General features: G+C 47.0%; 3 protein-coding genes and 1 long non-coding RNA gene across 4 annotated transcripts in view; 3 read left to right on the forward strand and 1 right to left on the reverse strand.

Moving 5' to 3' along the window:
* The window catches only part of LOC115323822 (protein THEM6), a 5515-nt gene extending 4157 nt beyond the window's left edge, over window positions 1–1358 (forward strand). Inside the window, exon 3 of the mRNA XM_029984254.4 lies at window positions 1–1358. This exon is cut by the window's left edge and continues 434 nt beyond it. The gene's annotated coding sequence lies outside the window, so the exon portion shown is untranslated.
* Window positions 1359–37479: 36121 nt separating this feature from the next.
* On the forward strand, window positions 37480–75661 carry LOC8032952 (beta-1,4-glucuronyltransferase 1). Its single transcript, XM_029984379.4, has 3 exons — window positions 37480–38330; window positions 52257–52482; window positions 74961–75661. The coding sequence occupies exons 1-3, from the start codon at window positions 37480–37482 to the stop codon at window positions 75150–75152; spliced, it is 1269 nt and encodes a 422-aa protein (XP_029840239.2). The 3' UTR covers window positions 75153–75661.
* A 10035-nt stretch (window positions 75662–85696) lies between these two features.
* LOC115323823 lies at window positions 85697–91473 on the reverse strand. Its single transcript, XR_003919215.3, has 2 exons — window positions 88845–91473; window positions 85697–86415 (listed from the first exon to the last, which is right to left on the reverse strand). It is a non-coding gene; the product is annotated as an uncharacterized LOC115323823 (long non-coding RNA).
* LOC8050636 (ribosomal RNA-processing protein 8) lies at window positions 91473–121481 on the forward strand. Its single transcript, XM_029984255.4, has 5 exons — window positions 91473–93089; window positions 94424–94556; window positions 96075–96181; window positions 96712–96808; window positions 121278–121481. Exons 1-5 carry the CDS (start codon window positions 91741–91743, stop codon window positions 121389–121391), a joined length of 1800 nt encoding a protein of 599 aa, XP_029840115.2. The 5' UTR covers window positions 91473–91740; the 3' UTR covers window positions 121392–121481.
* Window positions 121482–121896: the final 415 nt, after the last annotated feature.

Below are 121896 nucleotides of genomic sequence, written 5' to 3' on the forward strand. Positions count from 1 at the left end.
TTGCAGTTTCCTCCCCTCCTGTGTATGCTCTGCGGAAATGGAAAAGGGGGAGGGCTTTGGGAGGTGCTTGTCGTCCTATTTACTTGCAACAGATTATAGTGGATCACTGTTCAGTACATCTAACGGCACAGGGATGTGAAAGCCGGTTTTCAAGGATGGGGATGCATTTGCTTCATCGGTTATCTCTAGAAGGTGGGGGGGGGGGGGGGGGGGGGGGGAGGGTTGCCGATGCAGTCATTTTATTCAGTTTTATCTTGATGCTACGTCTTAAGCTTTAGCTATGTGTGAAGTCTAGACGAGGCCTTAAATTGTATGTTAAGAATACATAAGGTTTACTATTAGTTTGAGAACTGTGGCATCCAAGGGACATACCTAATTGGTGTCAAAGGCAGGAAAAATAATGGGAACCAACTTAAAATAAACGTTAGCTCAATTCGTTGTCAAATTATTGCCATAAACTAAGATGAAAGAGTGATCTGTGGTGGTTTTATCATTGCTCCCTGCAGGAGGTGCTAGCATTTTATTGTTCACTCGTTAATATTTTCAAAAAAAAACGGAAGTCCAGTTGAGTGGAGCGTGTTAACTGGGTCACCACTGCCATTATGGGACAAACGATCTCAACTCTTGGTTGTTTTGACTGATATGTTGCATGGTGAATGATGAAAGTGGTTTCGCATGTAACAAAAAGGTTCGATGGATGGCTGTGAATAGCTGTACCTGTTATAAAACCAAAAATTTACCCAAATCCTTCCCTTACCTATCTGAGCCAATTTCCTTCCCCTCTCCATTTTTGTAACTAGTATCACCAGGTGATGTGGGATTTTGCCATAATGACCTTTGCGGGATCAGGCAAAAAGCTTTTACATGTAGCAGCAGGGGTGCTCAGCATAATTGGAAAGGCTGCTGTTTCATGAGTAGAAAAGCATCCCTCTACATCATTCCAATCCTCAGCAAAGGAATCTCAGGGCTGTCTGAAAATACATCGGGAAGGTAGGGGTTAGGCTATCCTTTTATGCTGTATTACCTCAGATGCGTATACTATTTTCTGTCAGAACCCAAATAGTAGGTCTAATCTAATAATGCTGTCATTCCTGACTTAAAACTACTAGGAAAGATAAGTTATCATCAGCTGTTTTTATGGAGGCTATGGTGACAAAGCCCTTTTTGAACCCATCTATTCTTTGCAGGCCCCACTAGTAATTGTTTTAGGCAGTGAGTTAGCATATACTCTATGTTCATAAGTAAGGGGCTAGGGCATGTTATTTATTTGATGTTGCTTTTTGCGTATCTGCTCATAGCGGAGTCATATTCTCATTTATATTTTCTGTTAATAAAAATATGTTTTTTGACTGATCACATTTCTTTTTTGTCGTTATGACTATGTGTTTTGTTTATCTACTTTCGGTTCCAGTCAGGTACCCTCAGTTTAGATCGTCTCGAAGTTTTTGTCCGCATCTCCGAGCGAGAGGCAAGCACCTTTCTTTAAAGGAGTAGAAACATGGAAGTTTTGGTTTGCATTTTTTTCTCCTCTAAATAATTGCACTAGTAATCATTGAATGTCACATGGAGTATGCCAGAAACGCTGTGAGGTTGAATTCCCAGCGCTGTGATTGCCTCGCCATAGTGCTTACCCTGCTACATCCTGCTACATTTCACCAAAGTGTGACTAATTTTCGCCAACATTGCGCCAAAAGTCTGTTTCGCTTTATCAACACACAAAACGAAGAGTTGAGGCGTCGCTACACTGCTGGATTGTTACGGTAAGCTTGCACCAATTTTCAGAACTTTTATTGTATGTTCGTATTAAACATGAGTCAGTTTTCGGAAGTGTCGCGATATTTCTTATTGTCCGTGGTCTGGTCGGACGGTTTAAGTGGCTCCGTTGAGTGCGCTTCCCACCGCGCACTGGTGCGCTGCAGAGAAGCTATGCCCGCGGAGTAGGGGGTTATGTTGTGTACGTTGCTTCGCGGCAACGCAGCCTCGTGTTAAGGCGAAAACACTCCAGGGTGAAATGATGTACGACCACGCGTCCGGTATATGGAAAAAAAAAAAAAAAAAATGGCGGTTTCATTTAAATTCAACTAGTGAAGTACACCCATATTTTTTTGTTGTTTTACTTTTCTTCAAAAGTTTATATTGTATGGCATATACTGCACAAAAAGCAACGCTTCTTATTTGGAAGTTCAGACACGCGTAGTTTTAAAGAAATAAAATTCGAAAGGATAGGGGAAGGACAACTTGGTTTTTACGATTGTCGTCGATGACATCTTTGAATCGCGCGCGATCGCAAACTGTTTGCAGCTGGACCCCCAATACTTTTTTTTTATTGGAATCCAAGTATATTGTATATATGATAAAGATGAAAAGAATACTTTATTTCTCCGTTCCTCGTAACGATCGACGTCTCGATATGAGGCACGTTCGTGAATATACTACGGGCACAACACAGATTGGAAGAATATATAGTTATAATGAGTAAAAAAAAAAAAAATTCACGTTTAAAATAAACGTAATTTGTAAAATTATCTAAAGACGTATTTGGTGAAATGGCACTAAAAGACATATGCATGTGTGTGATCGGACACATTTATCTAGTCAAAGAGGCTTTTAAATATTGTTTAATATAGCCTATATCATTTGGTAAAAAGTCCCCAACGTGCCTAATGTTGCCGACAATTTCGCCCATGCCTTCTGATTTTGTTTCCTAGTTGAATTTCTGAAATATGACATTTAAATTGATGGCATGTAAGTGCCTCCCAGACGATACAAATTGTATGTTTTATTGTTTTGATATAGTAAGAAATTAATTGTGGAATGTGATCCATTTTCAGGTTTTGTCCATCTTCAGCACGCCTTGAAAAAGAGCATCTTTAATTATTACCCTCCCCTCCGTACCCTCCTCCTCCTCAAGAGCTGCGCTCTAATTTCGCATTACAGCGATTTGTAAACGTCTTCCATTTTTTTGTGAGTGATCAAGCCTTAGTGTGAAGCCTGGAGCTTCACATTACGGCTTGCGCAGCGTGCGTCAGGGCTATTCACACCTTCTTTAATCTGTTTTTTTTTTTTTTATTATTATTTGTGGAGGTTGTTGTAAAGAAAAAAAAAACGTTTTGCATTCGCCAGAGTGAATCACTTGCTGTCTTCTTAGCTGTGCAAGCGCTCACAGTTGTGTTGGAAAGCGCCGCACACTTGTTTTAGCTATACGTTGAGCTTGCCCAATACCGACGCTTCTATCCAAGTTTGACTGGATAGTTGCTGTCGAGCAAATACTCGTCAGCGACTGACGCTTAGCTCCTCCCAAATCGAATACGTGGCGAAGAAGTTTGTCGCATCGCGACTTCTGCTCACAAGAAAAGCAGACATTTTCATAAATTCTTGAATTGCCGGACATGGCCCGGCAAATTCAGGCGATTGATTAAGTTGTTCTATCCAATTTTCACTAACAATTGTTCACAAAATTGAAATCGCTCGCTGAAAAGCGCATCACGTGTTATGCGCATATGAGTTCGCAAGTAGTAATTCATAGCAGTTGTATAGGTGGTATTCACTGAGCCTGCAGGTTCGATTTTGCCAGGGAGCGCCACCGTCGATCCGCCATCTTCGAGGTCTCGGTTTGACTGGCTTGGGTACGCTACGCGAGCGTCCGCTGCTAGTGTGTGCTAATTTCCTATCGTTGAAGCTTCGTTGAACAGAAGAGAGAAGAAAATTTGGTCTCGGGGGCGGGCCGTTTTCCTTGTTGCCGCCAAGTACCGTGTGTAAAGGCTGAACCGCATGTAAGCAATTTGGCGAGCGACGAGACAAGTGACGACGACCCGCTTCGCTGTCGCTCGGTCACTCGCGCGACGTGGCAAACCGCATGAAAGCGACGGGAGCATGCGACCAAGGCGATAAGCGACCTTTTCTAGAAATCCAAAAGCCAAGCGACGCGACTACCGACCGCGAGAAATCTCCGTCGCTCGTCGCCGACCCCCGTCGCTCGTCGCCGACTCCCGTCGCTCGTCGCCATCGCTCGCTAAATCGCTTACATGCGGTTCACCCTTCACTGTCACTCGTCGCGTAGCTCGGTTTTGGGATTTCTAGAAAACTTAGCGTTCCTCGCCTTGGTCGTGTCCTCCCGTCGCTTTCATGCGGTTTGCCCCGTCGCGCGAGTGACCGAGCGGCAGCGAAGCGGGTCGCCGTCGCTTGTCTTCCCGCTCGCCAAATCGCTTAAATGCGGTTTTTAAATCGCTTGGGCTAATGAAAATGCGCCGCATTTTTTATAAGCTGCGCACCCTGTGAGCCGCACGGTATGTTTCTGCACAGGAACGAACACCGAAGGCACGACGTATATGTACGACACAGCGGCGATGGAGCCACACGGTTACACGGCCGTAGTACAGAAAATCAGCTAGAGAAAAACAATAATGAAACTAGCAAAACAAAACAAGGAGTCATCACACCGTGCTGCAAAAGCACCAAAGTAGAAAAAATAGTTCTTGCAAGAGCTACCGCCGTCGGCACGGCGGGCGACACGGAGCGCTTCATGGAGCCGAGGGAGCAACGCGGCCGCGGTAAACGAGTCCGATTGCGACAAAAACAAACTAAAACACACAAAAAATACTCCCACAACGCTTCAGAAGTACCAAAGTATAAGAATAACCCCTAGTTTCGATCAAAAAGACCCTTTAAAGTTGTAAAATACTGCTAAACCACGCTCAAAAGGTCCGGCCAGATGGCATTCGCGATAGCAAGAGACCTCGAAGATGGCGACCGCGGTGGGCGATGGCAGCGAACCTAGCGAGTGACGTCAAGTGAATGTCACCTATAGCTCATTTTTTGGGACGATGAAGTGTCGCCGAATTACTAGATTTAAGACTTCGATCGCGAGGGGGCCTCGCACGTTTCGCTTTTTTCTGCCAGGTATTAAAAAAAAAAAGAAGTTTGTTTACTGCTTTAAAAAAAAGAAAGATCAGCTTGAAACTAATAAGAAACCAGCACTCACAAAACACGCCGCAGCCAACAGGATACACGTACGGAGTCGTTTTCACTGAAGTGTTTACTACACGCCCGTGAGGTTCTCGAATTTCGCTTTTCTATTTTCAATTTGACGAGACATTCCTTTCTCAGTTTTATTTGTCCGAATCATTAAAAAAATTCACCCTCCTCGCCGTGATAGATGATGTAGTGGGGTGAAGCGCTGGGTATTCTATTTTAATCATCCAGCTTTTTGACCTGGGGTAGAGAGATTAAAGGGACACTGACAGGGTATTTATGCTCGCTGAGTTTTTTAGTTGTACGTGACATATGAGAGCTCAACTACCCAGAACAGAATTTGCGGCTCGAAATTCGGTTTCTTTCCGCCCGAAAACCGCCGATCAAGAACTGGCCGGTTTGAGTCTCGCTCACTCTCTTTTTCGCGGTCACGGGCCGTTTTCTAAGGTATCGATGCGACCACCAAATTTAATCAAAGTCGTGGGTCACTGACGGCACACACTCAATATTAAAAATAGAAAAAAATATGAAACCCATTTTTTGTGGCTTCTAAAAAGCTGTAAGTACGTTGATTGAAAAAAAAAGTTCCACAGACAACCGGAAACATTCTGTGCGTTCGTCGTTTCGCGTATCGTGGGGCTCGCGGGGACGGCGATGGCAGCGGACGACGGGTGTGGGACCTCTATTTCAGAACTGTCGTTCGCGGTGCCGGCGAATTCTGTCTACCGTTAAAAGAGAAATTTGGGACTGATCAAAAGAATTGGTATTCATCCCGTACGACACGCCCGGCCACCAAGCCGATTTGCACGAAGACGCGTCGCCGAGCCGTCGCTCCCTTCTCGTGGCTGAAGACATCGCTCGCGCAAACGTCAAGCACGACGTGTCTACTTCGAGTTGAATATGCACGCGTACGATTTCTTTACTAGGTGCGAATGTCCCCAAAGTGTGGTGTTTCCCGACTTCGACCCGGGAGTGCTTTTGCTAGAGAAAAATCGACAGCAAACTTTCTAACTTACAGTTTACCGGCTGAATTATTACTAAGGAAAGAGATCCACCAGAATAGCGATGCCCCAGTAGCTCAGTGGGAAAGACGTCCGGTTCACACGCGGTAGGACCGGGTTCGATCCCCCGTGAAACTTTTTTTTTTTTTTTACAAACATTTTCCGATGTTTACATATATATTTCTTTTTACAATCATCACTGAAGAAACAAACAAAAAAATAACAAACTAATGTTGTGGACGATACTTCGCTGAATTAAATGGTATGGGATTTCCGTTTTGACACCTGCGAGCTCAATGTAATCACTTTCCACAAAATGCAAGGAGCATATAAATCAGGTAACGTCCGCTTTCCGAGGTGCCCGTTTATGTTCTACAGGAATTGCAGCCAGCCGTTGGTCCCGATCCTGTTGATCTCTCGGAAACTCTGTCGCACAATGCCACTTTTTTTCGGATGCAGGAAATGTGAGCCAGCTCTTCACGCAACATCTTGGGTGTATTCTTTTCGGAGCCGATCATGGAAATTCACCACGGGCACTCACTACTCATCTCCAACTCCTCAATGTACAAAACAACTCATCTTGGAGTACAGAACAACGAGCAAACTTAACTGCAAAAAAATCGCACGGCGAGCAGTTCCCGCACGCCGCATCGCACGCCGCATGTCCTGTCGTCTGCTACCGGAGAGGAGAAAAAAAAAAAAAAAAACGCACGGTCTGGTGTAGCCACGTGACTTCCGCCACCAACTCTCTCCTTTCCACTTCTCCGACCTCCGTCGGGTTTCGGTTTCGGTTTCGAGGAGTTGCGTCTTTTGGCTTTATTAAAAAAATACGCTACTCTGTTGCAAAATATTAATTGGGTAGTCCTCCGACACCATAATGAAGCCCAGCGCTTCGACACTTCAGCGCCAAATGTGTTTGTTAGCACGACTACGCGTGTCACGGTTTCAAGCTTTGTTAAAATGTCCTACTACAAATATTACTTCACCAAATAAACAAAACGCGTGAAACAGGCATGGTCGCGCGTTACCGAAACAGCGCATGAAGCAACTTGACGAGCCGATCGGATCCAAGATCTGCGCTGTCTGTCCCAGTCTGTCCTAGCCGTGACGTCACAGACGATGATGATGATAGCTAGAGAAGCGCCTCCCGTAGGCGCTTCTCTAGGCAATATACAACAGCAACTTCCGACGGCGGGTTTTTGACGCTTGCAGTCTCTGCCGAGTTTACGTCTCGAGCCTAAACTGACGTCTCTCCTTGAAGCTTGTGGGCCATCTGGAGCAAGTCGTCTGCTTTTTGCGCTAGAGCAACGTTATTAGATTAATCAGTTACAGAAATGCTTATGGACGCTGCATGCACGAGCAGTACCCCCGCCCCCCTCACTCACTACGCCTCGCCTCCCGTCGTTTGACGCGCCTGACGGCTGCTTTAGTAACTGCAGTGTATTCTATGGGATACGCACGTTTCGAAGCGCAGCCGTCTAGCTGGCGCTCCACCGTACTCTACGGAACACACAGTTCGTAAACGAAAATCTAGATGGCGCTTCGAACGACGGGAGGCGGACTGAAGTGAGTGAGGGGGATACGCCATCCCGCGGGAGTTTCACAACTGAGGTAACCTAGTAACGTTGGCTAGAGTTGCGGTGACGTCAGAACGACACCGAGCTCTGATTGGCTCTGATTGCAAAGATAGTGGGTAGACCTCAATGCTACATGCCTCGAGGTCTACCCACTATCTTTTTTTTTTTCATCAGCCAATAGAAGCTCGGCGTTCTGACGTCATCGACACCCCTGTGCAAGAAGCAGACGAACTTTCGCTCCGCATACGTCGTTCAGCGCTAGCCTGACGAAACAGACAAGAAATTATTTTGGTTGTGACTGCAGCCATCCGTGCACCACGATATTCACTTTTCGTCGCTTCCGAAATGCTTGCCTCCCATAGCTTCTATTAAGCGTCCGAACAGGGCCGGCACTATGGACCTTTTGAATGTGTTTTAGCTTTTTTTTATATTTATTTGGACACAGCCCTCGACACGACGCTATATGCTCCATCGCCGTTCGCTTTTGGAATGCGGTTCTCGTCTGACAAAACGCTCGTGGTGGGCAACTACTTACATGTTACACGTTTACTATCAACTTGGGCCTCTAAAACTCCTCAAACACAAAGTTGAGGCCGAAGTTGACGGAGCGTACCGATTGGTTTATCACGACGATGATTTGGCGCTTTTTTCGCCGACGTCCTATCGGCGCGCCAACGCAAACTTTCGGCTCCAACTTTGTGTTTGACAAGTTTAAGGCCCCTGATGTTGTATGCCGTACCTAGTAGATAGGGGCGTCGTATAAAAAGCGAGGGGTGGGGGGTAGGGGGGAGGGGAGGCGGGAGGCACCACGGCCGGAGTTCGCCCAAGGCGCTTGCTTGATGGTGCAGGGACGGCCCTGCGTCCGAACACATGAAAGTCACTGGGGGCGAAGTCGGGCGAATAAGGTGGGTGTGTGAGACATTAAAATTTCATATCCTGCCACAAACGCCGAAAATCTCGCCGCTGTCGCGACGTTTTCGTTCGTCACTGCCCGGTCGAGGGGTATCCTCCACAGAAGTTACGCCGCTTCGAAACATTCAGGTCTACTCTTACACTTGTTGCAGAAACACACACGGACCACCGGTGCACGGGCGCTGCTTTCTTCACTGTTGATGCAACATGCTGATACTTGTTGGTCGTCATTAATGCGAAAGCCTTAAATGTATGTCACATTGTTCTGTCGACCTTCAAAGTCCTTGAGCGAAAACACGTCTGCGAAACGAAAGGTACCAATGAAACGGCGCCAAAAGTGCGTCGCCGTAAAGCGCGCTGTCTTCGGAGGTCACCGGAACCACATCCGACCCCACGATCCGTGTGAGCCAATGAAACGGCGCCAAAAGTGCGTCGTCATAGAGCATGCTGTCTTCGGAGGTACGCTATAACGTTTGCATCGGCGCTTGGGCTTTTAACTTTGTCGTCTTAGGGGTAACATAAGAGATCCTGTGAATTTTACTAGTCCCAAGGATAACTCCTGCCAATTACTGAATCAATCGTACAACGTTTCGGAATTTTATTGCACGTTAAAGATTTTTATTTGAATCGTCTACACAGTTTGATCGTAATATAGAGTTGTAAGGCAAGTAACGTGAAAAGTAATTGATTACTTTTCAATCCACATTAATCCCTTCTGGAAGGCTGCGATCGAACACTGCGATTGGTTACTTGTTTTAGTAAACTAATTTTAACGGTAGCTAATTGGTATTGAGTAACGTCTGCGGGGCTGTCGTGACCTTCGTAATAGCAGGAGGAATAAACGTCTTTATTTGCCTGCAGAGCTAGGTCAAGCCTAGCCGGTGCGGCCCACACCATCCGACGCCCCAGCGCAGGGGGCCCGAGGTCGGACCTGCCTGCGTAGTAGACGCCGGGCCTGCTGGACGACCGCTACCTGGAGGTCCAGGCTACTAGCCATCACCCCGGCTTTGATGTCCGGCGGAAGCCCACTCGACGTGGCCGCCTCCGCCGGCCGAGTTTCACAGTCCCACAACACAGAATCGGAGGTTGCGGCTCTTTCGAAATTCGCGCTTCTATACGCAGTGCTCCAGTTCGTCTGCTTCTTGCTCAGGGGTTGCGGTGACGTCAGAAACACGCCGAGCTCTGACCGGCTCCGATTGGAAGGATAGTGGGCAAACCTCAATGCTATAGCTGCCTTGAGGTCTACCCTCTATCCTTCGAGTCGGAGCCAATCAGAGCTGGTCGTTCTGACGTCACCGTAACTCCCCGCCCAAGAATCAGACGAACTTGCGCTCTGCATAGTCACTGGCTGCATGAGAACGCCAGGGCGTCTCTCTCCGGTGCCCGCGCTCTCAGCACGCGCTCCTTGCCTTCCGTCGTGCTTTGGCTCCGCGTGCACGCTCGAGACTCGCGAGGCGCCGATGCGTCATCCAAGAATAGGAAACTCACCCTAAAGCGTGGCAGTTCGACGACGGAGCCATAGAGTGCCCGGTCGCAGACTTGGAGCGCGAGGATCTGGTAGCACAGAGCATCAAAGAGCCGTTTCTCGGGAAACCTGCTGGACGCCAGCGTACAGCTTTTGCAGCGGTGAGCAACCGAAACACACTTGTTCGCTCGGGAGAAGTGTGTTTCGGCGTCTCGCCGCAGCGGGGCGCCAGTCACGTGGCTCCTACTCTTATCCGTTGTCTGCCGCTCCATCTTCTTCCATTTCGGTGGCCGCTTCTCGTGGCAATCTGTCGGGCTTTTTCAGTATATATAGGAGGCTATGCCTGGAGGCGGGACAACTGAGGAACCTCCCTGCCGTTCTCATCTTTTCAGTAACCATAAAGGCATTGTTCCTACTCGAGCATTGAGGAGACATCTCGTGATTGTTTTTGTGTGTTAGCCGAAACCAAGCTCTCGAGTATGAAAGACACTTCCATAATTTCGAAACGACATCGCTTAAACTCCGACACAATCCGTATTATAAAAATGCAGCAAACAGATCAAAGCTCTGCATTCTGTTATGTTGTCGTTTCCCATCGAGCTCGCGTCCATAGCTTTCCTTCTTGTCGGAAACACAATTTTCTTGGGTGGCGTATCTGTTTTGTAAATAGGCAAATTTTCTCTTCACCCCCTGTTGTTAAAGCGATGTGATACCCAGAACGCGTCAAAGGCGAGTGCGTTTATACCACTAGTAAATAATATTAAATTGTTTCGTTTTATTAATTTTTTTCTTGGGTACCGACGTTGATAGTTAATTGCCCAGCTGCCGCGAAACCAGGCGTTCTAAAATATACGACAGAGCGAAGATAGTGCCGCGCGCGCAGCTGGCCAAATAGGCAGCGCGGCCGTAGCCAAACGGTTATCGTGCTTGCTTCCCACGCGAAGAGCCAGGGTTTGATTCCTGGGAGCGACGCGTCTTTTATTTATTCTTGCTATTTAGTGTTCTGGTACATTCGAGAATTCTGTCGCTTGTTCGAGGTATGAATGTCCTAGTCGCCGAACCTTCTAAAGTCGCTAAACTCGTCGAGCGCAACTTTGTGGCCGGGCCGAAGTTTGCGGAATGCGCTAATTGGACTCTCGCGACGCTGACGTCGCGCCGAGCGAGGTGTCAATCATTAGAACACTCATTTCTTTGAGAGCGGCAGAATGCAGGAAAGTTCATCGAGGCGCGCGTGCAGCGCGTGAGGGCGCGATGAGCCCACTGATTGAACGGCTTCGCTGATGACGTCGCGCCCGTTTGTCCCTACATCCCTACGTCAAGCTAAAATTGATGCTTTGCAGATTGTCCCTAGGCGACCTGTTTACACTCCAAATCCCTTCAAAGTTCGTGTAAAAAAAAAGTGATTAGAAACCTCGTTGGTCGAAGTTGTCGCTGACGTCAACGTGACGTTTCAGAACTTTGCGAGAGCCGTGCTTTCAGCCCGAAATCTTCACTTCGGATCGAGGCGAAGTTAAACCTTGTCAACTCTCGTGCCGTACGCTGCAGCCGAGCTTATCTTTCGCCACCGTCGGCGTCGCTTCCGATACCACTGGGACGCCTTTCAACCTCCCGACGATGACTTTCGGTGTCAGTACCGGCTATCGAAAGCCGTTGTGCGTTGACTCTGCGACGAGCTTCGTTCGGCGCCCGAACTTCGAGGGGGCGGACAATCGCGTCTGCCATGACCGCGGAACAACAAGTTCTCTGCGCGCTCCGGTTCTTCGGAACCGGTAGCTTTCAAGGCATGGTGGCGACTGACGAGCACCCGTCAGTCTCCCAGATGACTGTGAGCCGGGCTGTCATCCCGCTCATTGACTGGGCTAGAATGGTCCCGAATGCCGTCGAGGTTGATGGCCCAGTTTGAAAGGAATCTTCGGCCGGTGGCTGAAATATTTTGGCGACTCTATTATAGTGGCTAGGACGTGCAAACTATTGGCCCACTTACTATCGACCCACGTATACCACTATCTTTAGAACCTTTCTTGATATATGCTGTCAGACTTAGAATTATCATACACATTTACTTTGACCCTCTACATGACAGCAAGATGGTGATTAGGGCATTTAAGCAAGGTTTTGTTTCACGATGCACAAGGGCAAGCAGCAATGTTTAGGGGTTTTCACTACTGCCAATCGGTGCACCATAGAAGTCGGCATGTGAATGCAAAAATGGTGCGATCTCACCTCCAGACCCAGCACTGGCCCGCCACAATCTTGGACTGTGTCCACACTGAGGATTCAAAGTATTCGCTCCTGCTTTGGAGTCAGAGGTGAGCCTCGGGGTAGCCCTTCTCCCGTGCCCCTCCCTTCCTCACTTAGGATACCTGTCTTGCTCTTTGCTACTCTAACTTTCGCACTCCAAAACTGCTGCCACTCCGCCCGAGTCTTGTTCGCCGGCCCATGGCTGTTCAGGCGCCGCACAAGCTCGGCCCATCACAGAGTTCGCCGATCTCTGGTGAACACTGCGGTAACCTCGGTGCAGGTGCCCGCCAATCGTGGGTGGTCCTCCATAAAGGCAATCATAATACCCAGTTGTATGGAGGACATGTGCGGTTTTAATGTTCTAGATTTTGAAAGAGCCGGCGACGGGGGCGGAGCAGGCGGCGATGCCATTTTCTTACGTGTTTGTCTGGCCGTTACAACGATTGCAGACGACTTTTTGTCAATGTGTGCAGTGATGAAACTACTGCGACATTTTGCGTCAAAGGGCACCAGAAACGTTCAGTCGACTCAAATTCCACTGAAAATATTGCTGAAAAAAGTTTACATGCCTGCGCCACCAAGGCGACGAACTCGAAAACGAAACTGAAACCACTGAAAGTCTCATCGAAGCTGTCCCGCGTGGTGGGGCTTTGGTACTTCGTTTGCTATAAGGCGGATAAGAATTTCATTTCATTTCATTTCATTTATTATACCTTAAAGGCCCCTGGGGGCGTTACATAAGGGCGGTAACATAAAACACAATAACACTTCAAGGGTTGAAATCAAATGTAGGGACAAATAGGTTGAAAGAACATCTGTTATTTTACAGTGCAATATCTTCATTATACAATCATATGCTTAGTAAGTTCTGCTAAAAACAAGGTATGATCTGTAATTGTTACAATGGACTCGGGTAGCGCATTCCAATCCCGTATACACAAAAAAAGGGGAGAGTTTTTTAAAATGTTGGTTCTGGCAAAGGGCATTTCTATCTTCTGGCAATGATCACGGCGTAGGGAGACATGACTGGCTGAAGAGAAGAATTCATGGTCAGTCCAGGGCTTGTAAAACAGGTTATGAAAAAAGGATAATCTATCTAAGGTGCGTCTAGTATTAAGGAGAGGTAGTGATAAAGAAGCCTTAAGGGCAGAGATGCTCGTGGGTGAGTAGTCAGCAAGAATGAATCTAGTTGCGCGGTTTTGGATTGATTCTAACATGTTGGATAGGTAAGCCTGATGGGGGTTCCAAATGGTAGAAGCGTATTCCATCTTGGATCTAACAAGGGTGCAGTACGACAGCTGTTTGATTTTCGGTGAAGCTTGACTAAGATGGCGTCTTAGAAAACCTAAAGTTTTATTAGCACTGGAAGTTATGTGTTCAATATGAGTTCTCCATGAAAGGTAGTGCACGCCAAGGTATTTAAAAGATGAAACCTTTTCAATGGGCTGGGATGCAAGTTGATAGGTGTAATCTACTGGATTACGGGATTTAGAAAAAGATACACATTTACATTTATTATGATTAATGGACATAAGCCATTCGGCACACCAGGTTTCAATTAGGGATAGGTCTTCTTGTAATGTTAGGCAATCATCTTCACTGGAAATAGCGTGATAAACAACAAGATCGTCAGCAAACAGACGAAGCTGAAGACGCTGCAGACGACAGGCTTCGCTCGAGATTCGGCGGTGGGGTGCTGTTTAAGTTGTCATCGCGAAAATTGAATGCAAAGAAACGATTTAGGTCTAATAGCACTGGCCCCACTGATCTTTTAGTAGGCTGTATCGAAGAGAGAGGCCTGTATTGCTGGGGTCGAGCGGCACCAGCAGCAGTCATAGCTTGACACGAGCTAATGCATGCTATGGGAGAAACGGGAAAACTCAATTTTATTACCTTAGTAGGTTGTTCTCGACCATGAAACTTCTATCGTGTTTTCTGCAAATAACAGTAAATATTGTGGGCAAGAATATCAAACGCTTTAGAATACCAATCTTTTTTTTTTAAATAAATGTGGTGTGGTTGAGGGTCGAGGGCGACTTTGTTGGGCGTAAGAACGCAAAGAAGGTTTGTGTTCCACGAGTATAGCGACCTAGGTCGTTTGTTCCAGAAGCCAACGCGTGTACATAAGGGGCTCCGCGTGGCAATCTGCAGTCAGTCTCGCCCCAGCGCTCGAACCTGCTGTTACGCCGACTTCGACACCCGCGACGCTTTGTTTTTTGTCTTCTGTTTCCTTTTTGTTTTAAGCACAAGTTTGCCTCATCAAACATTTCGTTTATTCACTTTTATTCGCCGCCTCACCACTTCTCATTCGTGAAAATATTACTACTTTCGTAATACTGCATAGAGTCCGGAACGGAAGTTATTCGGTCAAAGGAATATACAGGGTGTCCCCGAAAACAATTTGCGGTGTCTTTTCCGCCGCATAAATAAACTATGCATCGGCGACCACTGCAGTCTCCGCCGCAATGTAGCGCTACTGGTGCGGACCAGACGCCCAAGTTTCAGAATTTGCCGCTGTCTAGTTCAAAAGTTACAGCGATTTTCGAAAGTTTTCACTGGTAAACGGGCGGCCGACGAAGCTCACGAAGTTGCATGAACCTGAATGGCGTCAGCTACCTGCAGCCTTGTACACGTTGCTCGTAAAAAAAAGAAAATTAATTGATTACAATTAGTATTACTCTCGGTTAAAAAGTATTCAATGAGATTACTTGATTACTCGAGAAGAAAAAGAGTTAGCCGTTACTTTTTCGATTACTTTCAAACGTTTCAAAACGACAGATTTTTCTGCCGGTTCGCAAACGAGTCTTTTGTACTGTTCATTGATGAATTAGAATCAGCGAATTCTGAACCCATTTCGGTAAGCCGTCCTCCTGTCGGAGACTTTTGGATTCCTTGGAAGAAAACTTGCACAAACGAAGGGCGCCATTACACGGGTCAGGGGAGAATACTGTCGATACCGGTTCTAACGAAGTCAACGGGAATCGGAAATCCCTTCGCTATATCCGCTATTTCGTTGTAACCGGTCTCGACAGTATAGTAACGGTCAAAAGTAAATTTTGGTTGTTCCAAAGGTAGTCAAATTGTAGATGGTTGAGCGTGTTGGTTTCTAATTTACAATAATGAAAGAGGGACATTTAAGACAAACAGACAAGCCTGTCTTGTCTGTCTTAAATGTCCCTCTTTCCTTATTGTAAATTAGTCAAATTGCTCTAGGGATTACATTCTAATGAATGTAATCAGATGGTTACAAAATTACGCCAAAAAGTAATCGACCACAAGTAATATGATTACTCGTTATGAGTGCCGTACAAGTCTAGGAACCGTGGGAAAGGGTCCGATTTTCCCATCGAAACTTTCAGAAAATCACTTACAATTTCTGCCATGAGATAACGGTTAGTTCTGAAACGCTGGCATCTAGTTGGAACCGCTGGCGCTATACATTTGAGTGGAAAGGGACCGTTCTTGTGTAGCTTAAGTTCACGGTGAAAAAAAAAAAAAAAAAAAAAAAAAAAACATCAACAACAACGCTGTTTTTGTTCCTCACCAGGGGAAGAAGACAACATCTGCTCTTTTATAAATAAAGTTTATTTTTTCTCTCTCTCCCTCGTTGACTCTTTTTAGTAGTGCCAGAAAGGATGACGAGCGGCCTGCACCCATTGGCAGGTGTTGAACGCTGATTACGTAAGCTATGGGAAGTTTGCGATTGAACAATCTCAAACTTTACGTCACTGGCGTAAATGACGTAAAGTCATTTACGTCATTAAGTGAAGTCGCGCGCCGCTCGTGCGCTCCTCAGTAATTCTAATTGTGTTGTGTGTTTGTTCAGACAGCGCAAAGTTAGTCAGCCCCTAATGTGCAGTATGACAGCCAGCCTGGGGTGTTAACCTGCAGGCGCGGTATTGATAAACGACCGCACACGCCGCTACAATGCTCATGCAGATCGAAACGGGCTGGGTTGAGAATCGATCCGTTAGAACGATAACTACTGTCAAGAAGTACGAGAATCGCTAGAATCACAAAACAAACGAGCCAATAAGCATAGCAGGGAAGGCTGAAGGACTTGAAACTGTGAGCGTTGTATGGAGTGAAAAACGTACGTGGTGTGGCTTCGTCTCGCGCGCGTCCTGTCAGCCAGCAGGCTCTGAGAGCTTCAATGGGATTGCCTGACCTTGGTATTATGCACCGCTCGGGATTGTGCGCGGGCAGAAGCGCATGTGCGACGAGCCTTTATATATGCGCATTACATATGCAACTGCATCACTCTTCGGCTCGTGCCGTTTGGAGAGCCGAAATGTACGGGCTCCATATGCGACACGGTCGCGGAATCAGGCTCCGCTTTAAGTCACACCCCATACAACGACACGCCGCACTGTGGAAAAAGTGAAGCCTCAGTGCGAGGACCAGCGTTGACCCTTTTACAGTCAATCCATATGTAATACTCGCGACCGGGCTAGTATTTCACTGCCGCAAGTTAGGACAGTGCCCCACCGTCATTTGGGTACTTGGTTACGAATAATTAACCTAGCTAACGTGTGAAATCCCTACTTCTACACTTAATCTCATCATAGAGTGTAGTCAAGGGCTAGGAAACGTTCTCAAATGTACACAGATGCGAATTGCGCAAAGTCACGGCGCGATCACTCAACTTCATTCGTTCATCCGGTGATATCGCACGTACTGGAGTTTTCCGAACGCCATGACGTTGCGCTTTTTGCGCTGCTTGAATAGTTCTCTCAAATCGTAGCGTCGGCTACGCTCGATCTTAAAAAAAAGAAAATTATTTTCTTATCTCTCCTTGTTTGTAAGAGTCACTACACATGGGTGAGGCACAATGCGATACCTCTGGTAATGGTAAGTATGGCTACCCAACGGTTCGGGTGTGGTTAGGGTTAGTACGGATCAAATTGGTCCCAAAAATCTGCGAAGGGGACCAGTGCTTTGGAGCACGTAGAATGAAAACTCGCACTGCATAACCCAGGGTAGGTTCGATCCCACCACTGCCCGTTTTAATCTGGATGAGTATCGTACCGGTGTATAGGTCGTCTACTGCGTGATGCGCGTTAAAGCCGTCAGGCTGGCAATGGTACCGCCCTGGCTAAATTTCTCATCTACATCTTCATCTACAACTTTCCGCTCTCTAAAACTACATACAACACACAATATGATTCTAAAACTGATGCTTGAGTGCCGCAAATCGCGGTTTATAAGGCAGCGTCCTAAAATAACTCCGCTTAATAGAATAGCAATCTCGCAGAAAATTGCCTAGGTGTTTCCAATAAGCGACTCTTTTTTTTTTTGCTGTTAACATGTCTGCTTCGTGACGCACCCGCGTTACGTCACGTGACATCCGTCCTCGGAGGGGAACTTTTTGCTTTGTTTTTGTTACTGCAGCGCTCAACGCACCACGAAGCACGCCTTACGGTTATACACTAACGGTACTACTTTCGAAATCCGAACTTGTCGCGCCCCGACCGCGAGCTCATAAATTGTGTGCGTGCGCGCGCAGTTTTTTTTTTTTTTTTCGTGCAAGTAACCCGCGTCCGCTGTCACACTCTTGACTCGAGGGTATACGCCGACGACTGTCAAGAGCCGCCGAGACGTATTTTTTTTTTTCACAACCAGCCATCCAGCTGCTCGCATGATGGGCCCTCCGCCGCGCTTGCAGCGTCCTCGGCCCCGGCTTTGAGGAGGGCCGCAACAACATCCTCATTTTCTCGGATATGCGGTGAACTTACGGGACCCTTCCTTGGTGAGTAACGAAGATGGTTTATACTCTCGTTTAAAAGTTCCGTTGACGATGATGATGGCACGTCGCGTCGACTTCGCGGAGGGACGTTATATCGCTGCTGTTAGATGTCCCTGCATCACACTAATTCAAAGTGGAGCACGAAAAAATAAAAACTTTAATGGTAGAAAGAAAGGAACCCCGGAGTTCGAATTCCGACGCTGCCAAATATGTCCTTTGGCGGCTGCGTAAACTTTGTTCTATTCGATGAAGTACGGATCATTCATCTGTATATGTTCAGATATAATTTACCGAATAAACAGGTAAGAACTTCTATGAGGTACATATACGTTCTTGTGTGTTTATATATGTGCATGAGACAGGTTCATATATATATTTTTTTACTAGGGGACAGAATCTCCAGCAAACTAATATGGTAGAGCAGAAAAAGTGGGACAGACTACGTCCAAGTCTCAGTTGAGAAGTGTCCGTTCCCCCCTTTTCTTTCTGTTCTCGAGGTGACATGACATCTGAATTAACCTTAGAATGAGAAACATAGGGGAAGGGGCTATACCGTGTCTGCCTTAACAAGATTGCCTTTACTTCCGCTTTAGCTTCAATTAACCTTCCCCGAGAAATGTTATTGGCACGCGCGGATTATATCGCTTCTCCCCATCGTTCGTCTGTCTATAGAAGCCAACGTTGATATGAGCTCTGTGGGTGCGGCGTTCCTCTCAGTCGTTTAATTATTGTACGATTCAAGAAATCCCCTCCGCGGCTTGTGAAAGGTTGTTCCAAGGCCGCCGGCCCGAGTAGTCGCTTTAGGAGTCATAAAATTTGCAGCCTGGAGCAAGTAATGGTTCATAATAAAGCTTGGACTTGGGTTTGGGCTAGTTGGTTGTACATTGATAGACGTGCTGCGCTGCGAAGTTCTACAGAACAAACGCGTGATTAAAAAATTGGAAATGAAAACGATGAGTTTACATTGAGATGAGGAGAAACACAACGAACACAAATGGGCGCAGAACTAACAACTGTTTATTCTTTTCTTTTTCCTCCTTCTCTATGCATGAGTTTCCCAATGCGTGAGTTTGAAAAGGAGCGAACGCAATGAAATAATGGTAAATGTCTTCATGAAGATGTGTGGACTTTCGATTTTTGTGGTGTTTTTCCCGTTTTCTAATAAACGTTCGGTTTTTGTGGTGTGAGAGGGGACCTTGAAGCTGGTGCTGGTTTCCGCCTCGTTTTCCAGGAGATCGGAGTTAAAAAGTGCTTGAGATACGTGGACGATTTCCTGGTATGTTTCCCTATGAACAAAATGACAGACCACGTGTGCGAAAAGGTCAAGCAGAGCTTCAAGCAAGTGCACAGAGGCCTAGAATTCACATTTGAACTACCGGAAGGAAGCAGGCTGCAATTCTTAGACATCGAGATGGCATTTGGAGAAAAGCACACATGCTGGATGTACAAGACAAGAGGGGCAAAAGGCATACTACCGTACGACTCTGGGCACACCAAATTGGTGAAGAGGAGCGTCGCCTCTGGGTGCGTATGGCAGGCCATAAAGAAATCTTGCCACCACAGAATGTCAGAAGGCCTACAAAGGCAAATCACCCGACTACAAGCAAGCGGCTACCCAGAGTCCCTGCTAGTATCTGTGGCAGAAAAATGCATAGCAACACTCAGAGGCAATCACAAAACCAAGGAAAAGGATCAGGTCAAAAAACCTCTGGTAGTGATGCCATACATTCATAAATTTTCGCACCAACTGAAAAAGATCGCCGAAACGCACGAGGTCAAAGTAGCCCTATCCGCCCCATTCAAGCTTAAAGGACTGTGCAAAAAGGTTAACGAAGAGGAAGGCGACACATCGGGTCAATCGTCGTGTCGGGTAAAGCACAAAAACAAGTTTGTCGATTGCGTAGAAGGGGTCGTCTACAAGATACCATTGACGTGCGGAAACTCATACATCGGGCAGACGGGGAGGTGCTTAAACGACAGACTCAGAGAACATAAATATTCATGCGGGCAATTGCAAGCACCTGGCAACTTAGCAGCGCATTGCGCGAGATGCAGCTGCGAACCGCTATTCGAAGACACATCAGTAATGGACAGATCAAAAAATAGAAACAAACGAGAAATCATAGAAGCCTTCCACATGGCGTCAGGGAAGCACGGCAAGTGTGTCAGTGATCCTTCCATAGCTCTGAACAAAAAAGAAATTGAGATGCTAAGACAATACATAACATAACGAGGCGGAAACCAGCACCAGCTTCAAGGTCCCCTCTCACACCACAAAAACCGAACGTTTATTAGAAAACGGGAAAAACACCACAAAAATCGAAAGTCCACACATCTTCATGAAGACATTTACCATTATTTCATTGCGTTCGCTCCTTTTCAAACTCACGCATTGGGAAACTCATGCATAGAGAAGGAGGAAAAAGAAAAGAATAAACAGTTGTTAGTTCTGCGCCCATTTGTGTTCGTTGTGTTTCTCCTCATCTCAATGTAAACTCATCGTTTTCATTTTCAATTTTTTAATCACGCGTTTGTTCTGTAGAACTTCGCAGCGCAGCACGTCTATCAATGGTTCATAAGTTCGAAAGGCACGTGTCGATTATTAGAAGGTCGGAACTGCACCACGGCGGAACAGCTTACATCGTGGAACGTGCAAGTCATCCCGACAAACCAATCAAACAGCGTCGAAAGTGCAGCGTCACTGCGCTTATTGCCTGTTGCTGTGGGTGTCTTTAAAAAAAAAAAAAAAAAAAAACGCATGAAGTGTGCCTTGATGTTGCGGTTTTAGCCCGCCATTGTGCAGAGATTCCGCAGGTGCCAACAGAGGGCAGTCTTTCGAACAGGGTCCATAATATTCCCCTCATTACTAGGTCATAATCGGTGTAATGGTGACATATGCCTCGGTTTTACGAATCCAGTTTATGGCGTGAGATCAAAAATCGTGGTTCGAAATGTTTCTCACTGTCCTGGCAGGAATTGTTTGGGGACGAAGTATAAGTGAACCGGGGACGGCAGCACCTAGGTGACTACTGGAACAGACCCTCTTTCCGAAAGAAGTCTGCCCTCCGCCGAAAGCTGTGAAATTCCTGCACAATAGCGGCCAGAGAATGTATATACTCACAACCTACACCGTAACGTCCCATGGCACTTGCTCCATTTGGTTAGATTAGAAGGAAATGACTCACCCACAGAAGAGGTGATCAACGCAGTGACATTCATGGTACGAACTCCGTTTCATCGGCATTTGATGTGATGACTTGCGCGTTTCACGATGTCGATTGTTCCGCCATGTTGAAGTGGTCCCTGCTTTCTGACAATGGGCACATGACCTTCGAAATGGGTCTACAGACCAACTTATCTCTCTGTGATTAGGTTTGGGGGACGGGGTAAGGGGGGGGGGGGAGGCAAGGGCGCAAGTCCACTTTTGTATGTGGTATTGGTTGTTCTCGGAGGAGCTCTTTCGCTTGATTCACTCGGCCGAATTGTGGTCATCCAAATTGAAGGCAACGATTGATAACAAGGAAACGCGGCAGGGCAGCTAGAGCGAGTTCGTTGACGGATCTATTCTCGAAAAAAAAAGAAGCCAGTACACAATTCGTCGTCAATGAACGCTGAAGGGGGCTGGTCGTCGTTTCAACTACGGCGAACGGAGGGTTGTTCACCAGAACATGAATTGTTTAAATGTCCTTTAGCAACATCAACAAACGAACAAAAATTCGGAAGTTTTTGCTCTGGAATACCTTCGCTCCGTAGCGATGCAACGTTGCAGCTGTCAATTATTCGAGACTGCTAGGCGCGAAGACGCCGACGGGGAGAAGGAGACCAGAGCATGCGGGGAGCTCTGATTGGTGTGATTAGTGGGTAGACCTAAAGCTAGCAGCCTCCATTGCAATCGAGCTGGTTCGCCGAGTGCAGTGGAGGGTAGTGGTGATGTTGCTTTAATGAATAACACAAAGGAAGGTGGTGGGATGCAGAGAAATAGGTTAGTCTCCCAGAAGAGGGGACAGCTGTATCATCCTGCTGGGAAGTGGAGTGAAAAAGGAAGAAAGGTGAGGAGGGGAGGGGAGTATACTTCAGAGTTGGGATGCGAGTCCTGATGACGACGGATAGTCGATGACCGCTCGAGGAACACTTGTTTGCACGGCACGCGATCCCGTTGGGAACGAAACTTTTGTCGTGGTCGGGGAACGTACGGCGGCAGTGCTTACATTTTCAGAGTAATGGGCAGGCCCATAAGATAGGGTCGAGGTCTTCCACCACGTTGCAGGCTTCGGCATAGCGGGGAAGAGGAGCGCCCAATGAAGTGGAGACTTGCTTTCGTGTTGACGCGTCCGACTCGCAGTCGACAAAAAAGCAGTAGGGTGGAAAGTTGGGCTAGTTGGTAGTTATTAATCTTGGTTTTAAAAGCGCACAAAAGACGAGGACAGAGTAAGAAACACAAACGACGGACGAGCGCTCACTCGCAACTGATAGGTTTTATTGGAACCTCAGAAAACACAAAAAGCATCCCCCCCTCCCCAGATCGCTCATGCGCACCGCAGCTCCTTGTTGTCAAACTACACATCTTAAAAACTGTAAAATCACGATGTTTACGTGTTGACACGTGTCGTTGTCTCTAAAAACGCCAACTCGTCCTCAGTCAGTGCAAGGGAGGGTTGGCTTATGCATCCCTCTCCCCGAGAAGCTATTTGAAAGGCCTCCCAGATCTCTCTCGCCCTCTGTTCTTTATACACGCCCAAAATATGTGTGTCACCGAACGCTGGAGAGCAGCCGCACTGGTCACAGTGGACAGCCAGGTGGCCCGACGGAGTCGCTCGAAGAGAGGCCCGGTGCTCCCTAAGCCTTTCATTAACACAGCGACCAGTTTGGCCCACGTACACTTTGTCACAGGATAGAGGAATGCAATACACCACACAAACCCGACATCGAACAAAACTGTTCACATGTTGTTTTCCACAGGAAAATTCACCTCTCTTCTTCCCCTCCCCCGACTCTCGGACCCTCTTACACAATTGAAGTAATTTGTTGGGAGCCTTAAACACCACCTGTACGTCATACCGCCTCGCAACATTCTTAACATTGTGCGAAACACCGTGTAGGTACGGGAGCACCACCGGTCTCTTCGACCTCTCCCGTGGTGCCCGGCTGACAGAACCTTTCAAACCCTTAAACAGCCCCGCCGACACTTCCCCGATTATTCGTAAAGGAAAACCTGCTTCCGTCAATTTCCTCACTTCATCATTGAAGCTTTTCTCCACCACGTGGAAGCAAGATTTCTTGGAAGCCGAATCAAGGCAAGACGCCGCGATGCCTCTTTTTACTAGTTTCGAGTGCGCCGACTCGTACGGCAGGAGCGCTTTTCTTGAGCGGGGACTAAAAGCCCAACAAACATGGTTGCTTGACAAAGGGAGAGACAAATCCAAAAGCTGGAGGCGACCCTCCGACGGTGTCTCGAAGGTAAACTTCAGTCCTTTCCCAAGTTTTTCGAAGACTAATGACACTTTGGCTACAACATCCGCCCTACCGTTGACTTCAACAAAAATAAAAATAAGGTAGTCCTCTACATATCTAAACATTTTTATGACACCCTCAACCCCCAGTGCACCCTCGAGAGAAACATCGAGCTGTCCAAGGTGAGGTGTCAGAGTGGGCAGCCGTGGCAAGAGCGTCGGCGTCTTTGTTACCTTGGATGCCGACTTGGGAAGGAATTCATTGAAGATTGATGGTGTTTTCATTTCTGCCTACGCGGTTTGTGCAAGTTCTGCGGTAATCCGAGCAAGAGGGGGGGGGCATCCTCCAGGTTTATGAGTTGGCGTGAGGCTCATTTTGAATCCGTAAAGACCCCAACCGATCGGGCAGCTGAAAGGAGGGGTGTTTCGGTGATGGCTAGCCAGATAGCCGTTAATTGAGCCGTTGTGGTGTCTATGCAAGTGCCAAGCTGTCCCATTTTGCTCAGGGCAAGCTCAGGGACAGTGTACGCTACTAGCTGTGTTGTTCTTAATACTGCCCTCAGTGTAAACATGTAACATTCTATCGTAATCTGCGTGTATTAGTTCTAGTGCAATTTTCCGCGATACCACCGCTCATACCCGCCGACGTAATGGTAGGTCAAGAATTTCCGTGGCAACTTTGAAAAGTGATTCCTGATGTGGCTTTGGCACAGGTGGGACGTTTTCCGGATAGCCGATTGAGACACAGAAAGTTTTGGCGACTTGGCCAAAGCGAGAATGGCGTCGGGATCAGGGTTAAGCAGAAATACTTTCAAAAGTATTAGGAAATAGCAATACTGGGATACATGGCGAAAACAGGTAATATACTGGTACTGAAATACATTTTTAAATATGTATCGCGATACGTACCAGAAATACATCTGAAAAATAGAAAAGTCTTTGGAAATACAGATACAGGAATACAATATGATGGGGCTGAGCCACTCACACAGAAATACATTGTTATAAAAACATTAGTTTTGATGGGTTGGTGCACCCCTTCGAACACATAAAGAACAAGAAGAAGCTTGCTCTCACGAAAATAACTATGCGAAGTACTGAAGAGATTTGAGTCAATTCCAATAAACATGTGTGACACTTAAAAGAATGTTGACAAAGAGAAAGCACATATACACACACCTGCACATATGCACCAACACGCAAACCGCTCATTATCACCGTTGAAGAAGGTCTTGAGAGGTGTTGTGTTTTTGGTGTTGTTAATCTTGTTGCAAAAAATCTGGGTGGTGTAAATTGTGGTGATTTAGTCAAGCAAAAACAAAATCAAATAAAGATAATATAATATGGTGTTAAACACTCTTAAAGAAATGCAAATAATTATGAAGTAAAATTGTGAAGGATTACAGGACCTCGTCGGTAAATAAAAGATGGCGAAACGCTTTTTTAAGTTTATTTTTGGATGTGAAGTTCAAGAAGTAGGAAGGTAAGGAATTGAATACCTGAGGGACATAAAAACACCGCAGGTTCTTGTCATAGGGGGTAGAATATACTGGAAGAATAAACCGTGAAACCTTTCTCAGTTTTCGTGAATTCGGTTGAAGTGTTTTTTAAAGTAGTTTGTCCAATAGTGACTTAGTCGGACTGTTTCTAAGAACAGTGATTCGAAGTTGGGCATAGACAAGGTATTAAAAATATTCACGCTAGAGGATGTAGGTTTGTTATTACTCTCACGTACTAGAATACTTTTTAAAATACTATTTACTTTTCAATGCCATACTCCTGAACATTGGCCGAAAACTGTAATGCCCTACCGTAGAACTTGATCCTAAAGCGTAGGCTAAGAGTTTCTTTCTTTCTATTTTTCTTTCTTTCTTTCTTTATTGATTTTGCTGGCCATGGTAGTACAGCAATTTTTCGAAAGATGCAGCAACAAACACAACGGCTGCCAAAGAACGCGCAACCCAGAAACACTGCAACAAAACCAGGCGCCCGCAACAACTGTAACACAAACCAGGCACCAAACACCCGCACAGTCATAAGCAACAACACAGCACGCATGTCTCCCCTCCAAAACAAGAAATAAAAGGTAAAAGCAATAAAAGCAATCACATTCCGCGTTCACACCAACACAAAAACAAAACATTAAAAAAAAAAAACTCCACGCAAACCAGTGAACACATATCAGTCGCCATCAAAGGTGATACTGTCATAAATCAGAAAGCGCCCGACAAGTTAGGCATCTGCAACAACTGCAGCACAATTCAGCCATCAAACACCCACACAGCCATAAACAACCCCGCAACCCGCATGTTAAAAAAAAAAAAAAAAAAAAAAAAACATTTTGCGAATGCCAAATGGCAAAAACATTTTAAAGGGGCACTGATGTCGATCCTGAGATCGTCCTTTTCTGGTGACGACTCAATCCAGGCGCTCTAAGCATCCAGACAAACTTGAAACCACAACCGTGACTAGCTTATTTCCTCGTTAAAAGCGTGTTCAAAGATCGCGACACGTCCTTTTTGGGAAGAATTTTCTTCCGAGTGAGTAGTCGACGAAGGGCGCTTGTCGGCGAGTGGCAAGCGATGGCTTCTCCCGCGGAGAAGAAGAGGAGTCTTATCCGAATGTATACCTATCGAACTCTCTTCGAAACAAGTTATAAGAAAATCACTCGGAACCTCCGCGTATTGTAGGGCTTTCATGGTTCCACAGAATGTAGTCCGCGAGAAAAAAGAGTCCACACGTTTTTCTATTGCCCTGAGATGAATAGGCAGTTTTATAATATAAGACTTGGCATATGTGGGAACTAACACATTTTAAACAATATAAGATCAATAAAGTCCTTTTTCAAGAATGACTTCAGTGCCCCTTTAATCTTGTAGAGTAAGCATAGGACGCTTCTTAGTTGTGAGCGTACTATTGTCAGATGTGGATTCCACGAAAGGTCCGAATCAAAATAGATGCTCAAATATTTCACCGTCTCTGAGTAAGGAAGTGGACTGCAATGACATCCTACACAGCGTGAAGTGTGGAGAAGAAAGGGAATATTTGAAACCACCACTTTTAAAGGATTGCGAAAGCAGACTAGCTTTGTTTTGGATATATGTATGTCTATGAGATTGATTTCAAACCATTCTATGAGTTTATGTGTACATTCCTGAAGCATTTGTATTTCTGTATGATAAGACAGATGGCTCGTTAGTACGAGAGTATCATCAGAATATTCAAAGGGGGTACATTTTGCCACCATAATAGATATATCATTCACGTATATATTAAATAGAAGAAGAGAAAGAACGAAACCTTGAGGAACACCCGCTTCCAAGAAACCTTTTGGCGCTGTATACACCGTCGATCGAAACCACTTGGGATCGATCTTGCCGAAAATTTTGTGATAGACACAGGAACTGACCCCGGAAACCAATAGAAGAAAAGTTTTGTGTCAAAATCGAATGGCTCACAGTGTCGAACGCCTTCGCTACGTCGAGGAAGCATGCACGACTAAACAGGTTATGTTCAAAGTCTAAACTTAAGTTGTCAGAGAGCGTTTCGAGCAGAACTTGTTTCTTGAAATGAAAACGTGTTGAGAAGGAGACGTTATGTTCTATTTATCTGCGAAAGAAGCCATGGTTCTATAAATAAATTTTTCTTGAAGATACCAGTGTAAATGGAGTTGGATCGTCGTCCTCATTCCTTTGCATGTCGTTTTCAAATTCGCTCATGTCTCGGTGTCTTTTTGAGCACGTAGTTTTTCCTTCAGAGATGTTCGGGGCGACGGTGCAATAGACCGATCTCACGAGGAGTTGCGCGACGCCACCGCTGCAGCGGTGCATTCTGGTACCTGTAGTTCTCCCCAGTTTTCCGGCCGCGTCGGCGCGCATGCATTGTACGCCCGGTGTTTGGAAATTTTCGGTTTAGCACGAGACTTTTAGCCGGGTGTTTACTCATGGTTTTCAATCGGTGGCCTCACATGTTGTATGCCACGGAGCTATAATTACAGCACCAAGAAAAAAGGCCTCGGATATTATGCCTTCCCGAAAGAAAGAAGCATGGCAAAGAAAGGTATACAAAAAGGTATACAGGGCGGCAGGAAAAATAGCGTTTTACGATTTGTTTCGCGATTTGCTTCTTAATTTATATCCAATTATTGCACGTCAGCTAAAATATGTAAGATTACAGGGCACGAGACATAGAGCATGCCGAAGTGTTCCGTACGCTGGAATCTGAGCTTTTGCTCCGTAGCGGCCTATTTGTTAGTCTATCTCAAATAGGACCTCCGGACTGCTTTGTGGAGGCCGTTTTTAATACACTTCTTACTCGGTGTATTTTGGTGGTTATAACTGTTATTGCGACGACACGTTTCAAGCACAACTGTGCTTTAAAATATCAGGAAAATCACCAAACAAGAGCAGCGATTCCCGATATGCACCACTTGATATAAAACAACTTTTTTTCAGAAGCAGCCTTCATTTTTTTTTTTTCATACCAACGCGAAAAGATTTCACAATGCAATTTAGAAGTGCAACACGTACTTACCACCAAAAATGTAACAAACGAACCTAATTTATTTTGTGGTGGTCTATTAGGCTGGTGTTACTGATCCATTCTGCACTAGCACCAGTCGAGACCGCAGAAAAAAGCTTCCCCCGTCGGGCGACTGTTAGCGTTCGGATCTTGCGCAAACAAAATAAAACTGAATAGAAACTGTGCACGAAAAATCATCTCCACCCCAAGCTTTAAGGTATCTGGCATGGTTGCTTCTTTTTGATAGATGCCAATTATTACGGCGTGTCAGGCATGGCCTTTCTGTAGATCAGTTCTTTGTGTGCAGGCTTCTCCCGCTGTTCATCTCTACTCTGTCGCACAGGCTGTCAACCAGAATGAAACAACTTTTAGAAAACTCGCTGACCGAGAAAGTCTATTTAGCTCCTCTTACTTGATGGCTGGTTAAACGTTATGCACAAGACTGAGCACCACCAAGCTCAGTTTTTCATTACATTTGATGCTGATCCGTGGTGCTACACCAAGCCGATGGTCCCTCGAATTTTCTTGTTCTTTGCCATTGCACTAGATGTTCACTTGTTTGCAAGGTAATTGAGACGTCCGAGGAGTCGGAATGCTCGAGTAGTGGCGCCGTTGTTTTTTTGTTTTGTTTTTTCCGCGGCCGCAGTGGGATTACCCCGTGAACGGCAGTGGGCTCAGGTGTTCACGAAGAGGAAGAAGCAGACGACGACGAAGCAGACGACAAAGCGATTCTAAAGCGATAAGACGACTGGAACTGCTTTTCTGCACTTGCTGAGAAAAGTAAGGCATCACAAACAACAAAATCTTATGAAGTAAAAACATGCAAGAGAATCAAGGTGATACCGGGGCGTGCCGAATGATAATCTACGATGATGTACGTACGCGCAGCCGTATGTAGCCGGGAAGCCGGGAAGGGATGACTACAAGTAGCATGGCGGCGGCACCACTTCCGGAATGCGCGCGCCTGCGCAGTTCGCTTGGTGGCATCGGTCTATTCTTCAGGCCAGGGTTCGGCATTTCCTTTGACGACATTCCATAAGCGGCGCAGGCAATCCGCCTGAAGGCGAAAGGTGGCCGTTGTCGGCGCAATATATTCAGGAGTTCGAAATATCTTAAGAAAAAGAATAACATCAACAGGAAGACAAACAAAATAAGGGACTTGCCTGCAATCGTCTTCTTCCTTTCCTGCAGTGGAGACAAAGGAAGCTATCTTTAGGTCAATTCACTAATCATTCCAACTAGAGTTGAGCATCCTTATGTCCCAGCGCCCTCTCGTCTCCTCATCTCCCTCAGTTTCTCAGCGGACGGCCGCGTTTCGAGAGTCACGTGCCGACTGTTAAAAGGTCGAAGCCACTGCCCAATGGTGGAACAACCGACACTGCGCAGCGTGCAACTCATTACAAAATATGTCGATGTCAACGAGCCAATCAGACAGGGGAGAAAGCAGACGTCACTGTGTGCATCACCTTTAAATGTGATATCATTTGAAAGTGATGAAAACACTGCATCCAATCAAGTCTAATGAAGCCGCGCTAAAAGCTTGGACTTTATCGAATGGTGCGTCCAATTAAGTCCAATCGAACCGCGCTAAAAGCACAACGTAACTGCGCTCGTCGTCTTCCCTTCCGTTTGTTTTCACCGGATGAACCAAGTAAGTGCAAAGACCGCGCCGTGACCTTGCGTTCTTAGTGTGTGCGTCTGTGTTGGTACGTCTTGGGGTATTTGACTGCGCTCTGGTTGTAACCTTTGCATGCTTTGGTGAAACGAAGTAGGCGGTAGTTACAACCAGCTCTGTAACAGGCACGTCACGTAAACCGCTTCCGTCGGGGATCTCGTGAAAATGAGTGCCGGATAAGTACTGCACTACGTGTGAGAAATAGAGGTGTGCGAATACTGCTTCGAATCGAATGATGCAGTGTTGTCATTCATAGCTTCATGGATGCAAAGAGAGCTGACATGTCGTGGTTTTTCCTGCGGAAGCCATGATTGACGCAGCCCTAGCTATTCGATTCGAACTGGGGGTGTACGAATACTGCTTCAAATTGAATAAAGCAGTGTCGTCTTTATAGCTTCAACACTGCAAAGAAAACGGTTATGTCGTGGCTTTCCCATTGCGAAGGCTAGGAACGACGCAGCACTATTTGATTCGAACCACTGATCGAACATATCTAATTCGAAACGCTATTCGCACACCCCTTAAATCAAACCACAATTCGCACACCCCTAATTCGAACCACTATTCGCACACCCTTGTGAGAACCGATCTTTGCCGTGAATTCATAATAATGAAGCTAACGTCTTGTATTTTTTTTGTTGTTTTCTTTTTGCTTTTCTCGTAAGCTGGGATCAAGGAGAAGCGATACAAATAATGCAAAATATGTGTCTGTTCGCGCCGCGATAGCAAGCCACCTTTGCACGCCCGACCTCCCTGCATGCAGCTGCTCACGGATAAAAGTTTCTGCGTCAGTAGCGCGCGTCCAGAACGGCAGAACTCGGATCGGAAGCAATTCGGAAGCCTAATTGTATCCAACATCCGCTGGTATCTCCCTCGCCTCCACCTCCTTCTAAGGACTGCGCTTTTCCGCTGTCGGATCGCGTCCAGGCGACGGCAGGGCAGCAGCCGGTAAGACAGAAGACACTTTGACTTTCTCCTTAGAAAAAACAAAAAACAAAAAAGAGGAGAAAACTTAGGATAATTGTTGTATTGATTACAGAGAACCTAATTCTTACGGGTTTAATGTGTTGCCCTGTGCAAGACGGTGTTCCGTTGCTCATGGAACTTGTAAGGTCTAACAGAGACGATCACGAAGAAGGGGACACGGGCAAACGCTTTCAAGTCTTCTAAGTTGTTTGCGTTCGTCTCTTTTGGCGCTTACAGATTTCTTGAGCATCAAGCACCCGCTAGTCCAACAACCAGTCATGTTAGACGTATTTTTGCTGACAGGTCCTGCGGGACTAGTTTCTTCTTTTGAGTTGTCCAAGAGAGTTTTCAAGCTTCGTGAGTTATACTGGAGTGTTAAAAATTGTTTAGTCGTGCCTGTCTTTGCACTCGCTGTGAACGCATGCTCTCTTTCGTCTGGTATTTGTATATTTTGTGACGGCCTAAATATGGTTGAGATTTCTTTCGTATGTTTTGGTCATATTCACCGTGAGAAGCTCGCAAGGGGCGCTTCTGCTTTCCTCACTTTGGGCAGTGCACGTGCTGCCCACGAGGTTATTTCTTAATTCTCATAGTGTATAGAGGCTTGGCATTACACGTGCTAGCGCAAGAAGAGGAACTTGTAGTATCCTCACTCTGGGTTGTTAAATAATTCCACCAGGTGGCGATAACCAAACTTCTCGCCGCGAATAGTTTTCCAGTTTCTCCTGCTGCGAGTAGTTTTCTTTCTTCTCTTATATATTAATATTAATATTATTATTAGTAGTAGTAATAATCAATCAATCAAGAATATTTTTATTAAGTGTCCAGGAACGACCATGCAGTCTTGGTACTCGCAAACCGAAGCTTACACGCTACAATAAATGCGGGGAAAAACATTAAACATAAAAAATTAAAAATTAAAAAAATCAAAGCATTGAGTAAAAAACATGAACATATGACACATGCTGACACAAAGTATAAGATTTACACAACAAGCGAAGAACGAAACACAGGGTCCAAACGCAGGGCAGAAGACTGCCTCAAAAACGAATATACCGTATTAAGATAATACATAATAAAATCACAATCATCACAGGTTCAGCAAGGCTCATACAAGACTTTGAGAGATCTGACAAATTAAGTCACACAAAAAATATAAAGGTGACGCGCAATGCTATTATATGTTCGACACATACGAAACATGGGGTCCAGGATATTTAACGTCCGAGGAGAGTAAAAAGACCTTGTCCAACGGGTCGCTGTCCGAGGAGCTCGTACGGACAATCGTGAAATCAGTTCTGAACAGTCGGTCATGCCATGAAGGACTTTGAAAAGAAAAACGAGATCTGCCTTTTCTCGACGGCGATGTAAGCTGTTCATAAGTAGGACGTCCAATGCACTGTTATTCTGTGATAGAGATGTTTCATGACGCAGGTATCGATAAATAGATAAAAATTTGTTTTGCACTCGCTCCAGCCTTAGGAGGTTTTACAAGTACCATTCTTTACAGGAGATGCGTGTTCGAGTTGAGACCTAGTCAAAGAGCGGTGAAGGGTTACGAACATTGCGGGGTTTTTAAATACTCTAGTCGTTCGACAGACAACACTGAGCGCGCGCAATGCGCAGGTACTTATACGAGACACATGGCTATCAAATCTCAAGGAGTCAAAAAGCACTCCCAAGTCCCGCACTTCACTAGCACGACACAATACGGTTGAGCAAACACTGTAGGGGGAACACGCTGTTAGCGTTTCGCAACTATACGGCATGACTTTGGTTTTCAAGCTGTTTAGTAGAAGACCGTTCAGTGAACACCATTTGATAAATGAGTTTATGTCCTCTTGTACAAACTTGCAATCTGAGATAGTTTTAATCTTCTTAAATACCTTAACATCATCAGCATATTGCAGAAAAAAAGAATTTGCAATCTGCTTACACACGTCGTTCACAAAAATAGAAAGAAGAAGCGGGCCTAGAGCTGATCCCTGAGGTACCCTAGACGTGGCCATGTACGTAAAGGAATACGCGCACCGTTCGCACGAGTAACACATGATCTATTAGACAAATGATTCTGAAACCAGTCGTGTAGCCCTCCACAGACACCGATATCACAAAGTTTTGATAAAACAATACCATGGTCAACCGCATCAAAGGCCTTACCCAGATCAAAGAAGACTACGTCAAGCTGGCCTCTGTGACACACAGCTTTAGACGCGATGGACATAAATCAAATTTGCTGTTGTCGAGCGTCCTGATAAAAATCCATGTCGGTTGGAACTTAATGCATTTCTTAAACGAAAGGACAATGTTTTGTGGACTACCATTTCGAAAAAGTTTCGAAAATGTACACAACAGAGAAACTGGCCTGTAGTTTGACGCAGTGGTTTACGACTTCCAGACTTATAGACTGAGACAACGACTGACTTCCTCCACATGTCAGGAAACACTCCTGCACTTGAGGAGTTGTTAAAAATATCATAGAGGATGGGTGTGAAATATTCGTGAAATGCTTTTACAAGTGTTACTGGAATACTGTCGTTACCTGAGGACATGCACTCTCAAGAATAAAGGGTGTCAAAAGATGTATCGTTACACCCTTTGTCCCATATAATACACCCCGAAAATTCAATTCGACGTACAGAGCTTTACAGTCTAACAGACGGCCCGAAATTTTACGAGGGGCTTGATAGCAGTGTGGTACAACATTTTAAATAGTTAAAGTACGTATCAAAGACCACATAAAGAAAACACTGAGTTTTTACAGTAGGGCCAAGAAAACCCCGATAATTTCTCTTGTTGTCAGTAAAACGTACATTAGCTATTTTAATAAGTTGTTCCACACGGCTATCAAGCCCCTCATAAAATTTCAGGCCGTCTGTTTGACTGTAGGGCGCTGTACGTCGAATTGAAGTTTGGGGGTGTATTATAGGGGACAAAGGGTGTAAGAATACACGACACCCTTTTTTCTTGAGAGTGTGGTAGGCCTCAGTTTTCTTATGCATTCCTGAACCATTCCCTCATCCACAGGCCGGGAAGAAATGGGTCCGTTCACACTAGGGGATGGCGGTTCTTGGTACCCACTCCCATTGTGTTCATATACCTTACTGAAATGAGGCGCGAATATATCGCATACACTGGATGTGGTCACATTCTCCTCGTTCAGCATAATATCAGGATGTATTAATTTTCCGCCTCGAGAACGAACATGTCGGTAGAGTTTTCTTGGATTTCTCTTTAAGTTGGATTCCACTGACTCCACATATATCTAATGATCAATCCTCTGAGGTTGCTTGCAGAGGCCTCTATAATGAATGAACTCAGCCTCCCGCATCAGGCTACCAGTATTTTTAAATTTACGGTCAAAGAACCTTTTTTTCTTCAGCAACATTTTTAAAATACGAAGAAAAGCAGGAGGGAAATTTTGACTTCTTCTGCTTCTTTAGGTGAATGTAATGATCCGTTCCCTCCTGCTACGTCGTGGTGAATTGAAGAACTTGATGATTGACGTCAGATGATTGCAGAATAGGGGACATGTCGAACGTAGAAAAGTGGTTATTGAATCCCACATAGTCACCAGCAGCGAAGTTCTGCATTTTGCCTAGATAAGTGAGACTAGCAGCCGGTATACGGCTGACAGGTACATTCAAGGTTATAGCCACCTCAAGTGCTGTATGATATTTGTCTGTCGGCACCAAAGGAAATTCACTCTCAATAACAGGTACGTTATCAATGTCTGATAAACAAAGGTCAAGGATAGCGCCTTTTCTATTGTTTGCCCTGCTAAGCTGATTCAGGCCCATGAAAGAGGCAAAGTCAACAAGATGATCGCCATTTTTTGCACCGTAATAATTACTTGAAACAACGCTGTGAGTTTCCCAGCATACACCAGGTAAATCAATATCTCCAATTACTAATAGTCTGCATTCACCCAGTTTGTCTGCTATATCCTCCATTCCATCAAGACAACCATTAAACTCCTCAGGTTCAGTGCACGGAGGAAAATAAAAAGTACCTACCAGAACGCGTTCTCTTTTATCACACTCCAGCTCTACCAACACAGATTCAGAATAAGTCTCAAAATCGGCGCGCCTTCTGCACTTCAAAGACCTATCAATATCAATCAGGACACCGCCTCCCATTTTCTCTCCGCGAGATAAATCACGATCACTGCGATGCACCAGAAACTCCACCGAAAAATACTCCCCAGACAGTATTTCTGGGCATAGCCAGGTTTCCGTGATACAAAACATAGAAAAACCAGTATATATAACATTACAAAAGAATTCACTAGCCTCAGTACGAAGGCCGCTAACATTTTGATAGTAAATGTGCGTGCTAGTCATTTGCAGGCCAGATGGCTGGGGGATCACTCTATACCAGGTGTCTCAAACTCATTCGATTGTGGGAGCCAGATAGTTTATCCCCGAAAAGACCAGGGCAAGTGTAGGAAAAAGAAATATTTCGTTGTTTTGAGATTTAAAACATAAATAAACATACAGCCTTGTTGCTTCTCGTTCCAAAGCAGTTGACACACCCAGCAACACCCTAGAGATTTTTTAGATAAGGAACTTTATGCTTTCTGCTTTTTTCTAGCTCATCGTTTTGCCCTGTTCAGCTTTTATTGGTATATATGACTACTTCGGGCCCAGGCCTCATGTTATAAGAAATTTAAAACACTACCATACCACAGTACTGGCAGTTTTCAATAGAACGAGAGCAACACGCCATCCTTGGCTTGTCGCACAATTCACTATGCTCAACAGTTATAGAAAAGAAATTCTCTTCGTGCGGCAGTTTTCGCTTTTCTGACTATTTTTATAGCAGCATATAAGAAATCAATTTCATTTTGAAGGTGAGGTCTGAAGGCTAGAAGCCCGAGCTCATAGCTTTATGTTTGACAGTTGCTTCTGTTGTGCAAGAGTTGACGCAGCAGAGGTGACTGCTTGAACAAAGAGCTCACACTTGTAAATCCTGTAGTTGTAATGGTACTGCCATTCCTGTTGATTTACGCGAGAGAGGGCTGAGTAACAAACATTTAGACGAAGCAATCCTTGGTGTCAGAATAAAACAACATAATGAAGCAAAATGCGCGAACTGAGCAGAGCTCTTTTTGAAACGGAAAAGAGTCGACATTTTAAAACTATTATTTATGGCTTATGTGGCTCTCGAGTTATGGGAACGGGGGCTCGCGTTCGTGGGGTGCATGTGGGCCGCATCACGGAGAGTCGCAGGCCGCGTGTTTGAAGCCTCTGCTCCATACGTTCACTCCCATCGTATACACACGTCTTTTCGTCAGCCGGCCGTGGAATTCCCTGAAGAGGCAGCCCTCCGGACAGATTGTCGGGTCGAACAATGCCTTAGTAATAATAAAAATAATAATAATAATAGTTCATTAGCTCGTGTTCCAAAATGTAAACACACGGGTCTGTCAAAGCCAGAAGGAGGCTTGTGGGACAGCACCCTATACACGCTAAGTTAAAAGTATCCCCAATACATTAGGTTCTAATTTCAGCACACATTATTCACGATCTGATTCGCAACATGCATGACAAACCGCACGCACAAACACGCAGTCACGACTATAGTCACAAATAATAATTATAATAATAATAGTTTATTTTTGAGTACGAACATAAATAAGGTACGGTTTCAAAACCTTTACGAATACAGCAGGCACGTAGCCAGGATTTTGTTTCGGGGGGTCCCGCCAATTACGAAATGCTGTATGAATGAGGGGGGAGAGGAGATCCCAGCAAAAGGGAAGATTTCGGAACCTCGGGCCCCATGCCCTCCCCCCCCCCCCCCCCCCCTGGCTACATGCCTGGAGTACAGTAATTTTCGCGATTCCTGAGGAGGCAACGTTTGTGATCCAGCGGCAATGACGTGACATTGCCGCTGGGTAAGAAACGGGAAGTTCGCGCCTGTCGAAGTGTGAAGCAAAAGGTTTCGCGGCCTGGCGGCGAAAATGTGATACAGAAAAACGGGCATTAAATACACGCCATTCGTGTTGAGAATAATTTAATAATTATGAAGAACTGGTGGTTTGGCCAGTTGGTGAACGTAATGAAGCACGGTACCCCCCCCCCCCCCCCCCTCCCCGAGATCACATGGCCCCCCTCCCCTAAGTCACGTGACCTCCCCCCCAAGGTCACGTGACCCTTCCCCCCTCCTCAAAAGCTGCGCTCTAATTCGGTGTTACGGGGAGTTGTAGACAGCTTCTCATTAACAAAGATGTGCCACAGACAACGGACAGGCGCCTTACACAAGGCGTGAGGCGCCCGTGTGTTTGTGAGTGTCTTCTTTCCTGTGTCCGTTGTTTTTTGCGCCTTACACCATACTTCGTAACCATTATGGGTTGTTCTGAACATATGTCGTTTCGGCATCGAGGCGGCAGAGGCAGAGACTCTAATAATATGAATGGCGTAGCAGTATTCTTTTTAACTTACCTTTCACTCGTCTCGACAAGGAAGTTTTTCTTCTTTCCATTGCCATTGTTTTCTTCTTTTTTGTTTTTCTTCTTCATACTTTTTGCTGCATAATATATTTAGTAGGGTTCTGCAGTGGCCCTGATCCATGGCCTACACTTCTCCATCCGTCCGAGCGGGTGCAGCCAACAATTAGAAGGCGTAGTACAGACAAACACCGACATGCGAACTAAGCTTAGCCGGTGATAGCACGCGTGTAGAAAGATGAATAACTCTCTGACCTTGCGCTTTGGGCACTGCTTGATTAGGCCCATCGACTCGTTGCATCGGCTACGTATGGAAAGTCTGACAGCATAAACAAAAACCACGGCATGACGAAGCTAATCTGTTCGTATGTGACGTTTATTTTTGCTTCTTGACTAACACCTTTTTTTTTCTTTTTTTTCATCAGGCGCAAAGCCCGTTTAGGCACGGCTGCTCGAACCCGCGAAGAACTCTCTGGGAACGGAACCAGCATTCGGTTGGCGACATGCACATTAGATCAAAACGAACATTTCTCCTGACACTGCTGCTTACCACATCAGCAACGCTCTTCTTCATTGCTCTCTCTTGCATGAAACGCCCAACGAATCCCACTAGTCCCATCGCCGTCAAATTCGACAGCAAGGAAGACCAACTACCGTTCTCATTTGACGTCTCCGAAATCCTACAAGACTTCGATAGCAGGTTCGCTCTGAGCCCGTTCAAGCTAGATTCGCAGTCGCTTTACCGCGTCCACGAATCTGCCATGGTCGCCCACAATGATTCATCGTTCGGCAACTCGACCGTCTGCCTCGCGACCATAGCGTCCCTGGACCATCTACGCTGGATACCCGAGCTTTCGGAACACTGGACCGGGCCCACGTCCATCGCGGTTTTCTACCGACGGACGTTAGACCTAAGGCTCCTGGTGGCCTATCTGACACTTTTGAGGACGTGCTTCAAGACCATCGGGGACAACTTCAACTTCCACTTCGTTACGCCTGCGCTCCAGAACTCTACGCAAGACGATGTCGTGTTGTTAAATTCGTTCGGTGTTGTGACGTGTGACGACCACAAGAGGCTTCTAGAATCCTTCCTGGCGGTTTTGAAAGAACAGAAGTGGGATATGGTGCCCTTTCCGCAGAACCATCTTCGTAACGTTGCCCGTGACGGTTGTGCCCGAAGTCCTTTCTTCTACTTGACGGACGTGGACGTCATGCCACAGTATGGACTGCACCGGCGCTTGGATCGGTTCTTGATGCGCAGTGCATCGTGCGAAAAGTGTCTCTACGTTGTGCCCGCTTTCGAAGGCACCGAAGTGGCTGAACATCCTAGGACTAAGAAGGAGTTGCTAGCAAGGTAAGAACAAAACTTTTTGTTGTACCGTTAGTGTAATAGACTTAACCTGTGTGCATGACTGGTCTCGACCACTTTAGACGCGAACTGATAGTGAGAAGGGCCATCTGTCAGCAGGACTGCTTCAAGAACATTGACACATCTGCATGCAATGCCCAAGGGCATCCATCGGAAGTGAATATGTGTTGAGAATACGCCGCGCGGTGATGTCCTGGGGGGCTATGTTGCACGTTTTGGAGTCCCAGGAGACTAGGGAGAAGGAAGTGACGTCAACAACGCAGCAAATGCAGATTGGATGTTGATTTTGCCTTCTTCTGTCAACATCCAATCTGCGTTTGCTGTGTCGTTGACGTCACTTCCTTCTCCCTAGTCTCCTGGGAGTCCAAAACGTGCAACATAGCCCCCTGCTGCTTCTGTTTGTGTTACCCGATGTAATGTCACTGGATCCTGGGAAAGGAACGCCTTCCCTGCCTGCTAATCGGACACAAACATATACTAACAGTACAGACGACCAAACCTTGCAAGGCGATTGGCTGATCGGCCTTCGTTGTCATGGCAGTCGCCATTTTGATCCAATAAAATCTTGGAAACTTCAAGAAAATCGCTTTTAAACCGGCCCCGCCAAGATCTTAATGGAGCATCATCGTGCTGGAAGCCCTTACTCGGCAATATAAACATCTTTGGCACTGTGATGCAATCACCTTATCAATCATTCTTATCTTCGCAGATATTTTACACTTGTATTGTTTTCGAGTGTTTCAAGATGGGAAAATCATTTTTCAATGCCGCCAAGCACCGCCAAGATGTGCACTTGTTTCGCCGGTGTGACTATCGAAATCTCGGTTATACAGAAGACGTTGTTGCCCGTCACCAGTGAATTTAGATCGGCTCACCAAGAATGGAGGGTTCAAGGAGAAACTGCTCATTGCATGAACCAAAATGGCGACCATAAGGGGAGACCTTGGCGCTCTTTTCACGGGATCCAGTTGAAGTTCAAAAAACGCTTATTGAATTCCAATAGAGTTACTTTAGCCCGATGCACACGCACGTTTTGAATTTGAAGATATATTCATCCATTGTTGTTGTTTTTTTTGTCGCATCGCTTGCTGCTAGCGCGTACCGAAGAAAAATATAATTAAACTATAAACATTAAATATATAAACATGAATACATAAACATGATTCGCACTTCACAAATAGTAAATAGGTGCAAAACGTTAGGCCGAACTCGTACCCAGAGGCAGCAAAGCGTGTGCACTTTCTAAGAGCGTAAAACGGAGCGGGTGAGCAAATGGCCAAGTTGTCATTGTCGCGCAGTATGCAAGCGCAAATTGTAAGCTTTCAGCAAGCATTGGTTTTTGGCGTACTCATCCCATCGTCACTGTCACTTTGCAAGGCAATTCTGTGCGCGAACAGGGACCATAAATCTTGTTGGGATGCAGCCAACATTTTTCACGTCTGGTCATCCCTTCCGAATCTGGTAAGCAACTCTAACGCTGGCTCGGCGCCAGCCCTACAGGCCAAGTCAGTGCTCGTGTTTCTTTGGCACTCCAGACCATACTTGCGTTACGGTGGTAACTTCACACATAAATTCCAAAGTCAAACGCCAAAATACATACATAGTGTTAATAAAATAAATTTAGAGGAAAGAGTTCGCCATACTCGCATGTATTTTGGCCGCCTCGGGACGGCGGGGCATAAACGCAAGCGTCGGTTGTCGCAATGGGCCCAGATTGCTGGCGAGGCCTTACTACGGTGCAGTCGAAATCCACTTATAACGATACCGTACATAAAGATGTACTGCTTATAACGATAATAATCCCTGGAGAAGGGGAACCAGAGGGACGAAGGACAAACACAAATCTTCAAACACAGCTAGGTGACTGGTGAGCGGTCGTCATTCTTGTCCAGCTCGCTTGCACCTTTGCATTTAATTGCATTAGAATTATGCTTATAACGATCAGTTTTTAGCCCAAATACAACGATAATCGGTTATAACGACTGAATTTTCGGGTTTTCTGATTATCGTTATAAGTGGACTGCAATGTATGCACGCAGGAGCAGCAAAATATTGCCCGCATGCAAGGGTAGTAGGTACCCTTTCTTGACTCTGCATTGCAAGAAAACAAAACTTCAACGAGTTGTGGCCAAACGAACACGCCTTACCTGTCGTCTGCTTTCCTTTCGCGCTATCCTGACGCTTTCTTGTTTTTTCTCTTGAAACCACCGATTGTCTGCGCTTACGATTTGCCGCGTTTCACTCGCGTCTTTATCTATCTAGATACCCAAGTCACAGCGGAAGACGCCAGCTGAGCGAAAAATCCTCGACTGTCTGGAACTCACCCGGCCACTTATAGTCGCCTACTAAAGCTTGTTGCTTTCGTCCGAGTGACCAAAAGTTAATTTTAAAATTTCGCACATTTGCAGCAGTTCTTTTTTTTTTTTGATGGGTTAATGTTTACGTTGTCCTTCCAATCCGTTTTTTTTTTATGTAGAATTATGTCTTTCGCCGCGCTTGGAAAGGGGGTGTAAAGTTGGAAGGTCGATGTCACGAAAACTTGGTCACGGAAGTGACGTCACACAGATAACACAGGAGCGTCCACCGATTTGCGTGGCCGCGCTCCTTGACGGCGCGTCGTGCCTGCTGCGTGCGCACGCGCATCCATTTTACTCGCTAGCGTTCTTTAGCTACCCCCCCCCCTCCTCCCCTCCCGGATTTCTCGACTATCTGGCCTCCTAACGTGCAGTAGACCATTTCAGCTTAAAGTCTCACACCCTTTCACATTCGCACCCTCTTCGAAAGACTTGGCGTTGTCCCAGAGGACGTCGGCCTCGACGTCGTCCTTCAGATTGCCCTAGAGGTCGTCCTAGAGGTCGTCCTTAAGATCGCCCTAGAGGTCATCCTAGAAGTCGTCTTTGATGTTGTCCTTTATGACGTCGTCCAGGAGACTGTCCTCGGCGAATGCTATCGCAATTGATAGCAAACCAACAATAATAGTTTCCGCAGCAATTTCGTGTCTCCTGGTTTGTTCGCTTCAACGCGAGGCGCTTTTGTCTGACTGAAACAGCGATAGACGCCGCTCCGGCAGCCGTGATTCCAGAATCTTCGCTCATCGCTCTGGACAGTGGCCGAGCTCGCGTCTTCCGCGGCATGGGCAGTTCACGCGACTCTCAAGTGCAACTCGGCGAAGCGTTAATCCCCCCCCCCCCCCCGCCTTCATTTCTTGTGCCACCCACACGTAATTCTACCAAAAATTAGGCAGCAAAAAACACCTATGCATCGACCTTTTTTGTTTTTCTTTTTAAAGCCAGTTTTTTGTGCGCTTGCTTTTTTTTTTTTTTTTTTTTTGGAACGCATTGGTAAGAACATGAAATAAACTTATTTTAGTTGCGTTGTTCCGAAATCACGAAAACGGAGATTCTTGACAATAAAAATACTGCGAAAGGCATATTGCCACACGCGTTGCCGAGCGAGCGCGTGCGTGGCCGAGTAGTTCGCGTGCTTGACTGTCACGCGAAGGATCCGGGTTCGATTCCAAGGAGCGGAATCTTCTTTTATTTATTATTTCTACATGGCGTTCTCGTAAGTTCGAGAATCTTCTCGTCCGATCCAGTTACGACTGTTCTACTAGGCGAACGTTCTAGGCCGAATGTGCCAGAAGCCCACGCGTGTACAGAAGGGCTCCGCGTGGCATGCCGGAGGCCAGCTTTCGCCCCAGCGTTCGACTCTGCTGTCACGTTGACTTCGACGCCCGCGACGCTCTGCTTTCTTCTGTTCCTTTTTTTTTAATTTTTGGGCACAAGTTCGCCGCATTAAATGTTTTGTTTCTTGAGTAATTATCGCCTCATCACTTGTCATTCGTGACAATATGAAAACAACAGCGAAAGTCAAGTAGATGCGCGGATGGTTGCCGCGGTGTGACACGCGTTTGTTGAAGAACTAAAAATCGTGCCTATAAATCGCTGCTATCGCCACGCTGATTCTCGACAAAATGCGTTAGCATATAGGGCAGGGCTTTCGACTGCGCGAGGGATGGGAATTCTAACGTCGCAACCGTCCGCATACTGTTGTGTTCGGAGAGTCAGACTGTTCTCCCGGGCGTCGGCTGTTTCGGATTCAGCCACCGCAGCCTCACCCGAAGCTCGATCGTCGCCTACAGTCATTACTGTTGTCTTTGCGCCTCGGTTCTACGTAGTCGCGAAGGTTGCGCCACCACCACGGCCGCTCGATCCCTTCCACTCCCGGTTCCGTGTCGCATCACTTGGAAGCGTGCCAGAATACTATTTCCCTCTTGTAAGAGGGAAAATGGTAGTGGTGCAAAACTATCGATAGTACTATAGTCGCCAGAAATCTGACTATCGATAGTAAAAAGACTATCGATAGTCGACTATCGATAGTTGACTATTGAAAGACTATCGATAGTCGACTATCGAAAAACTATCGATAATCGACTATCCAAAATCTATGGATAGTACTATCGATAGTCGACTATCGGAAAATGATCGTTAATCGACTATCGTAAACCTATCGATAGTACTGTCGACAGTTTACTATCGATAGTTTTGCGACACTAGTAGTTTGCGTCGCTCCCTCTTCTCTTTTTCTCGCTTTATTTTTTTTTAAATGGGACACCAACTAGCCCAAGCACTTACCATGCCAACTTGGATTCAGCTTTCAGTGATGACGAAGATGGGAGTTTGGGCGAAGAGAGGAGGAAGGGAGGCGAGTGGCGGTGCGGCAACCGTATTCGCTCTAGTGGTGCAAAACTATCGATAGTATCGATAGTCGATTTATTGATAGTTTTGCATCACTAGAAAATGGACGTAACGAGAGAACCAACGGAGCGAATGAAGGTGGGGGAAACCGCGTCGCGACCTCACGAAAAAATTCCAGTCTATACTCCGTTCATCCTTGAGTTGAGACCTGAAGCTTCGCCGTCAGTATACGAGCTTTCTGGCCTTGATAACAGAAGTGTGAACGCGCAGGCACGCGCAGCCAAAGCACTGCGGAAGCCAGCGAGCTTGCGCTGAAGGCGGAGCTTCTGGTCTCAGCTTAAAGGGGCGGTGCAGCGATATTCAATTGGAATGTTTTTTTCACTTTACACGAGCTTACTGACACTAGTAGGACTCAAGGATACTCGCACGCAACGCCACTGGCCAAGAAACTCCTTTGTTTCGGTGTAATTTCAAAGACAAAAGCGAGCGTTTTCATTCAATCTCTCCTTCGCGAAACTTGATGACGTAGCTGGATGGTCGCAGTACCTCCCATTGACGATATAGTTGAATGCGGTCATAGATTATATCCGAGCATTTGGGTAGTGGCCGTGTAAAATCGCTGCAATGGCGACAATAGCCGAACCATAACAATGTCTGGAACTCAGCGCGTGTCCTGTGCTTTGCTGACCGCAGCCACTAATGATCATAATTGGCGGCATATAATCGGCTCCAGGTCACGTGGCCGCTTGTTCTGGCTGCGAGGTGAGGAGGGGGGGGGGGGGGGGGACGCTGCTCGTTTTTTTTTTTTTACATTTTTCTGCTACTTCAATTGCGAGGAGTGAAAAACGAACGGGTGTTTCGAAGGTCATTAACGTCAGGGATCCCATTTAAGCGGTATTTACGCAAACTACAAAAATCGTTGCAACGCTGTCAAAGCTACTGGTGCGAGCGCGTGGCTTCATCTATATGGTTTTGTTTGCGCGTGAGCGCGTGCAAATGAGCTGCGAGATCAAACCCCATGCTCGCGCCAGTAGCTTTGAAAAAGTTGCACACAAGTATGAAACAGAGTAAAGTCCAAACTAAAGTCCCTTGCTCAACGCTTTGCTAAGTAGCGACAGCGTTTGGTGTGCCGACGCGCTCTTCCACTGGCCTACGCCCGCGTTCCCTTTCCGGTTAGGAAGAACTTGGCGGATTTGACTAGACCTCACCGTCGAGTTTAGTTCCTTGGCGTTTGAAAGCCTACCCGCGTCCAGCGTTGTTCTATCTCAATTTTCACGTGACATGAGCCGCCGGAGTAACTCGGAAAACACAGCCATGTGGACGAGTTATAGAAGACAAATGCGAACCGCGCGTTAGCGGGTCGGCCTTTTTTGGACGCGCAATGGGGGCAACAGGGACCCCGTTTACTCTGCTTCATGGCGACAGTCTGCGGATGGCTGTCATTAAAAAAATAATAGGGAGTTTTCGTAGATCGTTTTCGCCGTCCCGCAAGGACCACCGCAACCCGCTACGATAGCGGAATTCCACAGTCAAGACTATCGTGCGCAGGCGCAGTAGCAACTTCTTCGTTGCGGAACGCTTAGCGGAGGGGGCAACGCGATCTACGAAAACTCCCTAATAACCCACCTGGCCCACCCGTACGCCGCTTCGCGCACACCGCCAGCGGCCCGAACCCCGCTGTACAACATTGCACCTGCTAGCAGACGACAGCAAAGAGGGGAGGAGGGCGGGGGAGGGAGACATGTCGCTACCTCGCATAGCGTTTGTCTAGGGACGTTAGTCCAAACCAGTCCAAACCAAACCACGACCGTCCAAACGAAAGACGGTCATGCACCAGGGGAAAAAAAATCTAACGTTTTAACACCATCCATTTGCTCTTCGCTTGCTCTGCCGATGTCTTTTTTTTTTTTTATCACGTTGACGGTTGGTCAAGTTTATATTATAAAGGTGACCAGAGAGGATCTAGCCCTCTGCTGGTTCAATAGACCGATCTCATTGCTAGTTTGAATACGCCATGGACCGCTGCCGACATGCAGCGTGGGAGCTGTAGTCTTTCTGCACGCGCGACAACCCTGCTGGAGGTCTGCGCGAGCAGAGCACGAGGCGGCATGAGCTATCTCGTGAACTGGCGTCTGCCTCCTACGAACTACAGTTATGGCGGCGTCGCGCATGCATGGAACGCTTGGTGGGATCGGTCTTATACGCCTCGCAAGTGGGCTCATTTTCGTCTTCTGCGCATGAGAAAGGAAGTAGCGGTGACGTCAGAACGCCGAGTCCTGATTGGCTGTTCGCGACCCCCTATTGAGCGTCGTCTGCTCCTTTGCAACGTCGTCTGCTCGCAACATCGTCTGCGTCTGTCTTACCTTTCCTGCGACCTTCGCAGCGAACTCGACTTGGTCTTTAAGGGAGGGCAGACGAAATAACTCGAGCGGTACGTTGTTTTCGTCTAACAACTAGCAGACGCGCATCAAGGAGGGAAGTCAAAGGACACACTGGCGAGGTGTCCCGGGGCGCCGAGGTTTGTTTGCTTAGTGTCCGCAAGTTCCCTCCCAAATACTTTTTACCTCCATTCGTGTGCGGCGAGACCCCTCACTCTTTAACGGCGCCGGCGGGTTGGCGCAGTTAACGTCGTCTGCTTTACGTCTGCTAGTCAAAGCGATGGCTGCTTTACCTTTCCTGCGTCTGTCGGAGATTCGCCGCTTTTTCACCGGCGAGAGTCACCGTTGCCTCGGGAAACAAGGAGATAACAAGAGGAAGAAATTGACCTCTTAATCTAAAATTGAGGTCAGCGATCAAAGTATAACACGGGAAGGGTTCACAAGGGTCGCGCGGGCATATTCCATTCAGCACGTCAGCCGGTCGTGGGCAGACGGCCGCCGAGTCGCGGAGTGCCCGCTAGGCCTAACTGGCCAGCTCGTTTGGTCGCGTTCGGTGGAATCGTCGCCGTTGGAGCTTTTTCCCGGTGTCTGTGGATCCAGCGTTCTTGTTCGTCGTGCTCTGTTTCAAGTAATTTTTACTTTTTTTTTTTGCTGCTTGAAGTCAGGACGCGTCAGAAGCTCACGTAGAAAAATAAACGTCCGTGCGTCGTCGCGACCGCGACGCTGTCGGCCATGCTGACTTGATCGTAAGAAGTGCGTAAGACAGCTTCGGAGCTGTCGTAGGATTTCGCCGTAACCTGCGCAAAACTTACGAAAATTTCGTTTCGTGAATACGAATTTGTTCTTAAGTTTTGTCTTACGCACATTTTTGGCGTAAGATCGTTTCGTGAATCTGGCCTCTGCACTTCCGAAAGTCGCAGGAAACGTAAGACAGACGCAGACGACAATGCGAGCAGACGACGTTGCAAAGAAGCAGACGACGCTCAGATAGGGGGGCTCGATCAGCCAATCAGGGCTCGGCGTTCTGACGTCACCGCTACCCCCTGCGCAAGGAGCAGACGAACTTGCCCTCCGCATAGAAGGTGTCTAAACAGAATACTTCAGAACGCGTGAATCGACACTTCACCGGCATATGAAGTGAAAGGTGAAGTCCGACCGTCCGTCTTCGGTTTGAACAAAAAAAAAAAATAATTAGAATGTAGACATGCTTATACAGCCTGATCCTATAGCGAATTCCAATGGTCGTTTTAGAGCGTGACGGGATCAGTTAACCAGATACGAGATGTACCACGCGATCGGAACGGAGTCGCTCCGCCTCCGACTCCTCATTGGAATGGTACAACCCCTCCGGGATCGGTGGATGCGTTCCCGTCATTCACCTTCCCTGGAATCCCCTTCGCGCGGTCCCGGATCTCGGAGCACATGTTTTCGCAATCGCGGCGCTAACAACACGTGTTCAACGCACGAGCGAAGGTAATCATGATGTGAAAGATGCGTGTCGATGAGCGATATACATTGCTTCTTCATTGGAACACTCGTGAACGGTGTCCAAGTATACGTCTCGATATTCGGCCTTTCTACGGAGGTCCGAAAAGGCAGATGAATTGATGCGGGACATACAAGCAATCTTTATTGTCGCTGCTACTCGAGCCGCTGCTGCTGAAAGCGTTGCTCGAGTAACTTGACGACGAACTGTCATCAAGGAAGCTGCAGGAGCAGTAAAGCGGGCGGCACCTCGCGAGTGGTCATTACAAATTCTTCCGAGGCGAGATTGGCGAGATGGCGAGATGCTCGGCGAGGTAGGAAGTCGACGTGTGCGCGCTGTGGGTTGGCCAGGCTGGCTTCCGGTCGAATTCGCCGATATCGGCGGAGCTGTTTTTCACGGATCCGGATCGAGATTTGGAGTGGGAGCTGATCCGAAACGACGAGTGGAGCACGTCTGTCCGGATCCCGATTGCCCAGTAAAATACTGTTTGTTCGCACCATGCATTTAATTTTCCCAGAGATATGTCAATGAGAAGGTAGCCGTCATGAGTAGAGATTTAGCTGTAAATAACCCAATCACCGGCAAAAAGATTAATCTAAACTGAAATGTCATATAAAATATTGTTGCTAAATAAAAAAAAAATGGGTAAGAACAGATCCATGCGGCATTGCAGAGACAACAGAAACAGGTTAGGAAATGTATTCACCGATAGCAACAGCCTCGCGGGGAGAGGTCAGGTAGTCACTAGTCCAAGTTATAAGCATATCATTTCTAACGATTAATTTCGGTTTTGTTAAGAGCTTCGGCTGTGAAACCTTATCGAAAGACTTCGAGAAATCGAAGAAGTTTATATCTATCTGCCCGCGTCGATTTAAAATCTCCTAAAAATAAGGAGTTGTTTCTACCAGCTGAGTGGAAGTGGACAGGGCTCTACAAAAACCGTGTTGCAGACGACTAAGCAAGTTATTTAATTCGAAATATGAAGATATATGCTAGAATATAACATGCTCCACTATTTTCCCTGTCGTGCACAACAACGAAATTGGTCAATAATTTGTTACAAACTGGCTAGTCAGGAATAATTCTGGCGTACTTCCACTCTGTTGGTATTTTCCCACTTGCCAAAAATTTGCGAAACATTACAGTGAAATACTTGACACACAACTCAGCGTAACGGCGCAGAAAATCATTTGGGATGTTATCTATTCGGTAGACTTTTTAATGTCAAGGTCGAAAAGCAGAGGAAAGAATCCTTCTTCAAAGATTGTTAATTCGTCCAATGGGGGGCTGTTCTTCGGCACGTCAAAGCTTGAGCACGCGTTACAATCCGTTGTGAAAGTCATTTTGAAAAGTCATTGAAACAGTTAGCCATCTTTGAAGTGTCACTTATCTATACTCCAGCCACTTTGAGGCCAGCGACAGGTTGTTTACGCGTCGAAAGATATCTCCAGAATTTAGCTGGTGATGACCGCATGAATTTCGGCAGGATTTCTGTATCGTATCTATGTTTAGTTACGTTTAAGCTTTGCTTTATTTGCTTTCTAACGCTGCCAAGGAGATTAACTTCACCGTTGTTTGACGCCTACAAAGTTGCCTTACTTTGCTTTTTTTACGAACCAAATGTATAATGTCTCGAGTCATTCATGGATTCTTTTTGTGTTTCGTTTTCTTAAATTTCGGTATATGATTGTTGATGCAAAGTTGAACCAATGACGTAAAGAAGAGTCAGGGCTCATCTACATTTCCACATTTCCTTGTGCAAAGTCAGCAAGGTTTGAGGATCTGTCAAAGGCAATGTCAGTTCGTCAAAGACACCAACATCGTTAGCGCGTGCAAAATCAAGAATCAAAACTTTTCTTTTACATTTTTTTTCTTTACTAACAGAAAGAGACAATAAAACAGTTATGATCAGAGAAGGCGTCAAGAACTGTTGCAGTAGAAGTTTTCTGGGCGAGAGTGTTGCTAACGAATACTGTCTGACATAGAACTAGAACAACCGAACCCTTTGGTCTCACACTTCACCAGCTGGGTCAAATTGTGAAAACAAACGCTATGCCGACCAAAGGCTCAGCACACGGCGAAAGTGGCACCGGAAATCTGGATGACCAATCAATTTCTGGTCTGTTGAAGCCCCCGCCAAGAATAAGGTCGCGCTCACTTAAAATATGGTTAATAATTTACTCGTTCAACATTGGAAAAAACTAGGAATATGAACCTGGGGTCGGTAACATGCTCCTATCAATATGCTTTCTTCAGCGAGAAATGCCTTTATTATATGTACTATACTTCAGGAATGTCGTCTAACCTCGTCACTGGAAAATCATTTTTAAAAGTCACAGCTACACTTCCCCCTCGGCTATCGCGATCTTTGCGAAGCGTACGGAAACAGCAACAAGGTGGAAAGGTGGGCGAGTTGGTTGATGGTCATATTGAATGGGTTAAAACAGCGCAAAAAGGACGAAGGACCAGTAAAAGAAAACACACAGACACAGCGCTGTGTCTGTGTGTTTTCTTTTACTGGTCCTTCGTCCTTTTTGCGCTGTTTTAACCCATTCAGTACGGAAACAGATTGGAAGTATTTCATCATCTGCAAAGTGTTTATTTAACCAGGTCTCGGTCACTACAATGACCGGGGGAAAGTAAGTTAAAATCAAGCTCTCAAGGTCAACCACCTTGTTCACCACACCTCACGCATTGACGTTTAACAAAGTGAATTCGCGGTCAGGGCCAGTTTTGTCAAGTTTTCCCCTTCTTGTCAATCGCGGCTCACACCACTCGTGCCAGGAAAGAAGAGGGGACGTTGCATTTGTGACGAATAGGTTGTAGCGTTAATCCTTATTTTATCGTAAGTCAACTTTGAATCCTTGTTTATTTTCCTCGGTAGCACTAATTCAAAAGTCCCTGCGGACCTTGAGCAGCTCTTTGAAAAGTTTTCGGGTGCACTTATCTTGCTCCCAATTTTTTATTACTGTATACTTTTCCCTAAAGTCTGCGAATCTCATACTAACTGGGCGGTCTCTGTTGGACCGCTCTTTCTCAGCCGATATGTGCATTCTTTCAATTGAGTTCGCCTTTTCCCCTAGAATACCGTGAAAAATTTGCCAATTAACTCTATTCAGCAAAGTTTGTTCGGTTTCTTTGCCCCCGGCTTCACACCTCTGACTATAGGGTTATTTTTTCGCGAACGAGTTTCAAGGTCATCCAATTTTAGTGCTAGAAAGTTTGTTTGAGAGTGCAAACTGCCTACTTTATTTTGAAGAACTCGGACTGCACTACGTGTTTCACCAACATCAGAGAGCTTTCCTTCGATACAACTTACTCTGATCTGAAGCTGCTGAAGGTTTTCGTCAGCAGACGTCGGCTTCCCCTTGTCTTTTGTAACCGTTTTAAGAATGTTGTCCTATGGCCTATCAACTAATATTTTGAGAAGTTCTTTCTGAGCTTCCATCAACTGCTTCGTTTCCTCAAATATTTCAACAGTAATTGGCCCTGGGTTTTCCTCGGCACCCTCCAAAAGCCCAATAATAATTTGATGACGGCTATACAATCACTAACGCGCCGGAAAACCGTTCGTGGGTGCGGAAGAACGGCAAGATAAAGTTCATATAAGCGGTAACAAGATTTTTAATTACCAACCTGAACGATAAGAAGAAGCACTGCACTATTTTTGGTCGATATTGGAGAGTTTTCGTATATGATTTCCACTGTCCCGCAACGTTCTCCGCTACCCGCTACAAGATCCGGGACTCTGCAGGCAAGACTAGCGCCGCGCATGCGCAGGTGGCGTCTTCGTTCCGGGGAGCGTTGCGGAAGTGGGAAACGGTCTACGGAAACTCCTTTTTAGGAACTTTTAGCAAACTGTTACCCTGTTCCGCACTACCGGAGCCTTTGAAGCATGCTTCTAAGAGCGCGTCCCGCGGTCACGGCATCACCCGGGCGCACGCTTAAAAGCATGCTTCAAAGGCTCCGGTAGTGCGGTGCGCGGAAGAGGGTAACGGTTATCTATAAGTGCGTATTGTGACGGCGGTTTTGCCGCGCCCACTGGGGCTTGCAGGGGCCTGGATGTCGAAGAACGCCGCCACGTAGACTTCCGGTTAGCTGCAGCATGCTCCACTGCATGCACTGACAATGTTCGGGATGCTGTCTTGAGCGTGCCCATACATAGGGCAGACAGGACGCTGTCTAAATGAGCGGTTAATAGAGCACCGGTACTTTGTGTTACACGTTGTGTCGGGGCATTTTGGTGTGCACTGCCGTGACTGCGGATGTACTCCAGCCTTTGAAAGATGTATGGCCATCAGTAGACAAAAGGATCGGACTCATGCGTGACATTACACAAACGCTCGCTACCGGACGAGTGGGGTCAGCATGCGTTAGTGCCACGTCACTTGCCTTGTCGGTAAAGGAGAGCATGTTTCTTTGTAGATCGGAGAACAACAGTGCGCGCAGATAACTCTAGGAACACGTTTTGTCCTTCTTAAGTGTTGTTTCGCTTTCCTTTTGGTACGGGAAATTTTGTATTTATACGCGCTGTCAGATCCATTAAAGCTCAGTTGTAAGCCAGCGCCGTGTTTGTCTTCTGTCTTCTACTCTGTCCGTGTCCATGCGCTGTTCGTTTTTACCAACTAGCCCATTCACCAATGCTACTAAACTTTCTGGCCTCTTAATACGCAGTAGGTATGCGGAGTAGACCATTCCAGCTCACATTTTCACACTCCTTCACATTCGCACGCTCCTCAGAGGACCTGAAGACCCTGACGTCATCCTCGACATCGTCCTTGAGTTGGTCCTAGAGGTCGTCCTTAAGATCGCCCTAGGGGTCGTTCTACAAGTCTAGGGAAAATTGACGTCACGGGACTCAGAGACCAGTTATGTTTCCCCGCTACGAAGGGTTCGAAAATTATTGTCACGTGTTGTATACACCACTTCGTATTTCCCGTTAAATTTGACTGGAAAATTGATGATGTCGTGTAACCTGACGTCGCGTGACCATATACAACAATTCAGTTTTCCCTCTAAATTTGGTGAAACAATTGTTCTCATATGGTCTGGCGGCACGTGATTTGTACACCAATTCAATTTCCTCGCCAAATTTTGGAAGGAAAGTAATGTCACGTGACCTGACGTCACGTGAACTGTACACGTATTTAGTTTCCCCACTAAATTTAGCGGGTCACGTAACATCAAAATTTCTGCAAAATTTTGCGGGGAAACTGATTCGGTGTCACGGCTTCTCATATATCACCCCCTCTCTCTCATTTTTCGTGCCACCTACACGTAGTTCTATGGGAACTTACGCAGCTGAATACACATACGCAATGAACCATTTCTTTTTCTTTTTTTCTTCCAGAACCGGAACCAGGAAAGACTTTAGAGTGTACCACCAGGTGGCCTTCTACAAAAACCAGCGCGCCACCAACTTTGACAAATGGAGGAGACTCAAGGGCCAGGCTGAACTGCACGCGGCCTACGAAGTCAACTTCGAGTTTGGCTACGAGTGTTTCTACGTGGGCACTCACGACGTTCCCAAGTATCGGGAGATCATCATCGGCTATGGCTTCACTCGGAACGTTCAGGTATTGGTAATTTCAACGCGCGCATGCTTATGCCTTGCCAGTGTTGCTTTTTACGGCCAACGTCGCCAAACGTCCATTCATTTTTCCCATGGCCTCCATTTTCAGGAAAGAGTACTTGTGTGGAGTGTCTGCTTAGACAGCATAAAGTTAGTCAACCTCAACGGGCACCAAGTGGTACAAAGTGGGCTCTGAAAGAGGGACCCACGTGGGTCCTACTTGGGCAGTCCCCGTGGGTCCGACGTAGGTTTTGCTAGTCGGGCCCAAGTAGGGCTCTTGGGCAGTCCACCTGGGCTGCTTCGGAGAACCCACAAGAGTACGAGCAGCAAACAGGAGGCCTAAGTGGGCAGCCCGCATGGTTCCCCCTCTCGTGGGGCCCAGATGGCCTTGGTGGGTTAACCCACGGGCCACGAGGGCTTCTCTCATGGGACCTACAGTGGGCATATGTGGGCAGTCTACATGGGTACCCCCGGGAATCTTATTCCGTTCATGGTCATTTTATCATTCTTTCACGATATGAGGTATTGCCGTGCATCCCCGATTGGGCATGCCTCACGTTACCCATGTGTCTACCGAAAAATTATCCCCATTTTGATTTTTATATAAATGTGCATGCTTTGGGAGATCAATGAAACCCGTTGAGCAAGATTATAAAAAAAATGGCATTTGAAGTGTACGAAATAGAACAGAAAACTGTGCATATTTCAATATATTTCCTGTTATTCAGGTAATCGGGGTGCATAGCCATCTTAAGCCGATTACAGAGACCTAACTTTGGAACAGATTACAACAATCTAACAAGCATGTTTAAAATTCAAATTCAATACTCTGAGTACAAAATTTCATCCTACGTAAAATGGCCTTCTCTACATACACGCTGAGTAGTAAATTAATAATACATTTATTAAAACCGACATTTTTTTCCTCCCGCCTTAAAATACAATATTCGTAGGTTTGATATCACATTAAACCAATCACTAATGTTAAATCTCCAGAACGTGCACAAAATATCATTAATGTCAGCGGAATCTGTCATTTTAGAAATTGCACGAGCAGCTGCAAGCTGGGCATGCCCACCCTAGCCGCCGTGCAGTCAACCTATGTGCTAACTCTGCCCCCGCATAGTCAAGGTGGCCAAAGGAGGCTTATTTTTTTATTTATTTATAAAAATTCAAGCTGCGTGGTTAGGCATTATGAAAAGGGTACATGAACTGCGAACACATAATGAACATATTCAAAACTCTTGCACAAAAAAAAAAAGAAAAAAAATGAAGAATACATTTCTATACTTCAATACAACTCTCTAATCTTAAAAAAAAAAAAAAAACACACAAAAAAACAACGTCATCAGAAGACGAGATTAGCTTTTCTGAAAGGTAGTTCCACTCTCTAATAGTTCGAACAAAAATTATGAAGAAAAACAGTCGGTTCGTTAACGCAAATGACATCTTTTTCGAGTGATCCAATCTTGCAGATACGTGATGCGGCTCCAATATACACAAACTTCGTTCAATAACTGTCCGTCCATAATACACTGTGTGAAATAATTTCAACCTTACGCACTTTCTCCGATATTTAAAAGTGACCCAACCTAATCTACTTTTTTTTCATTTCTGTACAACTTGTTTATAGGCCGTCACAAACCTAAACGGCTGATTTTGAAACTTCTTTAGCTTTTGTACTATGGTAAATCTGTGTTCCAGATGACGCACGCAAATTCTAGAATCGACCTGAAAAACGAAAAATATAACATGATTAGGGGTGAAAAGCTCTGAAAAACGACGGACTAGTAGAAGAGACGCATACCATAGAGCGCAGCTTACAACTGGTTTCATATTTAGAAGAACACACCCACCGCGAAACCAACCGATTAAACACACATCCCATTCACTCCCAATCGCCACACATAATCTTTTTTTTTTTTTGCTTTCGTACTGTGCATGAGAAAATACGATAGCTCCGGTTCATACAGGCTCACTGATGGGGCGCTAACACAAGTACCTTCGTCACAACGTAAAATAAAAAAACGCTGCCGCCATCTCCCTTGCTTTCTTATTCTTGTTTCGTGCCAGGATGACGGTGTTGTCGAAATAAGGTATACATTCACACCTATTACAACCACACCAAGATTGTCTAGGATCACCCTTGCCCCTCCAAGATTATTAAGAGGGGCATAGCCACGACTTGTTTGAACACGTCTGTATCGAAGTCCTGCCCGCACAAGATAGCCGATAGCTTCGGTTTACAGGTGAGGATACTGGAGGAGGGAAGCTTCCCCTTTGAGCTCATTGAAGGGGTGGTAGAGGGGAGAAGGGAAGAGGAGGGAGATCCACAGGCCAGCTAAGAGACCAGTGGTGATACCGTAAACAGGTAATGCTACCCATAAGACAAAAAGGTGGAGGCAAAGCATGGTATTTCGGTCCTCCTCTCAGCTCCGAGAAAATTAAGCAATATAACACGGGTAAATATGTGTCAAAAAACAAAAACAAAAAAAAAAACACGTGACAAAGTACGTGGGTTTCAAGTGGGGATTGTGTACACTGTACAGAATCCCTCTGTCTTATGGGAGGGTGTACTATCGAGGAAAAATGAAATGCGAACAGAGGAGTGCGTGGCTCGCGGTACAGGCTGCGCCGCCTGGAAGTGAACCTAGGGGCGAAAGTGCGTGGCCTACTTCGATGTGTTCACGCCCTTCGATTGGCGCTCCCCCAGCTTCGGCAGCGCGCCTCTCAGTGCGCTGAAAGCTGTCACCGCTATCTTTGCCTGCTCGGCGAGTGCGGCGAGCTTCTTTGCACCGCACGCGCTGAGCCAGCAAAGATAGCGGTGATAGCTTTCAGCGCACTAAGAGGAGCACTGCTGAAGCTTGGGAAGCGCAGAGGGAGGGGCGTGAACACGTCGGAGTAGGCCACGCACCCTCGCTCCTAGGCTCACTTCCAGGCGGCGCAGCCTGTACCGCGAGCCACGCACTCCTCTGTTCGCATTTCATTTTTCCCCGATAGTACGTGGGGGCAGGTCAGGGAGATGCGTGACCGAAAGGCTGAGGGAACATGTCCTGTCGTTAAGATCAGCCCCTTATGGTAATCTAGCAGTGCATTGTAATAGGTGTGAATGCGTAACTTATTTCGACAACACCGTTATCTTGGTACGAAACAAGAATAAGAAGAGAAGGGAGATAGCGGAAGCGTTTTTCTTTTATTTATTTTAGATTGTAAAGGAGAGTACAACGGTTAATGGCCCCATCAGTGACCCTGTACGAATCGGAGCTATCGTTTCTACGATCATGCGCAGTGTGAAAGCAGAAAATGTGATGAGTGGCGACTGGAAGTGAATAGGATGTGTGTCTTGGGTCAGTTTTGCGGTGAGTGTGTTTTTCCAAGATAAAACCAATTGTAAGCAGCACTCTGTGGTGTCACTGGTGTGTGTGTGTCTACTACTCGTCCGTTGTTTTTCGCGCTTTTAACCACTAAATATGTTCTACCAACAAGCCCCATTTCAAACCCTTCTACAAGAAGAATATAACGTCCTTTCACCCTACGTGATTATTTTTAAAATTCCTACGGAGAAAGTACAACATTTTCCTAGCCCTGGCAAGAGTGTAATCAATGTGATCAGTATAATCAATGGTATTCAGGGATGGGCAGTATTTCAAATACAAGTATTTGAAAAACGTATTTCAAATACTTTGTGTATTTCGCATTTGTGTTTAATTACAGATTGGGTAGTATATTTGACGTGTGTATTTAAATACTAAAACGTCGGTATTTCAAATACAATTGTAATTAAATACAATTTTGTGGGCGAAAATACATCTCTCAAATGTATTGTCACGACTCATTTTGCTCATCCTAAAACGTGTCCAGAGCAGGAAGAAAACTACGTTCTGCACCGAATGCAGTGTCTCTCAATCAAGCACAAGCGTTTAGTGACTTTGTGATTACGGTACTAGTCCAGGGCAAGAAGAGTGACGAAATCGACGTTCACAGGCAGACTGGCTGAATAAGTGCCTGTGACAACTTGTGATGCTTTCCAGCCTGATTTCCATCCATATTTTTGCCTGAAACATTCCAAATGCGCGAGTCGTCCAGATTTTCGTAACTGGCGCGAGTTGCAACGATAAAAAATTTTCCAGCTAGTGCTGCGCGTTTTGGTCGTCTCGGTTCTTTGTTGGTCTATACCAAAATGTAATCGACAAAAAAAGCTGCTTGAAGCTTTGTTCTTTTTTCACCTATTACGTCCAAGCTGATTACATTTTTTTGTGATTACATTTCTATTACGTTACTAGAGCCTCGCACACTAACTCCCGAGTGTGCGATGCAAAATTAGAATGGGATACCCAGAAATCCGTTGCAGGTGCCCTGAAGTCGCTGACGCAAATTTTGAGGAATGTATTTGGAAAAGTATTTGGAGGAGACCAAATACTTTTGGTTGTATTTTTATCTTGTAATTAAATGCTTTTTTTGGAAATGTAATTAGATTTGTAATTAAATACATTTTGGACGAAGTATTTTGCATTTGTATTTCGATACATATTTGCATGTATTTTGCCCATCCCTGATGGTATTGATGAAGAGCGCCGTGTAACTGAGGTTTCTGTTGCACGTTAAAATTCCCAGGCGGTCGAAATTGATCTCGTCTTTCACTGGGTCGTACCAAAATTTTTCTTTTGTAGATTTGTCACGTAAAATCTCAAAATTTGCTTGAAAAAAATAATAAAAATAAGTTCTACGTATCTAAAACGCCGAAGCGAGATAAAAAAAAAAAGTACCTAAGTTTTATAGAGTTGACAAGTTCGCGCGAACTTAAATAATAGCACCACAATCAAGCATATATAAACCAGAAAAATGTGTACAGCCACAGTCCACCCATAAGCGCTGCAGAATTCCGTTGCTCGTGTTTAGTACTCTATAGCCTGAAAGTCTGAGAAAACACGTCTAAGATTCTGAAGTTTCCCATATAAAGTGTGGGTTACCGAAATCTCCGAATATGACTTATGGAAAATTCAACTTGTGGACTTAGAGCGCTTTCGAGGCCCTTTTTGGCTTGCATTTTTATTCGCCTACACGCTTCCTTAAAAAGAGCCATGAAATAAATTTTAGGCTGGGATAAATTATTTTAGATTGAGATTTTACTAATCGCGTGTCGCTTAGTGGGCCAAAAGCAAGATAGTAGAAAGTAAAAAGCCAGCTTTTCGCCACGAAAATTTGAAAATATAACGAACTATTTCGTACCTCCTCTACTTCGTAAGTTCTCCGCCTTTTTCACCGTGATACGTCCGCGGTACCCAAAGCCCCAAAGCACGTAAGCCGGCCCCAGCTCACACATTGAACAAGAGCACTGCGTCACATGGACGTATATGCGCTCGTCAATAGTCAATCCGTCGACAAACATTTAGATTCGCGTTCGTGGCTCACGAGTGCCGTGACGGCACTTATACCATCGCTCGCGGTGGACAAGTTCCACGGCGGGCTCGAAAAGCACCGTGCAAATTCGTGCACCACAAGCACGTCTCAACCACGTGATTTCTCATTTCGCTTTTGAGTCGAGCTGTAGCCTCCTCTATACTTACAAAGCCTGGCAGTTCGACGACGAAGCCATATAGAGTGTCCGGTGGCAGTTTTGGAGCGCGAAGACCTGGTAGCACGGGGCATCAAACAGCCATTTCTCTGGGCACCAGGACGTCGGCGCACAGCTTTTGCAGCGGCGAGGACCCGAAACACACTTGTTCGCTCGGGAGAAGTGTGTTTCGGCGTGTCGCCGCAGCGGGGCGCCAGGCACGTGGCTCTCCTCTCATCCGTTGTCTGCCGCTCCACCTTTTCCAATTCGGCGGCCGCTTCTCGTGGCGATCCTTTAGGCTTTGTCAGTATATAGGAGGCTATGCTCAGACAATGTCCGCACACTGTCTTTTGTATGACGTATGAACGGTGGGACCCCGGGTTAAAGGGGTAATTCCGGCGATATTTTTTAGCTTCCCCAACTAACTATATTCGCGGAATCACCGGCTTTTACCCTTTCCGGTACGCTATTTCGTATCGCAAAATTCGCAATAGTTACGGTGAAATCGGCAAGTGAAAAATACGCCAAAAGCTAACATTCAAACGTATACCCGCCCTTTTCAGCGTCATGACGTGGGGAAAGGCAGGCTTGCAGGTCGAGCGGGCAGGCAGTCTAAAACTGGACTACGTCGAGCATTGTGTTTCGCGCTGCTGCGCGAGTGCTGGAGCCATCTTCTAAAGGCATTCGTTTTGACACCAGTAAACTGCTTGTAACCAGTTGGGAACAAAGTATACGCTCCAAAGAGTGCACTTTGAAAAAAAAAAAAAAAAAAAATGCGTTGAAGACCAAAATTGTAAATTCGATAACTTCGCGAGAAAAAAAAAAAAATATTTGGGCCTAATGTTTGGGTAACTATTCCAGCAATGTTTGTTGGTGCGTTTAGCAAATCTTGAGGCAAACCAGCGGAACTCGCCATTAAGCGTATTTTGAGAAACGTAAACAACATAAGATGTTTCGCGAAAAAAAAAAAAACTATAAATGCGCCTCGGAGCGTTACTCTTTTTTTTTTTTTAGGTGTACTTTTTTTGTGAGCGTATACACGCTTTCCTGTCTGTTCCGTGAGAGTATCGCATTTGTTTCTTGCTCTAAGAAACCGCGTATACGTCTCACTTCGTTACACGCGATGCAGCCTCAGTTTCTTTTCTCTGGCTTAGCAAGGTCTTTACGAGGAAAAAACTGGCCCGGGCGTTATATATATCCTCCTTTGTTTCTGTTGTGTCTGGATTTCAGCGAGGCTCACGGACACAACATTTAAGTGGACGACGGCGGATGCGGCGGAAACGCCGCATAATATACTCGCTTTATTTTCCTTGGGCGTCTAATTGCCGGGGTAGAGGGAGGGGGGCGCTGTAGATGCGGGAAAAGAATGGTGTAATCAACGACGCAACGGTAAAAGAGGAATAAGTGGGGCATTAGGTAAACAAAAGGAGAAAGGTGTCATGTGTCGGGACTTCGGAATATAGTCGCTCGAATAGGCGACAAGCGTGGACTAAGTTTCTTCCGCTGTTGCCGTTTATGTTCGTCAAAATGATTGAAGAGACGTGACGGCCGGTATCAAATTAATCTTGCATTTGAGTGATTTGTTCGCTCTTGCGATGTCTGAACTTTGGAAACGGAGTCGCTTTCATACAGAAAGCTTGAACGCAGTTGCCTTCGGTGATTGCTTGCTTGTTGTTTTTTCCGATTTTTTTTTTTTTTTAGGTATGATTGAACGGGCGTACGCGACGGAATCAATTTAGTTTTTTTTGTCTGGGGAATTTGTTCGCTAAGAAACCAACCCCTTTGCGGTGTTTACTTCTAAGGAAAATGAACTCATGTACTTTTGTGTGTGATGTTTTTTGTGTGTGTATTAATTTCCTAATTATTGGTGTATCGCACGAATCTTAAAAGAGGTAATCATATATGTTTAAGAAGTCTCGTGAAAAAAGAAGGTTGCGTAAGTTTAAGAGGAGGGTTTCGACAAAATACACCTGCGGATTCGTGGGCGGACCCACGCAGGCAGAAAGTGGATCTTGGATTCGGGTGGCGAAATCAACTCGTCGCTGGCGCAAAATCTAGATCAGTCCGAGACCCATATCCATATTTTCCGCCAGGGAGGAGTCGATTTTGCCACCCGGCTTCAAAAATCACTTTCCGCCTGCGCTGGTCCGCCCGCGAAATCCGCAAGTGTAAATATGCCATAAAACAAAAATTTCCAAATATCGACTGGTCTCTTTTTCTTTCTTTTTTTCTTTTTGTTAAACCGTATTGCATCGTTCATGCCAACGGATGTTTATCGGCGTTTTTTCTTGTAAACCCATATTTGTATTTTTGACACCGACAGATGTTTATCGGTGTTTTTCCGGTTAAAACCGGAAAGTCTACGGCCTAACCATCCTTCTCTCTGCTCGTTTCCTACAGCTGCAGTAGGTTAGCCACGTGTTTTTCTTATCTGGAATCGCCTGAAACTCATCTCTGTTACGTCACGGCGCGGTGGTGGCGCGTCGGACGCACTTCCGGTCTGGGGCTGTGGGCGGAAGAGCCCATTTGAGACGTGTATTCCTGCGTTGTTTTGAAAGAAACCAGACAAAAACCTGCCTTCTCGTCAAAATGCTGCGACTGGGGCTGTACCAAAAGTGTCGAGAAAGGTTTGAAGGTCAGTTTTCAGGCGCTCGGTTCGTCCGAGAACGCGGATATGTGCCGTGAAAAGGGAAAACCAGACGCCGTCGGACCACGATTGCTTGGGCGGGAAGCATTTTGGGTTAAATTCACGAATACTACTGGTCATCAAATTTATTTGTTTTGTTCCAAAACGAACGCCGAAAACGGTCAAGTTGTACGGACCACCTGCGGACTACGTTCAGTGCGTCTTCAAGTTCAAACGGTCGCCTGATCGTTCGAACTGTCGTCTGCTCTTTCAAACGTTTCTGCTTGTCGTCTGCTCTTTTACAGGACACCGGCCCGTAGACCAAACGTGGGCCCGGTACCTGCGATAAGAATTAAGTGCGGGCCTTAAAAGACTTAAGTTTGAAGGTTGGTAAGCAGGCTCGACGTAAACAGTAGATACAAGGAGATGTTGATCGTTGTTACCAGTGGCCATCACCGACTTGTTATGCCTGATTCACTTGGTTAGATTCTGCTTGCGATTTTCAGTATCGACGTCGACCATCTCAGCTACGGTTCACGCTTTTACAGTTCGAGCGACGTCGCTACTGAAAATTGAGAGCGAAATCTCATCATGCGAATCAGGCTTTAGCGTACGTTCTGCGGCGTCCACGCGGAATGAATCGCCGCATGTCAGATGATTCACGCGAAGTTTTGCGGTGTAACGAGCCTCGTTAATTTCGCTGACGCTGCTCAAGTAGTCAGACATCGTTAGGAGGACGTGGAATCAACAGTTCCAACGCGAAAAAGAGCGCGGGGACTCACACCGGCGCCGACAACATCGCATTTCAGTGGTTTGTTTATGGGCGACGGCGAGCTTTTTGCCCACACCCCCATCGCGCATGCGCGGCGCCGGTGGCGTCCGCTAGGGGCGCTCCGGGCGCTCCGGTTTGTTTGTAAACATGAGTTGGTGTATACATGCGAGTATTTGAAATTAAATACGGATACTTGTATTTCATTACACAATCTCTCACAAGGGTATAAGCTCAATCAGTTGGAATTCCCACATTTGGCGCCTTCCGCCCATAAACACATTTAAATATTGTTTTTGTCTATTTTTAAATGAACTTGAAGGCTAACTACTCCGCTCCATTTCACCTTACTATGAACCACAGAGAACGCTACGGAGTTGTGGAAGCCAATCCAACGCTGTTATGAGTCCCACGTGACCTTCGAAAGGGGTGCAAAGACGGCAGGGCGCATAGTCACGTGATACGTGAACAGCTCTGGATTGGCTGGGATGGCACGTAGAGTCCTCCGCGGTCCAACCTCAATTTTTACTCTGGCGGATATGACGTTTTTCAGCCGTTTCCTGTCGTTTCGAGAGGCTTTCTACCGTCAAAAACTTTGGGTAAAATGCGTGGCTGCCCTTGCAAACTGCTTATTAGCTGCATGACCGCCACTTTGTAGTTTTTTATTTCTTTGTTTTTTTTTTTGTTTTTGGTTTTAATGTGGCAGGAAGTAAATGCACTTGCAAGCGCAACGTCTGCTTTGTGTGAACAGACCTTAAAAGAACACTGAACTTCCAAAGCATATTTAAGTGCTTAAAGAAGTACGTACGTCAAAAAAAAAAAAATTTTCTCCGTCGTTTTTTTTTTTTTTTTTTTTTTTTAATCGGTGTTTTTGTTTGGAGGTACGTTTTGAGTTTGGAGCGAAACTGAATCTAACTTCTGTCCCAAAATCTAGGTCTTGAGGTAGATGGTATTTTCCGTTTTGCTCTTCACTAAAATGTGTCTCGCGGCGTAAATGTAGCTTTACACCATTTCTTTAGTGAAAATTTCTTTCGTTGCGTGGGTGCATAGACACATTTGAGTGGGGGAGCGAGTTGCGTGGTCCCAAGTTCGTTGAGTTGCGTGAGCGTGTTCATGCGGAACAGAATTAATGCATACCTCCACGAAATGGAACAGTATAACTTTCCGCTATTTGTATTATGGAACTGGAAATCTATCAGGACCCCATCTGGATTTCAGGTTTTCAAATAATATTCCATTGTCAGCAATCTGGATTTCAGCTTTCCAGAAACAATTCCAGTTGCATTTTTTTATTTTTTATAGGACCTTGACATGACAGTTTATATCTCAATCTCCAGAGGAAGAATTTGGCTAGTACAGTTCCAACATCTCGAGAATAATTGGTTTGTGAACTACCGCCTTTTTTTTTTTTTTTTCATGGAACGTTACCGCTCTATGGGATAGTAAGCATTTCTAAAAAAAGAAGCGGCATCTAATGTACTCGTTATTAAATTTACGCCATTTTTTTTTTTTTTGGGGGGGGGGGGAGGGTTTGCTAGTAGTTTCGCCCGAGAGACAATGGTCTCGGCAAACTGAGAATCGTAGGTCTAAAATATTATCACGTGCTTCGAGTCCTGTGCGAACTCTTCACACGGCTTCTTCCATAAAGACCGTTTACTAACCTGGATGGCCCAGTTTGCTGCTTGCGTGACGAGCCTCGCGACCCCCGTTGCTGACAATTCCTCTTCCAGAATTTCGCGGCCGTCTTTCATTTCTTTTTCAAACCAAAACTGAACCCATCGAGTGCACAAATACATTGTCCAAATATCATGAAAACAGAGTCAAATTCAGACGCGCCTCGCCCATAGCAGGAACATAAAGAAAAAAGAAGAAAATAAAGCAATATGGTGGGTTTTAATGACATGATGACGATAGCTGGAAAGAATTTTGCATACAAATTGGGACAAAGCTCCTAGATTAGAGCTTCCTACAAAAAGCAAATTCTTCGATGCGCCGACTGCGTGACGGTGGAGGTTTTAGGAAGTGAATGGCGGCGCATGGCGGAAGACTGAACTGAACGCCGCCATTTTGTTCCAGCTGAATGTGCGATGTCATTTGTATTGGTTGTCGTTACTTGTAAAAAGAAGTATCGAGGGACTTTAATTGGGCACGATGCCGAGTGTCCGTCGACGTGTTGATTGGAGACGAGGCCCAGCCGAAAGTTGAAGCAGGGCTCGTGTCTAATCTGTGTTGTCGCTCGATGTTGTTGGGATGACGACGAAAGGCCATATGACACATACTTTTATTAATCCGGCAGGTGTTGTCAGTACTCAGTAGATTACACGAAAGGACAAAGGTATACAGGACGCTCGTCTCCGTCGAAGCCGCCAGCTCGAGTGTATGGGGAACAGACTAAAGTCACGATGTCTGAATCGGCAGCGTATACATGGGAATCTGTGTTTGACGCCGTTCGTCGTCGACGCAGTGCGTGGAAACGCGTGTTGCCGAACGACCTCAATCACTGGTTCTGATTGCTAAGTGAAATCTGTTGACAAGGCTTCGCTGTGAGAGCTGTTGCCGACTTCGTTAGCGTCCTTTCTCCGCTTCTCTTTTGGTATTTGTGCCGCGTTGAAGTGACGGCAGTTTTTGCGCACCTTTGTTTCGTATACATGTAGAAGGGATCGGCATTTGAGGTTAGGCTAGCATCGTGCAAGTGTCGCATTGTAGGATATTGGTTATTGGAAGCTGCATGCTGTTATATGGAGCTTGCTCATGCTTACCTTCACCTCTTTTGTCTTGTTGTTACAGAAGTGTGTACACTAACGCTTCGATTCCACTTTGGACGGTCTGCATAAATCGCACTCTTAACGTATCGCACTAGGATTTACTACAGAGATACCCGATCGTTCTTTAATAAGATGAAAAGAAGCTAAAGAAGATACATCCTGTTCTTTAATAAAAATGTTGGCAAGCGTCCTAATGCCTTTTGTGCAGCAACGAACGAGGATGCTTGTTGCTATAACACTTTCACTTATTATCACTTCGCTTTAATTTTAGGGTAGACGAAGCGTCCTCTCCTGTTGTGGCATTTTGGAAATTGTCATATTGTCACGGGTGGTGACTAGAGCCACTCGATATGGCAGCGTAGCTGCCAGAGTAGCGCCACGCTTTTCCCTGTGCCGCCTCTCAAGGTGATTGGTCACACGCGGTACCATAGCAACGAGCTGAGCTGGCTCGGTTTCCTTAGCAACCGAGTGACTACTCGTCACGTGACCTCGCAAAAGCCGTGATGTCACCGGTAAGATGGCAACGCCCAGAGGTGGTGGATACGAGTTTGTTCGGTGCGCGGTAGTCGTAATGTGCCGCTGCTTGCCGACGATTTCGGACTTCTTTGTGCTCTCTGACGCAGGTAAAACGTGAAGATCTGAAAGGATGATACTTTATACCCTTTCTGTGCAAGGTCGGTCTGGATATTAGCACCTGTGCGACAGCATCAGTCATGTCGCCGTAGCGGTGCTCGCATTCCTGGATGTGTTCGAGGATCGATAAGACACTTTGCATGCAATTTTCGCAAACTCCTAGCCTTGTTTGAACGTTGGAATGTCTGAGAATCAATGCGAATTGCATGCGTCGCATGTTGGACCTTGGGGAAGTTGTTTCAGCCCCAGGTAACCGCGTAATCACAAACTTTTAGCGAGGAAGCTCCTGCGATTTTTACGTTTTGTATTAATCAAAGATTTTACTATGTAGCTTTTAGGATAACATTTTCGCATTTTCTAGCTTCCTTTGATTGTTGGCATTTCTGAGAATTTAAACGAAAGGTATACGTCGTGTGTAGGACCGAATAATCACAGCAACTTTAAGCGAGGAAACGCCTGCGACGTTTAACCTTTTGTACTAATCGACGATTTCACGAATTGACAGTTCTGAAGACTTCGATAAACGTCCTTTCGTTGCAATAGCTTGCATTTGATCGCAGTGTTTTTTTGTGTTGTTTTTTCAAGTGACAAGCTGGCGTTTGCTCAAATGACGTATATGAAATGACCTGCTCTATAAGAATGCATCAACACACACTATTAAATTTATATGCTCAGAGGTGTGTTCGTCTTTCTAATTAGCAAGTCACAGACAATTATTTTTTACGAGTGTAATATTTATTTTGTGTAGCTGGGCCCGTTTTGTACTCATTGATGTCCGTGTGCTATGATGCTATCATCATGTGTGAATGGTTCTCAATATCCTCTTTGCACTGCCTACAAAAGCCAAAATGAATGTCGGCCGACCCCAGCTCACGCATTTAACACGAAAACTGCGTCACTCAGACGTATGCGCTCGTCAGCAATCAATTCGTCGATGAATATTTGAATTCGCGTTCGTGGCCAATGAGTGCACATGAGTGCACTTGCGAATGACAAGTTCTATGGTGTGCTTAAAAAGCACGGTGGAAGCTTTGGGTCATCGCACCGGTGTCCTAGCATGTCACGACCGCGTGATTCCAGTGTTCTCTTTTGGGTTGAGGATTAAAGCTAAAAAAGAAGTTAAAGAATCATTTCATGGCCTCTTTAACACGGGTATGCGTGAACCAGATAAAAAGATTGACATTTTGCATGCCGGTAAACTTTCGGACGACCACTGGGCCTGTCGGCAAGACCACCTCATATCCGGCGTCCGTCTCTTGTGATGGCGTTAACAATCCTCTGTAGACCATCATGCTGTCCTTCCTGGTTTAACCCCGTCAACTGTTCATCGCTTAAAACAAGGGTGATACCGTCGTCGACGTCGCTCCCCGCCAGTCGGTGAGATAATTTCATCTTGAGTGAATGATTGGGTCTTGAAGAAGTATGGTGCGAAGCATACATTCTCTTACTATGGGGCAGTCGAGCAGCAGTCATGTCCCAAGGCAATCGTCCTGTCGCGGCCGGCGTAATCGGATTTTGTTCCATAGGAGCGAAGTCCGAAAGTACAAGGACGGTACCTTCGTCCCACGAAGCCGCCGCCATCCCGGCAGCGTGGAAAACCACTCGCCTCTGATGGCACGCAGCAAATCGTCTCATTTCACAGAAGAAACAGGCACCGCTCCTCCAGAGGCCCGTGCCGTACCGCCATGCAAAGCGGCTTTTAGGTCTTTTACTATTTTTCAATTAACGAATGGAGATATCAACTAGATAAAGGTTGCCGCCCGGCGTCGCTAGCAGTACGGTTACCATAGAAACCTCCCAGGCCCAAAATGGAGATCACTATAGGCGCTTCTGACGTCGTGTATCTAGATAATTTTGCGTCGTGTCGCTACTCTGGCAGCTACGCTGCCATATAGAGTGGCTCTAGGGGTGACCAATAAACAAGAAATAAACAGGAATAAAGAAACGTTTAATGTGGCGAACTTGTGCCAAAAATAAAAGGGTACAAAAGATAATAAGAGAGCGTCGCGGGCGTCGAAGTCGGCGTAACAGCAGAGTCGAACGCTGGGGCGAAACTGACTCCGCTCGTCTTGCGGAATCCCTTATGTACCCTCGTGGGTTTCTGGATCGTTCGGCGTAGAAGGTTAGGTGTGTAGAACATCCTAACCTCGAATCAGTAAGACGGTTCTCGAATTCACTAGAACATCAAATTACACTGTCAACAAAAATGTGTAGTCGCGGCCAGGAATCGAACCCTGGCCTTCTGCGTGGGAGGCAAGCGCGATAACCGTTAGTCCACGCGCGCGCTGCCTACTTGGCCAGCTGCGCGCGTGGCATTACTCCCCCCTTTAAAAAGTGCATCGTCCCGATGCAACCTAAAAACAAAACGAAGCAAATAAAACAGAACGGTAAGCTAAAGGGCCATTTGGAACAGATAAGGTCCACAGTCCTATCGAGCGTAATACGGCTTCAGTCGCACGGCGTGGACGACCTCAGGTCGTGGTGGGCGGCGTGACGATGTTTGTGTTCCGTCGGGCATCACCTCGTAGTTCAGCTCGCCGAGGCGACGAAGTACCTTGTATGGTCCAAAGTACCGTTTCAGCAGTTTCTCACTGAGGCCGCGGCGACGGATGGGCGTCCACGCCCACACCCTGTCTCCGGGCTGGAAGTCAACGTCCCTGCGACGAAGGTTGTAGCGGCCCGCGTCGACGCGTTGCTGGTCTTGAATCATGAGTCGGGCGAGCTGGCGGACTTCTTCGGCGCGTTGAGCAACCGCCTGGGCGTCGTCACTCTCATTGTCAGATGGCTCATGGGGCAGCATTGCGTCCAGCATGGTCGTTACCTTCCGACCATGTACCAGCTGGAAAGGTGTGAATCCAGTGGTCTCTTGAACCGCCGTATTGTAGGCGAACGTGACGTAGAGCAACACCTCGTCCCACGTCTTGTGCTCAACGTCGACGTACATAGAGATCATGTCGGCAATTGTCCTGTTGAGTCGTTCCGTCAGCCCGTTGGTCTGCGGATGGTATGCGGTGGTACGACGGTGGCTGGTGTGACTGAGCCGGAGAATTTCTTGGGTCAGCTGTGCCATGAACGACGATCCGCGATCTGTAATCAGAACTTCGGGAGCGCCGTGCCGGAGGACAATGGAATCGAGGAAAAACTTGGCGACTTCAACCGCATTCCCCGAAGGAAGGGCTTTCGTTTCTGCGTACCGCGTGAGATAATCTGTGGCGACGATTATCCAACGGTTTCCCAGGGTCGACGGCGGAAAAGGACCAAGTAGATCCATTCCGATCTGCTGGAACGGTGCAGTTGGCGGAGGAATTGGCTGCAGGAGACCTGCCGGCTTCGTCGGCGGTTTCTTGCGTCGCTGACACTCGTGGCGGGTTCGGGTGTAGTGGTGGACGGTTTTGGGGAGCTTGGGCCAGTAATACTTTTCACGAATACGGGCCAATGTCCTGCTGTATCCAAGGTGTCCGGACGTCGGGTCGTCGTGACATGCTTGAAAGATCTCCTCTCGAAGGTCGGTCGGGATTACCAGCAGCCACGGCGAGTTGTTGTCCCCGAAGTTCTCTTTGTAGAGTACACCTTGTCGAATGGCGAAGGTTGGCAGGGCTCGTGAGAAAACACGGGGCACGGTACTCACGCGCCCTTCCAGGTGCTCCATTAAGGCGCGCAGCTCCGGATCGTCTCGTTGACGTCGTGCCATGTCATCGGTGTTCACTGCCCCTAGGAAGCACTCGTCGTCGTCGTCGTCGCTGCTGCCGGGAGGTGTTTCGACAGGGGCCCTGGACAGGCAGTCAGCGTCGCTGTGCTTGCGTCCCGACTTGTAAACTACAGTCATGTTGAACTCTTGTAGCCGGAGGCTCCATCGAGCGAGGCGTCCTGACGGGTCCTTGAGGTTCGCAAGCCAGCAGAGCGAGTGGTGGTCCGTGACTACGCGGAACGGGCTTCCGTACAAGTACGGACGAAACTTCGTAATTGCCCAGACGACCGCAAGCCATTCCTTCTCAGTCGTGGAGTAGTTTCTCTCTGCCTTGGACAGTGTCCGACTTGCGTAGGCGATGACTCGCTCGGTGCCTTGTACCGCGCCAAGTCCGGCGTTACTTGCGTCAGTGTGAATCTCGGTGTCCGCATCCTGATCGAAATGTCCAAGAACCGGAGGCGTCTGGAGTCGTCGCTTCAGCTCGTCGAATGCTTGCTGCTGTTCCTCTGCCCATTGGAACCTCTCGGCGTCCTTCGTGAGGTTTGTGAGTGGTGCGGAAATCCTTGCGAAATCCCGAACAAAGCGGCGATAGTAGGCACAAAGTCCAAGGAATCTTCGCACGGCCTTCTTGTCTGTCGGCGCTGGAAATGACGCGACGGCGCGAGTCTTCTCTGGGTCGGGGCGAAAGCCTTCGTTATTAACCACGTGACCTAGAAACTTCAATTCGTCATAGGCGAACCGACACTTTGACGGCTTGAGGGTGAGTCCGGCGGTCCGTATGGCTTGAAGAACAGCACGGAGTCGTCGCAAGTGCTCGTCGAAGTCGCTGGAAAACACTACGACGTCATCGAGGTAGACGAGACAGCTGCCACTTCAGTCCTGCCAGTACGGTGTCCATGACACGCTGGAAAGTTGCTGGCGCCGTGCATAGTCCGAAGGACATCATCTTGAACTCGTACAGCCCATCCGGCGTGACGAATGCTGTCTTCTCTCGGTCCCGTTCGTCGGCTTCGATCTGCCAGTAGCCGCTCTTCAGGTCCATCGATGAGAAGTATCGAGAGTGGCGCAGCCGGTCTAACGTGTCGTCGATGCGGGGAAGTGGGTAGACGTCTTTCTTCGTCACCGCGTTCAGCTGCCGGTAGTCCACGCAGAACCTAAGCGTTCCGTCCTTCTTCTTAACTAGTACGACTGGAGAAGCCCAAGGACTGCTTGATGGCTGGATTATGTCGTCGTTCAGCATCCCTTGGACTTGCTCCTGGATCACCTCCCTTTCTTTGACGGAGACTCTGTACGGCGATCGACGCACAGGGCGCGCGTCGTCCTCGGTAACGATTCGGTGCTTCGCAACGGCAGTTTGGCGCACCCTCGACGACGTCGCAAAGCAGTCGCGGTACTCGGTGAGGAGGTTAATCAGCTGCCGTCGTTTTGGGCCCGGAAGCTTAGGGTCAATGTCAAGCTGCGCTGGCGACCTACTGCCTTGCTGAGGTGGTGATGATTCTTCAACAAACGCGGCGATTTCGGCGGAGTTCCGAAGTTTCTCGACGTGGCCCACAGCGGCACCTTTTGTGAGGTGTTGCGTTTCATTTCGGAAGTTCGTCACGAGGACCACAGTCCGCCCATCCTGAAGTTCAGCTACTCCTTTTGCGAGGCCTATTCCTCTTCCTAGGAGCAATTGAAGGTTGCCTTCCAAGACAACTGCGCCGGAGGTAGCTGTATCGGCCACGACGGGTATGACAACACTTGATCGCGGTGGCAGGTTCACGTGGTCGGCAGCGACTCGGATGGCGGCTGACGCTGTTTAAGGTTTCTCTGAAGGTGGCACAGGGGTTCGCAGCGTCAATCTGTTTTCACGAAGGTCGATGGCGGCGCCGTATTCAGACAGAAAGTCCATGCCGAGAATGACGTCCCTGGCACAGTCTTGTACAATGACAAATTTCACAGGGCACGTCTCCCCATGGATCTTGATGCGAGCGGTGCATCTTCCGACTGGTGTGATGCCCTCCGGCGGTTCGTATTTGAGGTCCATCCCACGGCGTCGTCACTTTTCGCAGGCGGCGAGAGAGCCTCCCACTCAAGACTGAGTAGTCCGCTCCGGTGTCCACGAGTGCCGATCCGTCGAGGCCGTCGATAACAACGTTTAGGCTGTTGGACACCGTTGCAGGGACGTCGGTACGATGCTGGGCGTCGGTAGAGTGGGAGCGCTCCGGCGTTCTTGGAGGCTGTTTGCTTCCGTCGTTTTCGGCAACGTCACCTCCAGGCGTTGCCGCACTTAGTTTTCCCGGCGACGCAGGGGAGATAGGCTCTCTCGGCGGGGTCGTTGCGCTGGGAACGCTGAACGTCGTGGTGATGGGGAGCGGGCTTCACGGCAGAGAGACGACACTGGGGAGGGCGAGCGTCGGAGGTACTCCTCAATGTCGCGAGGGCGTTTGTCGTATCTTGGGCGCGGGTCGCTCGGGTGGAACCCGCGCAGCCCCAGTTGTCTGTAGGGGCATCGACGGTAAATGTGGCCAGCTTCACCGCAGTGATAGCACAGGGGTCGTCGATCCGCTGTCCTCCACACGTCGGTCTTTCGTGGCGCTGCCTGTTCTGGGTGGGCGTGCGCCCGATCTTCCTGGCGTCGGGGAAACTGCGGCGCTGGAGGTTCACGTCGGGGTGGCGCGGTGTACGGGTGAGCAGGGGGCGGTGGTCGTCGAGTAGCTGCGGCGTAGCTCAGTGTCGGTTGTTCGGGAGCGGCGTTGACAAGAGCTTGTGGCTGCAGCGCCTTCTGAACTTCTTCCCGGACAATCACGGCGATTGAGGGCGAATCCGGGCTTGCGGCAGCAGGAAGAAGCTTCCTGATTTCCTCCCGCACGACGTCCCGGGTGATGTCGCGGAGGTCCGGGCCGGTGCAGCTGGAAGTCGAGAAGGCAGCGACGCCGGGAAGTCGCTGGTAATGGGAGGCCCGTGCTTGAAGGGCCCGTTCGATGTTTGTGGCTTCCTTGACGAAATCTTCGAAGGTGGCTGGGGGTTGCGGACAAGGCCTCCGAAGATGGTCTCTTTCACCCCTCGCATCAGGAACCGCAGCTTCTTCTCGTCAGGAGCGTTTGGGTCGGCGCGGTTCATGAGGCGGAGAACGTCCTCGACGAAACTTGTGACGCTCTCGTTTGGCCCTTGGCTTCTTGCTTGAAGAAGTTCCTCGGCCCGCTGACGTCGCTGCTGGCTGGCAAACGTGCGTCGAAGTTCCGTCTGGAAGTCTTGCCACGACGAAATTGACGCTTCGTGGTTCTCGAACCAGGTGCGTGCCGTGCCTTCCAGAGCGAAGTAGACGTTCTGAAGGCACTGCTCCGGAGTCCATGCGTTATGGCGAGCAACTCGTTCGTAATGTTGCAGCCAATCTTCAACGTCCTCGTGTACCTCCCCGTGGTATGGCGTCGGAGTCCGGGGTGCGACGGGAAGGTATACGACGGCGGCGGCGCACGGGTTCTGCGACGACTGGTTGTCCATCGTCGGCTTCGTTGGCTGCCTGGTCCGGGGTGGCAGAAGTCCGTGTTCCGGGGGTAGACCTTGGGTGCGGCGACTGGATCGGGTCTCGATCTGGTCTTCGCTCGGTCCTCGGGAGGCTGGGTCCGGACTTGCACTGCGGGAACTCGGAGGGGAGCGCTGCACGGGCATGCGGGTACCCCGCACCTCCACCAAAATTTCACGGGTGGTGACCAATAAACAAGAAATAAACAGGAATAAATAAACGTTTAATGTGGCGAACTTGTGCCAAAAATAAAAGGGTACAAAAGGTAATAAGGGAGCGTCGAAGTCGGCGTAACAGCAGAGTCGAACGCTGGGGCGAAACTGACTCCTCTCGCCTTGCGGGATCCCTTATGTACCCTCGTGGGTTTCTGGATCGTTCGGCGTGGAGAACATTCTAACCTCGAATCAGTAAGACGGTTCTCGAATTCACCAGAACATCAAATTACACTGTCAAGAAAAATGTGTAGTCGCGGCCAGGAATCGAACCCTGGCCTTCTGCGTGGGAGGCAAGCGAGATAACCGTTAGGCCACGCACGCGCTGCCTACTTGGCCAGCTGCGCGCGTGGCATTATCCACTATAATCGAGGGGGACATTGTTAATTCTTGTCTGTGCGATTATGCCTTGAGCTTCTTGAAGATCCACACAATCACTTGGAGTCCCTCTATCCCTGTCTTCAATTGCAAATTAAAAAAGGGGACTGAAAAAACGGATATAACTTAAAAAGCCCATGAAACGAATTTTGGGCTGGGATAAATCAATTTAGATTGGAATTTTACTAATAGCAAACCGTTCAGTGGGCCAAAAGAAAAAGGATAGAAAGTCAAAATTCTGACTTTCGCTACGAAAATTTGAAAGCACAGCGGACTATTTTGTACATCCTTCCCTTAGTAAGCTCTCTCCCTTTTCACTGGGATACATCCGCGGTCCCCAAGGAGCGTCACCGGGACCAAACGCACGTCACGCGACACCGGACCTCACTTTTTTCCCTTCACCCCCAAGCTGACGTTGTGGTGGAAGCTAAGTGCTTGCCGGACCAATCAGCCGCCTCCCTTTCATGATCTGGCCTCATTCTCTGCGGGTGGGTATGTGCGAGAGAGCGTGATCACGTGACAAGAATGTGGCTGGCCCAACTAGCACGTAGCTCCCACAGCACTGTCAGCTTCGGGGTGAACGGTGTGGGGAAAGCAACTTTTGTCTGAATTTTGAGCGACGGGCTAATCTTCCAGGAAGAGAATGGCTGTGTCCGGGTACACTAACGACAGTCCGAGCAAGAGGGGAGTCCCTCCTTTCCGCCTTCTTGAACTGTTTGGTAGAATGCGCGATTAATGAGCTGAGGAGGAAAGCTAAACAGGAAAAAGTTGGAAATGTGTTTCATCACCCCTTTAAACCCACTTTTTTTTTTTTTTTTTTTTTTGTTTAGAAGTGCCTATTTAGATTTTCTGAATATGTTGTTCGGGTATGCGAAAAAAGACATTTTTTTTCAGGGGCTTCATGTTGTAAAGAACTGCTCTGTGGAATTGATGAGTGTCAAGCCTCCATTTGCGCTGGACATCAATGTGCGCGACAGTGTGACTGCAGTCGACTTTACCAAAATGAACAATATTTTTTTTCTCTCCGAAGGGAAAGGGGGGGGGGGGGGGTCGTAGATTAAAAATGTAACGATTTACAAGTAATCCGTTAAGTAAATATGTAAGTAAATTACCTTAACTCTAAAAATGTGTAATTATTCCGTTACAAAATTACTAATAAATGTAAGGGATTACAAGTAATTACGTTACTTGTAACGGATTACGTACAAGTATGGTTTAGTGTATACACTAACTCAACTCTGTGACGTCACGGCGCGGTGGTGGCGCGTCGGTCGCACTTCCGGTCTGGGGCTGTGGGCAGAAGTTCCCATGGCAGACGTGTATTCCTGCGTATTTTTGGAAGGAACCAGACAAAAACCTGCTTTCTCGTCAAAACGGCGCGACTGGGGCCGTGCCGAAAGTGTCGAGAAAGGTTTGAATGTCAGTTTTCACGTGCTCGGTTCGTCCGAGATTCTGAATATATGCCTTGAAAAGGGAAAAGCAGACGCCGTCGGACAACGACTGCTTGGGCGGGAAGTACTTTGGGTTGAATTCGCGGATACTTGTGATAATTAGATTTATTTGTTTTGTTCCAACATGAGCACCAGAAAACCGTTAAGCTGTGCGGACCACCTGCGGAGCACGTTCAGTGCGTCTTCAAGCTCAAACGGCCACCTGATCGTTCGAACTGTCGTCTGCTCTTTGAAATGTTTTGTCGTCTGCTCTCTTAGACGACGCCGGCCACCAAATGTTGGCCCGGTACTTGCGATAAGAAATAAGTGCAGGCCTCAAAAGACTTAAGTTTGAAGGTTGGTAAGCAGGCTCGATGTAAACAGTAGGTACAAGGAGATGTTGATCGTTGTTACCAGTGACCGTCACCGACTTGTTATGCCTAATTCGCTTGGTCCGATTCTGCTTGCGATTTTCTGTATCGACGTCGACCACCTCAGCTACGGTTCACGCTTCTGCAGCCCGAACGGCGTCGCGACTGAAAATTGCGAGTAAAATCTCAACTTGCGAATGAGGCTTTAGCGTCCATTCTGCGGCGTCCACGCGGAATGGATCGCCGCATATTACATTATTCACGGGAAGTTTCGCGGTATAACGAGACCCGGTAATTTCGCTGAGGCCGCTCAAGTAGTCAGACATCGTCAGGAAGACGTAGAATCAACCATTCGAATGCGAAAAGGGGCAGGGGGACTCCACCGACGCCGATAAAATCGCATTTCAATGGTTTGCTTATGGGCGACGGCGAGCTTCTTGCCCACACCCCATCGCGCATGCGCGGCGCCGGTGGCGTCCGCTAGGGGCGCTCTGGTTTGTTTGTAAACATGAGTTGGTGTATAGTTTCCTAACCGTTCTACTTATTCGCAGACGCTGGAGTCCTACCTGGCTGGTTTCCGGTTCCTGGTGCTGAGCAACGCCTTCATGATTCATCGTGGCTTGCGGAGTAGCAACTGGAATGCCCCGTACCGCAATGCCGAAAAGAGACACAACTATCAGGTTTTCCTCAGGTTCCGAAGGACCCTGCAAGAGCGTTACGGGAGAGGCATGGAGTTCACATGAACGGCGTGAACATTCCTCAATCATTTCTGGGGGGTTTGTTGTAAGCGTTTCGGTTAAAAAGCCTGAGGCTGCGAAACGACAAAGGTAAGGTCATGTCTTGTGACATGAAATGGTGTACAGCGTTGATGGCAGAAAAATAGTACCCAAACAGGTTTTTGGGTTGTAATCCACGCGACAGATTTAATCTGTGGAGATCATTGATGGCGCGGTGGATACTGTGATTAGTGTCATCTTGATGGGGACTGGTCCTTGGACTGATGATCCCTAGACAAATGATCATTCCCAAAGGAATTCCCGGAGTGGACTCCGAAGTGATTCCATGAAAATATTCCACAGTGGTTCCTGTAGTGGTTCCTTGAGTAGACTGCGGAGTTGACCCTGCAATGGATCCTGCAGTGAATTATGCGGTGAATACTGAAGTGGACTGTAGGTGCGCTCTGCACTGGACTATGCAATGGATTCTGCAGCGGTTTCTGAAGCGAATTTTGAATTGGACTCTTGAGTGGACTGCGAATGGGACTCTGCAGTAGACTCTGAAATGGATTCTACAGTGAATTCTGAAGTGGATTCTATAATGGACTTTTGAGTGGACTGCTGACTCTGCAGTGGAGTCTCCAGTGGGCTCTGCAGTGCGCTCTGCACTGCGCTCTGCACTGCGCTCTACAGTGGGCTCTACAATGGGTTCTACAGTGAGCTTTACAGTGGCCTCTACAGTGGTCTCTACAGTAGTCTCTATAATAAGCTCTGTAGTATAGCTCTGTAGTAAGCTCTGTAGTGGGCTCTGTAGCGGGCTCTGTAGCGGGCTCTGTAGCGGGCTCTGTAGTGGGCTTTGTACTGAGCTCTGAAGTGAACTCAGCAGAGGATTCTGAAGTGGATTCTGGAGTGAACCCCAGAACCCTTGGGTCCAGAACTTACTCTTGTGTGCCCTCTCAGATGACCCTTGGTGTTGTTGAACGGAGATCGACTGACGTCTGGTGCGTGGACAGTTTTCGAAACGTGCAAGTCCTTTGCGTTTCTTTGGTGTTCATGACCTGTATATGTGAACTGTCATGTGTGTGAGGACACGAGATAACGCTGACTTGTTCACCGAGTGGGCGAGGAACAGCTTCGTGGATTTAATGTGGATTCTTGCAGAAAGAAATGTCAGAGCCAGAGCACCAATCGTTGGTGAAGGTCGCCAGCCAAAGACTTTCGGCAATGTGTAAAGTCTTATTATCAGTGTATGGGACTGCAAGAAAATTCGCAAGGGGAGGTTCGTGGTTCACTGTGTTTAACGGAATGAATGTTCAACCGAACGTATGCACAGCACATCACGGATGGGGTGTCCTTGGCCGTGTCGTTTTAACCAGAAAACTGTCGCAGACTACAGGATGGAATTACCAGTTGTGACGAACGGTACTTACCTGACGTTACAGCCGGCATTATGCAAAGCCTATGGAAGCACTTACTATCAAGTTGACAACGGTTCTACCCTTCAATCATCGTAAGTGATGTCAACGTTTCAAAGCTATTTGGAAAATAAAAGTTAGTGGAGGGAGCTCTATATTAGGGAAGCACCTTTCGGTCCCGTTTTCCTAATTTTTCCGCGCTGGAACATAGCTTGAGGTGGTTTAGATTTGAGGAGCCTCACGCGCAATAAACGCAGCGCAGGTGTCTCACAGATACTCAGGGACAGCAAAACTATGTGTCTCTTTTTCCAGTCTTCTGGCAAGCAGAGTACCCAGGCACCCACACACAGCTTCTGTTCACCACACAAAAGCCTTTATGGCCAGTGACGGTGACACAGTAGCGAACTAGATTAAACGCAATCTAAGATAGGTGGTCATGGAGGCACATGAAAGGTGCCACATCCAAAGCCGTGGAAGCTGGAGTACCAGTAGCCGAAATCTTGGCAGCAGCCGACTATAATCCTGAGACGCAACAATCAGTCACTTTTAATCGACGCCAGCCAGACCCTTGGGGGCACATTATGGGGTTCAGGTGTTGAGTGTACATGCCGAAGCTTTGAACAAGCAGCTGCGAGCTTGGTAGTAAGTGCGACAGAAACTAAAGTATAATTATCAGTTCGGACGAACGGTTGCCACCGCTTACGAGGAAACACATTGGCACACTCAATCAGGTTGCCCTGGGAAAAACGAAAAATTTTTTTTTCGATCTTCGTATAAATCATATTGAGGTTTTTGCAGAATTTTTTAGATTAAATCGATGCACTCTGCAAGAAAGTGTCTCTCATAACGGGAACTATTTCAAGCAAACGATAAAAGCGTGATTTGTAAAATGCACGCACATCTGAGGTGTACTAGGGCACCAGTGGTAATAGCAGTCGCAACGTAGTCGAACACACTCAAACGCAAATGTGGGAACCAGCCTTGACTATCAAGTGCGCCCTGCTCATCCGTTTTCATGTCGCAGGTCGAGGGACCTTCTGGCATCGAGGATAGCCGGCAGCCACGAGTGGCTACGAGTGCCAAAGGCGCAGGACGAATAAAAGAGATAAAGAAACATGAGCCGTTCCACTCTGTGAAGGTAGATGACCAGCGAGGCTGTTTAGCACACGACGCAGACAGGCAACAAGACATGAGCGACGGGACCGCCACGCCGGGAGAGCGGAAGGAAAGGAAACTAGGCACGCAAGCGCTTGGAACGACGACAAAGAGAGGGCGGTGCAAGCGTAGACATGGCCGCCGCAGGTCGCACAGTGGCAAATCTTTGAGAAACCTTTATTATCTACCTGAGGGTCTACTGATCTTGAAAATTGTGCCTATTGATAACTAATCTACTGAATCGCCCTATTGCTAAATTACCCAAGCATCAAGGAGAACATAGAGAATGGTGTTCCACGCGCCGTAAGTGCGGGCATCGGCAGTTGTAATTGTTCTAAAGCAAAAGCCTAAGACAAATGGCATCTTGCACACGCGTTCGTCAACACCTTATTTTGGTTGTTTACTTCAAATATTTTATATGGGGAAGCTAGTTATGCGCGTGCGGCTGTGTGAGCGTAGAGTTTTCGGTTTCAAACAGCTTCGCTGTACTGTGTTTTTAGTGCGTGCATGCACGGGACTCCTCAAATCTGTACCGCCATGATCGTACCTTTCAAAAGTTCATCGAGCAACAGTGGCGGTCGCCATTTCTTGTGCACGAGATGTGTGATTGGCTCCCGAGTCCTTGCCGAACGCTTACGCTGCACTCGTGTCCAACACATGCTCAAATGCCCAAACAATGACGGACTCGGATAATTTGTGCAGCAGCTACTAGGCGGCGCGCACTTTTGGAAAGGGCTTATTCTATGCTCCACAAGCAGCTCGAAAAGACATTTGACAACGGACACTTCCCTAAAGGGGAGCGCCTAGCTCCACCTATACATTTATTTTCCAAGTGGCTTTGAAACGTTGATAACGTTGACATCAATTCCCGTGATCTAAGAAAAAAAGCAGATGAGAACCTGATAGAAATGGCGACAAGGGCTGATTAGGATAAATTCTTGAGGGTTGTGAAGATGGATTCCTGAGTGAGTATTGTTGGAAGTTAGCGTGCATTGCAATTTTAAGCGTCTTCTAATCGCTGAATGAGTTGCGCTGCTTTTTGATTACCCTGGAGTACGGTGTTATAGGATGGTTGACTTTTCAATTCTTCGTGCTGTTTTAAATAGAGGGAACGCAGTCGTTCAAAGTAGCTTTTTACTGAGCTGGACCTTTGTCCGTCGTCTGCTACGTTTTGGATGGGTGTCTGCGCACCTCGCCAGTTCAAATACTACTTTTATTTTTTTTTATAGAAGGTGTGATGGTAGTAAGACGGCGGTGTATTGGTGCGACCCGAGATACGAAACATTCAATTATAGTTCAAAGTCTTCAATACTTAGAGTTCTTCAATGACGACGTTGGCAGGGTATGTTCACATGGCGCCGCCATCTTCGTGCTTTGGGGGGGGGGGGGGGGTTAAGCTTTGTTAAGTTGTGCCCATTGTTACCAGAGTGACTCCCGCACATGAATGGATGAATGGTCGCTAACGGGTGTACCCGTTATAAGGGCTGGTAGCTTGCGCCACCTAGCTTAGAAATCAAAAGTATGAGTTTTCCTCCCCGCCGTATCCCTTCCATTCTGTCTTTGTATCTATCACCAGGCGGTAACACGGTCCCGCTTCAAAATCTATAGATTTTGAAGCGGGACCGTGTTTGCAATATGAACGCTCTCAGTATTTATAATGATTTTAATAGAGCTTATACTGATTTTATCAATACCTGGACCAGGCACGTAGCCAGGGGGGGGGGGGGGCGCCCCCCCCCATACAGCATTTTGTCATGGGCGCCCCCCCCCCCCCCCCGAAACAAAATCCTGGCTACGTGCCTGGCCTGGATATATGTTTGGTTAGACATTCTACACACGGTTTTTCTAAATACAGCAACAACAAGGGATGCAGGATGTTTTATTTCCTTCTGCCGAAACTTACTCGGTTGAGTAGTTTCTCTCACATCCTTATTGTCGGTTTACACGCGATATTGGGGCATTTGCATGCGTTATGTATAGTTCCCTGTACTTCTGTCGTGACTGCCCGGTTTCCTTTGGAAATCGCTTTCCAGCGCGGATTACTAAATTGCTGAATTTCATTCCTATAATTTGTTTTTGTCTTCAGAGCTTGTCGATTTTGAACGTTTCTCCCACTTTCACCGTTAACCAAATCATTCTGTCTAGTCACACTATACCTGCACAACACCATGAGTGCGTTGAGTATTGTCAGCTTTAACTCAAATTTTGGCCACTTCACGTGTTTGAGCATGGTACACCAAAAGAGGTGTGTGAGTACTGCTTCGAATAAAATAGCGCTGTGGCATCTCTATAGACCTTTCCAGAAAAAGGGCTTCCGGCCGGTGCACTTTTCAGTGTTCGTGCGTATGGCGCGTGATTTGCTCGTTTTCCGAAGCGAACATGCGTGTGCTGGGCTGAGGATTTGTAAATATTGGAATGGTGACCATTCCATGAACCGCTTGCTGTTTACAAACATGAACTGCCGCTTACTTCCCAAGCGACTTCGGGTCGCACTGCCTTTCCAAGCCTGCTGAACTTGCTTATGTCACCAGTGCTAGGAAGCATAAATGCTACGCGGACAACAAAGTTGGAGATTTAACGAGGACGTTTGGCTGTACAATATTATACATCTTGGAGGAGGCAAGTTGGTTTACAAGAACACTCGAAACATTTTAACAGATCTTGCACTCCTTCGTTCTCTTAGCGTTCACCTGGAGAATTGGTGGTAAACGTTCCATCTAGATTTCAAGCGGCGGAGTTAAGGTGGCCTTTGTTCGTTAGTTTTCTAAACCGGAAGTTCTCTGGGACATCAAAGACCGGAGCACCACCTGGTAGCGTTTGCCATAAAAAAGGTCTAGTCAGTATATCGTGGCATAGGCTATGGTCGGGGCTTTCTCTTGCACCGTAAACGCTATCAATGACGCAGGACTATTTGATTCGAGCCAATGTTAGCATGCCCCTAAACATTAGCTGTTTATGGGCACATGAGATAAACAAATGATTTGTGTGCGTGTATGCGCGTGTGATTGCGTGTAACTGGAACTCTCAATAAACTTTCCGTGAGCAGTGAGATGATATTTATTTTTCTTGACACAAAACCAATACTTGCCCCAAAAAAATACTAGGGGGCTGGGTCTGTTTTTATATTTATTTATTTTTACAGTGGAGTTGTTAAAGGCTGCCTTCCCAAGTTTCGTGTCCGAGGACAAAAAAAAAAAAAAAAAAAACATTTCGACACAACCCTCTCAGAGCCGTATATGGGGAGAGTTTGGTCAGTCTATGATCTCGCCGCCGTAACGCTCTCCTCCCGAGCGAGCCAATCAGCACGCGGCGCAGAGCGAGAGGTATGAGCGCATGCGCGCGAACTCCCGGCTGCTCGCAGCTGAGTGGGGAGGGCCGCCATCTTCGATCATTCTCCCGGCGGAATGCGTGGGATCGGCATCTAAATCTCGATTATTGCCTTTTATATCGCTGGCTCTGGCAAGAAAATGACATTCTGTTATTCCTCGGTGGGTTAAAAAGCTAATAAATGAAGATTTTCGGCGCTTGGCCACAAACTTTTATTCAGGCGAAAAAGAGCCGGCCCGTAGCAGACGACGCGTAGCCTCAGCAGCGCTCTTCTCCGACCAGTCTCCGACAGCGTTGCTCAAAAATGGCGGTCGTCTCCTCTCTGCTCCCTCTTTCTCTCTCGCTCCTTCGGCGCTCTCCTCCCTTTCATTTAATTTTCTCCTCTCCGGCGCCTTCGTCGCCACACCCACTGGCCAAACTCTCCCAATATACGGCTCTGAACCCTCTGGACAGCTACCGCCATCTATGAGCGATGGTGGCAACCAGACAACCGACTTGCTTGTTGTGTGGTTGCCACCATCGCTCATAGATGGCGGCACATTCTACAACTCCGCTGCTCTTTCTTGTTCACCAGAGTGAAAGTTTTTTTTTTTTTTCTGCCATATTTTCTTGCTGCAGTTCTTAACCACGTAGTATTAAGTGCGTCGTCAAAAAGAACTAAATATTATTCCGACGTCCATGATGCCATTCGCGTGCAGTGCGAAAATAGTGTAAAAATTACTTTAGTAACCCTATAAAAAATATTTTTTTCTTATACATTATTTTAAACCCTAGAGAGCGGGAAGCAATGAAGACAGCACAACACAAATCGGCTAGCGTTTGTTCCGGCCGCTTTACTTTCCTAACTAGTAGGACCCAGGCTTGTGACGACGTCCCCGTCAAAATTCAACGGTTCCTCCTATTTCCTGCTGCGGCCCTACGCTACACAGCGGGACCAATTAGAGGACCGGGGCAGTGTCGTCTGCTGCGATTGGTCAGCGGCGCGGCTCTGGCCAAACGCAGCAGCGTGACCGTAGACAATAGAGAGTTTTAGTAGATCGTTCCCATGACTCCGATAACGATATCCCGATACTCCGCCACCGCCTCCCTTGCGCATCCATAATATCGTTATCGGGGCTATCGGAGGTATCGGAACGATCTACTAAAATTCTCTATTGACACTGAGTGCATGCAGGACCGTCCTGCGGCGATGACCTGCTCTCTTGAGGCGGGTGCAGTGATGTCGAAACAGGGGCAAAGGCGATCTCTCTTTCTCCGCTCCAACCCCCTTCTTTTTTAACACTATAAGGTGTTCAGGTTTGAGGGCATTTCCAACTGGTCGATCGGAGTCACATGGTTTGTACGGGGGTCATTGCATGTCAAACCTCCCAGACATTGCGCTCAATCATTTCCAAAAATAAAAATCGTGACTTTTTACTTTAAGAGGGCGCGGTACCTCTATTTATTCGTCCGTTTCAGCCACCAGATGGCGCGCGGCTCGAAACGTGGTTGAACGCGCAACTTCTAGATGGCGCCAGTATCGAGGTGTGAAAAGGCCCGCGTTATCCGCTGCGTGAAATAGATCCCGAAATGTCCCTTTAACCTTTTCCTAAAATAATTTCGCCGAAAAAAACTTATGGCGTGAGCGTGATTTTAACTTTTGAAATGGGCATAAAACTAGGCATTATTCAATAACTCAGTAAATATCAGATTATACTGGAAACGGTTGACAATTTATTTTATGTGATTTGAACGCCATTGAGCATGCTATGTTGTGATGATTATGTAATTTTTATTGTTAAAATATAAAAAAAAATTTGATAAAGCAAGCAAAAATTGTCACATTTCTCAGTTTCTAGTGTAATTATTGCTTTGCCCCTGGCAATTATAACTTCCTCTATTAAAAGCCCCGTAAAAGTATTACGAATGAAAAATGTTTTAAGTATTACCACAAAATACATAATAAAATAATTTCTAAATTTTTGGAGAAAAAAAATTCATTTAATTGCTACCTTAATAGCCGTTTATTCTACTTGTAGGTCGTCCAAGTAGAGATACAGAAAATAAGGACTTTAAAAAAAGAAGTCTACTGGCTTTAATTTCTGAAAGATTAATGAAAATTATTTATTTCTCAAGCGTTAAAAAATATTGAAGTTGAGCTTCCGCGTCGCACATCGCAACATGGCATTGTTTCGTAACGCCTCTTCACCGCACAGCACGCCGCCACCTGACATGAGAGCTGACACCAGACTTGGGAAGTAATCCGTTACAAGTAACAGATTACTTGTTATTCGTTACTTTTTCCAGTAATTTTTTAATTGCCATATTACTTTTTACGGCAGTAATTTGTATTGTAATTTCGTTACGAATATTAGTAACTGATTACCTTAATTACTCGTTACTCCGAGAATTGTTCTCTGCTACCAGATCCTCGCTCTCTAAATCTGCGACCATACACTCTATGGCTCTGTTGTCGAACTGCCAGGCTTTTTGAGTATAGAGGAGGCTATGGTAGTGGGCAAACCAGCAAAGCTTCTCTCGAGCGTACCAATGCAAAGCGGTGAAGCTGGATGCGTCCAGCGATGCGCAAACACTACAGTGTGAAGGCACATATGGTGGGTGTGACAACTGCATGTTACGCTGTCATATGGGGAGTGGCTCTGTATATCACGGAAGCCGCCATCCTGCCATTTTACAAAGTATACCCTCACAACCTTTTAGCTCATTCTCAACTGGTGTCAGCTACTTGTTCAAGCTGATGAAGCATTTGAAGAAAACTATTCTGGTAGTTTGCCTACCCACACTACCCCGCTCTGAAGGAGGACAAAGCACAATTCACAAGAATGCGTGTCCCCTGCGAGTGGCACTTGTACACGGTGCTCGGTGAGAAGTACACTCCACTAAGCTAACTAGCCCCTGAGAAATAAATCAAACAATTAAAAATATTGCAAAGCTTTGAAACAGTGCCAGTGTTTGATACAAATGTCGAAGTGAGTGGTACGTCACCTAAAATGATAATCTACGCTTTCCTAACTTTGCACAAGTCTACAAGGATGATCCGGCACTGTAGCAGGGCAGGACCTTTGGGAAAGGACTTTTGGCACAGCATTGGCACAAATTCCCGATTCCATTGAAATGTAGCAGGGCGAGGCCTTTGCTCGGGTGTGGTGCTAACAGTGCAGCGTTCACATTGCTGCCAATATACTCGTAAGTATGAGCAATATATCAAATCGACTAGAAGGGATTCCGATTTAAGAGTATTTTTAGAGCTTTGGAGACAAACTGGGAAAATACATGTTTTTGTATTGTTATTTTCTATACATTCTCAAAAATAGGTCCCATAATGCAAGAAAGAGTATAACTGAACCCAAGACGGTCGCAGTCCAAGACTGGTTGTTGCTTGCCAGTCTTGAGATAGGACCTGTGCCCTTAAAGGTGGTGGGGTTATTGAAGACTTTATGCCAAATAGGTGTTTGCACCTTTGTTTCTGTTGCCTTAGGTCATGAAGTACATGCGTGAGGAATCATATTTACCTATCCTTTGTACCCCGACTGCAGAAACGGCAAGGCCAGATGCTTCCCTAGTCGGTTACAACACAAACAAGACAACGGCAGGCGAGAGGCTGAAGCGGTTGGAGACCCTGGCAATTGTAAAAAAAAAAGTAAACAAAATGTTTCGTGCTACTAAAAAAAACAAAGAATGTTTACAATTTTCTGTAATGCTGAATTCGAGCGCAGCTCTTGAGGAGGAGGAGGGGAGGGTATGCTCCTCCTCTCCCATTTAGCGGGAAATGTTTGCTAGATTTCCAGCTAAATTAAGCAAAAATTTCCCCAATAAATTTAGCAAGAAAATTTTACCCTCATGACGTTATGAAGGGAAACGTCCCATAATGCAACGCGCGGTTATGGTGACGTCGACCAATTCGGAAACGGGCGCCTGAGACCTGCATTCTAAAAAAAGAAAAAAAGCTTTCCGCCATTACTTCACTCCCACCATAGGCGGAAATGGAAAGGTGGAAAGTTTTTTTTCCGCCTTTCCATTTTGGTGTAGAAGGAAGACCAGTGGAGCTGTACTATGGTGGGAATGAAGTAATGGCCGGCCGCAAGTCGGCAAGGTAGAAAGGTTGCGCCATCTATGAGCGATGGTGGCAACCAGACGATTGGCAAACTGGTTGGCTGGTTGCCGCCGTCGCTCATAGATGGTGGTAGCTGTCACCATTTGTTTGCTGATGGACAAGATACTAGGGAAACTAGCCCTTAAGAGCTCTGCTGTTAAAAAAAAGGGTGCAAATTCAAGAGCGAGACATCCTCAGAACTTTTGCAATATACGGGAGTGCAGAGCCAGAAGGACCTTGGCATTGATGTCGCTAAATCGACGGTGCACGAAATTTTAGAAGAATCTGACAAATGGATGAGCAAGGCAAAAGCCAGCCTGACGTGTTCTGCCTTCTGGACACAAAAAGGCTCGAAAGTGCTAATTTACACTTGTATCTGAAGTGTTTTGGCTAGACAAACGGTGTTTGTTTTCTGCAGTTCATAAACAACAATTGTCTCTGATCTTGATTCATTATGGACACTTTCTGGGGAACGGAGGCATTCATAATGACAAGACATGACTGTATTCTCTCAGTCCCTCTCACTGCAAGGTTTCAATGAAACAAAATGGAAAAGGTGGACTGAAAAGACAACATATTAGTTCATATTTGAAGGCGTGCCTCGATGAGGCAGCAAGTTGTTTTATTCTTGTGCCCCATTTTTAGTTTCAAGTAAAATCTGTCACTGTGTTGATGCATTACCATGCTGCCTCCCAAGCTAGTGAAAACACTGCCGCAGTGACTCAATACAACAGTTGTCCACCAAAGGTCACAGCACCTAATCACACAGCCATCCAAAACATGTCCCAAACTGTGACCATCACTGACACAACTTGCCATGTCTCTATGAACATTGCTCAAGACAGAGCATAGCTATTTTTTGTGGGACCCCACCACACACCCGGCATATCTTTTGCCACACGAACAGAACGTCCCACTTAAATGTCAACAGTAAAACTGGTTGACTAAATATACGCAAAATATAAATGTTGCACGTCCACCTCCTGGCCTGGTCCCCAGGAGTACTCAGTGCCACACGCTGACTACTGCACTGCATCCATGTCCCAGTGACGTAGCAGGCTTGCCTCTATTGAGTAGCTGGTTCGGCAGATGGGCCTGTCATGAATGTTCATCACCATGGCATGACAAAGCCTTCCAATAAACTTCTGGCCCCACCAGCCTTGGCACTGTTCACACGCCATGGATATCTCAGAGGTGAGACACTAGATCCATGCCACTAAACTGCACAGCCCCGCAGTGAAGAAATCATCGTGTATCCTTGCTGACATCTCCAAGGTCACCAGTCTCGAGGTCCAGGTATCTGCACATAATCAGTAATTGCTGTAGCAAAAGGTCACAGAATCCACCAGTGGGTGCTACATTTTCTTACAATGGCTAGTGAGGTGAATTACACAGGATTTTGACCTTCCCGTTCCAATGGTTCCAGCTCTATGCAATCACGTATACTTCACTGGGTCAACTACAAATAGCTTCATTGTTTAACACAAGATCACGGTAAGGTTAAAAAGCTTTTTGTTGCAAGGGCAGCCAAATGAAAACCTAATAAAAATGTTTCTCTCGATTTTGCCCCTAAAAACTGAGCAATGTTCATCACTCTTTACCTGCTGCTCACCTGTCATACTTTGGCATTTTCAACTGATTGAGGTGCTTCCCTCTTTGAGGGTTAGGAGAATTAACTTATGGTGAGTGTTAAGGAAAAAAAAAAGGCTCAGGTGGCAGGCACCAAAACGGCAATGCCCTTGGGTGGCTGAAAAGGCTCTTTCAAAACAATGTACTATAGGTAGAGTTCCATGTTTTCAGTACGACGGTAAACACTGAGAAGTAACCCTTAAGTCGCAATTGTCCCCCTACAAGATTACAGAAGATTAACCCGACACTCAAAATTCATACAAAAGCAGCTGCTTCGGTGGCTGGAACGGCTAGGCCATCCTCTCGATGTCAGCCTCGCCATAGCTTTGCTCGTCTTGAGACGACCTACGTCACGATTGCGTTGGATGTCACGTGGTCTCCGCTGGGCCTTCTCCCAGCACTTGCCAGAGTGGGCCGTTTATAACGAAAAATACAGCCACCAGGCTCAAAATACAAACATGCGATTGTCTTTTACGGATATTGTGGATCATATTCAACCTATTTTTGAACACGACGAGAATATTTTATATTTCGTTGAAGTATCTCTTTAAGGAAACAGCACTTTTTATGGGTAAATTCCTGCTCCTTTTCGCGACATATTATCAACAGCATTTTGGGCCACCGTGGCGTTTATTACGACTGAAAAACGGAGGGAATGGGATGGAAGTAAACTTGGCTTATGTATTATCTACTTCCCTTTGCCAAAATAGACAGTGGCCTAAAATGTAATTTTTTTCTTTCTTATTTTTCACTAAGGTGAGCTCTGCTCAATGATATAGCTAAAAATGGCCCATGTTGTTGAAAAGAAATGGTTAAAGTGCAGGCGAGCTGGTGGTTGAAACCTGCGACTGTATTCAAAAAAGGAAAAAAATTAGGATAGAAAAAAAGGGACAGGCAAAGTCTCAATTTTATTCCACCTGTGTGCTAAATTACATCGGTGTACTTTAACCGTTTAACCCCCAGGTCCGAGCTGTGCTCGTCATTAGAGTTTGTACAAATATCACCAATGACGAGTCACACTCGTCCTTCCTCATGCTGTGTCACTCTCTGCGCCAAAGACAAGTTGCGGTGAAAAATTGGTTTTGGTTTCTATTTTACACCCAAGGAGGCAGTAGAAGTCCAGAAAAAAAAAAAAAAGTGTTTTGCACTTTTGCAATGTGTTTAGCCTGACAGTGGTGATTTAAAAATGGTGGCATGCATAAGGAATGCTGATGGCGGTGATGTGAAAGAGCAGTTTCTTGCAGCAGTTCGGAGAGCAGGGATGCTGAAGACCTCGAATTCGTCCCCCAAAGTTAGTCTCACATTGCTTTTGAAGACAAGATGGCCTCAGACGACGACGAGAGCGGCCATGATAATGTACTTCTGAAGACTTCAGATTAAGTGGGTTGACTCGTTTCACGGGAGGTAGGAAAGGTTGCGGGTAAACGCGTAAGAATCTTGCCTGTGAATGTCAAGAAGGTGATGTTTATAATATTCCTCTGGCATGTGGGTTTTGATACATAGGTCAAACTGGATGTTATGTTAATGAGCGAATCATGGAGCACAAAAGGTGTGTTCTCCTGCGGTCGCCAAGTTCAAAAACTGCAGAACATCTACAAGTTTGCAACAATTGTCCACCATGGTGATAAGCCGAGCAAGATCAGTTTAAACGTGTAGTAAAAGAAACTCTTAGTATCGGTTCTGCTGGAAATTGTGTGTCTCGTTAATAGTGATTGACAAGCAAGTACAAACATTTCTTTTTTTCTTGTCAGTTCGTTGACTTTGGCACGTGCGGAAGCGGCAAAGGCATTTCTTCTTTTGTTTGCCCTTGCTGACAGTCTGGAGATGTGACTTGGTGCGAGGGTTCTTGGCGTTGACTGCGGTGCACCGGTATAAAAGGGTGTGGGTTTAGAATAAACCTTCAGCGTTGTTTGAGACGTGTGTGTGTCGTCCTCTTTTTATGTCCTTTTTCCTTCCGGTGTTTCACGTTTTCGTTATGTCTGCAATTGACCAGATTTCCTGTACTTTCACTCCCCTCTCAGTTATCACTTCTTAAAATGCAGGCAATTGCATCTCATCTAACGCGTTAAGAACTATCCCATGCACACAGGGATGACTTACATGATTATGCTTGCTGTAGCAGATCCTCATGCTTGTGGTCGCCAGTGGTCATTCCCTTTTGGCTCACAAAACAATAAAACAGTGATTACAGGCACTTATTAGCAACAAACCATTATATCCTAAAGCATATGAATCGCATACTAAAAAAGAATTCGGTACATCGCGAGAACTGATACTTTTACATTCTTGTGCAACAATATGCAAAATAAAAAAATAAGCATGTAACACGCAATTTGAGGTATTATGGTTATACATTAACTTAGAGATAACCTGCGTGCATCAATTTGAAATTAAATTGGCAAGCTCTGGCTGTTAAAACACTTTTCCAATTAAGGTCAGCTGATAGCGTAAGCCACCTGTTGGAGAATGGCAAGGGATGCCCCTCTTGCCTTTAGCTCGAGCACCTCTTGACATTCTCCAAGGTGGAAAGAGCTGCACATTCTCGTGCAGTAATGTCTAAAATAAAAGAGCACCGGTTTCAGTGAGGGGGACACTGAATTAATGGGCAGTGTTGAGGCACTGATAACAAGTGTAAATTAAATAAAAAAACCTTTCTACATAATTTGAAAATAAAACACTGTTACGATTAACGTCAGCCTATAACAGAAGCCGACTGTTGGAGAATGGCAAGGGATGCCCCTCTTGCCTTTAGCTAGAGCACCTCTTGACATTCTCCAAAGCGGAAAAAGCTGCACATTCTTGTGCAGCAATATTTAAAATTAACAAAAAGTGCTGGTTTCAGCGAGGGGGACACTGAATTAATGGGCAGTGTTGAGGCACTATGATAACAGGTGAAAATTAAATAGAAAACCTTTCTACACAATTTGAAAATAAAACACTGTTATGATGAACGTCAGCGTATAACAGAAGCCGACTATTGGAGAATGGCAAGGGATGCCCCTCTTGCCTTTAGCTCGAGCACCTCTTGACATTCTCCAAAGCAGAAAGAGCTGCAAGTTCTTGTGCAGCAATATTTAAAATTAAGAAGAAAATTGCTGGTTTCAGCGAGGGGGACGCTTATAATCGAGCATTTCGAGGCGCTATGGTTACCCCTTAGTTTAGAGACAACCATTCCGCATCAACTGAAATAAAATTGCCAATCCCTGGTTGTTAAAAAAGCGTTACGATTAAGGTCAGCGTATAATACCTCACCTAACCTAACCTGTTGGAAGATGGTAAGAGATGCCCCTCTTGCCTTTAGCTCGAGCATCTCTTGACATTTTCCCAAAGTGGAAAGAAATCCAAGCTGTCAAATGCACCATCCCTTTTTGCAAGAGAAACACTGCCCCTTTTTTGTAGCCCAATTGTCACGACTACTGATAAGCAAAGTAGTCATGGTCCTTGAGGGCCAGCACAGACATGCTCGGAACATCCACAGGGAGCTGAGCGGATGCTGCTCTCCCTGTAGCAACTCCTCTGGCTACAAGGCCCTCCATGATGTGCTGCTGCTCCAATCTGGTGGGAGGTTTGCCGTGCATGGGACCAGAACTAGGGCGTTTCTTTTTGGTGGGAAAGTACCGTGCTTGTTTTTCCATCTTTTCGTTGTGCGGGATTACCCTAGGTTTTAAAGAAGTCTCATCTGGAGGAGAAGTTTTATCTGGAGCAGAGTCAAGTATTTCTTGGATCTTGGTAAGGTATTTCAACACCAAGGAGCTTGAAGAGCTTGTCAATTTCTTCTTGGAGAGGGACTCGCTCAGTCGACTCAGTGCTAAACGTATCTCGTCCTCTGAATTTGGTTGAGTCGTCTGCATCCCTACCTCAATACTCTGCTGGATGTCATTTAAAAAAGACTGTGGCTCATCATCCAACGTAAAGCCTGTTGCTTCACGTGTTGTTGATGGCATTTCTTCATCTGGCTCGGTGTCGCGCCTCGCGACGAACTCGTGTTTCGCTTCAAAGTGGCGCAGCAAGCCCCCATGGAACGCAAAAGAAGCCGTTGGACACAGATCGCATGCAAGGCTGCAACTGTCAAAGGGAAGTGTGACCCAGCTCGCGTCAGATTCCCCGTGGACCTCCTTTAAGTGCCTCTTTAAGTTGTAGATTTTCTTGAAACACTTGTCACAAATCGTGCACTTGTACTTATCTGGGTCGGTCTTAGAAGAAACACCACCGGTCCCTCCAGGTTCCGCGAGTTCGGCCATAGCGAGGAAAGACGAATACGAACAGACCTAACGTCTTCAAATTTAGGTTATCACCCTCACGGCAGCGCACTGCACCTGAATTAAGCTACGCGACGCGGTTATGCGAGCACAAGAAAAAATAAGGACGGCGGTTGTACGAAGTTATAGGGCGTAATATCGCTAGTACAGCTAGCAGGCTAGCATACACAAAAGCAACGGGGCAACTAAAACCTAAAACATTTCAAATTTCAAATTGAGTACCGTTGAAAACAGCGAGGCCAGGGCGCCAGGGGCCAGGGTGGCGCCCGTGGCGCCAGTGGGCCCAATGGGCGAGTCATACGTGAAACTAGGGTGGCTACTGAAACTATCATGATATAGGATCGTCGAGAAATAAACCACTTAGCTGACTTTGAGACGTCCCTTTCTGTGTCTGCTCCTCTTCTACTAAAAAGTTTCCAATTTCTTCCACGACAGTCTCAGGCACAGTGTGGTCTTAGGTGTTATTTGACATGATTATCATCATCATCACCACCACGCGAACGGATTCCCTACGCTTACTGTACGTGTGTTTGTTGCGATTCGCAATAACTGCGATGTCCTATTCGATTCCCCAAGTTTTATCTCTGATATGAGCTACCGCCGCTTTAACAATATGTTTACGTGAAGTTCTTAAACGCCGGAGCTCTTGTTCAAGACTCGCCGACCTCGCACAGCCCGATACTCGACGTCTGGTACGTGTCTCAACGTTTCTGGTTCCTGTGTTAGGCGAATCTAAAATGAAACCCAAGTTAATCCATCCTAAACATCCGAAGCATGTACGGGTTACCAGCACTTCGGAAGTTTTAGCTTGTAAAATCGGCGCCAAGAAGCGTTCACATTTGAAGCAGACTTCGCTATCTTCAACGAAGCAAACGGCGTTCGTTCCTTTTGAAGCAGACTCCGTTCCGTTCAGTCATTCGCCGATCTCCAAGAAATCTGTTGGTCCTGTCGAACAACTGTTCCCGTCGCCTAAACGAAAAAAGGGAGACTATGAGGTGGCGGTTAAAGCCAAGCGACAGAAGTATCTTAACACCGACCGTGATACTGAGACATCGGTTAAACCCACAAGAGAACGCCGCTCCAAGCTCCAAAAGCCGAAGTTAAAAAGTCGAGCCGAGGCGGAAGATGAAAGTGCCAGCGAAGCTCGGTTGTTAGACGAACTTAGGAGCGGGGTGACTTCGATTTTAAGCGGTCTGGATCCCGACGAAAACTTCCAGCGGCCGCGGCCGTTGCGTCCCGAGGCCAAGACTAAGCACCTGGCGCCAGCACCACAGGACAGCCCATCGAAAGAGGGGGAGGACGAGAGGAAAAAAAAACGCCGTAAAAAGAAGAGAAAGTCGGCCACAAACAGCGCCGATTTGGGTACTAGGACGAAAGCAAGTACCTCCAAGGCTTCACTTGACAAGTTGGAAGCCGGTTACTCTTCTAACGAGCCAGGAATTAGTCGCAAGGTGAGCTCTGCAAAGAATCAGATGACCGCCAGCAAGGCGCCCCAACCCACCCGTTTCGACAAGCAAGGCAAGTCTGCCAGGAGTGGCGTCCCAACAAACCTTGACCCCCAAATTACTAAGGAAGAGTGCTTGAAGGAACAACCTACGTTGACAAAATGCAAGAAGAGGAAGCGGCATAGGAAGCTTACTGCACACGCACCAACAAGCGAGTTAGACGGTTCCAAACCTCTTGCGTGCGACAAGCGGGCAAAAGGTGACTACGGCACTGCCAAAAGCCACCGACAGGAACTTTCCGACGATGAAGCAACGGCTGAAGCGGACGTCGCCGAGGGAGACGACGACAGCGAACCAAACGTGGCCCCGCTGCAGGGCTCCAAGAAGGCAAAGAGCAAGTGGAGTTTGTCGTCGGGTCCAGCGTCTTCGCAAGACGTCAGAGAGAGAGCCCTCGAACGACTGCGGGCCGCTCGGTTTCGTCTGCTCAACGAAGAACTCTACACGTCGCAGAGTGCCGACGCCGTTCGTTCGTTTGAGGAGGATCCGAAAGCTTTCCAGGTCTATCACGAGGGTTTCGAAAGACAGGTCTCCAAGTGGCCCGTCAATCCCGTGGACGTCATCATCGATTCTCTGCGGAGCATGTGAGTTGGCATTTTCACTCTTACACGTGCGTAGTCGGCGACATACGAGCTGGCTTGTGAACATGGAAGCTTCTACTGAGCTGAGTTGCACTTTTTGTATTAGAATACAGTCATGTACAAAAAAAAAAAAAAAAACTAACCTTAAACCATAGCCTTTTTTATTCTAGAAAGCCTGTCAAATCGCGAAGGAACATGGACACTGTAAAAGTGAAAGAAGATCGAGAAGAGGGCATGGGTAGGGGCTTTCTCTGGCAATGCCCCAGCGGTGAAATACGGAAACACAAATGCACTCCTTTCTGTTTTGTGTGCTTTTTAGGAAAGGAGAACATTTTGCAACAGCCTTCCTCTATTCTGCCCTTCTCCCGTATCTCCACGTCCCCAGAGCCTCTTTTCTTTTAACTCCGTCGCAGTTTGTTGTTTCGCACCGCACATATTGTTTGTGCTGGCTGAGGGGTTACCCCAGAAGTGACTCAGCGTTACCATATGTGTAACCATTCAGCACTGCTCCTCACCATTTTGCGGTGGCTGCACGCTCAGTGGCTCCGTCGTGGGATTGACAGGATTTCTAGTGTAAAGGAGGCTGTGCTTAAACACACAAACATGCTTCTTCACTTACATTGGCACAACTGAGGGTGGGGAGCTATTTGTCTGCATGCAAGTGCTGAGAGGGCCATGCCATTCCCTAAATCTACAAATGATTCTCCTGTTGCTGCAAAATAGCACTATGAGAGGCAAACATGTTAAGGCAGTCTAGTTTTTTTGTCCATGGCTGTGCCATTAAGGGCCACATTTTTTGCCATAAAATGTCAAGGACTCGTTTTGCTAATATTTGTAGGTTGGATGAAAAGGTCAATTGTTTTCAGCCCAGAGCTGACTGTGCACAACGATGCGTTAAAGAATAGCGTGCTTGAAGGCACCATGGTTACTGACCCATTAGAAGCAATAGGATGTTTCTATGGGGCGTCGAATCTCTACTGCGACTTTTCTGCCTTCATTAAGGCTTTGGCGATGCATGCACGACCGAATCTCGCATGATTTTTGAGCACCATCATGAACGGAAAGCTCTTTATTGGAATGGGAGACCTAATGTGTTCTTCCCACTGCTCCAACCTATCAATGACTTGCAGTAACATGCTTTGCATCCTGCTTTCTTACTCACTTACCTAGCCAGACTGCATTCCTTTGTCTGCGCAAGGTACAACTCGGATGCCATCAAAGCAATAGAAGTCTCTCTACTCTGTTGTTGATCTCATATAATTGCGTTCAGGAATCAACCTTCTTGCTAATGATGCAGTCCTCTTGGTTTCGCCAAACATTCCCCGTCTTGGTTCTAGGCCCAACACGACTGTGATTGCTGATCTGGGCTGTGGAGAGGCCAAGATTGCACGCACACTGACCAAAAAGAAGGTTCACTCGTTCGACCTGAAGGCACTCAATGATCAAGTCACAGTCTGCGATATGAGCAGGGTGAGCTTTGCTTTTTCACTTCCTAGGGTGCAGACGAAAGTCACCCTGGACCACGTCACCTGGGATATCGCCCAGTGTATCGGCTCGTTTTTACTCTGGTGTCTAACACTGCATCGCTGATCGTTAGCCACCAATTTGTTGCGAATGTACTTCACGGGAATCTGACATCTGTAGCTCCCTCTCGCCGTCTTCCAATAAGTGCATTGGAAACATTTGGTTACAGCTAACAGAAGTGCTGCTTCAAAGCAATGTGGCCTGAGTGACCACATCCTTAATAGGTGGCTAACTGGTTCCTTCTAGTACGCTTTGTATGTACTGTTCAGTGAGCTTTGTGTTTGTGTTGTGATTTTCTCTTTTCAGTGACCTGGTTGAAGCTTCAAGGAGCATTTGAAGATTATTTCTTAAGATATGCAAATTCATTTAGGCATCAACAATGAACTTTGTTTAATTCTGATGTTCTGCTTGGTTTCATGACTGCTTGCAGTGTCCTGCTGTCTATGTGCTGATCTGTTTGGGACGATGCAGTTTTTTTTAAATATTTGGTTTTAAATTATGGTCGTCATATTCTCAGGGGGTTTAGCAAACGGGAAAACCGGGAATTGTCAGGGATATTGTCAAAAAGCGAACCCAGTCTGGGAAAACGAGCCGAAAACCTCATTGAGTGCCCTGAGAAAAGACTTGAGGACTTGGTGGCAGAAAAATAAGGAATCAGTTCTGCCTAGAGTGGAGCACAGACTTATCCACTCGATGCAAAGGGAACAGCCAACAAATCCAGTCCAGGCCATGTAGTGGGGCAGCAGTGCCGGGGTTGCCAGGTTTTCTCCAGGGACCTGGCAACCTTGCAGCACACGCTATGCCTAAACCCCAAAAGTGTGCATCTGCAGTCATTCAGTTATTGAGGTTATGGGCATATGGTTCTGTGGGGTCCATATCACAAGAGCGAATGACATTTTAGTGAACGGCGACATTTGAGCGAATGGTCGTTTTAGGGAATAACGGGGGCGCGCGTTAACCCATCCGTCACGCTGCGCTTTACGCCGCTTCGCGGCGACAGTCTACGGCAACTCAATACAAAAATATGAACTCACTTGGCCCACCCGAAAACGCCGCTTCGCGGCGTCCGACTATTCGCTAAAGTGTCGTTCGATGAAACGTGGGCGTTTGCTAAAACGTCATTCGATCAAGTGAGTACCTCCCGGTTCTGTGTAGTAGTTTTTTTTTTCAATCACCTTTTTTTAATTTTTTTCCAGCAGCGGTTTTAGCACATGTGGTCTGGAGCGCACTGGCAAATGTTCAGTTATCCCACTTGCAAGGAAATTATAAAACCGGCCCCACTTGCAAGTGGAACCACTTACGAGTGGTACCACTAGCAAATGGGGCCGGTTCCGTAACCCACTTGTAAGCGGTAGCGCTTGCAAGTAGTACCCCTTGCAAGTGGTGCCATTTGTAAGTGGTGCCTGTGTCATAAACCATTTGTAATTGTATTAATTTTTGTGTGCACAAATTTGCATTCTGCAGCTCCCGCTGTACAGGCAGACTGTTGATGTGGCCGTCTTCTGTCTCTCTCTGATGGGAACAAACCTGAATGCCTTCATCCTGGAAGCAAACCGGATCCTCAAGAAAGGGTGAGCTACACTTTCTTCGGAACTCTGAGATCAGTCACGACCCCCTCAAGAACTTTGGCTCTCTTTGCATGCTCGAAATTCCAAGCATCTGAACTCCTCTGTGTTTGCATCCCATAGAAGAGGGGCTACAAAACAGACATGGCCAAATGACCCCAAACAAAACTAGTGTTTTCTAGACTGCCACTCTGCAGTGTAGGCACAGAGGGGCCATAAGCCTTAGAAATCGCAAAACAGGAGGAAAACAAAACTCTGCAGCCAATAGCACTGCTTCAGAAGATGATGCATGGCGTGGGAGTACCCAGTGTCGCCCCAACAAAATAACTGCGTGTGGGAGGCTGTGTTCTTATGGACATCAACCCCCGATTTCTGTTTCATAGTCCCTTTGAGAGTGCTGTTCTCATCGTTGGATAGGTTGCGTCGATAGGCACCTATCACCTCAAAGATGTCACAAATACGAAACATGCAACAGCGGCATTGAAACGCTCAACAACTTGCCCTAAAATGTACACTCTTTTACATTTTGTTCTCAGGGGCCTGCTGAAAATTGCAGAGGTGAAAAGCAGGTTCAGGAACATTGACGGCTTCCCCAAGGCAATGAAGAAGTTTGGCTTCCAGTTCGTCCAGAAGGTATGCCTCCCTTTATTGGGGGTGGGGGATAGGTGACCGTGTGCGTTAATGCACGGCAGCTTGGAGCATGTGGAGTGAAAGTTCGCACTGCAGAACTTGGGGGCCCTGGGTTGAATACCCACCCCTGCCTGTTTCGATCTGGATGATCATTGTACTGGCGTGTGGTCGTGTAGTCACTGCTGCATGATGCACTTTAAAGACCCCAGGCTCGCAGTGATACTACATTGTTTGAATTTCTCTCGTACAGTGGGGGCACCGTGCGCCCATCAGGGCTGACTAACTTCCCACGGTGTAAATGTACATGCAACACAATTACTTTACTTCCTTTGTCCCTGACTCCCGCTTGTTCTTTTGTGGCAGTAACTTCCAAGGCCTGTTTGTGCCAAATACTTCAGCTGCGACTGCAACCCCAGGAACCCTGGCTTACTGAGATGTAGTTGTACATTGCGGGTCTGTTGCGACCAATGCTAAAAGCAACTGGATCGGCTACGACCGACCTATACTGAGTTGAAGGCGCGTGCAACCCCCGCTTCTGTTGGCTGGTGGTTCGTCTGCCACTTGCTGCACTGCCATGAGATGGTCGCAATGCATCCGTAACCTAGCATTGTCATCCATTGTGCTGCTGCAGACGATTGAGCGATGGTTGCAGTGACGTATTGCGTGCCCGTGCGGCTTATTGGCCACCTGCGGCTTGTGTCGTCATGATTATTTTTAGTGTTTTGTCGAGCTCTTCTTCGGTATTTTGGTATACACAGAAAAGATGCACTTAACGTCAATCTTTTTTACTGCTTGGACACAATTTTCAGCTTGACCGATTGCTTTGCTTCTAGTATCAGCATAAGCCACATGCACCAAAGGAACACAATCATGACGGCTATAGCAGGTACAAGACATACTGGGTGGTAACAGAACTGGAACATAAAATATGGCTGCACCTTCAATCCAAATCAAATTGTTGTTCCGCTTGGTCTTGCCTCTTGTCTTTGGTTTTGACTGTGGCTACTGCAAGATGGAATGCTAGAGGGCCACTTTCATGGTTGCTTTTTGCGGTCATAGTAGACAGACGTGGGCAATAATGGATGCTGATGTGCCTCTATCATGGTTGTGTCTGACAGGTGTTGCAGGTGGCAGTAGAGTTTGTCCTGTAGCAGATGACGCCATACTCCACCTCACGTCTGCCCGCATAACAAGCAGCCGGTGTTGGATGGCAGACTAGGTGCATCGGACGGCGCAACCGCGAGACATTAGGCTTGTGAACGTGTTCGGCCATGCAGCCAAGCCAATCCAGTAGTAATGGCTGGGAGCACCCATAAAGTTACCGCTTTTGCATACTTAAGGGGGGACGCGGGTCCTAAAAATGCAAAAAATCGCAAAAAAGTTCTTTTTTCAAAAATCCCGTATTTGGGTGCCTTACATATCCAAGCACCTCTGTCCGAAATATTATAGCGTAATTCAAACTTAAAGTATAAAAAAAACGATAATTACGTCGCGCGGAACGCGCCCAAAATCTTCCCGAAAGAGGAAACCGACGTCGAAATGCGCGCCCTCCGCGCTCCGCCGGTGCGCGCCCGTTTGCGGCAATTTTGGTCTCGTTCAAAAGCTTGCTTCTTTGTCTACATTTTTGGCGCCATTAAAAATGGCGTCCACCCGGGGAAAGCACAGAATACCGCGTTTCCCTGGAGAAAGAAACCGAGTTAGCGATTGGCTAAGGAGCACGGGCCGCAGCGAGCGCTGTCGCTATTGGCCGAAACGCATGCCTCCTCTCCTGAAATATGTCATCCTCCTCTCCCTCCTCTCCTTCCTCGCGGCGCGGAAGGAGCCGAGAGGTCCAGCAACACAGTTGAGATCATTGTTTGTCGTCTGCTAGCGGTTGCGTTTTGGCTTCAAGCACGTTATTTTTCGGCGTCCGCCTGCTTCGTTTAGCACGACGTCTTTAGGAGACATCGGTAGCGATCGCGATGCCTAGCGTGAAGCGTTCAACGCAGCATGCTTACGGCAAGCGGAAGCGTCGGGCGTGCAACAAGACGACTTCGCTCGCATCGCCAGCCGCGTTGCTTGAGACGGACATGCGGCAAGTTCAGCTGCCAGCAGCTACGTCGTCTTCCGAGATGCCCGCCCCTGATGTGAGCAATGAAGGAGATGACGGCTTCGGTCCTGGTCCGTCACGACTCGACTCGCATTTCTACACGGCAAGCGAAACTGCCCAACGTGCGGCGCGGGCTGACGAGTTGAAGAAGGATTTGGCCGCGAAGTCTGCCACGCAACGGAAGTTCGACCTCCTCAATGTCTCTGTCGAGGATGAAGAGACAGATTCCGGCACGCAGTTCGTGATCGTCGATTTGAACGTGCTGAACATGTTCTTCGCGAGCACAAAATGTGGGCAGTGCGGATTGGCCGCGCCTACGCTCGAGAAAGCCAAGGAGAAAGAGTACGGGCTGGCTGTGAAGTTGGTGCTGACGTGCCCGTCGTGCGGCTTCTGCGAGAAGCATTTTTCGTCGCCCAGAACTCGAGGGGAGGCACGGATTACGCCTTTTGAGCTCAACATGAGAGCTGTGAAAGGGATTCAGTCCATTGGAAAAGGGTCCACTGCGCCCTCCGACTTCTGCGCGGCCTTGAACGTTTCTCACAGAGGCCTTCACCATAAGACGTTTCAGCACCACTTGCCGACAGTGATGCAAGCCTGTGAGCTGTCAGCAGCAGCTTGTGAAGCAGGAAGTGTTGAAGCTGTGAGGACCCTCTATGCAGACTTTCTGAACCTTCCGAACAACATTGACGTCATGTATGATGGCACCTGGAAGACGCGGGGACGCACGTCTCACATTGGTGTGGGCTGCATCGTGGAGCTATACACCGGCCTGGTGATCGACCACATCGTCCTCTGCAACCTCTGCTTGGGATGTTCACTTGGCCCAAAGCCCGAAGAGGAAAGCTACAGTGCGTGGTTGGCCGAGCACAAGCCAGACTGCAAAAAGAACATAGACTGCAAGTCGGGGCGAATGGAGGTGGAGGCAGCACTCATCATGTTCAGAAGGTCCTTTGAGAAGCATGGTCTGCGCTACACAACGGTCCTCTCTGACGGAGACAGTAGGACGCATCATGCTCTTACAGATGAAGCTGTCTACGGGTTCGTGGATATTGAAAAGAAGGACTGCCTCAACCATGTCCACAAGAGGATGGGACCAGCCTTGCAGACGCTTGTTGACAAAAAGAAGGCTCAAGGCGAGGTGCTCGGAGGAAAGGGCAGGCTGACACAAGACAGGATAAAAAAGATAACCAACTACTATGGTTATGCCCTTCGGAGCCACAGCCACGACGTACCTGCGATGCAGAAAGCTGTGCAAGCCACCCTTCGCCACATGTCGTCCACCGACGAGTCTCCCGACCACGACCTCTGCCCCGAGGGAGCCAGCTCATGGTGTTTTTACAACAGAGCAGTTGCCAACAACGAGCAACCCCGTGGCCACAAGAACGCCCTCCCAGGCTTTGTTCAAGAAGCACTGGAACCAGTGTTTGCCAGGCTTAGCAACAAGGACTTGCTCCAGCGGTGCAGTGATGGCAAGACGCAGAACCCGAGTGAAAGCCTGCACTCCGTCATCTGGGCACAGGTCTCGAAGAACACCCATGCATCACTGTACAGTGTACAGAGGGCTGTTGCTGAAGCTGTGAGTGTCTTCAACCAGGGAGTGAGGAAGACAAACGAGAGCGTAGTTAGCAGCCTGGGCTACACGGCTGGCACTGCCCTCGTCAGGAGGAGCACCGAGAAGGACAGTCGGAGGCTGCACAAGGCTAACAAAGAGTTCTCTGATGCTGACAGCATGAAGAAGAGACTCTCCACAAGGCACAGGGCAGGCACAGACCAGGATTATAGTCCTGGGCTTCTCTGAGAGTCAGGCACGCCCATCGCCCATTCACAAGCTGGTGTTTTGAAGACGCCCCCTAAAAAAGCCCTTCTCAGGGCTAACCAATTGTTGCATATCGGGCTGTTTTTCCCTACCCGTGTCTCTCCCTTAGTATGAAATTCAAACCAAGGGCATTCCACCCATCTAAAGCTTCAATGTTGTTACTTTTGCATACCCAAACTTCAAAGGCTTTTTTCTCAGCTTTGTTTTTTTCAGCATATTCTCTGGCCAGGAAGGCTTTTTGATTCACTTGCGCTCAACCGATTTTCATAAACTTGGTACTATTTTTTTTGGAATGAATTGGACTGCAAGCTAAAGCTATTTTTATTATGATATTTTTTGGTACATAGAACTGGCGGTTCATTATTAGCCATTGTTATAGCCTCTATTGTATGTCTTCTGTTCACTTTAATTTTTTTACATGATTGTATGGTGCTATAGAAATAAAAATAGCTTTAGCTTGTATGACATTTCTTTAGGAAGCAATTGATACCTTTTTTTCATTAAAATTTTAATAAGAAGGTCATTAAAAACGTTTCCTGAAATTAGCTAATTAATATTTTATTTTGTTAATAACTTTTCACAAAAAAGAGATATCTGAAATTTGATAGCAGTTATGAAATCAGCACAATAAACTGCATGCCTGTGCCAAAAATCGCTGAGATACGCCAATAAACAAAAAAAAAGTTTTGAGAACCCACTTCCTCCCTTAAAGGGGCGGTGCAACGATTTTATGATTAAAAGAATTTGCATCTCGTCATTTTTACGTTGTTTATCGTGTCCCAGAGGATAGAGAAAACATCTCCGTCTTTAAAAAGGTCGCGATTCCGCTGCATAATCGCAAAGCAAAAGCCGAGCTTTTTCCCCCACCTGCAGCCCCAAGTGGCAGCCGAAGGAACTACGGCGAAAAGATTACGTGACCTCGCTCGGCTCTAAGCTGCAGCATAACGCCCGCTAATGTACGCAGAGAGAGGGAGGGGAAGCGTCCTCCGAGATAGCACGCGGGAAGCTACACGGCACTCCGAATGACGTCACTGGGAGTGCGACCAGGTGTGACCCTGAAGACTGGGAGTGAGTTGAGGGGAGCCCGAAATGCCAGTCTTTATCTTTTTTTTACGCAAGAACTAGGACACGCAGGCGAAATCGGTTTTCTGTTCTTTACTTCAGAAGTGTCAGGGGACAACTTCCAGAAATCTTCGACCGAAGTCCGAAAATCGTTTCACCGCCCCTTTAAACGCGTCCCCGATTCTAACGTGTGGCATATTTAACTCCCACATACCCAAAAAATAACTTGATGCTGATTGAAACCGAGCTGATAAAATAATGAAGGCTGAACACCACATACCCCAAGACACATTTTGTGAACCGTGTGCAAGTTCATACACACACAAAACAATCACGCTAGTCGCTGTCGGAGTCCAACAAGTGTCCTTTTTTACTGTCCACGGACCACAAACAGTCGTCCTCGCTTCCATCCAAGGTGTTCGAAATGCCACACTTTTTGAAGGAGTGCACGACCATCGCCCAGGGAGCGGCTTCCAGGAGTCATGCACCCATTTTGCCAGGCCACCAAGCGTCGCCCTGTTGAAATGCCCTGCCGGCATCAGCGTCTGCTCACCGTCGACAAGCCAATCCATTGTACGCCACACATACATAATCCTTCATCGGCTTGTTGAGGCAGACGTCGGGCGGCTGGAATTGCCAAGTCTATCCGCCAGGGATGATCACGAGGTTGGTGTGGCAGGCTGCAAGTTTCTATTTGACTTGTACGCCCAGGTCGGCTCCAGGCTTCTTTCTTCACACGGTGTCGATCCAGTCAATTATTATGTCAGTGTCCATCCACCCTTTGGGGTGCACTTGAACAGTGACGTTCTTAGGGAGCGTCACATCTTTCAACAACGTCTTCCTTTTGAAGATCAAGTACGGGTCCAACTTGTGACCGTCCGCCAAACAGCACAACATTCCTCTTATCCTGTTTTTCTCGTTGCCAGTTAAGAGTATTCGCACTTGCTTAGCTCCCTTGGTCTCCACCGTGTAGTTAGACGGCATGCAAAAAAAACATCAGCATTTAATCGGTGTTTCCGATCTGCCCGATCATGTGGCTCCTGTACTGGCGAACCTTGATCATGTATCGTTGGAATGCAACGAACTTCTCTTCATAGACTTCTGGGAGCTTCTGACAGGTGCTGGTTTTTTGCCTAAGTAAAAATACTCTTTGTTTCATGAACTTGGCGATCCAGCTTCTGCTGGCTTTGAAACGCGATTACTGGAGGGACTTGGCCTTGATGGCATCTGAGTACACGGGCAGTTGCTTGAGTTGCAGCTCCTTAATGTAGTCCGCAAGCGAGTCTTCTAGCTCCGGAAACCGTCCACACCCAGAGCCGTTAAAGCCTTTCCTCGAAGCTTTGCGAGCAAAGATCCTAGACCTTTGTTTTCGCCAGTCGCGCCCCGCAGGGGGCACCTGTGAAAGCAGGTGTTTGGAGAGTGGCGTCTCCACGGACCCCGAGCTATGCGGGTTCGCCCGCCCACGTATGGCTGTGCGTGGCTTTCCCGTGTCCGGGGAAAAGGGCATCCTGGTGCTTGAGCCGAGCTTGGGGTAGGTTTGGACCCTTCGGGGCCCCCCGGGTGAGGCAACACACCACTTCGGCCCCTGCTTCTCGTAGACGGGAGTCCTGGTAAGGCCCGGCCAGGATGATTCAGTCTAGTCGCCACTTCTACTATCCCCTCTCTGCTTTCACCCTTGTCTTCTCCTTCTTTTCACTCTTCTCATTTCTCTTCTTTCCTTTTCAACTCCTTTGGCGGCAAGGGCTAACCTTGGGTGGCGACAGACACCTTGTCCAGAACCACTCTTGGTTATAGAGACTGGGCAGCACTAATAGCGTAACGTCTTCAGCCAAGCCATTCTTGTTATGGAGCGTTACCTATTCCCTTGTTGGGCTCGGTGGTGGGCGGTGCACCACAGTTTCCGAAAACCCTCCCCCTTCATATGGGTTCTCAAGCTAAAAAACCTTTTGCTCGGGCCCCGAAAAGGGTCCGCACCGAAGCACTGCAGATAGAAAAACCAACATACACATTTTCAAAGTTCCCCAAGTTTCTTGTCATGCACTCTGAGGATGAAAAACCGCTTGGCAAGTTGTCCCCTTTCCTCATTTCAAAAGTTCTTGAAGGAGTGATTGGGAAGAATTACAATGCAAAAAAGACGGCATCTGGTGATCTCCTAGTGGAGATACACAGTAAGCAACAAAGTGATTCACTATTAGCACTAAACTGTGTGACTGATTACAAAGTCACTGTCACACCTCATAGAACACTTAACACAATTCAAGGAGTGATCTCAGAAGACGACCTGCTCGAGTGTACAGAAACCGAAGTAGTTGAGGGCCTTTCCACACGGGGTAATCGCTGCTCGGCGTATTACCCTTCGCCGCGATGGTGTTGAACGCAAGACGAAACACATCATCCTCACATTTGAGTCAACTACACTTCCTGAAGTTGTGAAGGCAGGATATCTCCAGTGCCGCGTCCGCCCCTATGTGCCAAACCCTCAGCAGTGTTTTAAATGCCAACGGTTTGGCCATGGGTCACGGAACTGTCGAGGAAGTGACACTTGTGCCAAGTGTTCTAGCAAGGAGCACGTTGCTGATGTGTGCGAGAATGAGCCCCACTGTGCTAACTGTAGCGGTAAGCACCCAGCGTACTCCCGATCCTGCCCATTATGGAAACAGGAAAAAGAAATCCTCACCTTGAAGGTTACCGAAAATATTTCATACGCTGGTGCAAAGAAGCGTTTCGCCTTTGTATCCAAAGGCTCTTATGCCGAGACCGTACGCAGGGGACCGGTACGGCCAATGGTTTCGACGGGAACGCAGACGCCTACGGACAGTCTGCGCCTCCCGTCGAGGTCTCCGTCCTCGGGAGCGGTGCCAGTGACACCGCTTTCGAACCGTAAGGTGGATGCTGCCTCTTCTGCATCCACCTCAGGGCAGGGGCTGACCCCCCCTGCTCCACCTGGCCCTTTGGCCCCTAAGGGCCGAGGCCTACCCCCTCGCTCCTCTGCTCCCCAGAGGAAGCCCGGTGAGACGTCGAAGCAGTTGGCCCCTAAGGGTCAACCGACGACACCGCCGGAAGAGCCCATGGAAGAGAGTGGGCTCAGATCCGACGACGAGGCTATCCTCTCGGGATCGGAGTCCTCCCTCGCTGCTCCCACTACCTCTAGTGGGAAGCAGAATGAGCTTCGTCCTGTGGCACTCTGTTTGCAGGAAACCCATCTGACCGACAAACACACACAGGTCTTACGCCGGCACCAGGTTTTTAGGAAGGATCGCCTTTCTCCTAGCCCTTCTGGTGGTGTCGCAGTTGTAGTGCAGAGCGGGGTTGTGTGTGCTCAGGTTCCTCTACAAACACCACTCGAGGCAGTAGCAGTTCGCGTTCTCCTTGACCAACTCGTCACCCTTGTCTCTCTCTACCTGCCACCCAACGTTCCACTGCAGCTCCACGAGCTACAAGGACTCGTAGATCAGCTGCCTAAGCCTTTTTTAATTCTAGGTGATTTTAACGCCCACCACCCACTGTGGGGTAGTGTTCGTCAGGATTCCCGTGGTGGAGTTTTAGAACAACTTTTATTATCCTCCGGGCTCTGTCTTCTGAATAAAAAGGAGCCAACGTTTTTTAGTGCTGCTCATAACACCTTTACTTCAATAGACCTTTCCATATCATCATCAGCTTTACTTCCATGCTTTTCATGGAAGGTTTTAGATAATCCATTTGGCAGCAATCATTTCCCCATAATTTTAGAAAGTTCAATACCCCTTCCTTCGCTTTCGACCCGCCTTCCAAAGTGGAAATTAGAGAAGGCTGACTGGGCTCTTTTTGGTTTAAATGCCGTACTGGATCCATCGCTTTTTCGCAGTATGTCCCCCGAGGAGGCGACGGTGTTTGTCACTGAATGTCTAATTAATGCTGCTGCATCTTCTATTCCGCAAACATCAGGCGTCCTACCCCGGAGATGCAAACCCTGGTGGAATGAGGACTGCACAGTCACTCGCAGGAAACAGAACAAGGCATGGGGTATATTTCGCCGTTATCCCACTGCTTTGAACCTGATTGAATTTAAAAAATGTAGGGCCAAGGCACGTTGGACACGGAAACAGGCAAAGAGGACATCATGGGAAAAATATATATCTTCTGTAAATAGCTTTGTCCCAGCTAAAGAAGTTTGGGATCGCGTGCGGAAAGTTCGAGGAGATTACCAATCTTTCCGAACTCCTCTGTTTTCTTCCCCCTCTGTATAGCTGAAAGATCAAGCAAATGTTCTTGGGGAGCATTTTCATCTTATTAGTAGCTCCTCTAATTTTAGCGAAAAATTCAAGAAGTTCCAGTCGACTGTTCAAAAGCAGCCCATCTCGATGTCGGAGAGTGGTTCATTTTTTTACAATAGACCATTCACAATGTGTGAACTCAAAGTCGCTCTTGGTGCAAAGAAGCAGTCTGCACCAGGGCCAGACAGACTCCACTATGAAATGTTGAGGAAACTGTCCCCTGAATTTATGAACGGTCTGTTAACTTTCTTTAATCATTTATGGCAAGCTGCTGCCTTTCCTCGTTGCTGGAAACATGCCCACATAATCCCTTTTTTGAAACCTGGGAAAGACCCTTCCATTCCTACGAGCTATCGTCCCATCGCACTCACAAGTTGCTTAGGGAAGACTTATGAGCGGCTTGTGAATCGTCGTCTTGTCCATTTCTTAGAGACTGAGAATTTTTTTGACATAAATCAGTGCGGCTTTCGGGAGGGACGAGTGACCACCGATCATTTGGTTCGCTTAGAGACCGCTATACGTGAGGCATTTGTACACCGGCAGCATTGTGTCTCGGTGTTTTTTTGATTTACACAAAGCATATGATACCACATGGAGGTATGGAATACTTCGTGACTTGTATAACTGTGGTGTATGGGGCCGCATGCTTCAGTGCATACAGAGCTTTCTCAGCGAAAGAACCTTTCAAGTCCGATTGGGCTCCACACTTTCAGATGTTTTTTTTCAAGAAAATGGTGTTCCTCAAGGAGGAGTGTTGAGCGTTACCCTCTTTGCTGTAAAGATTAACAGTCTAGCTAAGGTTATGCCATCATCAGTAACTTACTCTCTATATGTGGATGATGTGCAAATCTCTGTGTCTTCCTGTAACCTCTCCAGTTGTGAACGACAATTGCAGCTTACAATCAATAGAATGTGTAAGTGGGCAGAGGAAAACGGCTTCAAATTTTCTCCTGAAAAACCAGTCTGTGTTCCTTTTTCATTACGCCGGGGATTGTCTCTTGATCCTTCCTTGCATCTTAATAGCATTGAGATATCAGTCCAACAAGAACACAAATTTTTGGGTGTTATTTTTGACAAGAAACTTACCTTTGTACCCCATCTGAAGAATTTGAAACGGAAATGCTTGATGTCATCAAGCATCCTAAAAGTGCTATCGCATATGTCGTGGGGTGCTCATAGGCGCTGTCTTCTACGACTGTATAACTCCTTAGTTCGATCCCGCCTCGACTATGGTGCAGTAGTATATGGGTCAGCGCGGCCATCCGCTCTTAAGATGCTTGACCCAGTACACCACCTTGGACCACGACTTTCTACTGGTGCATTTCGCACATCTCCTGTGAAGAGTTTGTATGCTGATACGCATCAAATGTCCCTTGAGAAACGGAGGCAGTACCTCAGCGTCTCTTATGCTTACAAAGTATTTTCAAATCCAAAGCATCCCTCCTACAGTGCCCTTCATGCTTGAAGTTCACAGCTTTTCGAAAACAAGCCGAGCATTGTTAGACCATTAAGCCTCCGTTTGCAAAGTACTTGTCAATCCCTTAAAGGGTAACTGCAAAGAAAAAAAAGTTTTTTTTTAAATAGCCTAATTGGGACAAGCATGTCAAAAAAAATTTTTCCGCGAGAAAAAACATTTTTGACAGCAATATTTATTGCGTGAGACTCATTTTAGTTTGCGGCTATTTCGTCCGTTTTAAATCGCGCGCCACGAAGTTGTGATTATGTGACGTCAATCCCAAAAGGTTCTCATTGGCTAAGAGTTTGATTGACAGCTTAGATCTTGGTTGTTAAACCTTTGTTATATGTTGCAATTTCCTTTTGAGCGGCATATTTTTACGTTTAAAGAATAACCCATGTGATGAGAGTTATTATTCTTTACAAAAGGTTTACAAGACGGGCACTTCCGTTTGGATTCATACAAACAGACGCTTCGCCAGTGTTGCCAGGTCTACTGATTTATCAGTAGATCTACTGATTTCGTTCCGGGTCTACTGATTCACTGAAAAGAAAGAAAATCTACTGACTTTTTTTTTTTTGGTAAACATATTAAAATTTATTATTTGGCCCCTTCAGTTATCTGGGTCGCCCATAAAGGAAACTCATATTCTCCCAGAATTAAAAATGAAGCACTGGGAGTATGGGGAGAGTGTGGCCCGTCTATGATCTCGCCGCCGTAACGTCCCTCTCCCAAGTGGGCCAATCAGCCAACAACTAGGAGGTGTTGAATCAGCCCGCGGCGCAGAGCGAGAGGCGTGAGCGCATGCGCCTGAACTCTCGGCTGCTCCGAGCTGAGCGGAGAGGGTCGCCATTTTCATTCATTCGTCCGGCGGAATGCATGAGATCGGCATCCGAATTTCAGTTCTTTACTTTCATTTGGCAGGCTCTGGCAAGAAAATGATATAATGTTATTCCTCGGTGGCCTAAAAAACTATCGAATTAAGTTTCTCCACGTTTGAACGCAAACTTTGGGTCAGACGAAGAAACAAATAATGAGCCCGTAGCAGACGACACATAGCCTCAACAGTGCTCTGCGGCAACAGCGTTGCGTCAAAAACCTTCCACAGCCCAGTAAGGAAAGATGGCAGCTTGCAGAGGACTTCCATTGGGCATGTAGGCGCGCACTTGCCGGAACGTCTTGTTTTGGTTCCGTTTCAATAATAGCGACAGGTAGATGTCGCACTGTCGCACTCATCTGTTGATCCCAAAAGTGGCTCAGGCTCGATTTCAAAGAATAATCCTCAAAATCGCAACAGTTGTCAATGCTGATAAAACTAAAAAATATTCACGGTGCCATTTTACTTTGTCCTCCATAAAACAGGAAAACTCAAGAGCTGGTCTTGTTTGTTTTTTTCATTCTTATTTGTGTATATCACCATGGTTTTTGTTGCTCTATACTATTTCTTCGAAGTGTGGTTTAATGGAAATAGCAAAACATGGCAAAACACAGATTTCGTAGGATCTACTGATTTTTATGCAGATCTACTGACTTTTGGGGGATCAATCTGCTGAATTTTTTTTTCTCCATCTGGCAACACTGCGCTTCGCCATTCTTTCATGGCCGCCGACACAGATCAGTGGCCGCCGAAGTCTCTGCTCCCGCCTGTCTGGACTAATCGTTTCGCCGAAGTGATCAGTGTTTCGTGCTGACCCAGGTGCTTGAGTGAGACTTCTTGAAGTGAAGTAGTGTGTGTTTAGCAGCTGTCGCAGGTGTTAGTGATAGGAAGCGACGCGGGGTTTTGGCTTTCATAACGCGGTTCTTTCGTCTTCCTCTTTGCTTGCTTAACGTGTTTTTTTTTTTTTTTTTTTTTTGCTTGTTTGCGCGTGCAAATGCTGACTTTTCGGAGATGTCAGATGCGTGATCCCGACAGTGAGCCTTCCAGCAGCCATGTCGCCCCGAAAGGAATGCTATTTGGCTGGAGGCAATCGGGCTTTCGCGTAGCGACCAACGTGTCTAGTTACGTTCTCGTCATATCGCTCTGGAGGCCGTCGAGATTCGCCCCATGTGCACCTAACGTCCGCGACTAGACAGAAAATAAAAAAGCACTATGTCCACTACGTAAAAATGGTCTCAGTTCATGCATCTGTAGGCAGGTACGAAATCGTGCCCAAATTTATTCACACCGCACGATGCAACACGTCGCTGTGCAAACGCAGTCCAACACGAAGCATAACAACGGCAGATTTAGGACAACAATTCGGAGTCCATTATTTAATTAAAACGACGTAATTTTGTTGAAAACGGCCGCAGCTTTTTACTCACGGTATGCGTCGGGAAACTTCCACCTTTTGAAACAGAACGAGGCAGATTTACTTTTAAAAACGCTCCCAGCGTCCTCCCGGACCAGTTTGACTGGATCAGCTGACGACGACGGGACTTATCTGGTTGAACGTCAACCCCACAGCAACCAATTTGCGCTCCGTGTTAGCACCGCATTACACACACCACGAACGTTTCAGCTCTGTCGTATCGCCGTGTTGCACCAAACAGAACGAGATCGCCGAAACCAACGCAGCGCTGTCGTGAACCTTGGCTTGTGGTTGCGCACTCGTGGATTCTGTGACTCCCTTCGCTTTCAAAGCGCGCACGACGATTACGAACGATACTTTCCGTCTTCCGGGAACATCACAGGGGCACTTCTCCGGTCACGTCTTCGCTACATGTGCTCGCAAACCGCGTCAAACCAAAACAATACCGCGGCTTGGCGTAGTTGCCAGATCTTGCCGGAAGTCGAGACGCTGCGTCGTTCAACTCCGCAACGCAAGGAGAGTGAGGGGCGGGGCGTACTCCTCTTCCGCGGGGGTCGAAAGAGCGGGAGTTTCAAATGTGGAGAGGTTCTGACTCTACTAAATTACGTCCTGTGGCGTAAATATTGATTAAAAAAATCATTTTTTTTCGCGGAACATTTGTTTTGTGACATGCTTGTCCCAATTAGGCTGTTTAAAAAAAAACTTTTTTTTCTTTGCAGTTACCCTTTAATATCCCCCTCCATGAGATTCCCTTGCTTAAAAACACTCATAGGGTTGCTCCATGGGATGTTCTGCCGATTTTCTGTGACTGGTCACTTGCAAAATACAGTAAGAGGGTCATTTCACCACAAATCCTCCGGCAGGAGTTCCTCTCCTTGCAACAAAAATATGCAGACTACCTGGAGTTTTATACAGATGGGTCCAAATCGTCGTCTTTTGTAGGGTGTGCTTTCTATTCCGCCTCCTACAGCAAAGCCACACAAGTTGACTCTAGGGCAAGCATTTTCACTGCAGAGCTTTATGCTATTTTACTAGCGGTCGAACATACCGTAATATCCCGAGTCATCGCCCACCCCCCTACCACTTGAAATTCATTAAAAAGGTGGGGTGGGCCATGTCTCGGTGGGTGAGCACAAACACTTGAAAAAAAGCGGGAAAAGCCGCCTATTTTTCTCTGCGTATCTAGCGCTGATGCACAAGAGATACATCAAACTCAAAACTCGATTTAGTTTCATTGTTTTATAGAAAAAAATGCTCACGAAAGAATATTTTACTATAGCGAAGTCCGTTGCTTGCATACGCGCTAGAAACACCGCCGATCTGCATATTCGCGACTCCAGCGACCTATAGGGGGCGCCACCACCAAACAAACATGGCGGCTGAGTCCAGGTCGCGGCGGCTCGGCCGGGCCGCCTGAACAGGTGGCGCGTTCAATTTAACAGATTTTCTTTTGTTTAATGCCCAATTTTATAGGTATTTGAACTGAGACGGTTAAGTGTAGCAGGTGCAGATAAACTTGCAAAGCATAGTTTTGTTTTGCCGGTGTTTTTTTGTTCTTTTCGTGTCAAACTTTCGTTTCGGAGATTTCGTTCAAAACCGAAACTTTGGGCTCCGGAGAGACGGTAATATACTAATCAGTTTTGATCATCTAAGGAAAGCGGCGATGACTATAGAATTGTTCCACAGAGAGTAGCTTTTCAGCTAACTCGCATGCCTCGACAATGCGACCTACCTGTCCGCGAAATCGAGCTTTTGTGCGTATCCGCGTTTACGAAACAGCTCCAGTCGTCTGCTCGGCCAACAACACAGGCTGCAGGAAAATTACGAAAATTAAGCAACCGCTTCTCGAGCCAAGGACCATGTTAACCCGCCGGCGCCCCACTAAGCAGCTGATACTCGTATTTCAGTTCAGGTTTTAGTGGCAATCGAGAAGTCATTTTGACGAGCGGGTTATGTATTATATTATGTACTATGTCCCATTAAAGCGATATTAGTATATCCTTCGAGTTGAAATATGAGCTTAGTTGACTAGCTATTAGGTGAGCTGCTGAATAAAAGTATATTTGACAGACGGATATATGCTACTTAAACAGCCAAATGGTTCTATAGCCGGCAGCACGGAGACAAACTGAAGAGAGTCTTCATTGAAGATCCGCGCAGAACCTCTCTGCATTGAACTTTGCTCCGAATCCTGAACGGAGAAAATTAGTATTTTTTTGTGGCCGGTCAACCTGACCAATGTAGACGTATATTGCTGCTGGCTTCGGCGTCCTCGTAATGTGAATATTGGAGGCGCGATAGGTCAAAATGCCGTGACAGCATCTAACGTTGCGAGACTTGTCTCCCACCTTTTGAAAACAGATAATTTCCCTCATTCATCATTTGCAGCGAGCAAGTTTTCCTGAATCAAGTAATTGCGAAATCAGCCCAACTCCTTCAGTGTGGTCCTGAGGCTTTTTCGGCGAAAAGCAGCCAAGATGAATAGCCAACGCACCGACCGGCGTGGGTGGCTCAAACTTGAAGCTAACCGAACACAACCAAACTCAACAAAAGCAGCTATCGGACCTTCCCATTCGCTTGACTGCAACATTGATGTTCCCTCCAGTATCAGTTACCAAGCAGTCGTCACTTTGAATGTGATTCGAGAAAGACAAGAAATCAAAAAGTTTTTCCGTGATTCCTCCTCATCCAAGAAATCGAAAGCACGCGACCGTGTGCTGTGGAGTTAACGGGCTTTCAAACACGTAATAGAAGAAAACAATCTACTGAGGCTTCACCACACTAATGATCAATCAGGCAAACTTAAGAAATATTCGGACCTTCGTCAAATTACATTGTTCGCCACCGCGCTGACAACACGTCTCCGCGAAAGCCACCAGAGACGCGGAGGGGCGCGGAGCGACCTGGACCGGCTGGTTCCCGGTTTTCCCGCTTGGCGGCGTCCGTTTTGCTGGAGTCGCGAATAGCGCGAACGTTTGTTCCGTGAAAGAATGTCACCACTATGTTCTCCTAGTTAGTAAAAAAAAAAAAAAAAAAAGTCTACAAGAAAATAGAAAAACCGACCAGGCGCAACGAGCGAGCGAGCGAGCGGACCAAAGAAGCGACCAAGAGCAATGCTGGGAAAGCGGGAAAGCCGGCGGTCGCGTTGGCAAATACTTTGGCGTCGGGCCAAGTCGGGCGCCTTGTCAATTGCAAGCTCTTGCGCAACTTCTTTCTTGTTTGGTGCGTACATACGTGCATCCGTGCACGGCGGGCTATCAATGCACGGTTGGGACGCTCTGCAAACGTCTGTGTAGGGCGTTCCAGCAAAGCTTTATTTACGCGTTGGCTTTGCCTAAAGTATTGCACAACCGCGGTCGCGACGGGCGGGAAGAAGGAGCGGGTTCGCGGTGACCTTACTTCAACGGAGACAGACTTTGACCTAACACTCCGCGGTTACATTAACAAACTCTTCTTTTGTTATCTCCATCGTTTTCTTTTCGCACGGATACACGACCACTTTGGGGTCGCTCACGGAGGTAAACAAAAAGAAGTGTCTTTCCCTCCTTTGTTTTACTTTGTCACGGACGTCCTCGAACTGTAAGGTCCGCGGCCGCGTCATTCGGGTAGGATGAGTGTTCGCGGATCGCAGAGTCCGCGCTGGGGTATTTGAAGGGGTGGGCGAAGACTCGTGTTTTTTCGGAAATCGATATTGGCCCAAAAAATGGGGTGGGCGATGGCTCGGGGATGGGCGATGACTCGGGATATTACGGTATACTCGACAATAGTATAATGAAAGCTGTAATTTTTGTCGACTCACAAAGTGCCTTATTGGCTGTGTCCTCCCTGATGCCCACAAAGAACCGCCTTGCACAACATCTACATGGTAAGATCAATAGCGCCCTGCGACGCGGTCGGGACATTAAGTTCTGCTGGGTGCCAAGCCACGTTGGGATTTTGGGCAATGAAGAGGCGGATAAATTGGCTGTGTCTGCCCAAGGCTCGTCTATAACATTCAATTGCTTACCTTACCAAGACTTGAAACCACTTCTGAGGAAATCTATTTTTCTCAAATGGCAGCTGGAATGGGATACAGAGAGCAACAACAAACTTCACATTATCAAGCCCGTTCTGGGCGTTTGGGAGAGCTCTTACAACAGGGAACGTCGTGTGGAGGTTCTTCTATGCCGTCTAAGAATAGGTCACTCCCGTGTGACACATCAGTATCTGCTTCGTGGTGAGGATGTTGCACTATGTGAACATTGTGGAGAGCTTCTGACCGTGTTGCACATTTTGTGGCATTGTTCGTCCCATCAACCACTCCGTCAATCATGTTTTCTCGAACTTTTTAGGGATCATCTCCCATTTCATCCCTCTTTTTTGCTTGGTGATAAACCTTTAGTTCCGTTCAGCCGTGTCTTAGACTTTTTAAAACAAACTGGATATTTATACCATTTGTAAATATGTAGCCTCAAAATAAACTTTTGTTATAATATGCTCTAAATACATTAAGTTTGGTGCATTATGGCCCTCGTTGCTGCTGCGCCAATAAACTCCTAATCATCATCATCATCATTCGCCAGTCGCGCACACACTTCTCAGGGACGGCCAAAGCTCGCGACGCTGCTCTGTTCACTCCCTTTTCCGCAAGTACAATAACTTTGCATTTAAAGGAAGCCTCACGTGGAATCACTTTTTCTCCATCTTGCAACGCAGTTAAAGCAGGAGAAGCACGCAGACAAAACGGATGTGAAAATTGCCATATGCAATTGTGCAAACGCAAAAACACGGCCGTGTTCCATAAAACTCTTGCTGTGACTATGAAGTAGAAGTCTTGTACTCTGGGTGTTCGAAAACTTGTTCGCGTTGAACGTTGTTTCAGCTGGTTTCAGCCATGTTGTCACGTGACACGAGCCACAGGAGTGACTAATTCACTCGAGCAGAATTTCGAGCATCACCCACGTCATCACGTACAGCATACACGCATGGATTTTGCAGCTTGCGATGGGCGACAACTTGCGCCACTTACCGCGAAACATCACAGTTTTTAAAGTTTTTTTTAATTCCGGTTTATGCATCTTATTCTAACGTGCATGTAATTTCTAGCTCGCATTTTTCGGAAGCAGCGCCAGACGGTGAGGAACTTTCTGCCCCTGACACTGACCTAGAGGAGATGGAGGTTCAGTCTCCAAAGCAAAAAGCTAGAAAGCCAGTAACTCCACCCTGATCAAAGCTATAGGAGTAAAGTCTTTCCATATTCCTACACAACCACAAAAACATTTTACGTGTGACTGCCCCATGCAGCAAAGATAGCCGAGGGCCATTATTAGCTTGGCTAATCTTATGAGCACCCAGGGGGGGGGGGCCCTTGTGGTCTGGCCCCCCCCCCCCCCCCCTCGAAATCTTCCATCTTGCTGGGGCCTCCTATCCCCCCCCCCCCCCCCCCCCCCCCCAAAACAATATCCTGGCTATGTGCCTGGAGCATCATACAGTGGAATTGTCGAGGACTGCTCTGTAACTACAATGATGACTACAATTTGTTGGAGGAACACAGCCCTATTGCTCTTTGTTGTCACGAAACATACCTGAAAGAAAGCCAATCAAACTTACTAAAGCGCTTCCAGCTATTCCGGAAGGATAGGCCACATGGATCCCACGCTTCTGGTGGCATTGCCTTAATAGTTCAAAGATCAACTCCTTGTGCTGAGGTGTGTCTGGACACCAAACTGGAAGCAGTTGCTGCAAAAATTTTAACTGATTGTGCAATAACTATACGTTCATTATATATACCTCCGAATTATTCATTGAAATATGAAGAACTTGAAGCCCTTGTTAGACAACTTCCACACCCATTTCTTATTCTTAATGACCTAAATGCCCACAATCCTTTGTGGGGAAGTAACAGACGGGACACGCAGGGAGTAATAATAGAATGATTCCTGCTCTCAGATTTATGCTTGATGAATAAAAAAGAACCCACCCGCTACAGCTTTTCATCAAACACGTTTACGTGTATTAATCTTGTGATAGCTGGATCACAGCATATTCCCTCTCTGCGTGGTCGGTTATACAGAATCCGTATGGAAGTGATCACTTGCCAGTTGTCCTTGAGCGTTGCCTCCCGCCTCGACACTGTCATTAAGGGCACCGCGGTGGAAGTTCGACAAAGCTGATTAGGAAGGTTTTACCCTGTCTTCACTTCTAGCTTGCACATCACTTGACCGGCTCTCAATCGACGAGCTAAACGAATTACTCACACAACATATTCTTGCCGCAGCAATGCAGAACATGCCTATAACATCCACGCGCCTCCCCAGGCACCCGAAACCCTGGTGGAATCAGGATTGCCGCGAGGCAAGGACAAACCAAAAACGAGCGAGGGAAAAGCTTAGACGTTATCCTACTCCAAGTAATTTAATTGAGTTTAAGAAGATGAAAGCCCAAGCTAGATTTATTTGCAAGCAATCCAAACGTCAGAGTTTTCAGAAGTATGCCTCCTCAATTAACAGTAGCACAACACCCAAGGAAATGTGGGACAGAATCCATAAAGTGAATGGCACATATCGTGCATTCTCTGTTCCCCTGTTGACCAGGAATGGGTACTGCCCTGCAAATTTGCAGGAGCAGGCCGATATTCTGGGGGACCACTTTCAATTTGTCTCAGGCTCTCAACATTATCCAGCTGTATTCCAACGACATAAGCTCTAAGCAGAAAGATAAATTGTAAAGACATCTGGAGGTAAGGGGGGACATTGCAATTTTCTTTTCACATTGCTTGAACTCCAGCTGGTATTGAAACATACTAAACTTTCAGCTGTTGGTCTTGATGGTATTCATTATGAGACGCTGAACCATCTTCACCTTTCTACACAAGTTGTCTAGGAGAACCCTGGAACAAATGTTCAACCGAAGGCTAACATATGTCCTTGAAGGAAAAGCTTATTTGCAAAGTATCAATGTGGTGGCCGTTCCTCAAGGTCTACCCTTGATCACCTTGTTGGACTTGAAACGACTGTATGTGAAGCCTTTGTTAGATTTAAAACGACTGTATGTGAGGCCTTTGTAAATAGTCAGTTTAGTTTGTTGGTGTTTTTTGATTTAGAAAAAGCATATGATACAACATGGAGGTATGGCATTATAAATTATCTATATAACTTCGGCATTCGGGGTCAAATTCAAGGTGCTATTCAGGACCATTTAGAAAGACGCACATTTCATGTCAAGGTAGAACTACTCTTTCTATAGAATTCGTAAACAGAAAAATGATTGAACAGCAGTAGAGGCTTTATTGCACAACGTTTCAGGAGAGACTTCCCTTCTTCAAGTGTGCATAAAATACAGCTGCAAAGCGTTTTTAGAGAGCCTAAAGGAGAGAAGGAACATTGGAAAAAGCGAAAGAAAAGAGTGAAAGCCGCTTACAACTCCCTGTAACGCCGAATTAGAGCGCAGCTCTTGAGGAGGAGGAGGGATGGGCACTGGGGGGGTTAAACTAACCAGGGGGGGTCACGTGACCTTGGGGGTCACGTGACCCCCAATGCCGATGATGTCATCACTGACGTCACTGATGACGTCATCAGTGACGATGACGATGCGGGTACTAATGACATCATTAGTGACGTCACTGATGACTTCACCAGTGACGATGACGATGCGAATGTCGGTGACGTCATCAGTGACGTCGCTGATGACGTCATCAGTGATGATGACGATGACAATGCGGATGGCGGTGACGACATCAGTGACGTCACTGATGACGTCATCAGTGATGATGACGATGAGGATGTCGGTAACGTCATCAGTGACGATGACGATGCGGATGCCGGTGACGTCATCAGTGATGATGACGATGTGGATGCCGGTGACGTCATCAGTGATGATGACGATGTGGATGCCGGTGACGTCATCAGTGCTGATGACGATGACGATGTGGATGCCGGTGACGTCATCAGTGATGATGACGATGACGATGTGGATGCCGGTGACGTCATCAGTGATGATGACGATGTGGATGCCGGTGACGTCATCAGTGACGATGACGTCATCGGGGGGTCACGCGACATCGGCGGGGGTCACGTGACCTCAGGGGAGTCACGTGACTTCGGGGAGTCACGTGACTTCGGGGGGTCACGTGCCCCCCCCCCCCCCCCCGAGGTCACGTGACCCCGGTGGGGGCTCGCGCGGTGCGTTATGGGACATTTCCCATGATGCACCGCGCGGTTACGCCGACGGCGACGCCGACGCCGCTCAAGCCGGAAACGGGCCCCTAAGAGCTGCGCTCTAAAAAGTCATATATATAATAGTACAAGTAAAAACACTTGAGCATGAAAAAACTACATTCCAACAAAACACATAAAAAAAAGAAAAGTGGTAGTTTTAAGGGGAACACGGTCGTGGCACTTGTTAGCGAAACCAAGGAAATATATCACAGGCAACGGCCTCCATCACGTTAAAGTTAGAGCTCCAGATCCAGAAAAATAACAACATACAGGGGTCAAGTCGAGTGAGTCTAAGCCACTCCTCTCCTTTGGTCTCTTCAAAAACGCTTTGCAACTGTGATTTCTGCACACTTGAAGAAGGGAAGTCTCTTCCCGAAACATCGTGTAATAAAGCCTCTACTGCTGTTCAAACATTTTTCTATGTTTACAACTTTCTTGGTGAAGACTTGTTCATTAATACAGTTATTAGAGAATTTGTGCAAGAGAATGGCGTACCCCAAGGTGGTGTCCTCAGTGCTACTCTTTTTCTTGTAAATATAAATTCCATTTCACATGTAATTCCCCCTTCAGACCAATACTTCTTGTATGTTGATGACCTCCAAATTTCTGTGTCATCTTGCAATTTTTCTTTTTGTAAATGTAGAATTGAATTAACAATATGGCAAAGTGGGCAAATAATAATGGCTTGTCTCTTCCCTCTTCACTGTTCCTTTCTATTTGTGCGCAATTTTAACCATGTTCAAATAATAATGGGTTTGCATTTTCCATCGAAAAGCTTCTTGCATCCTCTTTTGAAAACATGGACCTGCCCCAGAGCCCGCTCTGACCATGTATAACGTCTCCATCCAGAACAAAGCGATGCAGAAATTTCTTTGCCTTACCTGTATGACCTCTCCATTCAGCACAAAGCGATGCAGAAATTTCTTGGCCTTACCTTTGATAGCAAATGGTCCTTCAGCTTTCATATAATCGATTTAAAGAGAAAATGCCATAAAGCACTGAACGTCCTGAAGGTCCCTTCTCACAAGTCATGGGGTCCTGATCACGTATGTCTATTCAGAATCTACCGCTCAATTGTACCATCCCAACTTGATTATGGGAGTATAGTGTATGGGTCGGCAAGGGCATCAACATTAAAGATGTTAGATCCTGTTCACCATAAGGGAATACGTCTCACCACTGGTGCTTTCTGCACATATCCCGTTTTGAGTCTATATGCTGAAGCCAATGAGCTGTCTTTTGAGAAAAGGTGTTTTTCTTTAGGCTTCATGTACTTACTTAGGATTGAATCAGTAGTGCAACATGCATGTCGGTGAGTCATTGAGAAATCACGTTTCGAAAGAACTTTCCTAAATAAACCCGCAATCGTTCTTTTAGAGCGCAGCTCTTAGGGGCCCGTTCCCGGCTTGAGCGGCGTCGGCGTAACCGCAACCCTCGTAACCCTCGTGAGGGTTACGAGGGTTACGAGGGTTAATCTCATAGGGTTACCCTCACGAGGATCACGAGGGTTACTTACCCTCGTAACCCTCAGGGTTACGAGGGTTAGTTACCCTCAAAAGGGTTACCTTCACGAGGGTTACCCTCACGAGGGTTACTTACCCTTGTAACCCTCACGAGGGTTACGAGGGTTAGTAACCCTCGTGAGGGTAACCCTCGTGAAGGTAACCCTTTTGAGGGTTACGAGGGTTAGTAACCTTCACGAGGGTTACCCTCACGAGGGTCACGAGGGTTATGAGAGTTACCCTCACGAGGGTTACTTACCCTCGTAACCCTCACGAGGGTTACGAGGGTTAGTAACCCTCGTGAGGGTAACCTTCACGAGGGTTACCCTCAAGAGGGTCACGAGGGTTATGAGAGTTACCCTCACGAGGGTCACGAGAGTTACCCTCACGAGGGTCACGAGAGTTGCCCTCACAAGGGTTACTAGGGTTACCCTCACGAGGGTCACGATGGTTACCCAGGTCAAGTGACCCCCGTTGACGTCATAGCCACTGATGACGTCATCAGTGACGTCACTGATGACGTCACCGGCATCCGCATCGTCATCGTCATCATCACTGATGACGTCATCAGTGACGTCACTGATGACGTCACCGGCATCCGCATCGTCATCATCATCACTGATGGCGTCATCAGTGACGCTACTGATGACGTCATCGGTATCGTCACGTGGCCCCAGGTCACGTGACCCCCCCCCCCGACGTCACGTGACGCCCCAAGGTCACGTGACTCCCACAAGGTCACGTGACCCCGAAGGTCACGTGACCCCCCCGCCCCCCGAGGTCACTTGACCCACCCCCCAGTACCCTTCCCTCCTCCTCCTCAAGAGCTGCGCTCTAATTCGGCGTTACAGGGAGTTGTAAACGGCTTTCATTTTTTTTTCAGTAAAATAAATCGGCAGCCGTCTCGGCAGGTTTTGACATCAACCTCCCTGTTGCTTCGGTTTTAGGAACAATAGCTTTATGGCAATGTTTGCCTGCTGTGGACCTGTCTTTGACCCAATACAGTAAGAAAGGCACCCCTGATGAAGTTTAAAAACAGGAATTCCTTTCAACTGCAAGAGAAGTATAACAACTACATCAGCTTTTATGCTGATGGCACAAAAAGTGACTCCTCTGTCGGTTGCTCTGCAATCGGGCCTTCTCATGAATGTGTGCCGACCGCGTCCCGAGGTGATTCACGTCGTTCAACTCAAGTGATTCTATGCTCGATAGGAGTGTGGACTTAGTGTTCCAACTTACTCTTTATTTTACTGTTCTTTTTATTTGCTTTGTTTTGTTTTGTATCAGGGCAATGCACTTTTTAAAGGGGGGAGAAATGCCATGCGCGGCAGCTGGTTAAGTAGGCAGTGCGCTTGTGATTGAATGATTATCGTCCCTGGCTCCTATGCAAAGGGCCCGAGGTTTGATACCTGGGAGCGGACGCCCCTTTTTGTTATTTCTGTAAATGTTGTGTTCTGGTGAATTCGAGAACATTGTTGTTTATTTGAGGTCCGAATGTTCTACGCGCCAAACCTTCTACGCTGAGTGTTCCCAAAGCCCACGCGTGTGCATAAAAGACTTCGCATGCTGAGCCGCAGTTAGTTTTTCAGCCGTGTTCGATTGTGCGGTTTCGCCGCCATCAACGTCTGCGACGCTAGCCTTTTTCTATTTTGTTTTGGTTACAAGTTTGCCCCATTAAGCATTTAGTTTGTTTCACTTTTCAGTGCCTCATCAATTGTCATTCATGACATAATATCTAAAGGTTTAAAAAAAAAAATCTTATTTTCCTTTACGGTGTGTCTTTAAGCCTTTGCTCATTCTATTTTCAGGATGACAGCAACAAGATGTTTGTGCTGTTCGATTTTAAGAAGCTGAGAAGCACCTCCAAGCATCCTTACTTGCCTCAGCTGAAGCTGATGCCCTGCCTCTACAAAAAGCGGTGAAGTGGGTCATGGTTTCGACACGGCAGCCAGAACACATTTTGTGACGTAACGAGAATCATAAATGTTGCACGAGTGTGGTTCACGGACATCGAACGGCTGTCGTCGGTCAATGCAACTGCATGGAAGTCGTGCGTGCCGGAAAAGCTGGCGCTCGGTGAGCCCAAAACAATGTCCCCGCTGGGTGCGGGCGCCTGGCTCACTACCGATCACTGTTTTTCCGTAATGGCTTTTATGAATGGGACAATTTTCGGTGGCAACCTAGACGCGAGGGTTTCGGATGCATAAGCTTTCGTCAGCAGGTGATGTTTACGCGTGACTATGCGGAGCTCAAGTTCGTCTGCTTCTTTTGCGGGAGTTGTGTTGACGTCAGAACACTGAACTCTGATTGGCTCTGATTGAAGGATAGTGGGTAGACGTCAAGGCAGCTTGCTTTGTGGTCTACCCACTCTTTCAATCAGAGCCAATCAGTGCTCGGTGTCTCTCTGACGTCACCACAACCCCTGCA

This window comes from Ixodes scapularis, unplaced genomic scaffold (assembly GCF_016920785.2).
Source record: "Ixodes scapularis isolate PalLabHiFi unplaced genomic scaffold, ASM1692078v2 PGA_scaffold13__105_contigs__length_92229423, whole genome shotgun sequence".
Lineage (NCBI taxonomy): Eukaryota > Metazoa > Arthropoda > Arachnida > Ixodida > Ixodidae > Ixodes > Ixodes scapularis.

Bases quoted from the DNA above. Each gene is read 5' to 3' on its own strand.
- LOC8032952 (XM_029984379.4), top strand. From the start codon at position 37,480: ATGCACATTAGATCAAAACGAACATTTCTCCTGACACTGCTGCTTACC. The intron at 38,331-52,256 runs GTAAGAACAAAA...TTTTTCTTCCAG, and splicing joins AAGAAGGAGTTGCTAGCAAG to AACCGGAACCAGGAAAGACT. The intron at 52,483-74,960 runs GTATTGGTAATT...ACTTATTCGCAG, and splicing joins GCTTCACTCGGAACGTTCAG to ACGCTGGAGTCCTACCTGGC.
- LOC8050636 (XM_029984255.4), top strand. From the start codon at position 91,741: ATGAAACCCAAGTTAATCCATCCTAAACATCCGAAGCATGTACGGGTT. The intron at 93,090-94,423 runs GTGAGTTGGCAT...TCTTGGTTCTAG, and splicing joins ATCGATTCTCTGCGGAGCAT to GCCCAACACGACTGTGATTG. The intron at 96,182-96,711 runs GTGAGCTACACT...TTTTGTTCTCAG, and splicing joins AACCGGATCCTCAAGAAAGG to GGGCCTGCTGAAAATTGCAG.